At 44.9% G+C, this 111,554-nt stretch overlaps 6 protein-coding genes across 16 annotated transcripts in view; 4 read left to right on the top strand and 2 right to left on the bottom strand.

Moving 5' to 3' along the window:
- ZBTB8B (zinc finger and BTB domain containing 8B) overlaps window positions 1-5,502 on the bottom strand; it is a 14,647-nt gene extending 9,145 nt beyond the window's left edge. The window contains exons 1-2 of one of the 2 annotated variants that reach the window (XM_026702735.2): window positions 5,174-5,502; window positions 2,361-3,339 (exon numbers count right to left, since the gene is read on the bottom strand). In XM_026702735.2, the coding sequence (XP_026558520.1) occupies window positions 2,361-3,309 (949 nt within the window). In that variant the 5' untranslated portion in view covers window positions 3,310-3,339; window positions 5,174-5,502. Of the gene's footprint in view, window positions 1-2,360; window positions 3,340-5,169 lie in introns of both variants that reach the window. The other variant, XM_087939507.1, reaches the window with a different exon arrangement.
- An 18,213-nt stretch (window positions 5,503-23,715) lies between these two features.
- On the top strand, window positions 23,716-37,388 carry BSDC1 (BSD domain containing 1). Of its 2 annotated transcripts, none has more exons than XM_026702732.2 (11): window positions 23,716-23,803; window positions 25,156-25,216; window positions 26,155-26,271; window positions 26,482-26,649; window positions 26,744-26,798; window positions 27,922-28,037; window positions 29,979-30,047; window positions 30,208-30,292; window positions 32,182-32,706; window positions 33,232-33,338; window positions 34,864-37,388. In XM_026702732.2, the coding sequence occupies exons 1-11, from the start codon at window positions 23,793-23,795 to the stop codon at window positions 34,894-34,896; spliced, it is 1,347 nt and encodes a 448-aa protein (XP_026558517.1). In that variant the 5' UTR covers window positions 23,716-23,792; the 3' UTR covers window positions 34,897-37,388. The 2 variants fall into 2 exon arrangements, with proteins under 2 accessions (XP_026558517.1, XP_026558516.1); XM_026702731.2 differs by having other exon boundaries at window positions 23,787-24,014.
- A 38-nt stretch (window positions 37,389-37,426) lies between these two features.
- TSSK3 (testis specific serine kinase 3) lies at window positions 37,427-43,101 on the bottom strand. Its single transcript, XM_026702733.2, has 2 exons — window positions 42,838-43,101; window positions 37,427-39,387 (listed from the first exon to the last, which is right to left on the bottom strand). Exons 1-2 carry the CDS (start codon window positions 43,007-43,009, stop codon window positions 38,726-38,728), a joined length of 834 nt encoding a protein of 277 aa, XP_026558518.1. The 5' UTR covers window positions 43,010-43,101; the 3' UTR covers window positions 37,427-38,725.
- A 3,131-nt stretch (window positions 43,102-46,232) lies between these two features.
- Window positions 46,233-50,162, top strand: FAM229A (family with sequence similarity 229 member A). Its single transcript, XM_026702855.2, has 2 exons — window positions 46,233-47,698; window positions 49,948-50,162. The coding sequence occupies exons 1-2, from the start codon at window positions 47,502-47,504 to the stop codon at window positions 50,048-50,050; spliced, it is 300 nt and encodes a 99-aa protein (XP_026558640.1). The 5' UTR covers window positions 46,233-47,501; the 3' UTR covers window positions 50,051-50,162.
- Window positions 50,163-64,154: 13,992 nt separating this feature from the next.
- On the top strand, window positions 64,155-91,650 carry KPNA6 (karyopherin subunit alpha 6). Of its 5 annotated transcripts, none has more exons than XM_087939521.1 (14): window positions 64,155-64,397; window positions 73,661-73,797; window positions 75,441-75,536; window positions 75,986-76,085; window positions 76,577-76,671; window positions 77,838-77,969; window positions 78,983-79,071; window positions 79,309-79,408; window positions 81,092-81,255; window positions 83,239-83,317; window positions 85,492-85,617; window positions 86,555-86,682; window positions 88,131-88,309; window positions 89,699-91,650. In XM_087939521.1, exons 2-14 carry the CDS (start codon window positions 73,666-73,668, stop codon window positions 89,884-89,886), a joined length of 1,608 nt encoding a protein of 535 aa, XP_087795647.1. In that variant the 5' UTR covers window positions 64,155-64,397; window positions 73,661-73,665; the 3' UTR covers window positions 89,887-91,650. The 5 variants fall into 5 exon arrangements, with proteins under 5 accessions (XP_087795647.1, XP_087795648.1, XP_026558515.1 ...); XM_087939522.1 differs by having other exon boundaries at window positions 64,161-64,425; window positions 83,239-83,326; XM_026702730.2 differs by having other exon boundaries at window positions 64,161-64,425.
- Window positions 91,651-95,626: 3,976 nt separating this feature from the next.
- TXLNA (taxilin alpha) lies at window positions 95,627-109,880 on the top strand. 5 transcript variants are annotated; one of them, XM_087939524.1, is made up of 11 exons: window positions 95,627-95,810; window positions 97,356-97,612; window positions 97,775-98,092; window positions 98,541-98,632; window positions 100,322-100,492; window positions 102,309-102,503; window positions 104,738-104,857; window positions 105,785-105,859; window positions 106,497-106,589; window positions 107,774-107,869; window positions 109,320-109,880. In XM_087939524.1, the coding sequence occupies exons 2-11, from the start codon at window positions 97,390-97,392 to the stop codon at window positions 109,647-109,649; spliced, it is 1,713 nt and encodes a 570-aa protein (XP_087795650.1). In that variant the 5' UTR covers window positions 95,627-95,810; window positions 97,356-97,389; the 3' UTR covers window positions 109,650-109,880. The 5 variants fall into 5 exon arrangements, with proteins under 5 accessions (XP_087795650.1, XP_087795649.1, XP_026558513.2 ...); XM_087939523.1 differs by having other exon boundaries at window positions 95,649-95,803; XM_026702728.2 differs by having other exon boundaries at window positions 95,653-95,814.
- Window positions 109,881-111,554: the final 1,674 nt, after the last annotated feature.

The following is a 111,554-nucleotide window of genomic DNA, read 5'->3' on the forward strand; positions in this document are numbered from 1 at the left end:
AATCTTTCTTGGATTATTCTTCTTTGGTGTCATTCATGTTTCATACACAGTTTTACAGAACAAACTTTTAAAAGGTACTATGATAACAGATTAACGGATTTGGAAGGGATCTTGTAGGTCATCTAGTCCAACCCCTCGCCCAAGCAGGAAACCCTACACCATTTCGGACAGATGGCAGTCCGGTCTCTTCTTTAATGCCTCCAATGATGGTGCACCCATAACTTCTGAAGGCCAGCTGTTCCATTGGTTGATTGCTTCCACTGTCAGAAAATGTCTCATTTCCAGATTGAATCTCTCCTTGATCAGTTTCCATCCTTTTCTCCTTGTCTGGCCTTCAGGTGCCTTGGAAAAAGCTTGACCCCCTCCTCCTCTCTGGGGCAGCCCCTCGGATATTGGAACACTGCTCTTATTTCTTCCCAGGTCCTTCTCTTCACTAGACTAGCCAGGCCCAGTTCCTGTAACCCAGGGGTCTTCAAACTTGACAGCTTTAAGACTTGTGGACTTCAACTCCCAGAATTCCTCCTCCAGTCATGTTAGCTCAGGAATTCTAGGAGTTGAAGTCCACAAGTCTTAAAGTGGCCAAGTTGGAAGACCCTGGCTATAACCGTTCTTCATGTTTTAGCCCCCAGCCCTTCATCATCCTGGTTGCTCTTTGCACTTTTTCTAGAGTCTCAACATCTTTTTTATAGTGTGGTGACCAAAACTGATAAGTCAGTTTCAGCCTTGAAATGAAGGAATTAAACCAATGGAGATTCTCTGTAATCCAGGCCATGGTTGTCCCAAAGGTAGTTTTCTAAGGTGAAGAAGCTTCTTGGACGAGAAGCTAAATGTCTTCGAAGAAAAACCAGAAAGGCCAGTTGCCTCTTAGAAAAGTATCTTTGGGAGAATGAAGCCAAGTTTTATTGCTAGTAGATGGCAACTGAAGCTCAGATGCAAGCATTTCATGGACCAAAGATACAATTTCTGAAATGTGTGGTTTTTTAAAAAATCTTTATAGTTTTAAAAATGGCTGCTTGGCGACTTTTCTGCCTATGCTCGAAAGTCCCTTATTCTTCGGCTGAAGAAAATGTTCCCTCGGAGGCGTGAAAGGAGATTTTGTTAGAAAGAACTATCAACCCCAATTAGTCCATGCTGCCTGGACTAATGCAAAATATGCATGCCCACAGAGTCCTTTCTAGACTAGGTAGATTAGATTTCCTCTGAAGTCATCCACTGGATCTGCATTAAAGGACTGCATTGTCCGCCACCCATAGTCACTTTGGACAATAAGATGGGTGACATACAAATTTAATCAATCACTCAATCAAACATCTTTCAAAGTCAGTATCAAAAAGCACACAACTCCAACGTCCAATTTCAATTTCTGTAAGTTGCAGAATTCCAGAAGATGGACATCCCTTCCTCAAAAGGGAATATTTACCGGTAGCTTCATCAACAGCTCAACTAGACCTTGTCCCTAGGTGGTTTATGGCTGCATCCCACAGACAGGCAGGGCTCCTCTCAGAATGCCGGAGTCTGCTCTTCCACGCAAGAGCCTTTGCGTCCAGTAGAACCATTTCAAGGTATCCTCAACTGTTTGTGCCTTCTGCATGATCTCTGAACAACTGGAAAGCACTTTTAAACCCAAGACTTATCATAACTGGAGACAGTGGGTTTAGGGCAGTTACAAAAGCAGCAGAATGAATTAATGAATGTTTTCATTTTATGACATGTAATTCTCCCTTCGTCATAACCTGCCCATCGTCTTTGGGAAGGGGCACAAGGAAAATGACGCAGAAGGAAGAATCCCAACACAAATACAGGGATTCCCCAACTTACATCCACAACCGGGGCCAGAATTTCCATTGCTAAGCAAAACACTGCAGCTGTTAAGTGAATCATACAAATATTAAGCCAACCTAGCTTTACTGGAAGCCAGCTGGGAAGCTCACCAAGAACCGTCCCACGAGACCAGGACACGGCAAGTGCCATGAACACAGGCCTGTTGCCCAGCACCCGAATACTGATCAGATCACGGTGGGACTGCTGTGATAGTCGGAAGTGTGAGGATCGGTAGCAAGTCACCTTTTTCAGTGCAGTTGTAACATCAATCATTAAACAAATGGTCATATGTCAAGGACTACCTTATTAAATACTTGTTGAAGTCTATACCTTTCCAGAAGCTTTAGATTGTGGAATTAAGATTCATTCTTCCTTTCAAAAGCCAGCCGTTTTGATGCACTTTATTACCTCAATTCCACACAGGAAAGAAAAACACTGAGTTGGAAAACAAGCCCCTTGGAGGGAGGGGGAGAGGGGAGGGAGGGAGGGGGAGAGGGGAGGGAGGGAGGGAGGGAGGAGCTGCGTCATACTCCTCTTACCTGTGTCCTCTCCATACCAGTCGTTGTGAAGGTCCATCATGGAGCTCATGGGCAAGCCGGCATCTTCTGGCCGGCCCTCAAAGCCACGCCCAAAAGGGTGGACCATCTCGTCTTTCCTTTGGGAGGCGCTATTGCGCAGCAAGGCTTCGAGAACCTGCTTCATGTGGTAGCTGCTGCAGGCCAGGTCCATGGCCTGCCCCCCGTGAAGCCCCTCTTCGATCTGCTCGATGGTCAAGGAAGTGGGGTACTGCTGCAGCCGTTCCCCAACTTCCACCTCGTCCACGTCAAACTCAACCTTTGGCTCTATTGCCTTGGGTGCCGAGGAGCTGGTGTCATCTGGAGACTGGCGGCCAGCGGGGTCCCTGGCCAGGAGGTCCAGGTGATGGTGGCAGCTGCTGCCATCCCCGCAGGGGGGAGGCCCTTGTGGGCAGTCCGGGACGCCATCCTTGTCCTGCAGAGAGGAAGCGGAGGCTGAGCACCGGGCCTTGGCACCGCAGGATGGGCCCTGGCAGGCAGAGCTGGCGGAGCTCCTGCTGTCTGCCTGGTAGAAGGCAGCTTCTCGCTCGATCTTCCTGCAGATGTCCAACGATGACCGGATGTACGTCTTGCAGAAGTTGACCACGTCAGTCATCTGCAAGTAGCTGGCGGCGGACATGACCTCAATCACATTTTCCCCACAAAGATCCAGCTTACCTGAATAAAGGAAGTCCAGGATAACGGAGAAGGCCTCCGAGGTCACAATGTCCAGGGAAGCTGTGCTGTGCCGGCCACTGTCCTGAATGTAGTGGATCAACAGAGCTCGGAAGTAGCCGCTGTTGGCAAAGAGAATGTTCTTGTGGGCCTTGAAAATCCTCCCTTCCACTATGATGCTGCAGTCGCAAAAGAAGTCCCTCTTCCGCTGCTCGTTCAGCTCGCTCAGGAGTTTGGCATAGTACGACTGCATCTCCATGGCTCTGCAGCTTGGAGCGGTCAGGGAGCCCTGCAAGGAAAAGGAGGACCAACCGAGGTCAGGCCGCTCCAGGGCCAAGCCAAGGCCACCTCCTTCTTGGAGGGCTTCGAAGGGCTGTGGATGGAGAAGCCGCAGTGGGAATCCTACGTCACCAGGAGCCTCTTTCCTCTCTCAGTTCCGTACTCTGTCTAGTCCAGGTTTTCTCAGCTTCGGCCATTTTAAGATGCGTGAACTTCAATTCCCAGAATACCCAAGCACCGACTGCTGGCCGTGGAATTCTGGGAGTTGAAGTTTATACATCTCAAAATGGCCCAGGCTGAGAAACACTCACCGGGATTATCACACCTGGATGGCTGTGGCTGCAAGGCAGGCATCGAGTTGACTTAGGAGTTCCCACCCAAACTTTGGCTTATTTCTGGGCAACCCAATAACTGGATGCAGAAACTCCTTGAGCTCCTGGGGGAGCCAAGAAGAAACAAGAATCCTCTCCCCTCCCTCCTTCTGCTTCCACCTTCTTGCCTTCTCCTTCTGCTCCTAGGGGTCGCCTGCAACATGGTTCTTTCCTAAACCAAGTGGGAGACTTCCCAGGATTGTCCCTTTCACACACACACACACACACACACACACACACACACACACACACACACCCAAAACCTCCATGGGTGACCAGCCCGTCCTAGGAACAAAAACCTCCGACACTGCCAGAAAGAAAAAGACACACATCCCAACACCTGGAGCCTGGCAATCCCCCCCTTCTTCTGTTATCCTTGTAAGATTTTCCCTTCCCATTTTCCCTTCCAGAACCTCCATCCCTCCCTCCCTCCAAGCAGCTGCAGGCTGGCTATTTCTCCTCCAAGGGGATTTCTTTTCCTGACTAAGGCAACCTCCAGGGTTTTCCACTTCTGTCTCTGCAACAACAAGAACGGTGCCAGATGAAAGGGGTCCGAGCCCCAACATCTCACGGGGCCGGTTTTGCAGGCAAAGAAGATAGGGCAATTCAGCCCCACTTCTGGGCCTTGGCTGACCTTTGTAAGGGACCCCCCTTGCTGTAATATTATAGACACAGAGATGATGGTTTCCTCCTCCAGGTTAGGAGTCCTTGGATTCCTTCTGCCTGGACTTGGAAGCAAAAGCTGCCATGGGACCTGGAAGCCCCACGGAGCCCACGCCTCTCAAAAGGCAGAATTGGGGAGTCTTTCACAAACACCCCAAACAGCAGGGCAGATGCTTAGCCCTTTGTCTAAAGGAGCCATGCAGCACTGAGTCCTTCCCATTCATTTGGGTTAGGGGCACAACAGGGGTTAGACTTTCAGCACTGGACATTTACAGTCAAGGCTACACCACAAGTTCAGAGGAATGAACGGCCTGTGGAGACACAGCAGCTCTTCCTAGGTGCAGAACTGCTGGGGAGACAGCTTTTGGCGCCCCTGCTTCAAACCATGGTCTAACGAACCATGGTTTCTTCAATAAACCTGCATTCGTCCCACCAACCCCAGCCAGGAGGGCTCCCTGGCGCTCTCGGAGCTTTACTGAACACCATCAGTCCGGGGGCTCCGCAGTGGCATCGCAGCCTCTGCCCTGCCCGGGGCTCGTCATCCGCGGACCTTGCAAGCCACGAGGGGCCGGGAGGAGGAGGTTCGGCCCCGCCCGGTGGCTGGAAGGCAGTGGAGTGGCCAGGAGCGCGGCGGGGCCGAAGCCAAAGAGGCGCTTCCCTCCCGACGCGCCCCTCGCGGACCTGCCGGGAGACGGACGCCCAGCCGCGCCGCCCGCTGCCTTCCTTCGGCGCTGCCCCGCCTCCCCGCCAGGCGCAGCGCGGGGTCCCGGAAGGTCCTCTAGCCCGACCCCGCACGAGGAGAATACTTACCGCCGTCCCAGCGATGCTGCGCCCGCAAGTGAGGGGGGCAGGCCGGCTTGCAGGAGGAGGTCACCCGGCCCGGCAGCCTCCGGAGGGAGGGCGGGAGCCGCCCTCCTGGCCGGCCGAGCAGCGCGGCCTCACCTGCCTCGCCCCGCCGCGGCTGTTGCTGCTGCTGCTGCTGCTTGCCTGCCGCCCCCCCGCAGGCGCTCCCAGGCGGGCACGCGCGCGCAGAGGCGCAAGGCAGGGGCGCCGGCAGCCAGCCCGGGGGAAGGGGCCGCCGCCGCCCACCCTACTCGGCGCCAATCGCCCGCGGAGCCCCCGGGACTCGCCGTCTCCTCGGCCGGGGCTGGAGTGGCGGAGAAAGGCTGGCCTTTGAGGCGGCGGCGGCGAGGAGGGGAGTCCGGTGGGGCGGGGCTCCTCCGAGCGACACTCCGCCTTCATCGCAACGGCTCAGCAAATTGAAGAAGGTGGACCTCCAAGGCGTCAGGCTGGCTCGGGGACTCTGGGAGTTGAAGTCCAGGTGTCTTAAAAGTCGCTGGAGTCTCAGGACCTCCGGCTTCAAGGGGGACGCTTCTTGCCTCAGAGGCCTTTGGCACGCCAGTCTGTAGGAAATGCTCGTTAACCCGCTCTGGGATTAAACAAAGGGTCCCCAAACTTGGCCCCTTTAAGATTCGTGGACTTCAACTCCCAGAATTCTCCAGCCAGCATAGATGGGAGTTGAAGTCCACAAGTCTTAAAGGGGCCAAGTTTGAGGACCCCTGGGTCAAGCCAAAGGCAGTGGGGCAGCTCTTCAAGGACCCCCCTGGTCTTGGCTTCCAGGTGCAATTCAAGGTGCTGGTTGTTACCTTGAAGGCCCTTCAGGGCTCAGGATGGACTTACTTACAGCACCATCTCCCCCACGGGGGCCTACCTGTAGAGGCAGGTCTGTCAGGAGAGGCACATGGTAGGTGCCACCTGTAAGAGAGGCTCCCTGGCCCAACCCTGGAGGGCCTTTTCAGCTGTGGCGCTCACCTATTGGAACATGCCCCCCCAACCCGCTGGCCTTGGCAAGGCATAAGCCAGGGGTCCCCAAACTTGGCCACTTTCAAGACTTGTGGACTTCAACTCCCAGAATAGGGCCTCTGGCTTGAACAGGGGTTGGACTAGAGGACCTCCAAGGTCCCTTCCAACCCTATGATCATATACTCTTTATCAACTATGCTGGCTGGAGAATTCTGGGGGGTGAAGTCCACAAGCCTTAAAGTGGCCAAGTTTGGAGACCGCTGGATTAAAGCTTATAATGCTGGCTGGGGAATTCTGGGAATTGAAGCAGTGGTGGATTCAATTTTTTTTACTACCGGTTCTGTGGGCATGGCTTGGTGGACGTAGCAGGGGAAGGAGACTGTAAAATCTCCAGTCAGAGGTGATATTTGCCGGTTCTCCGAACTACTCAAAATTTCCACTACCGGTTCTCCAGAACTGGTCAGAACCAGCTGATTCATCACCTTTACCAATTTGATCTTCAACAACCCCATCTATCGTGTGGTGGGCTGCAGATTTTTTAACAACCTATTCTCTGGCTGGGTAGGCATGGCCAGTTGGTCATGTGACTGGGTGGGTGATGTCACTCATCACACCCAGCCCAGTAGTGGGATTCAATTTTTTAAACTACCGGTTCTGTGGGCGTGGCTTGGGGGGGCGTGGCAGGGGAAGGAGACTGTAAAATCTCCAGTCAGAGGTGGTATTGGCCGGTTCTCTGAACTACTCAAAATTTCCACTACCAGTTTTCCAGAACTGGTCAGAACCTGCTGAATACCATCTCTGATCCAGCCCCACCTCCCGGCCACTCACCTCAAAGGAACAGGCAGGAGTCAGCCAGTTGGAGCTAATCCCATCCCTGGCTGGCCCCGCCCACACCCATTTTTTGGTCATTTTCGGGTCATTTTCAGGCCGATTTTGGCTGGGAAACAGCCCAGAAAAAAGGCCATTATTCAGGCTGTTCTCAGGCCATCTTTTGGGCAGTTTTCAGGCCGTTTTTTGCCCCCAAAACAGCTGAAAATGGCCCGAAAAATAGGCGGAGTCTTTGGGTCCAGACAGTGGTCCGATTTCTGGTTCTCCGAACCGTGTAGAATCGGAACAAGGGGTTCAGGCGACCCTGTCCGAACCCGCAGCAGCCCAGCTCTGGAATTGGGCATGTCTAGTCTAATGAAAAGAAGGACGACAGGAAGGACTATAGCAGTACTCCAGTGTTTGGGAGGCTGCCCCAAAGAAGCGTGTGTGTGTGTCTGTGTCTGTGTCTGTGTGTGTGTGTGTGTGTGTGTGTGTGTGTGTGTCAGACTATTTCCCAAAAGACCAGAAGGCAAGGCAAGAACAAGCTTGTGTTCTGGTTGTCAAACTCCCATGGGGCCATGCAGGGGCAACTTTGTAGATTGGCTTGGTTGACTCTTGCTGGGTGATGATGTAATGAAAGGGCTTTGGGCAATTCCTATTATGGGTCTGCCTGAAGGAGGTAGATCTTTGTTATGTAGAATAGACTGGCCCAGGCCTTAGTGGCCCATTGACAAAGGTGTGGGGGCTGAGTTTCTGCCTCTTTGAGTTTCTACTTCTCTTTTAGGGGAAATATTCTGCCCTTTTAGTATATCCTAAAATATTTCATTTTCCTAGGAGGGCGTGGGAGCTAACTTCCAACAAGGGTAAGAAGCATTTTTGTCTCACCCTTCATTTAGTTTACTTTACTTTATTGTCATTGCACCTCGTAGAATGAAATCAAACACCATCTTCAGTGCACATCATGACCATGAAAATAAACACAAGCACACATCCTTCACACTCCACACATTGAACTGAAACCCCCCGACACCACACCAGCACTGCACTATACAGTAGAATTCAAGAGAGCTCCTGCCCTGGGACAGAAGTTGCTTCAGATCGATGCCTGATCTTTCTATCTTCGTGTCCCTGACTTCAACACATCTTCAAACGCCAAAGCGCAGAACCGTCTGCTGCAGGAAGTCTATTCAGCTGGTGATCCGGTAATGCCTTTGACTTGTTCTTTTCGACGGGAGCTTCTTGCTGGAAATGCTCTTGGCGGCTTTGGCTTGATCTCCCACATCCAACTCTGCTCAACAGGAGACCCCAGGGGAATCCTCTGGAAGAGTCCAGCCCTCGTTTCCTGCCGGAGCATCAGGCTCTTGGTCTGGGGGGTGTTTACTATATGCCTGATGCCATGGGCCCAGCCAAGGAAGACCGCTTCCCTTCCTGTTTTGGGTGGTTTTCCATTGTGGCACCAATACTCTTGAGGCTCTGGACCCTCCGGAAACACAAGAGAGCTGTGCTTTTAAGCAGACCCTGCAAAATGAGTTTATTTTACTCATATTTTATTTCATTTCTGTAATTTTTTTGGTGTTTCTTGATGTAATGCATAGCAGTAGACCTTACTGGACTATCTTTTTTTTAAAAAAATAAATGAATATTTAAAGAATTGTGTCTTTTTGGTTGGGGAGGCATTGACACCCTAGCAAGAGTTGAATTTGGCATTTTCTGAATTTTTGACCTGCCAAGCCCAAAGGATTTGCCATCAGTGGAAAATATCTGGTATTTTGTCAGAGGAAAGAGGTGGGTTGGATGCAGGAAAGACCCTAAAATGCAATGGAAAAAGTAAAAAGATCCAGAATGGGGACAATTAAAGCTCCCATCTGCAAAACACCAGAGCTTTAATTGCACCACCACAGCACCATCTGGGCTTTTTGTGACCACACCTGCAGGCGTCCCTGGGTAGGTAATGCAATACATAGACACATCTTTAATCCCTCTTCCACCTAGCCAGCCGCTGATCACACGAGACATTCTCCTAACTCAGCTCTTCCTGAAATGACTCTAAATCAAGGGGTGTCAAACTCAAGGCCCTCGGGCTGGATCCAGCCTGCAGGCTGCTCAAGGGACCATCCGGTGGTGCCTCTGGCAGCTGAAACGGGCTGGGTATGCCCCCACCCGCCTTGTTTTCACCCTCCATGGCCTCCTGCAGCATTCTGCCGGCCAAAACTGGGCTGAAAAAGAGTCTGAAACCGGGCTGAAAACTGGGCCAGAAAACAAGCCCAAAATGGACTGAAAAACAGGCCCCAAATGGCTGAAAAACAGGCCCAAAACAGAGATGAAAACAGCCCGAAAATGGGCCATGCAGCCCATTTTCGGCTGGCACAATGCTGCAGGAGGCCATGGAGGGCAAAAACGAGGTGCGGGGGGGGGCACGCATGTACCCTGTGCCCCATTTTATCCGGCAGAGTGCTGCAGGAGGTATCCATTCCATCCCCCCACCCCCATCAGCCGGTCTGCAGAGGAGAGCTACAATGCTGATCCAGTTCTCGAAGAAGTCCAGTTTGATCCCCCTGCTATAAATGAATGTGAATTGGGCATTTGTGAACCCATAGATGGCGGAGAAGCCCCACAAAGCCTTGGGGACTGGAATTATACTCCAACAGGGTCCCCCAAGACAGATCACTCTTCTCTTCCATGCTGTGCCTTTCCTTCAAGCCTTCAACCAACCAATCAACCAACCAACCAATCAGAATAGAGCTGGAAGAGACCTTGGAGATCTCCTAGTCCAGCCCCCTGCTGAAGCAGGAGACCCCACACCATTCCAGACAAGTAGCTGTCCAGTCTCTTCTTAAAAGCCTCCTATGATGAAGCACCCACAACTTCTGGAGGGAAGCTGTTCTCACTGTTGAGTTTCTCCATACGTTGCCTCTTGAATTGTCACTTGTGTCAAAACCCGAACTGTACTTTTGTTTTCAATTGGCTGCTTCTGCTGGTCATGGATAGGGAAGCCTCCTGTTAATTATTGCTTGTGGATCTCAGTTTGTAAGATAAAGGAGGCACACCATACTTAAAAAAGTTATCCATTGCCATAGCCAAACCTCTAAGCGTGATCTGTGGAAAATCTTTCAGGACCAGCTCCTTGCCAAAACTATGGTTACAAGCCACGGTCATCCCCATCTTCAAAAAGGGAGATCCCAGCCTAGTTGAATATTACAGACCAATCTCTTTATGCTGCATCACCTGCAAAGTCATGGAATCAATTATTAACCAATCCATTATCCTCCACTTAGAGACAAACAACCTACTCTCTAATAAACAATTTGGTTTCAGAAAAAAACTATCCTGCAATCTGCAACTCTTACACTGCAGAAACATATGGATTACACAACTCAATCAGTGCAAAGCAATAGACGCAATCTGCATAGACTTCTGTAAAGCCTTTGATTCAGTGGTATAGGACAAACTACTCCTAAAACTAAAATCTTATGGTATCTCTGGACACCTGCATAACTGGACAGAAGCATTCCTGTCAAACAGACAACAAATGGACAAAATTGGGAGCATCCTATCAAAGTCTGCATTTGTCAACAGTGGTGTCCCCCAAGGCAGTGTTCCAGGATCAACTCTCTTCATACTCTACATAAATGACCTCTGTGAGCATATTAAGAGCAACTGCGTTCTCTTCGCTGACAATGTAAAGCTATTCAATACCACAGACAATACTGCTACCCTTCAAAAAAGACCTCGACTATGTATCAGAATGGTCAAACAAATGGCAACTTCAAATCTCAACAAATAAATGCTCTGTCCTACATATTGGCAATAAAAATCAGAAAATAAAATACAGGCTGAATAGTTAAGACCTTGTTGATGATCCAAACTCTGTCAAGGATCTTGGAGTGCTCATCTCTAATGATCTAAATGCTAGAGCCCACTGTAACTAAATAGCCAAAAAGGCATTAAGAGTTGTTAACCTAATCTTACGTAGCTTTTTCTCTGGTAATATTACACTAACTGGAGCATACAAAATAGCTACCGTGTTTCTCACAAAATAAGGCCAGGCTTTTTTTTTTTTGACCCCTGAAAAAACGGCTAGGCTGTCTTTTAGGTGGGTGACTTAATTCCCCTTGCATCCTCAGGCGGGTGGCGACGGCTTGGATGTTGACCTCGGCATTCATGGGGCACTTCGTATTGGGAGACCTTCCACCACCATTGATTTCCCTTTACCCTGTGCTGCTGTGGCCAGCCATGGGCTCGCCTCCCTGTCCACAGATGGGTGGGCACTATCACTGCCTCGGCAGCCTCTCCCAGTGGCCCATTCAGGTTCGGGCTTTGAGGGACTTGGGAAGGAAGCCAAGCTCAGGTTGGCCTGGCTCTTTCGGTTGGCAGGCGGGTGCGCACCCGCAGCTCGCTTTCCCGGCTCGCCCAGCCCGCCTGGCTCTGGTGGGATGAGCAGAGGGTCCGGCAGGGAGGCGCTCACTGCCTTGGTGAGAGCTGTGCCATCGGGCAGGAGGGCCTGCCTGTCAGCTGCACTGGGTGCCCCAGGCAAAGCTCTTCACGCTCTGCCCGGCACCAGGCAGCTGGGCGCTTCTCCCGGGGTGGGCCAATCCTGCGCTGTGGCCCCGGGAGATTCGCCTCCCCATGTGGGGTTGGGCTGCCCTCTCGGGCAGGGGAGGCTTTGTCGTACTGGTAGTAGGGCGTCGTTTTTAAAATAATTGGCTTTGCCTTCAAAGGTGAAGGGAAGGCGGTGACAGGAGCGCCTGAAGCTGAGTGTCTCCGCCGGGCTCCGGTTGCAGGGAGGAGCCCTGGTTGGCCGCGCATGGCTGCGCCAAACACCGGATTGTTGCTCTAAATGCCGCGGAGCATGGGGAGAAGGGAAGGTCTCCCGATACGAAGTGCCCCACCAACGCCGAGGTCAACGCAGGCAGCACCATATCTGGGTATGCAACAAAAGTACTTCTTAACAGAACCCCCCCGCCCGCCATTCCCCTCCATTTCGCATGTTTAATATAGGCCTTAATTTTAGGGGAGGGGCTTAATTTGATTTTATGCCTATAAAACATGCTGGGACTTCCTACTTGGGGAGGCTGTATTGTTGGAGAAACACGGTAGACCAATACTCAAATACAGCTCATCAGTCTGCAACCCACATGATGTATCTGATATTAACACAGTTGAGAAAGTCCAGAAATATTTCACAAGAAGAGTTCTCCACTCCTCTACTCGATGCAGAATACCTTATGCCACCAGACTCGAAATTCTAGACGTAGAAAAGCTAGAACTATGCCGCCTTCGGTCAAATCTAAGTATAGTATATAAAATCATACATTGCAACGTCCTACCTGTCAATGAATACTTCAGCTTCAACCATAAGAACACAAGAGCAAACAACAGATACAAACTCAAGGTTAACCGCACCAAACTGGATTGCAGGAAATATGACTTCAGCAACAGAGTGGTCAATGCCTGGGATACTCTACCTGACTCTGTGGTTTCTTCCCCAAACCCCAAAAACTTTAACCTTAGACTGTCTACTATTGACCTCACCCCTTTCCTAAGAGGTCTGTAGGGGGCGTGCATAAGTGCACCAACGTGCCTACCGTCCCTGTCCTATTGTTTCTTTTTATTTTTCTTATATGTATCCATGTATTCATAACTATGTTTTTACTTATACCTATTATCTTGTAAGCAATTGACAAACCAAATAAATATAAATAAATAAATAAAACACCAGGTTTGGAATGGGATACACCGAAGCCCCCTCTGCCTGTGGGACTGCTGTTCCTTGTGCTATTTTGCGTCAAAGCTTTGCTTGCCTGATAAAGGCCCCTCTGGGGCTTCTGGGATGGCGAATGCTATTTCTGGAGGAGGATGCAGCCCTCGGGGTCTCTCTCCTCCTCCAACCTCCCCCCCCACCCCGGAATTTACAGAGGAAACATGCTTAGCCAGTGAAGCATCTCATGGATTCACCATCTGCTTCCAATCAACACTGCCCAAACGTCCGCTTCCTTGCAGCTGCCCATCCAGTTATTCCAGCAGAAAAGGGCTGCCCCCCTCCACTTCTTCTAGAATGCCATTATTTCCCCAACAATGGTTCCTTTTTCCCAAAAGCGTCATTATGGAAGAGCCCGTTCTGTGTGTCCATGGCTCAGCCCTCGCAATCAATATCTTCGATCACCTTCTGCAGTTGAGCCTCTTTGTTCACAGGCGCATTTTTCTGTGGGGCCGGGGGGGGGCAGGGTGGAAGTCTTCCTCTGTGGGAGGGGGGGCTTTCGAGGGTCCCTGCCAAAGAGCTCAGGTGGGGAAAAATGCTGCAGCTACAGCAGGGCACCTTCCCAGCTGGGCCTTCCAGCTGCTACCCCCGACAGCCGTTTCCAAGCTACTCTTGTTTATCATCTGGAAAGGGGGCGAGGTTTTCAGGACAATAATAAGGAATGTTACTGCTGCGAATCACAGCAGTGGTTCATCGTCCCAGCCGTTTAATAAACGAGGTCAGCATTATTATAGCCATCTTGCCAAGGAAGGGCTCGAGGGAAGAGCTATTTGTCCTACATGAAAAACCCCAAATCACTGCCTGTTGTCCCAGGGCAGGGGAACAACCAGGTCTCTTCTCCAAAGCAAAGAAGGCCTGGACTGCGATCAGCAACTTTAGGCTTGAGGCCACTTCTACTCCCAACCCATCAGCCCCAGAGCCTTGGCCCCGCCCCAGCTCCAGCCAGGAGCAGATCAGCTGAAATGCGGGTGGTGCCTGCATATTTTGGCTGATCAATCCTTGCTATGCCACAAGCCAGCCTGCCAAGACCAAGAACTTAAAAGGAAAATGGCATAAGCCAGGGCATTGATAAACCTTTGACAGTTTAAGCATTATTTATCCTGGCTGTTCTGTTTACCCAGCAATTTAAGGATGTGACCAAGGGAAACCCAGACTTATGGAAACCTAGTAATCTGTCATGTCCTTGGTAAGAGTCGGACTCTGAGGGAGAGGAGGAACAGCGGACAGAGAGTTGGAGGTGTGTTTCCAGAGGTTGTGGAAGAGGTTGGGGAAGGGCAGAGGCTGGCTGGATAGGCAGAGGAAGAACCAGGCCCATTCCCTCTTCATCCTAGGACATGCAGGGAGGAATGGAGAAGGCAACAACTTGGCTTGTGAGAGAGGAGGCGGCCATGATCCTCCTCATTGGTTGCAGCTGGGGACACTAGTATATAAGAGAAACGATTACAACACATTGTTGCCAGAAGCAAAGTGTGTTTTATTTTGGGCTGAAGTTATTTTGGTTGGTGTCCTTCCAACAGACTGTGCCTTGTTATCTCCTTGAATTTGGTCCGTTGCAGAAATTTATCCTGGTCCGTTGCGGAAATTTCATCATTGTAGTTTGTTTGGTTTTTATTTCACCTCTATCTGCTCATTAAGTTCGGACAGTATTGCTTTCTTTATTTTTGAGTACGTTTTATCTCCAACTGAGAATTATTGAACAGTGGGATCAAGTTGAAGGCATTAAAGGACATTTATTTACATTTCGGATTTTGTTACATTTGTGTTCCACTCCGGGTCATCACATAATCCCATATTTGGAAGGTGCTTGAATTTCTCTATAATCTTATATGGCAAACACCGTCCTGTGTTGCAAATACTGGCGGTCATACACATTTCAGAGAGAATCCAGGGATCCAACTCCCATTTTAATAACCCCAGGAATGAAATGAAAGTTGATAGATGTCTGGAAAACTGACAGTTCTAACAGTTACTTCTATAGAACTGTTAAAAAAACCATTTTACTCAGTTTACCATTTGTCAGAAATAAGCTGATGCCTGCATATTATTATTTAAGAATGGTTTCTATTTTATACAAGATTTCCTTCTATTATTACTTAACTGCTAGATAATGAAAAATAAAACTGTAAATAATCTAAAGGCTTCAAGTAGGATGTTAGCACAGAGCAAGCAAGCTATCATTTTCATTTTCATCTGTCTACATACTTAGGTCCTTATATTGTTTTGTCTTTTGTCTCCGTTGAACACTTTATTTAGTCTCTGGCATGTGGAGACAAGCTGCCTTTCCCAGAAAGAGAGGCGTTAACACACAGACAACTGCTGGACAGCAGGGAACCAATGAACTGTGCTTGCCAACACTTTGGGATTCACTGGATGAAGGCTTTGTATCTACCTTAGTTAATTTTCACCACCTTTCACCTTTTAGTTCCTGGTGGTTTGATGAATGCAACCATACAATTTATGTACAGTTTACCATACAATTTACACCATTGGTGCAACTACCTGACAATTAGATCCGTGTCCCTCCCGGTTGGTAAAAGCCTCTGGGATAATGATCAGCAGATGGGTCCAGGCACTGATTAATTCTTCATTGCAGGAGATGTTCCTGGGGCCTTTGAAAGAGGCCCTGGTTAGCCCCCTCCTCAAAAAGGCCATCACTTGATCCCACTGCCTGAACAATTTTAATCCAGTTTCCCACCTTCAATTTTTAGGAAAGATGGTAGAAAAAGATGGTTGCTTGGCAGCTTTAAAGGGTCCTGAGTGAAATGGATTATCTGGACCTTTCCCAGTCAGGATTCAGGCCTGGCTACGGGTCCGAAACAGCCTTGCTTGGCTTTGACCTGTCAATGGCCTTCGGTATCATGCACCATGGCATCCTTTTGGGCTGGCTGTGGGATTTGGGGCTGGGCGGTACACTTTTGTGCTGGGTTTGGCTCCTTTCTCTAAAATGGATCCCAATCTGTGCAGATAGGAAGTGACAGATCCAGCCAATGGCTGCTCTTTTATGGTATGTCACAAGGCTCAGTACTCTCCCCACTCCTTTATTTTTTTGAAAGTTTTATTTGGGTTTTCACAAAAACAAAATACAAATAAAACATCTTTTTGAAAATAGCATGGTCCCAGGTTATCACTTCTTCATACAGACACCAAACTCAATTTCATGCTCATTTTTATATTCTATTCCATATCTTATTACCGTTTTATTTTTCTACATAGCTTTTCCCCTCTTATAATTTTCTCAAGTTTATTTTAATTATCTCATCTCAATCAAATCATTATATTTATACTTTTGTCTGTCCTGTTTCAATTTCATATTATCTTTTCTTATTAAACAAATTTTTCCCTGTAGTTAGCAATTGGAGTATGACACCTTTATATCTTTTAATTTTATCCATTCAAACTCTTATTTAAGCTTCAGTGTATACCTTTAAGATTATAGCATTCAATATAATAGATAACTTCCAATCGAATTCTGCTTGGTATATTCTTAAAATACACAGTATATTCTTAAAAAGAAAAAAATTATATATATATGTAAATAAAGCACACATTCCATTCCTATTCAATTCTATAATTAATATTAAAATCTTAACATCTTTAACATTTCTTTTCAATTAAATATCCTACTTCCTTGGGAACACTTATAAACTTTCCATAATTCTTTTTTTTTCCATATTTCTCACTTATAGTTTTATAAATCATTACTAATAATTAAAAATGTTCCCATTTAATTCTCTCAATCATTTTAATTCATTTATTTATTACCAAACGTTCAACTACATTACAGTAAATATTTTATCCATCATTTTAATCATATTTTCTAAAATTATTTCTATTTATAATATAACAATGCTATCTTATGTACCTTTGCAGAATCCCTTTTGCAATTAAATTTTCACCCATTATCTCTAAACAAGCTTATGGTTACAATCCTTATATCTTTTCCCTATTTCTCTTTTACAACTTCTTTTCCTTTCCTTCTCCCCCCCCACTTCTTCTCTCTCCCCTTTTTACCCCCTTGTCTCTCTACCTCTATTTCTCTCTTCTGTATTCCCCTCTTCTGTTGCTTTCCAATATTATACTTATTTTTTGAACTATTTTTCTTTTCTTTGGTTGTTTTTTCTAGACTTAAACCTTTCACTCTCTTTCCCCCCTTTTCTCCCCCCCCCCCACTTAAAATTATTTGATCATTAAAGATGGCTTCTTTGGGAGGGCGGAGCTGGCATCGCGATGATACGGCATGTGATCTTGGAGGTCTGAGATCGCTGCTGATATCTTTGCTCCTGGGTGGTCCTATCGGATCTAAACCATCCCGAAGAGACGGTGAAAGTGAAGAGCGCATCCTGTCAATCCCAGGGATACTGCAAAGTCCCTGGTAGATCCAGGAGAAGCTCTTCTTGCCAGCAGCAAAGAGGCAGCCATTAAAGCTGCTGAAATTGGGACAGCTCCGAAACGGAAGAGAACAGAAAGAGAAAGTGTGCCGGTTTGGTGAGAACTTTTTCTTTATTCTAAGATCTCAAAGGACACCCTAAGGAAAAGAAAGAATCTGTAAAAGTTTTGACAGAAGTGATTAAGCGGCAATTTTAAACAGGAATGTCAGAGTAATGTTTTTTTTCTCATTGCTGGATTTTCTATACACAATCTTATATTTTGAAACTGGACTGGTTTTTTCTTTTACATCTATTTTTTTCCTCCTTTTTGATTTTGTAATATTTTAGGCTAGAGGCTCCCTTTTAGTTATTTCTTTTTTAAAAAATATTTTTTTCGTTTTTTTTATTAATTCTTATTATATCTTGCTTGGAAAAGGAGGGGGAAAGTGAGAGCAAAGAAACTTTGTAACACTGCCAATTAGAGGCTTGAAAATATTCTATTTCCCTGTGACCAGACAAAGCTGAGAAAGAAAGAACTGAGACTCTTTTTAAAGGACATTCGTATTTGATAAGATAGAGGGAAGAGCATGGGAGAGCATTATTGCAGGTGCTCTTCTGGGTTTCTATCAACAGCTGGAGTCTGGTGTTGAAACAGAGGGGAAAAAAAAGGTGATAAGTTTTTGAAGAAGAGAGCTATAATAAGAGCCTTGGATAATTAAACAAACTGCAGTGTGCTCTTTTTACTTTTTCTAAGTTGTGCTATCCCTCCTCACCAGCTTTATTGTATTTCATTTTATCTTTCTTTTTCTTGTAATAACTATTTGGGGTTTTGGCTTTGTTGGAGCTTGTCTTTGTTTTTCTTTTTTTCTTTGGAAGTCCAATCTCTACGTTTGCTTTTTATTTTAAAGGAAAAGCTTTAGTATTAATGTTTTTTTTAAGGGAATAGCCTTTTTTTTTCTTCCTTTCCTGGTATTTTTGTTTTTTCATCTACCTTTCTGGTTTATTCTTATGGACTCTTTTCTATTTGAGACCTTTTAATTGGATTAAGCTGTTGAAGAACCTGAAGAATATTTCTTTTCTTTTTTTTTCAAGCCTTTTTCTTCATCTAACTACTGATTGGATTAAGGTATACAAGAACCTGAAGAAATTTTGTCCTCCCTTTTTTTTCTTTTTTTATCATTATTATTGGGCTTCTTTTTTCTACTATTTTTATTTTGAACTATAATTGGTTACTTCACAATTGGATTAAGGTTTAGAAGAACCTGAAGATTTTGAATTGCTTAAAATGAGTAGGAAATTTACAGTTCCTGGTTCTTCAACTTCTACTTCTTCCTCTCCACCATCTGGAGGACAACGTTAAATATAGACAATGTTAAAGCAAGAAAAAGAACAAGAAAAAGTGACTCTGCAGATGATTACGCAAGGAATTCAAAATATTCAAGCAAGATCAGAGAATATTGAAAAGAGAATAGAGAACATTGAACGAAGAACAGAGAACATTGAACAAAGAACAGGGAAAACCAATGAAAAAGTGGAGAACATCCAACAAATGATGTTGAAGTATGATGAGATTCCAAAAAATTGAAGAAGATAAACAAAGAGACCAGAAGATTGGAGATATTGATAATAGATTAATGGTGGTTGAACAAGATAAAAGTGGTATGTTGAGATGGGAGATGGATAGATCAGAATTCTATCTTAGATTCCAAAACGTAGAGGAAAAAAAAGGACAAAACTTAGCTGAGATAATGATAGAAATACTGGCTGAAGCTTTGAAAATAACTCAAGAGAAGATGATGGATGGAATAGATGAGGCTTATCGAGTTTTCACAAGATATGCGATGAGAAATAGCTTACCAAGAGAAGTTCACATTAGATTTACAAAGAAAGCCATTAAAACACAAATATTGCAAGTGGCAAAAGAGAAAACATCGAAATATAAAGACAAGGAGATTGTGGTCTAGAAACAAATACTCAGAAGAGTGAGAGAGATGAGAAGAGAATACCGAATCAGGAAATGCTACTTTAAAAAGAGGTGAATTATAGATGGCTGATTCCAGAAGGTTTAATATTCACATGGCAAGAACAGAGACATAGAATTGACTCAATTGAGAAAGCGGAATTATTTTATACAGAATTTTTTGGAGGGAAAGAGGAAGAGGCAGAAAAAGAGATCTCACTAATTGAATTCCAAGAGGACTGCCAAATGGCGACTGAAAAAGAAGGTGCAGCTGATGGAAAGGTGGAAGCCAAAGAACAACGTGAACCAAGATCTACGAGAGCTGCTAAACTTAACTACAAAATATAACCATGGTAGAGAAAAAACTGATTACAGTTAATATAAATGGACTTAATTCAGCCGTTAAAAGAAGGAAAACCTTTCATAAATTAGAGAAATTTAAATTTGATATAATTTGTCTACAAGAAGTACATATTAAAAAACAATATGAACAATTGTTGATACAGTCAAAATTAGAGAAAATATTTACTTCCTTGACACAATGTAAGAAAAGAGGAGTGGTTTTATATATTAAAGAGACCACCCCAGCAAAATTGATTTATACCGATGATGATGGAAGAATACTAATGGTGGAAATAATGGACAATAATACGAAAACAGTCCTGACTGCAATCTATGCTCCGAATGACAAACAAGAAGAATTCTACAAAAAATTACATATGAAAATAATTGAACTGGACTATGCTAATATAGTTATGATGGGAGATTTTAATGGAATTGTAGACAATAAATTGGACTATACAGCACAGAAAACAATAAAGCAAAACAGACAGACTCTCCCTAAATCTTTTTTTAAAATGGTAGATGAAATAAACTTAAAAGGTACATGGAGAGAAAGAAATGCCAAGACTAAACAATACACCTTCTATTCAAAAAGACATTTATCATGGTCCAGAATAGATATGATATGGATGTCAACAGAATTAATAACTAATATTCAAGAAATAAATACTGAAACAAGTACGTGGGCAGATCACAATCCAATGACAATTAAATGGAAAGGACAAAAAAGAAGATCTAGATGGATGTTAAATAATACTATTTTAAAGGAAAAAGACTTCATACAGTGGATGGAGAAAGAATTGGCTTTTTTTCTTTAGAGAAAACAAAAAAGAAGATACATCAATTCAGAATGTATGGGATACAATGAAGGCATATGTTAGAGGCTTGATAATAGAGGAATATATTATACAAGGAAAAGGAATACTATGAAAAGACTAGCCTCTCTTCCCATTTGCCAGGCTTCGGTGACAGCAGGGATTCGCTTTCTCTGCGATCCCTGCTGTGCTAGCCGTCTTGGTGCCTCCAATCCTGACAGATCTGGAGGATAAGGCTGCCCTGTTGGGATAGCTGAAGATAGGGGGGATCCGGACAGGGGTTGAGGGGTATCGCAGACCCCCTCCCCAGCCGGCAATAACCCCCTTTTCTCAAGGCGGTGGAGCGGCGGTCTCAATGGCCGCCACGAAGAAACCGGCAACTGGATTAAGAATGTGCAGGAGGAAGAAGAAGGAAGTTTTACAATGAAAGTTTTTCTTGGCTTGAACCGGGACTTTAAGGACATATCTAATACCTGGAAAATTACTATTCTTTTTGGATGCTACAATGTTTCTAATGGAGGTTCTCAGCTGGGAAGGAAAGTGTTGAAAGATAAAGTTACTCTCCCTCCCTTATGGAACTAACAAATGGACATGGAAAATCTGATCTCTAACAGAAGGTAAAAATTTAAAGCCCTTTGTTACAAGTGGGAAGGGAGAGGCTTGGGAAAAAAAAATATTCCAAGACTTTGTTGGACTTTGTAATGTCAGAAAGCAAAAGGAAAGAAGAATGCAACAGAAAGGGGAAGCCAAGAAGGCAGAGGTTTGGAGAGGAGTGGGTAAAAAGTCTAGGTGGGCCAAGAAAGAAAGGGAAAAAGGGGGAAAAAGTTATAAAGGTATAAAACAAGATGGGAAAAAGAAAATCTTTTTTAGGGACAAAGGGTAATGTATGATTCTTTACAAAAAAGGGGGGATTCTGCATAGTACACATGATAGTATTGTAGCAGTTGTATTTGTATTAAAAATAGAAAATTAGAATTTTATAAGATTTAATAAAAGATCAAAATATTAAGGTACAATGTTAAAATGTTTAATAATGAATGATTTTAAGTTTTAATAAAATATTAAAGGAAATGTTTAAAATATTAGTTTAATTATAGAGTTTAATGGGCTAATGTGTTGATTATTATAGATTTATTATTGTAGTATTTGTTTTTGAAATAGTAGAATGTACTAAGCAGAATCAGATTGGGACTTAGGTGTTATTTCGAATTTCAATTTAGGGGTATGATAGAAAGGCATCATACTCTGATTAGTGATTTCAGGAGAAATTATTCTTTTTTATATTGGGAATGAGATAGATGTAAATGGAAAAATGGACAAAAGATATAAAAATATTGTCTTAAAGTATGATGAAATATATAAGTGGGGAGGAGTTATATAGAAGATATAGAATGGTAAACAAGATAGGTAATGGTATATAAGAAGAGCATGAATTTAATTGAAGTCCATACAAAAAGAGGTAATCTGGGGCCAAGTTACTTTCTAAAATGAAGTTTTATGTTTTTTGTGCTTTATGTGTGGGTGTTTGAGAATTAATAAAATCTCGGAGGAAGGCCAGATGAGAACAACTGTAAACAAGCCAGAGGAAAATATAAATGTGATGATTGAATAGCAGATAAACTAGAAAAGAAATGTAATTGAATAAGAGTAAAGAGAAATAATGTGAAATTTGTTAAAGGGAATTTACGTGTCTATATGGAAATGGGATAAATTAGAAGAATATGATATAAAATAATGTGTTACCTGCCTTGTAAAGATTTATAATGGAAAGAAGCTTTATGTTTTTAATGTTTAATGATGTTTTGTTTTGTTTGTTTGTTGTTAAAATCAATAAAATTTGCTTTTTTTTTTTTTTAAAAAAAGAAAAGACTAGCCTCTAAGGCCTTAGAGGATGAGTATAAAAGACTTGAAAAAGAGCTACAGAAAATGCCACAGAAAAAGGACATCAAGCTAAAAATGGATATAATTAAACATAAAATGGGTCAAATAGAAAAAGAAGAATTAGCACAGAAAATTAGAGGTGCTAAACAGAACTACTTTGAAGATGCAAACAAACCAGGTAGATGGTTAGCATAGAAATTGAGAAAGAAGAAAGAATCAAGGAAAATATCGCAATTAATAGATGACCAAGGCCAAGTTTGCTATGGTAGTAAAGAAAAGAAAATCATTCGAAACTTCTATGGGAAATTATATATGCAAGAGAATATTGATGAGGAAAGAGTTAAACAGTACAGAATCCTAATTTACCTCAGATACCTAAAGAGACTGAAACAATGTTAGAAAGCAATATAACAATGATGGAGTTAACTGAAGTACTCAAGAAGCAAAATAATGGAAACGTACCAGGCCCAGATGGACTTCCGGCAGAATTTTACAAAACATTACAAGAATCGTTGAATCTTCCATTGCTAGAAGTTATGAATGAAGTTATGTTAAAGAAGAAGATACCTAAATCATGGTCAGAAGCCTATATTACACTTATTCCAAAAGAGGAGGTCGATCCATTACAAATTAAGAACTATAGACCCATTTCTCTACTAAATGCAGATTATAAAATCTTTGCTTCAATATTGGCAAAAATTATTTAAACACATTTAAAAATTTTATTCATCCTGATCAAAATGGATTTCTGCCAAAGAGACAAATTAAAGACAATATGAGAGTAATCTTGGACACTTTGGAATATTACGAGGTACATCCTGAAAAACAAACGGCTCTGATATTTCTAGATGCACAGAAGGCATTTAATAATGTGAATTGGCAATTCATGTTATTAGTGTTGGAACAGATGGGCTCTGCTAGAAAATTTATTCAAGCAATAGAAGCCATATACTACAAGCAAACGGCAAAGGTAATGATAGAGGGAGAACTGACAGACTCTATCAATATAAGAAAAGGAACAAGACAAGGGTGCCCACTATCGCCTTTGTTGTTTGTGTTAACTTTGGAAGTGCTAAACAGAAATATCAGAGATGAAAAGAATATAAAAGGAATGAAAATCAAAAAGGAAGAATTTAAACTGCAAGCATTTGCGGATGATCTGGTTTTCATCTTAGAAGACCCTTTAGAAACAGCATCAAAATTGATAGAAAAGATAGAGACATATGGAAAGGTGGCTGGTTTGAAAATAAATAAAGATAAGACAAAGTAAATTCCCTACAGTAGGGGAAAAAATTTCCAAGACCGTTTCGAGCAAATAATTTTATCCTCGGCAGCTGCCGTAACAGCTCCCAGCCGACCCGGAAAGGATCATAGAGTTCTTCTAAAGACAAGCCGTTCTCTGCGCTGGTCCTGCTACAGAAGAGGATTTTGCGAAAACAACGTGGATGGAGAATGTGTGGAAAAGATCGGCTTCTTCTGCTTGGAATGCAACGAAGGGCGTCCGCGCCATTCAGAATCCTCAACGGCCCCTTTTCTTTACCTCTGGGAGTCTGGCGGTAAAAGAAATGCCCGGAAGCGTATTTGTGATCACCGACGTCGCGGAACGGCCGGAAGCTGCGGCTGTTGCGCTTGCGGAGGGGCGGGGCTTCAGCGGAGTGTCAAAGGTCAGTAAATATTGGTGACGTCAGCGGCCAAGATGGCGGAAGGGTGAGCTTCAGCGAGATCGCCGGGGGCGGCGCCGCAGCAAAGGAGGGGGCCGGGCGGGGGAAAGGAGCGAGGGCTCTCTGGGCATGTGAAGAGCGCTCGGCCCTTCTCTCCGGGAACTTCGCGCTCCGGTTCCTGAAATGAGGCGCTGGCGCTGCTGGGAGAACCAGAGGATGAGCTGCGGGACCGCTATGGGGAGAGGCGGGGGGCCGGGGTGAGGAGGGGGCGCCGGGAAGGCGGGCTCGGCGGGGGCGGGACAGGCGCTGAGGCGGCGCGCGGAGGGTCCCGGGGCGGCTTGGAGAGCAACGCTGGGCAGCCCTGGCGGTCGGGAAGAGCGGGGTGAGGGGCTGGAGGCGCCGCCCGGGGCTAAATCCGGTCCCCTTGGCCGGCTTGGATGAGCTGGAAACGGTTCCGAAGCCGCAACGTTCGGGCATCGGCTCCTTTCTTGCCGTACGTTGACTTTAAACGTTGCTTTTGCTAGAGCAGCGTTTCTCAGCCAGGGCCAGGCTGGCTGGGGGGGATTCTGGGAGTCGGAGTCCCTCCCCCTCCCCATCTTAAAGTGGCCGAGGATGAGAAGCTTTGGGTGGGAGCAGGGCTGGCCCTTTCATGCCTGGCCCACTTCAACGCCCAGCTCAGGAATTCTGGCGGTTGAAGTCGACAGGAAGGGCCAATATTCCCCACCTCTGGGTTAGAGGTAGGGGTCTCCAAGCTGGGCCGCTTTAAGCCTGGCGGACTTCAACTCCCAGCAAAGCTGGCTGGGCAATTCTGGGAGTTGAAGTCCCCCAGGCTTAAAGCGGCCCAGGTTGCAAACCCCTGGGCTAGAAGATGGTGGTGAATCCAGTAAAGCTACATTCTCTTTCTGCCACCCAGACTAAGTTACCTGCTGAAGTATGGGCTCACGGCCTAATTTTCTTCATTGCTATTAGAAGAATTGGTGTTTATTTTGTTTGTTGCTTTTTTACACATGGCAAATTCAGGAAGCTTAAAGTTGATGCCAAAACTAGAGTCATATACAGTCAATATGACCCTGGACATTTGTATTCCCATCGTCTTTGAATATTATTAGTTGATATTCTGCTTTTCATAGCTGTGCCGTTCAATTCTAATTGGCTCTCAAGTTTTGTTAGCCACTAAAAGAAAAATTAATGTTTTAATATCTGCTATTATTTCATATTTTTTTTAAATCAAACGTTATACCAAATAATAATAATTGCAAAAATAATTCATACAAGATCCTGGGATATGATTAGTTTAGGATTGTTGAAGGTGCTCCAGTGGACAGGATTCAAGTAATCTACCAAATGTTAAAACATAGTTAGCTTTATATTCACCTTTATATGTTTCTCCTGTAATAGGGAAGATGGAGGCTGGTGGAGGAGCTGGCTACAGCAAAGCCTTCAAACTGTCAGAGAGAAGGTAGGCAGAATTTTTGGAATTATGCAATAAATAAAGAGCAACTTTGGGGGTGCTTCTTAATTTTGAAGCATATTGATTGTTTGAATCCTTTGTTGAAAACAGTTATTTTTAAACTTCTGTATTACTGGTCAGTCATTGGTTTTGTGGGAAAGACTTTGCTTTTGTTCTTTGCATTGGAAAGGGCTGGGATAGGAGTCCAGACTTGAAACTGGATTTTCTGGCAAACTGCTTCTCTCCAATTCTCTTACCTCCTCTCTTTTCCCCTCCCCCAAACTTCCATATCAGTTTTAGAATTAGTCTGGCGTGCATGTCAGAGTGTTGGACTTAAAACAATGAGATGCCAGTTGAAATTCCTGTTTGTTGACAAACTTGCCAGGTGGCTTTGAACAAGTCACCTGCCTTTGCTTCATCCAGTATGCTATTTAATAGAGATTTACTCATGTTGTTATGAATCCAGTAATGACTTTAGGCTATTTTGGCTTTTAAAGGCTTCCCCCATCAATTAAGTACAGTTTAAAAAATTACCCAGAACTCCATTTTGTTGCTGGTCAGATGCTTAACTTTAAAACATTAAAGTAGAACATGCTTTCTTGGCTGGAAATGCTGTTCTCCATTCAGAGCATAAATCTTGGAATTGTAATACACGAGCACCAATTAGGCACTATTATTATTAATTTGAGTCTTTTTACAAACTGGATGGAAAAATATAATTTTACTTAATATATGGGAAAAGAAACTGTGTAATAAAATAACTGAGGCCATCAGATATCTAGCTTTGATTTTTTTTAAAAAAGATTCCTCTTACTGGTCATGCCTTGGAGTGATCAGGAATTTGTGGGTCCACATTGCCATTTCCCTGCACCTCCTTGTTTAAGTAACAGCAACTGTGCTCTGACTTACCACACACGAGCCAGTGCATCCATTCTCTCCCTCCGCAGTCCTCAGAGGCCTTGGAGTTCATGAAACGCGATCTGACAGAATTCACTCAGGTGGTCCAACATGATACAGCTTGCACCATCGCTGCTACTGCCAGTGTGGTCAAAGAGAAGTTGGCTGTAAGTAAAGGGTCTCATTACGGAGATGAAGGGGTGCATAGCAAGGGGAAAATACTGTCAGAGTTTCTTTTGTTTTAGTACATTTTTACCAAGTAGACTTTGTTTTGCTTTGACATAGAACCTCACCCTTGGTAAAACTTTGTAGGATTTTACCATTTCTGCTTCCGGTGGTTTAATTTTGTTTCATTGTTTCTTTTTGTGTATGTAAAGACGGAAAGCTCTTCGGGGACAACGGAAAAAGTGAGAAAAGGACTCTCCAACTTCTTGGGTGTTATTTCAGACACTTTTGCACCCTCCCCAGATAAGACCATTGACTGTGATGTCATAACCCTGATGGCAACTCCATCTGGGACCACAGAGTTGTATGACAGTGCCAAGGTACATGGCAGCCCTCCCAACCCTAAAATTGAGCCCTCCCCTCTACTGTGAATGCCTTTTGTTCATATAATTTTATCTGTCTCTTCTCTTCCAGGCTCGGCTCTATAGCCTTCAGTCTGACCCTGCCACTTATTGCAATGAACCTGACGGTAAGTGGAGAAGTAATCAGAGGCAGGGAAGCTCTGAGAGGGACATTATATAGAATGAAGTCCTCTGGACAATAGGGAAGTCATCTACAAGATAATGAGTACAGTTGCTATCATGTTTTTATGTTCATAAAAGCAAATCTTTCAAGTGTACAGGCTATTACAAAAATCAAATCTCTAGCTCTCAGGTCTACAATAGAAAGATTTAAGCAGAGCCCGGCAACAGATGAGAGACTGGCAGGTGTTATTATAAGGGGAGGCCGAGACTCATTCAGCCACAACTGATCCAAGTATGTTTGGATAGCTACAAGGAAAGTTATTCATGGTAAAAATCTGAGAAATTTGTAAAATAATCATTGCAAGTGAGATCCAAGTTGCATTTTAAGCAAACTGTAAACTTTGGTGTGTGGGTGGGTGGGGGGGAGGGCTTGCTATGTTTTTCCTCATTGCTTTCCATTTGCCTGACCCCAGTACCTTCCACTCCAATTCCCTGAACGGTTTCCTGGCTAGGAGATCAGAAAATAAGAGGAAATTGGCTGAGCTGGGAATGGTGCGGGGCTTGCTTGACTGCCTGTTTGCCTCTCCCATCACTTGAGGGCAGAGAGGGACAGTGTCCCACATTCCCCTTTCCTGCAGTAGTGGTGGCATGTGAACATTGCTCTTTAGCACTGAAGGTGATGGTATATTGTTTTCTGTGGTAGGCTAAGCATGCTGGCAAATTTCTCAGGAAGGAAGGCTAATAAATTAGGATGTTTTATTTTTGGAAATAAAATATGGAGTATAAAATGCTTGTTTGCATATGGTAGTTGTGGAATTCACAGTACATCTCGGTCTCCCATGCCGCCTCTTTCTAGCATGCTTCTTTAGAACCTCGATTTGATCCATCAGACCCTTCTTGTCTTGTTATTTAAGACTGTAGCTTCCCAAACAAAGGAGGAGGATTGGCTTTGAGAAGTCCTTGTCCGTTGATCAGGAGGCAGGGCTGTGGCCACAGATCGGGCTTCGTCAGTGCAGAAAATGAGATTTAGTTTTATGGGCCGAGGAGGCTTTTGTGATTGTGGCTATTATCCTTGTTCGTCTTGGCATAGCTGTGGTGGTTTGGTGGACGTAGTATTTTCTCCTGCAGGACCACCTGAACTATTTGAGGCCTGGCTTTTGCACTTCAGCTTGGAGGAGAAGAAAGGAGAGATATCGGGGTTGCTGGGAAACAGCCCGTCGATCCGCTCCCTCTACTCCAAAATGGTAAGCTTGGCTCCATCTTTCCTTCAAGCCGATGTAGAGGAGTTTGTTGCTTGAAAATATCTCTGGCACTCTATGTTCCTTTGACTTGTTTAGCAGCTTACTGTGTGATATGGAGGCTTCTCTGAGACAGGCATTTTCTCAACGTTTCCTTTTATTAGAGTAGTTATCCTGGCACATCTGGGAGTTCCAGGTTTTCCCTCAGTAAATCAAAATCCAAAACCCAACCCCTGCACCCATCAGTCCATCATATGGTCCAATCACCATCTCCCCAACAAGAGACATCTCTTCAAGCACTCCCCCTCCAGGTGCAGGAATAACATGACTTTAACCGAAAAGAAGAATGCTATTATGTCTAACTACCAACACTAAAAATTCCCCTCTCCTACTTTCCCAGTGCACAGGAATGTGGCAGTGTGGAAGCTTCTGGTATTAATACGGTTTCCAAAGCTGACACCTTGTTTTTTTCCCTTGCCAAATATATTTTAATATTGTTTTATTTAATTCAAAATGTTTTTATCCAGTTTTATTGGTATTGTTTACCAATAAAACTGGGATCTTCATTTTTATGGTGGCTACTCTTCCCATCAACGATAGATGTAGATTTTTCTACTTCTACAAATCTGTTTTAATTTGTTGTGCCAATTTGTAATAGTTATGTTCTTGAATAGTTACACATCTTGCCATTAGTTGGATTCCTGAACATTTAACTTTCTTGACTATCCATATATCTATTTTCCTCGTTCTTTTTTCTGTATGTCTGTAGCATTTTTAACTATTATTTTGGTTTTTTCTTTATGTATTTTCAGTCCTGCAACCTCACCATATTCTTCTATTTTCCTATTTAATTTAAATCATTTTCTTGTGTGTCTTCCAAGATAAAGACCAAACCATCTGCAAATGTCTGTAATTTATATTTTTTACTTCCATTCTTTAATCTCTATGTCTTGTCTAATATTTTTATTTAGCACTTCCAATGTCAATATGAATAGTAAAGGAGATAATGAACATCCTTATCTTGTGCCTTTTTTATATTAAAATTATCTGTTGTATCTCCATTTACCATCACCTTTGCTCTTTGTTAATGGTATATTGCCTTTATCATGTTAATAAATCACTCACCAAAGTCCATAGATTTTAATTGTAACAACATAAATTGCCAATTTACGTTATCAAATGCTTTCTGTGCATCTAAGAAGATCAACACCATTTCTTTTCCAGGATGTGCTTCATAATATTCCAGTGTATTTTAACTCCTTCTCATATTTTAATCTGTCTCTTAGGCAGGAAGCCATTTTGATCTGAATGTATAAATTCATTTAGAAACCTTTTAAGTCTCTCTGCCACTATTGAAGCTTATATTTTATAGTCAGCGTTCAGTAAAAATATGGGCCTATATTTTTTTATCTGCATTAAATCTGAGTCTCCTTTTGGAATCAAAAGTATTATTTGCTTCCATCCACAAGTTTGGTACCTTTTCATCAATCAATCATTATAGACTCCCAACACTGATAGACCTAAAGTATCTTGTAAACATTTGTAAAATTCTGCCGGCAGCCCATTTGGTCGTGGTGTTTTATTATTCTTTTGTCTCTTGATCACTTCTGACAATTCCATCATTGATATTCATTCATTTAACATAGCTTTTACTTTTTCTGGTACTTAATTTTCTCTTCTGAAACTTTTTCTTGCTCATTCAGCTTTTCATAATTATCTTGAATTATTCTTTTTTTAATCCTCATTTTGGTGGTATAAAGTTCCTTTCTCATCTACCAGCCTATATGCAAACTTCTCTGTGTCCTTTGTCCACTCATGGGTCATCCCTTGGTTAATGCACACATCCATAAAGGCGGGGTTGCAAGTGTGGCTTTTTTGCATTTTGGGTGAAACGAAGGCAATTGTGGTTTTGGAAAGTTTACGCTTTTCTCCCTCTGATGGCCTTAGGTGCCTGTGGCCGTCTCCCACTCGGAATTCTGGCAGCGGTACTTTTATAAAGTCCACCAGCTGGAGCAGGTGAGTGTGCCGAAAAGGCAGGGCTTTGCCCAAGGAGGATGGGTTTTGCCTGGCAGCTGTGGTTGTGGGTGTATACTCACTCTCTTGCTCTCTGTCCCCGTTTGGCAGCAGTGCCGGTCAGACTGTTGCTGATGATTGTGTGTCTTCTCTGTCATCCCAGGAGGAGCTCCGGAGGGATGCTCTGAAGCAGCGGGCAGAACAGAGTGTTCACTCAGAAGACCCAGGATGGGAGGAGGAGGAGGAAGGTAAGGGACCCATAAGTGCTGAACATTCCCTGAAAGGACCCGGTCCTTTCGGGACTCCTGGAGGGAGACTGCTGCAGGAAAGTCTGCCCCATTCGGAGATGCCCCTGATGACTTCTCTGCAGATCAAGGAAATGGAAGGATAGAAGGCAAAGGGTGTGGGGGCGATTGTGGTCGGCATCAGCAGAGAGAGGCCAGGTAAGATACTTAGGGTGCAGCCTGCAAAGGGGTGGCCCTCCAAAGCCAAGAAAAGGGCTCAGGCCTCCAGGGAGCGACAACAGCCATTCAACGTTGGCAGGATAACCTCGTCAGTGTCTTAATGCAACCAGGAACGCGGAGGAAATGCCTGCTTCAGAAAGGTTCTGGTTCTGGGGGGCTGCAAGGTATAGATGGATCTTCTAAGCAACTGTCCAGCTTTCCCTTTAGGGGCACTCTGGGCCTCTCATGATGCCACCCAAATGAGCAGAGCTAACCTTTTGAGCCTGTTTGAGGACAGTCGCTGGAATTGGAAAGTAAAGTAGTTTTGTCCCATAAAATTCCCCCTTTCTATACCAAAATTCTGTGAGGGTGCTCACTCTGCTAGCTGCGCAACCCTCCTTATGGGATTCTCAAGCAGCATCGATGTTAATAGTGTCCTACAAAGGTGTCCAGCAATTCATTGAGTAATGACGAAGGCCTGGTTTGCAAATCATATGCAGACATCAGTTGGCTCTTGACTTTATGAAATATGTGAATCTCTTTTGTGAGGGGCTTAAAATTAGTATTGATTCCTGACAATTGCCTGAATTGGTTCCTGCAATTTTCTTATCAAGATTTTATTTTGAATTGACTTCTTAGGACTGAGATAGAATGAATGTGCCAAGGATTGTCCCAACTGGCTTCATGCCCCGAGGCTGCCTCGTGGATGTTCCCTTAACCTCTCATTCCCCCTGACTGGCTCACAACCCGAATCTCCATATTAGCTACTGTTAGCTATGTTTTACACCAGTGTAGCTTCTCCAGTACACCCCAGTTTTATAAATCTTGCTCTGGTGGTATGTCTGAAGGAAGCCAAAACTCTGGGTAGAATCAAGGAAAATACCGCATTCACCTTGTGGTTTCAATTATAAAGGCAGGCAAATTTGGTAGTTGGGCGGGGGGGGATTCCTTTCATTGCTTGTCATGACTCCCAAGAATTGCCTGGTCAGAATTGCCTCTAAATGTAGCAGTGCCCCAGGGTTGGAAGCGGCAAGGGAAAAGACGACACAGGTCATGAGGGTAGAGCCAGGAAATACTCGTGTCAGACTTCTTGCTTGGAATTAATGTGTAAAATTAAAGGTGCCTTGACATTCGGAAGGTATTTAAGGTCAGGAGCCAAGGGTAGAGAAAGGAAAAAAATCCTATTTTCTGCTATGTCCAGGGAAGATGATGCTATCACTGGAGCATCATGTTGGTAGTCCTTGGCTTACAACCATTCCACTTAGTGACTATTTTAAGTTACAGTGGTACTGAAACAGTGACTTAGGACTGGCATTCACACTTCGACTGTCACAGCATCCCCAGGTTATGTGATCAGACTTTGGCAACAGGCAGGTATTTGGGATTGTTACCGTGTTCCAGACTCATTTGCAACTTCTGACCATCGAAGTCAGTGGGGGAAGCAGGATTCGGTTTAACGACTGCATGATTCGCTTAATAACTGCAGTCATTCCCTTACCTGTGGCAAAAACTTTGTGAAATCGAGCGCTCCTAACTTCACCGCCAGCTTGCTTAATGAAGGGAATTCTGGTCCCATTTGGGTTTGCAAATCAAGAGCCGCCTACGTTGATGCACCTCCTTTTGCTTTCCTGACGTGGTTTCCTCCGTCATCAGCGCTGCTTCTTCTTCTTCTTCTTCTTCTTCTCTTGACACAGAGGAATTTCTTGGGTCCTTTTCCTCCTCCCCCCAAGCTGTCATCCAGGCAGAGTCTTCCCAGCCTGCACTGCCGGCTTGCCCCACCTTGGCAGCAGAAGCCGTTCCGACCCTGGAGGCCTTGGTGGAGATGTGGGCCCCTCTGAGCCCCACCCCAGCAGAGGCGACCCCCTCAGAAAGCAGCGAGAGCATCTCCCTGGTGACCCAGATCCCCAACCCCGCCGCTGGGCCAGCCTCCCCCTTACAGACTGGAGCCCCCCTTGCGGGAGCTGGGGACAATTTCCGGAAGCCGCAGGAAGCTGGCAGAGATGAGCAGGGAAGCTCCTTGGCCAAAGCAGGGAAGCCTGCGCCGCCTCCTCTGCCCGCCCCGGAGGCCAAGGCCTCTTCCGAGCAGCCCAAGGAGTGTGCAGAGGGCAAGTCAGGCAGCAGGACAGAGACTCTGCGAGAGGACGCACCTCTGGACTTACGGCTCTTCGAGCTCAATTCGGACAGCGGGAAGTCCACGCCCTCCAATAACGGGAAGAAGGGTAAGCAGCTGGAAACCTTCCACCTTTTCTAAATATATGTGGTTTTCAACCTATGACCGTGATGGAGCCTGCCCATCTCAGTTATAAAATGGGCCATAAATTGAGCCACCTATGCGACAATTGTGTAACCTTTTTTTGTGGTGGTCATTAAGCAAATGCCATAGTCCCTAAGCAAACCAACTGGTTTTCTGTGGCCAGTTTGGCCCCAAAACAGAAGTAAAAGCTGTGGTAAAGTCTGGTCACGCACCCGTGTGACCTCAGGTGGTCCTAGTGGTGGTGGGAGCACTCGGGGCCTGAGACTGGAGGAGACACAGACTGCCAAGAAGGCGAGAAAGAGAAGTAACGGCTGGAATTGTTTCAGTGCAAGATCCCTTTCGGGCCAGGCTGCTGCATTTGAGGAGGCTGCTTGTCAGCGGGGTTTCCATGAAGGCGACACCTGCTAATCGTTGCATGCAAAGGTTCAGTGGCGGCTTGCTCAGAAGCTTTTGCAGCTGAGCCCGTGTCGTCTTTTCCTTCCTGTTTCAGGCTCGAGCACAGATATAAGCGAGGACTGGGAGAAGGACTTCGACCTGGACATGACGGAGGAAGAGGTTCAGCTGGCCCTTGCCAAAGTAGACATCTCTGCGGCGGAGGTAAGCGCTCAGGGATAGTCCGATGCAGCTGAGGAAGTCCTGGGGAGAGGCGTAGGCTTCCATCACACCTTCTGTTTGCTGGGCCTTAGCTGAATGGAACAAAATCCGTTTGGCATTTGACACGTAAAATCTCATTAAAGGGCTTTTGGCTAGCACAGGCAAGTCTTTCTCACTTGGGCCTGTTAATTTGAGAGTTTAGTTATATGTAGGATGTCACAAAGCAGCATTTGTTCAAGTTCCCATTTTACTGATGAAGCACTGAGGCTGGGAGTGTGTCAGATGACTCTCCTCTAAGACACACCAAGAGAAATGTGACGTTGACATACCGACTGTCCATTTCTTCTCTGGGTTCTTTTCCCCACCGATTATCTGGCCGTCCTTTAGGGAAAGCTGTATGTTGGATGGCAGCCTTGAAGGGATGTTCAGAAAAGATTTTGGGGGGCTCCCACGTGTTTCTGTTAACAATGGAACTTTATTACATTGGATACGTTGTTTGGGTAAATCAGTATTTCTGAAACTTTGCAACTTTCAAGATGTGTTCCTGAATTCCCCAAACAATAATAGTTTTTATAAAGGAAAGCAGCCATGTGCCAAAAGCAGCTCTTGGAATTTGCTTCTGGCCACCAAGAACCTGGACTAGCCAAGATCAGAGCTGCACATTTCAACATTCTAACAGTCCCACCCACCAGCCTCTCTCCGCCCTTCTTTTAGTCACATGGTGATTCAGTTATATTGGCAGACTCAGGCTGAGGAGTAGATGGCTGTTCCTCTCTGTCAGGACAGTATTGCAGAAACTCTGTGGGTCTGGGGGAGAAAGTCTAATGCCCAGTGGGCAAAGAAGCTCCTCCCTCAAGAAAAGCAATCGGGGTGTGTTTGTATGTTCCTCTTGCAGCTTTAGTACAGAACAGTTGAGCTAAGCGACACCCAGGCTCCTTGCTGTCTCCTTGCTCACATAGCAAATACTCTTTCAGTTTCCAAACAGCCCTCAACTCTCACACACTGACAGGGCGCTAGCCAGATGAATACCGCTGGATGCTGGTAGGCAGAGGCAGAAATTTTTTCCCCTTATTTTCCTCCCCAAAAACTTAAGTCTGACCACATCGTTTCATAGTGAAGCACAGGTATCGAGCGAGTTTAAATATAAAAGTAAGTTCAATACAGATGAGAAAGAGTTTTGGATGAATGCATGTATCTGTTCATCTAAAAATCTTTTTCATTCATATTGAACTGCCTTTTATATTGAAATCTATGCTCCTAGTAAACACTCTGATGGGGGAATAATATTTCGAGCAGGTACATCAGTGAAGCTGAAGTGTGGGCAAGATAAAATTACAGTCTTTGTTTAATTTACCTTGGCTTGAATGACAAGTTGGCCAACCAGTTTAACTAAAATGCTTTAAATGATCATCCATTCTGGTACATTGTGGAATTCCTGCCAGGTTTCCGCTCGATCTCTTTGTACCCTCTTGTCTAAAATGACACCTTTGTTGAACGCTCTCTGTCTCTTTCTCTCTCCTGTTTACAGATGGAAGACGAAGAATGGGAGGACTGGGAATAACAAGGGCCTTTGTTCTCCATGGGCTCCTTGGACTCAGCCTTGACCCTCTCCCCCCCCGCACCCCACCATCCAGTGTGAATTAAACCGCAGACCAACTGGTTCCTTTCTCTCCTGTAAAAGTGTTTTGGGCTGGCTACACTTCATCTCTGTCCTCCTTGGGAACTTGGCCCAGGACTCTTGCTCAGATCCTGATGGGCCAGGTTAAGCTGTCCAGTGGGGCTGCAGAGCAGCGGCCTCTTTCCAGACCGTTCCCTTCCCCGGGCACCATGGATCGGGATCATTCTCTCGCTTCTTTTGGCATTTTAGAGTGGATTAGTATGGGGTGGGATGAACTATCCGTTCGAGTGATCTTCGCAAATAATTAGGATCATTCCCCCTGTCTCTTTTCAGTCTGATAGCTTGCTAGCTATGCTATGTTGTGTGTCTTGAAACCAACACAACTTGTAAGGATTTGCAGGAGCAAATCTCTTTGCTTACCTGCAGTCTTAAGAAGAAACTCTGCAAGACATTTCTGGCTCCTACTGACCTCCCCACCCCACCCCAAGACTCATAGTGCCTGGTTTGTAATTAACTTTTGCATAAATGAACCCATCTCTCTTCTCCTGCCCCCAAATGTAAGCTGGTCCATTTTTCCTGGGAAGTGAAGCACTTTTTACAAACGAAATTATTGTTCTGAGGCCTTCCTCATATAATCCCATCTTGCATAAATTCCAGTTATGGAGGGGAACGGAGGACATCCCTCCTAGGTTGTCACAATCATGGCTGAGATCTATGCAAGGCCCCCGGTTAGGGGAGTGGCACAGCCCTTGAGCTCTGCTCTACAGCGTTGCTTGGACTCAAGTATCCCTTGCCTCATTAGGAGGAGGCGCCCTGGATCTTCCTGGAAGCATCTTCGTTTGCCAAAGCTTTGTAACTGTTTGTCTTCCTCTTGCATTGATGCTGTTGGGAGCATCGGTAGATCCTCTTCTATAGATAGAAATCCTTGGGAAGCAGCGTGCTTGTGTGTTGAAGAGTTTGGGTTGTTCTCCACACTTGTCAAAGATACTTTCTCATCCACATTCCTCTAAATAATCATCTGTACAGGCGTCTTCTCTTTTTTTTAGGGAAAATGGGGGGAGGGCACCTGCTTCAGATTTAGCTATTGCTGCCTTGCAATGGAGTCTGACTACGAATGAGTCTCATTTCAGAACTCATCATGCTTTTAAAAAAATGGGTCCAAAAGGCACATTTATCTGCTTGGGATACATCAACAGGTATTCCTCAACACACCCAACTAAATTTGAACAGAACCTGTGCTGGCTTGCTCATTGAAGTGGGCCAAGATCCCGCATTTCTCTTTCCTCTTTCTTGTTCTAAGCAGCAGTTGAGAGAGGAAACCCCTTGAGAAGGCGACTCCATGTGCAGGGTCAGGAAAGGGAACATGGAGCCTGTGGAAGCTCTCGGGTCTCGGAGTCCCTGAGGTGTTTCTGATAAAAAGACTGGCTTTTGGGGCTCCCCTGTGGCACCACATCGTGAAAATCAGTATCTGTCTGAAGGACAATGGATTTAGGAGTCAGCCCTGAAACTAGAAGACATTAAAGAGGAGGAAAGATTTCCAAATTGGTCATCCATGGGAAATATGAGCAGGGATTTGATTCAGCCAGTGGAAGGAGGCTTACTCTGCACGCAGATGGCCGTCTGAAATTGAAGGAGTGCGGATAGATGTATGACGATCGTGAACCTGGCTTAGTCTGAAGAACTTTTGGCCACTCTGATTTAAAATGACAGCTGGGAGTGAGCTATGTGGCAAACCAAATGAAAACTTGCAGCTCTGGAATAATTTTTGTGTTTAAGAAATGAAGATATTTTGCCTTGTACAAGGGCCAGTTCCATCACACTCTTTAGAAAAGTGCTCTTTGGATATATCAAGCAGCTTTCTGGATCAGGAGAATATTTGTCTTGAAAGGAACTCTGGTGATTTCTCCTAAAGGGCTAACCAGTCAGGGTGTCAATAGGCCCATCCAGACTAGGTCTCGTTACTGGATGGTCTAGAAGAGCTAATAGGTAAATGAGCGAGAAGGAGGGTCCTTAGAAAAGCAGCCCTCTCTTCTCAGTGTTGGTGTTGATGGGACAGAACAGTCTAGAGCAGCGTTTCTCCACCAAGGTTCTGTGGGCTGGCTGTGCTTCGATGACACAGGCACCCCGAGATGCTTTGCCATCAACAGGGAGAGGTTCCCTTTTGTGGCAGGTTGCTGAAGTTGGGAAAAGTTGCTCTGGGATCTCGTGTTGGTGCTGGGAGACATCCGAGAGCTCCGGTTTCATCATAATTACTTTATTTTCTTTTTCTTAGTCGTGTGCAATATTATTTTTAAATTATGTGGTATCTCCCTGGACTGTTTTCTAGCTGGGGTGAACAAGTGACTCTAACAGCTGTTAGTTTTGTAATTATGACTTTCTCTTCACCTTTTACAGATTTGCCATTAATGGCAATTAAAGGAATTCTACAGAAATGACTTCATACTGGTTTTGTGATTTTTTCCCCCCATCCTCTAAGTTTTCAAGCAAATATCTCGGGTGGCCTGGGCCTTATTCTGTGCCAGACACAATGAAGGCAAGGAGCATTGCTACAATGGAACTTGGCGGTGGACTTGGCTTTGACTGATATGCACACTTCCTGATAAGCCAGTCAGAAGGCTAAGGGAGGCAGTGCTGAAAGATGCTCAGCCCCTCCAACCTGCCTTGCCAAGTTCATAGAGTGAAAGACGTGTCGGACTGAGTCTCTCTCCAAAGCCAGCCAGACTATTGGCTATACTGGCGGAAAGGGGTGGCATTATAGGACCAAGCTATATATTATAGGTGCTGCAGTGGACATTACTTTTCAGGAGCCTTGTTCCCTTGCTAGCATCTGGGAGTTCTCCCAATATATTTGCTAGCTAAGGGAGCTCAAAATAATTAGAATTGAAACCATTTCAAATTTGAAATGCCCCATTTTGAGTGTGAGTTACTCTGGGAAACAGGCTCTTTTGTTAATTTGGAAGGGGGTGCCTTAATAGTTTGATCTGTTTCTCAAGTTTTCAAGATGGCCTGGTTTGTTAAAGTAGGGGTTTCCAGTTTGATACTTCTCAAATTCAAAATGTTTTGTGTACCAGCAAACAAATCCTGGAGACACCGTTACTTGTTGGAGCCCATATTTTGTACAGCTGAGCTCCAGGTTCAGTTCCTGGCAGCCTCCAGGTTTTTTATTTCTATCTTAGGGACTCAGAAAAGCTCTGCCTTAGAACATACCACACACCCTCCTCAGGTATTCATGCCAAGGAACTTTGTGGAAACTTGGGCTAGGAATTCTGAGATTGGTTCCTTTAACCTATCCGGAAGGCACCAGGTTGGGAATGATTTTCTGGCAGCTCATTTGGATTACAATGCTCCTTGGATCAACAAGTTGCTTTGGTTCATGACAGAACCTCCTTCCCTTTCCCAGTTGGGATACCAACGGATGGCATGCCACTGAAGAACAGCCAAGGGAGGAGACCTGCAGTTTGGAATCCCGTGGGAGGTTTCTAAGAGTCCACATTTCAAAGTGATTCTGTGTGTTTGAGAAATAAATTCCAGCAAGGGTTAGGTTAGACACCTTCACTCTATTTTTCTGGGTCTTTTGACTTATTTGTAACCACCTTTGCAGGCGTCTTTGGATAAGGGAATGCAGTTCCTGATGAGAGGGGAATATTTAAAATGCCTCCCTCGGTGGATTAAGGATAGACTAGAAACTGAGCATAACGTTAAAATATATGTGAGCATTTTGGAAACAGCCTGTCCCCTTTTATTTGGGGAGAATTTCGACATGGTCCCGTCCTCAGGAACTTGCTAACCATGGGTGCCAACTCACTTCTTCGATGGAAGGCCTCAGGATCATGTCTGGTTCCAGGAGGCTTTTGAGAAGGTCCTGGCATTCCTCAGAGATCCCCAAGTGGCCGGGGATGGAGACCCCTTTTTGCTGGTGGCAAAGCATCTTGGGAATGTCTGTGTCGTCAAAGGGCAGGTTGGCACAAAGCATGACGTAAAGGACCACGCCCATGCTCCACACGTCGCCTTTCCTGCTGTCGTGGGGCACCCCCTGCAGCACCTCGGGGGCCGCGTAGGCTGTGCTGCCGCAGAAGGTCTGGCTCAGCTCCTTGCGGTTCTTGGGGAGCAACTTGGCAAAGCCAAAGTCTGTCAGTTTCAGGTTGAGCCCCTGCAGGAGGGCATTCTCACACTTGAGGTCACGATGCGCCACCCCGCAGCTGTGGCAATAGCGGATGGCTTCTACCAGCTGACGGAAGAGCGCCCTGGCCCGGCTCTCGGGCAGGGGTCCCCCTTGCAGGACGCAGTCAAAGACATCGCCATTCTCTGCCAGCTCCATCACCAGGTAGATCTTTCCATCTGTGGACTCCAGCATCTCATACACCCGGATGATGTTCTTGTGGTCTAGGCGCTTGACAATCTGGAGCTCTCGAGGCAGGAATCTCTCAATGAACTCTGGGGAGGCAAAAGAGAGAGTGGGCCAAAGCACAAGAAGTCTGAAGACCGTAGCTAATGAGAGACGATGGACATTATGCTCCTTGTGATGTTCCTGGCTCCCAGGGAAGGAGAATGGTTTTTTCTCTGGGGATGCTGGAAACATTTTTTCTCATGGTGATTCACCTGGAATCCTGGACCTGAATCCTTCTGGTTTCTCCCAGGGTTCTCAGAATTGTTCAGAATTGTAAATGATTAAAAGGGTACCACAGCATCCCAGTGCTGTTCAGCTCAAGCACCCAGACAGATCTGTGGGGAGGGGGGCATTTAGGGAACAGCCGTTCTCAAACTTTGCAACGCTGTGAGCCCTGAAATGAAATTGCATGGCTCCCTTCAATAAAACAAATTATTTCACTGAGCTTGGGTTGGGCAAGAAATAAACATGCCTGTTGATTAATGATTTCTTAATCTATCATGGGGGCTTTCAAATTACATGATACCCAACTGCCTCCTGGGACTTTCTCAGGTAAAGCAGAGGGCCTGCATTGACAATTGCTCCTATTCTGCCTTTGCAAGACAAGTTTGAAAACACGCCCATCCCCAGAAGTTAATGACCCCAGAAGGGATGGAAGAAAATAGTTCTGTATCACACATGCAGCCTCAAATGAATCAAATATTTTGCATAGATTATTGGGAGAAAGTATCCCTGGTTTGTAGATCAGTATATAAATCTGACTATGTAACAACAGCAGTGAAGGTTATAACCTTGGGGTTATAAGCTTGGCTGTTGACTTGGGGTCAAACCCCAGGAAGAGGATGGGGCCAGTCCCCAAATCCATTGGATTAAATATAGTTTGAATGTACAGCAATTGAAATAATGGCAGGATTCCATCAGCCGCAATTCATCCCATTAAACCTGCAAGTTATCATGGCCAAAGGACATTAGAAGGCAGGGCAGCCAGCTTCCTTTGGGACAAGAGTTTATAAGGCTGTGGTTATCATTCAAGGCTCCCTGCCTGACTAGATAGAGACTGACCTTCAAAGATGAACTCTCAAAAGGGTTTCCCAACAAAGATGATTGGAATGTTGGAATATTGGAAGTTTGGAATTTGACAACACCTGGAATGTTAGAGGTTAAGGGCTAATTTAAGCTGAACTTATACCCCTTGGTGTTTTCCTGGACCTGTACGTGGTTGCCAGCTTACAACAGAGAAAAACAGGGTTGGAAGGTACCTTGGAGGTCAGCTAGTCCAACCCCCTGCTTGATCAGGCGACCCTATACCATTCTGGACAAATGATTGTCCAATCTCTTCTTGAAAGCCCCCAATGGTGGAGGACCCAGAACTTCTGAAGGCAAGCTACTCCATTGATAAATTGTTCTCACTGTCAGGAAATTTCTCCTTAATTCTAGGTTGGATCTCTCTCAAAATCTTCCATCTATTACTTCTTGTCCGGCCCTCAGTGCTTGGAGAACAGGATGACCCTTCTCAGTATTGAAAAACGGCTATCATGTCACTCCTAGTCTTTCTCTTCATTAGACTAAACTCACCTGGCTCCCTCAACCATTCATTGCGAGCTTTAGCTTTGCCCCTAGACCCTTTATCATCTTTGTTGCTCTTTGCACTCTTTCTAGAGTCTTAGCAACTTTTTGTATCGTGACCAGAGCTGTAGGATATAGTATTCTAAGTGTGGTCTTAACCAAGGCAATATAAGGCAGTATTAATACTTCATGCAATCTTGATACCATCCCTCTGTTGATGCATCCTAGGATTGCACTGGCTTTTTGGGCAGTTGCAGTACACTGCTGCCCCTTATTTACTGTAAGAGTTTGTCCACTAGGACACCTACGACCCTTTCACAGTGTTGTTGAGCCAGGTGCCACCTATTATATGCCTGTCCATTTGTTTTTTCATACCTAAATGTAAGACCTTATTTCTCACCACTGAATTGCATTTTGTTGAAGAGGACCAAACGTTCAAGTCCGTCAAGATCCTCCGCATTTTGAATCTACTCTCCAAAGTGTTGTCTATTTCCCCCAGCTTGATGTCATCTACAAATTCCCCTTCAAGTACTGGGACAAAGAAGACCTTTGTGATACCCACTGCTTGCTTCTCTTCAAGTAGATGTAGTACCATTAAGGACTACTTGTTGAGTATGGTTTGACAGCCAACTACCATATGTATCCATCTAGTGGTGGTGCCGTCTATCCTACATTATTTTGTCTTAGCAAGAAGTAGGCTGTGGTCTATTTTGTCAAATGCCTTACTGAAGGCGTTTGACAAAATTACATGTCTTTTTGTTGCAAGTCTTTTTAAAAGTGTTGCATGTGTGACTCATACAGCCGTGTATTCTAGAAGATACCCCCGATCATAAATAATTCAAGGACGTTTTGGGGAATATAAATCTCCCTGGTTAGTCCCCATTCATTATGTTCTTCGTCATCTTTACTTTTGCATGAGATCCAATTTGCTGAAAGTTTTCACAGCGCTAAAGGTAGGTTTGAAAAAATTGTGAATTTTCTGCCTGCTATGCCATGGGCCGAATTAGAATAGGAAAGCCAACTGCAACGGTTCAAAATGCAACTGAAGTAAGACACACTACTATCAATGTGAATCTTCAGCCTTCTTAAAAGTTCCTTTCTCCCATCAGCTTCTCCTTCCTTTGTTTCCTAGGCCAGGGACATACTTTCCATCAGAAGGGTCAGATTGGACCAAGAACATGTGTAGCCTCTGCGCAGACTGGAGCCACATTAGATATGCTTGTTCTAAGGCAGGGGTATGAAACTCAAAGCCCGCAGGGTGCTTAAATCTGGCCCACGGGGCTGTCTTGGAAATAGGACCAGCCCGTAGTGCTTCTGGAAGCCAAAACGGGGCACAGGGGGTACGTGTGCCCCCCCTGCATCCTGTTTTGGCCAGCAGGGTGATGCAGAAGGCGCCTGACTCCGTCTCCACCCCCTCACCCTGGCCGGCCCGCAGAAAAGTACAATGCTGATCCGGCCCTCAAAGAAATCCAGTTTAACACTTCTAAGACTTCTGAAATGGTACTTATAGCTTATTGCCTTTAGGCAGATAAATATCTCTTGGCAAGATAGATGCAGAAGGGACCAAAGTCTGCAAAACTGCAAATATACAACTGATGGTAGAATAAAAATGCACAGATCTATGTTTACAGGGACAACCCACTGGAGCATCTATATTGGGGCAGGGAACAGCAAGTAAAATCACATATATCATAATGACATCATGGAAAGAACACAAATTATCTAATTTGTTTTGATGTCCTAGTGGATTTTATTCTATGCTTATAGTGACATAGATTTTCTTTAGAGGTGGGACAAATTTTTTTTGGAAAGAATATTGCAGTGGGGAAAATTTGGCCCTTGGAAACTGAAATCCAGTTATTTCTAAAAACATGCCCTATCCCATTCCATCTGCTCTGTCTTGTTTTAGCGTTTTGTATTCTGCTTCTTACCTTCTGGTCCTCCCAGTTTGTCTATAATTTTCACAGCCACTTTTCGTTGGTGTTTTTTTGAAAAGGCTTCTTTGACCTTTGAATATGTTCCTTCTCCAATGGTTTTGCCCATCTGGTAACCATGGGAGAGAAGAAACTCCTCCATCGTGTCTTTCACTCGCTCGTCTGTCATTCTCAGGACATCCTGTCATCACAAAGTCTATACATCGCTGTCCTTCTCCACCCAGACCAGGGTCTGCATTGGCTGCAGCCCAGGATGCTAGATCATTTTTTCCTGCCCAGACAAGGTCCTTCGATGAGGGGTGAAGCTGAGATTGGACATCTTGAAACTTGAGCCTCCATTGTGATGCAACCTTGTGTTACCTGAAGACCAGGGAGGGAGGTAGAGACTTGGCACCAATGAGAAGCAGGCATACATCCTCCTCAGGAGAAGAAGGGTTGCTCCAGGCCTGACCCTTCAGGGGGATGTTGGGTTAACCTAACAAGGGGCCCAATGCTGTGAGGCCTTGGGTAAGAAATCATTGTAGCTCGTATTGTAGTGTAGGTAAGGCTAATCATTATCAGATTGGACATGGATGGTTAAGTTGTCCACACCATGGAAGTCTGCTGGCTTGAAACTACTTGGCAGGGTTTGGGCCTAGCTACATCAGGCAAGCCTTAAGAGTAAGTATCACAAGTCCCTCAAACTCATCTCTTATTTAAGAAGATAATTGCTTAAGGAGTTCTACTTGTTGGATGTACTGAGAAGAGACTGAGCTTTAGATCATCCACCCAAATTCAGCAATTGAATTGGTTAGGAGAGGGAGATTCTACATAATATAGAAGAGAGTCTTTCCTCAGTCTTGGCTGGGAATTGCAATTACTATACCCAGAGGGCACAAGATTATAGCGAAACCTGATCCAAACAGTCATATGGATAAAAATAAATCCTGGTTTGGATCTCTGAATTGTGACAGTGGTGTGGATAAAGACACTATCTTTCAACCTAAGCTACTACGTGTGGATGTTTTCAGCTCCCAAAAGACATGTTGGTACACCAATCTGCAATCACAGGGGCTATAGTTGAATGATATTAGCAGAATTCAGAAGGGACCTTGGAGGTCTTCTAGTCCAAATCGCTACAGAAGCAGGAGAACTGAGATCATTTTAGACAAATGGATGTCCTGTTCCTTCTTAAAAGCCTCCAGTGTTGGAGCACCCACAACTTCTGAAGGCAAGCCATTCCATTGATTGATTGTTCTTACTGTCAGGAAATTTCTCCTTAGTCCTAAGTCGGTTCTCTCCTTGATTAGTTTCCATCTTTTGCTTCTTGTCTTGCCTTCTGGTGCTTTGGGAAATAGGTTGACCCCCTCGTCTTTGTGACACCTTCCGTATTGCCTGTCTTGATGAAATCAAATTCTTAGGGCAAACATTTGAAACATCACAAGAAGAAGCCCCAGTGATTATGTCTAAAGCAACAGAACTGTAGAATTCATCTATAGGGACATAAGAGAACCTGTGGTAGACAGATATAGAAGTAGAACATTTAAGCCAATCTTTTATTCTAACAAGCCAACTCACGAGTGCATCACAGCAATTTCAGAGGAGGTCTGGTGAGGCACCTCTGCACCCTGATTTTGGTCTTGCTGTCAGGTAACCAGAGTGATTGCTTTTGTAGACTACAAAGGCTACCTAAGCTGGGCATGAGAGAAGTTGAATCCTGGGAAGCCATGGTCTGGGGAGGGCTGCTGCAAGGAAGTCCTTCGACTGTTAGCCTAAAACATCTTTGTCATGTTTAAATAAGCACTTACTAAACCCTTTCAAAGTTTCATGGTAGGCCCACCACAAAATTGTCTAGGCACATTCTTCAAGTTGGTAGCTGCAGTTATTTCCCTAAGCAGTTTGCTCTTGAGACTCCTCAGAAGGATTTCCTTGGTTGCCGATGACGGTTGCCAAGAGGTCACAGTTTTGTTCTATGAACATCTTAAAGTGGCTTTTTCAGTAGCATGGCTTCTTTTGATCAGCCTGGAAGCTGCCAGAGCGTGGAGTTCATTCACAGCCAGTAGATGTAGGTGAGTGTTATGACAGTTCAGATCTGGAGAAACTGAAATGGGCATCACATTTCTCCTAAGAAATCTCCACTCCTGAGACAATTTAAGAGCAGACTTTGCTTTCTGTTATTTTTCTCCAGCTTAGGCAAAGTCTCCCCCCCCCCTCAAAAAAAGCACCAGAACTAGTGCAGCTGCTGTAATCCAGGATAGCTGCAATCAGGGAGAGTTGGGGGTTTAACTTTGGGAGGGGGGATTGGCAGGTACTCCCATGCAAACACTAATTTTTTATTGCAAACTTACTGTATACAAGTATAAGCAAATGCCAACAGAACATAGAATTGTGAAGGAAGCATTGGTCTTATTAGTCTCCTTGGCAAATTTTGCTCTGGAGGTTCAACGTGGTTTTTTTAAAAATTATTTATTTAATTTGTGATGTCCTAGGTGCTCTCTGAGCTTGGCTGTTTCTTGCAGACGTTGCATTACCCAAACTAGGTAACACCATCAATGCTAGTAAGGTGCGGGGTTTGCTCTGATTTTATATACTAGTGGCTTGCCCTGTCAGTGTTGGTGGGAATGGTCCTCCTGATGCTTCCTCCATTGGGTTCTTGTTTATTGTCAGCTTGTTGGTCTGAATTGATGGTCCTTTGATCAGAGTATTGCTTGCTTCTTGATTATTAATCTGATGTTAAAGTTGGTGTTGGCTGTGCTCATCTGGGTGTTTCAGTTCAAAGTCTTTATTGTCATGGTACATCATGTATACAACGAAATTGGTTTAGTTCTTTTTGTTTTCTTTCTGGCTTTTTGATTGTCTCCTTTGACTAGTATATAGATATTGTTTGTGTGTGTTGATTGCCAGGCTTCCAGAAATCCCCTAGCATTTGGGGACTTGGCTGGGTCTAGGGTGGTCACAGTTTCTCCGTTGCACCTGCTGTTAAGTCTGCCCATGTGTTGCGAAATTAAGGAGTTTCAATCATGTTCTCTGACAGCTCTTGGCATTCAAGATGCGCTCTGCTCAGTCTGATTAAATTTCTATGCCACCCATCTCACTGGCACAGTGACAATGGGTGACTTACAATACAATAAAACATTAAAAGGTGCATAAAAACAAACATAGAAAAAAGTAATAAAAGAATTAAAAGTTAAAAACCAAGATGAGGGAGAGAATCATCTTTACCTGGTCAGCCTTCCCCAACATAGCGAGTCCCTTGTGGCCCCAGGCCAAGCGGTAGAGCCAGGTTTTTCCTACTGATCTTGTTGGCTTCTTCATGGGAGACGACTGACGACTCTCCATTCCTGCCCATTGCATGGATGCCTGGAGAAACCCAGGAAGAAGCCCACCCCCCCACACACACCCCCCGTTTGATGCCAGAGGCTCAGGAAAGGAATGGCCTGAAGGTGACTTGGGGGAGGTCTGGCATTCCTTAGCCTAGAACTCCAAGCAGTGAGAAGATCAGGTCCCATTGTGATGCAGGCACCGCCCTTTTGTGTCACAATGGAAGTGGAGTCGTGGCCTCCCTCTGGGCTCTCTCCCAGCCTGCCCTTTGCAGTAGGCCCTTCAAGCTTCCAGGTCGACTGTAGGGAGCCCTCCTCCGCCTTCCTTCGATTGGTGAGGCTAGGGCAGAGCTGCGGGGAGGGAGAGGCTCCGAGGGAGAAGGGAGACCACTGGGTTCCTTGGCTTTTCTGATGGGCAGTGCCACCCACCCGGCCCTGTTCCTCAACAAGGGCAGCCTTTAACCCCAGAGCCACCACGCTAGGTCGCTTCTCCCGCAGAGGATTTCTGTGCCAGGATCCAAGGGCCACAAATGGCATAGGATCACATTTAAATAACAAGTGGAGCCCTTGTATGATGAAAAGCTGTCCACATATGAGGTAGCCAGAGGGCAACTGGGTCGTGGATTTGGTTATGAAGAAGTTGCCAATAGCTTGTGGTCCCATCAAGGCTGGATTACATTAATCAGGAATATAGACGTACTAGGTATTTGGTGACATTCCCATGCATAGGATCCACTTGTTCCATTTGAAAAAAATGTTTTTAAATTTTAATTATAGGCTGGCTGACTCCTAAATGTCATGGGTGACTTATAATTAAAAGTCAAATATTAAAAGAAAGACAGCTGACCAGAAGGGCAAAATAAAATAAAAACCAGACCCAAATAAGCCAAATCAAAATAAAACAAAGCCAATCCAGAAGGTGGCTCCATAGTCACTCGGTCCTTAAGGCCCAGGAAAACGAGGTTTCTCCTGGATGATATAACGGTGGCACCAGACAAAACTCTGGGGGAGGCTCTGGAGAGAAGACACAGGGATCCTTCAGTTTCGTTTCCAACTCCATCAACTGATTTCCAACTTCTTTTTCTACCCCCATTTATGTGTTAAAATAATTTTGAGACATCGCATGCAAAAAGTAAGACTTGAAAAATCTAAAATTAACTTCTCAAGTGGGAATTAAAAAAATCAGAGTCATGCAATCGGCTGAAGAATGTGGGACCCCCAGAAATGATTTGGGCTGCCCCATGGGCTTCCTTGTGTTGCCAGATTAGCTGGCGCTGGGTTGCTCTTCATGGTCCTTGTCCTCATGGCCACCCTTTCCAAAGGCAGTTCTAGGCCCACCTGGGGGTCTACGAAGGGGGGGTAATGTGTAGCGTTGAACAAAAGAGGGCCCTCCTCCTGCTCACCCTTCTCCTCTTCAACAGACAGGTCTGGGGCTCGGACATGAGCTCCCAAGAGACCCCACAAGCTCGGAGATTTCCAATAGAGGCAGGAGATTCTCCCAGCCTGGCAACGGCCCCCGAAACCCAGGAGCCCGTTGCCCCCGAGCGCGCTGCAACAAGGTGAGCACAGAGTCGGCAGAGAGAAGCAAAGCTGCCCAGGTTGTTCCTTGGACTTTAAAGAGAAGCCCGATGGAGTCCCACTCCGTCTCCTTTCTGCTCTGAGCAACCAGTCGGTCTAAGAGGTGGGAAGGGAGGAAGGGGGTGTCTTCCTTTGGAAAGAGAAGTTGGCCCACAGGGATCCTCTAAGGATTCCCAGGGGTCCTTTTAAGGGTGCCGGCCGGATAAATGGCACTTCAGAGCTGGATCTTCCAGCAGCCACTGAGCACCAGGTTAACTTTGCTTAGGAAGCCAGCCTGGAGCTGAACACCTGGCTGAGTACGGGGGGCCCTCAACTTGCAACCGTTCATTTAGTAACCACTGAAAGTACAACGGCCCTGAAAAAAAGGGACTCACAACAGGTTCTTGTGCTCACAAGCATCGCAGCATCCCCACATTGATGTGATCAAAATATGGAGGGCTCAACACCTGGCATGTATTTATATCATAGTTTAAGCATCCCAGGGTGACATGAGACCTTCCCAGCCCATTTGACAAGCGAAGTCAACGGGGGGAGCTGCATTCATTCCACAGGCGCATTTAACAGTTGCAGTGATTTGCTTAATTAATGGTTGTGCAAAAAAATAATAATAATAGTAAAAGCTCACTTAACAATCGCTTTGCTCAGCCATGGAAATTCTGGTCCCAGTGCCTGTAGATGGGATGTGCGGCACAAAAAAAAAAAAAATTTAAAATTTACCAAAAAAGTTAATCTTTTGTTGGAAGAGTTTCAAAATGTATTTTGGAAAGGGACAATTTCCCTAGAAATATGGTCTGAAGCAGGGGTCCCCAAACTTGGCCCCTTTAAGATTTGTGGACTTCAACTCCCAGAATTCTCCAGCCAGCAGACCTCTGGTCTAAAGAAACTAAGTTTGTATCAGTAGTTTTAGAGTAGTAGCTTATTAGAAAGAATTTAGGGGCTGGTCAGATCGAAGCAGGGAAAGCAGCAGATCAGAGCAGAGGCACGAAGGGAAGATGCTCACAATAGTTGGCAGGGCTTTGGGGGGTGGGGAGAGGTGCGTGGGCAGCCATCCCTAGCCACAGTGAAGCCCAAGCGACCCAGGCCCAAGGTGACCTTACCGGACAAGTCCCACCTTTTGACAACACTGTGTGGTGACACGGTGCTCAAGTAGACAAGGGGTGGTTTGCATTAGAGCCACTCTTGCAACGTCCTGGGGAGATTTACTTTGTGCTGCTGATGTGCTTGGTCTCAAAAGATCTATCGAGCAGAATAGGCGGACTGCTAAAACGGCTCCATCAGAAGCTTCTCCCCTTCCGAGGGTGACTTCTACTGCCTCCGTTTTTCTTTTTCCCCCTGGGTGGGTGGTCATGCCTTCTTAGCCCAGAGATCTAGCAGCACGAATAGAAATTACGTTGATGCTGGAATTTGCTCCTTTGCTTTGCAGTACCTCTTTCCCGTGTACTTCATGGCAGTCTTTTAACACGATGCGAGGCGGTTAACAAGCACCAGATTTTCTCCCCTGGATTAGATTGTGGCACTGCAGAGGACTCCGGGCTTTCAGGCAGCAAAATCAAAGTGTGTTCCATGCAGCCTTTACGAATATTTTTGACCAGCAGTGGGAAATATTTTATGAGAAAGCACTCAAGTTCAGGAACAAATTTTCTCTTCCCTCCCTGGCTCCTCCTGCATACCTTCACTTGATTTCAGCAAGTTATGTGCCATAGGGTGTCACCTTAGTGAGATTATTTCCTCCTTGCATTTTAAATTTTGTACAGCCTTCAGAGATGGTACGGAGTTGCCTGCGGTGGTATCAGTAGAGTAGCGTATCTCAATCTTGGCCACTTTAAGACTTGTGGAATTCCGCTTTGAAAATTTTCAAATTATTTACAGCTGAAAGTCAGCAAGTTGCCAGTGAACCTTAGTAAGGCAAAAAAGCCATGGGAAAAAAAGAGACTTGGGTCTACATACAGCTCTGGGTATCCCTCCCTGTGAATTCCAAATGGATTAGATCTGTGTTTCTTTGCACTGACCCTCCAGCCAGAGGGAGAGCCAGAACAAATGATATATCACACTAGGAAAACTCAGTCAGTGAAGTTTAGATAGCAATTTATGCCCAGAAAAGGCTCCCCCCCCCGCTTTTTTTTTTTTTCAAAGGAGGCCACCCTGGGACCAATGTTGCTGTCTTGGGTGGTAGCGCATCTGCACTTTCTAGCAAACCCAATGATTCCCCCACCTTTTCTCTCCCGGGCAGACAGCTGCGAAGATGTCCAGGGTGCCACTGCCTGACCTTGCCCAACGTCCCCATTGATGTCTACATTGCCATGGGTGGGAGCCACAGGCCACGAACTACCTGAAGACTCCCCCAGGTCGGCTCAAGTGCTGAGGCCACAGCAGCTGTCCCAGGGAACACGCTGACAGCCAGACAACAGTGAAGCAAGCCACACAGAACAGTGACGCACATTTTAATAAAAGGACACCTTAAAATGTTTCTGTGACTGTCCTTCCTGGAAATCTGCTTTGCTTCTTCCTGCCAGAGCCCTCTGCCCACCGGCACCAGAGGGAGCTGAGTGGAGGCTTCAACAGAGGTGGGAAGCTCAAGGCCCAGCCTCAGGGAATCACAGAAGGAAGCCTCCGCTGGGGTGAGCATCCGCCAGAGAGCTTTCCCTTGCAGAGATCAGTCAGTTTTCCCAATCCATCCATAACAGGGCTGGTCCACTGGATGTGAACCAACCAGTCCCAGCACGGGAATCTGCTCCTTGGCTGGTTCTTCCTCTGTGCGTCTGAGGACAGAATCACATAGCTTCTCTTCCTTCCTGTTGATTCCCAGGTCTGTGAGTGTGGGAATGGAAGGGAGAGTCCATGGGGATCCAGTTGGTTTCCAAAAGTGAAAGGGGGGGGCTTCATTCTGGCTCTCTCTTCCCTCTCTTGGCCTCTAGTGGAATTTGGAGGGTGGCTTTTGAGTCAAAGATGTTCAGAGTATTGCAGTGTAAATTCAGCACCAGTAAAGTAAATACAGATGGCTGAGGTTTCATTTAACTTCTTTATAAACATATAAAGTAGATTTTACAATACCAGTTGTAGGTTTCTGCAACATGGAGCAAACTCAAACAGAAGCAGGCATGTTACAGGTTCAGAGCAGAACAGCAACTCAACTTCAGCAGACAAAAAAAAAAAAAAAAAAACAGAGAGAACTTATAGTTTCACTTTCTAGGCCAGAGCCTTTTGGCTAGTCTGTTACCATGCCTACTCACTGACTTGGTTAACTATGTCTCTGCCAGTTAATGAATACTCTGACAAAGAGAGCCTGGCTTCTGCTCCAGTACTTCTGGGAACTCTAATGTTGCCAGGTGGCATCATCGCCATCTGCCATTCAGTTGTGTCCAACCCTTGGCCACTCTATGGAGTCAGCACTCTCCATGCTCCTCTGTCTCACCCTGCTTCCTTCAGATCCGCCACAGTCATCCCAGTGCCATCCTTTACAGCAGGGGTGTCAAACTCAATTTCATTGAGGGCTGAATCAGAGTTGTGTTTGACCTTGGGGGAGTGGGGAGGGGCTGGGTGAGCACAGCCAGCTCTAAATCACTCGTACCAGGAGCACCTATGGTGGCCAAATGCTAAGGCAGGACTCCCCTCAGACCCTCCCTCACTCTCATTACAACTTCCCTTCCTTCTGTTCTCTTCATTCTTTCTTCTTCCTTCCTCTTTCCTTATTTTTCCTTCCTTGTTCTCTTCCCTTCTTTTTCTTTCCTCTTTCCCTTTCTCCTTCCCTGTCCCTTCTTGCATGCTCAAATGCAAATAGGGAAACATTTCTCCTTTGATTTTTCGTTGGTTCTGCTAGCCTTCTGCCAGTGAAAATGGAGCTCGGAGGACTCCACGCAGCTGTCCTGAGCTCTCTTTTTGCTGGCAGAGGCGCCGTGGGATGGCAGCATGGGTCAGATCTAAGTACCCTGTGGGCCAGATCCAGCCCTGTGGGTCTTGAGTTTGACACCCCTGCTTTATAGCGTCCAACCAGTGGATGCCAGAACAGCCCCTTCTCCTTTTTCCACTGATCACTCCCAACATGACTTTTTGAGCAAGTCAACTCTCATGACATGACCAAGGTGTGACAGCCTCTGTTTGGTGATATTGGCTTGGTTTTGTTTTAATCACACTGTGTGTTTTAATTTTGCCTCACAATCAGGAGGCTGTGAGTTCGATCCTAGGTAGAGGCAGATATTTCTGTTCTGACCTATTGGCTTCCCCAATAGCATGAAGCCAAGTCCTTGTCCCGATGAGCCCCTTTTATTGAGTTTACAGTGAATTCCTCTCCAGCAAAGTCCCAGCCAACAATCTTCCAAGATAGTTCACAATTACAGACCTTTATCAGGCTTGGAAAGCGGCCAGGCCGATATCTTTCAGACGCCACAATACTTGGCAAGAATGCAGGAATGAACTAACTGTCTCCTGCAAAAGCCCACTCCCCTTTAAACTCCTCTTTTATTCCCTATGGGAAGGGCCATCCACCATCTACCTATGCCTTTACTTCCGAATCGACCCTTGTTCCTTAGCTGTTCCCTTCGTCTGGCAGCTCTGTGCACACACGCACTGGGAACAGGCTCTTCTGCCCCACTGATCTCCAAAGGCAGCTGATACCTGTTGGACGGCCCTGGCCCCATCTCTGCCCCTGATGCAGAGGCCTCATCAGAGCCCTCCCCAGACTCCAGGACCGGCCCATGTTCCTCCCCAACCACCTCACTGTCTGAGTCTGTTGCCAGCTCCACTGGCTGCTGAGGGACCACAACAATTTCTCTCTCGGTACATGGAGAATATATCTGCTGGATATACCTCCACACTGGTGTTTGCCAGACTCCACCCCACAAGGGATTATGGAGTCGTTAAAAGAGGACGATTATGTGTTTTAATCGTAGCCACATGGACATTTGTCTGAGCAAAAAAATTATATTTAAAAAATGGAAACAGCAAAACGAGCTGCAGAAGAAGATTAAAGAATTAGAAAACGGACTCCAAAAAGACCCTAAGAATATGACAATGAAAAAAGAAATAATGATGATTAGACACAAATTAAATCTGACATTTTTAGAGGAAAGAGCGTGGAATTTAAAATTTATAAGACAAAACTTTTTTGAATCTGCAAATAAGCCAGGTAGATGACTATCTCATAAGCTAAAAGTAGAAAAAGAAAAAAAGATTAATTCAACAATTGAAAGACAAAGAAGGGAATATTTGCTGTCAGATGAAAGAATAAAAACACGTTGCGCTAAGCTATTTGGGGAAGTTGTATAAACAAGAGGAAGTCATGGAGGAAAAGATATTACAATATCTAGAGGAGAATAGTTTGGGTTCAATTACGGAGGAACAAAAGGAAATAATAAATAGAGTAATAACATCAGCAGAACTTAAAAAAGCAAGCAGAAAAATAATAAACACCAGGACCGGATGGCTTCCCTAGTGAATTATATAAAAATATGTATGAATTATTCGGACCAATATTTTTTATTTATTTATTTATTTATTTATTTATTTATTTATTTATTTATTTGATTTGTCAATTGCTTACAAGATAATAGGTATAAGTATAAACATAGTTATGAATACATGGATACATATAAGAAAAATAAAAGAAACAACAGGACAGGGACGGTAGGCACATTGGTGCGCTTATGCACGCCCCCTACAGACCTCTTAGGAAAGGGGTAAGGTCAATAGGAGACAGTCTAAGGTTAAAGTTTTTGGGGTTTGGGGAAGAAACCACAGAGTCAGGTAGAGTATTCCAGACATTGACCACTCTGTTGCTGAAGTCGTATTTCCTGCAATCAAGTTTGATGTGGTTAACCTTGAGTTTGTATCTATTGTTTGCTCTTGTATTGTTATGGTTGAAGCTGAAGTATTCATTGACAGGTAAGTCATTGCAATTTATGATTTTATATACTATACTTTGATTGGACCGAAGGTGACATAGTTCTAGCTTTTCTAGATCTAGAATTTCAAGTCTGGTGGCATAAGGTATTCTGCAATGAGTAGAGGAGTGGAGAACTCTTCTTGTGAAATATTTCTGGACTTTCTTTACTGTGTTAATATCAGACACATGGTTCCAGACTGATGAGCTGTATTCAAGTATTGGTCTAGCAAATGTTTTGTATGCTCTGGTTTGAACTTCTTCGGTGACAGAAAGAAATCTGTGATTGTGCGCGGTTTCGGTCTGGTCTTGCCGCTGGAGTGCCCCAAGCCAGCTGGTTTCGGGGCTAAGCCACCCCGTAGAGGTGGTGAAGAGGGGGGAGACTGCCAGCAGGGTTGAGGAGAGCCGCATCTCTCCTCCTCAGCTGGCCATTACTCCCTTTCCCGAAGGCGGTTGCAGCGGTGGTCAGAAATGGCCACCTCAAAGAAGAACTCGACCAGAAAAGAATGTGCAGGAGGAAGATAAGAAGTGAAAGTTTTGGCTGACCGGGTTAAATTGCAAAAGCAACAACTAAGGTACCCTGGAATTTAAACAAACAAAAAAATAACATCATTCCCAAAGAAGATTCTGAAGCAGCGAAGGAAAGTGAAAGGGGAAAGGTTTTTTATTCTTCTCTCCCTTTCCCTATACTGACAACTAAGAGACTTAAATAAGAAATCAGAAAAAAAAAATCCGCTTTGACATCAATATAGGCAATTAAGCTGAAAATAAAACAAAATGTCAAAGGGATAATAAAGATTTCTAGTCACTAAAAATTTTTTATAAGCAGGAAAGGAGAGAAAAAGAATAAAAGGGCAGGATCTGAAAAAAGGGAGGAGACTGCCTGGAATTAAAAGGAATCTACAGTAAAACTTCAACAAGACTTCTAAAGGATACATTTTAACTGAAACTTGGCAACTAAATAGTAGAACTCCAGGAAGAGAAAGTGAAAAAAAAGCAAAAAGGAACAGCTTTCGTGAATTTGGATTACTTGGTGATCTTTGGATTCTTGGTTATTGCATTTTAATAACTATAATTAATTGGGTGGTTGTTTAAAAATTTATACAATGGCACCACTTCTGGATGAATTGAAAATGGAACTTAAAAAGTACAAAGAAGATGCACAAGGGAGGGGTTCTTTTGGCTTTATTTTTCAATTCTTAGAAATGGAGATTTGGAACTATGAGAAACAACAAGAAACGTCTGAAAACAAGAAGACTGGGACAAAGAAGAAGCCATTTTTAATGAACAAGTAATTCTATGTGGGGAAGAGAAAGGAAACCGGGGAAAGAGAATGGATAATTTAAGGCTTAAAAAAAAGAAAAGAAAGATATTTCGAAAAATAAGTTATAATATTGGAAAGCAACAGAAGAGGGGAATACAGAAAAGAGAAATAGAGGTAGAGAGACAAGTGGGTAAAAAGGGGAGAGAGAAGAAGAGAGGGAAGAAGGAAAGGAAAAGAAGTTACAAAGGACAGAAACAAGATATAGAGAAACAGGGCCTATTTAGAGATAATGGGTGAAAATTTAACTGAAAAAGGGATTCTGTAAAAGTACGTAAGATTGTATTGTTATATTAGTAATAGAAATAATTTTAGAAAATTGGAAACAATGTATGATTAAAATGAGGGATAAAATAGTTACTGTAATCTAGTGAAATGTTTGTTAATAAAATAAATGAAATAAAATAAATGAGAGAATTGAATTAGGAAGGGACAGGAACATTTTAATTAGTTAATATTTTGTAAAATATAAGTGAAGGGGGGAATTAATTATGGAAAGCTTATAACTGTTTCCATGGAAGTATGATATTTAATTGAAAAGTAATGTTAAAGAAGTTAAGATTTTAATGAATATTAACATTAATGATAGAATTGAATTGGAATGGAATGTATTGTTTTAATTACATATATTTATAATCTTTTTTAAAAAAGAATATAGTGTGTATTTTAAGAATGTACCAAGCAGAATCCGAATGGAAGTTATGTATTATATTGAATGTTATAACTTTAAGGTATATATTGAAGTTTAAATAAGAGTTAAATGGATAAACTTAAAAAGATATAAAGGTGTCATACTCTAATCAGTTTAATGAGAAAAGATAATATGAAATTGAAACAGGACAGACAAAAAGTATAAATATAATGATTTGAATTGAGATGAGATAATTAATATAAAATTGAGAAAATTAAAAGAGGGGAGAAGCTATGTAGAAAATGTAAAACAGTAATAAGATATGGAATAGAACATAAAAATGAGCATGAAATTGAATTTGTGTCTGTACGAAGAAATGTAACCCAGGATTAAGCTACTTTCAAAAAAGATGTTTTATTTGTATTTTTTTGTGAAAACTCAAATAAAATTTAGAAAGAAAAAAAAAAGTACTGGTCTAGCAAATATTTTGTATGCTCTCGTTAGTAGTGTGATATTACCAGAGAAAAAGCTACTTAGGATTAGGTTAACAACTCTTAATGCCTTTTTGGCTATGTTGTTACAGTGGGCTCTAGCACTTAGATCATTTGAGATGAGTACTCCAAGGTGCTTGACAGAGTTTGGATCATCAACAAGGTCTTAACTATTCAGCTTGTACTTTATTTTCTGATTTTTTTTGCCAATATGTAAGACAGAGCATTTATTTGTTGAGATTTGAAGTTGCCATTTGTTTGACCATTCTGATACATAGTCGAGGTCTTTTTGAAGGGTAGCAGAATTAACTGTGGTGTTGAATAGCTTTACATCATCAGCGAAGAGAACGCAGTTGCTCTTAATATGATTACAGAGGTCATTTATGTAGATTATGAAGTGTTGGTCCTAGAACACTGCCTTGGGGGACACCACTGTTGACAGGTACAGAATTTGATAGGATGTTTCCAATTTTGACCATTTGTTGTCTGTTTGACAGGAATGCTTCTATCCAGTTATGCAGGTGTCCAGAGATACCATAGGATTTTAGTTTTAATAGTGGTTTGTTGTGTACCACTGAATCAAAGGCATTATAGAAGTCTATGTAGATTGCGTCTATTGTTTTGCCCTGATCAAGTTGTGTAGTCCATATGTTTTTGCAGTGTAAGAGTTGCAGATTACAGGATAGTTTTTTTCTGAAACCAAATTATTTATTAGAGAGTAGATTGTTTGACTCTAAGTGGAGGATAATGGATTGGTTAATAATTGATTCCATGACTTTACAGGTGACGTAGCATAAGGAGATTGGTCTGTAATTTTCAGCTAGGCTGGGGTCTCCCTTTTTGAAGATGGGGATGACCATGGCTAGTGACCATAGTTTTGGCAAGGAGCTGGTCCTGAAAGATTTTCCAAAGATTATGCTTTGAGGTTCAGCTATGGCAGTGGATAACTTTTTTAAGAAGCAAGAACATATTCTGTCCGGTCCAATAGATGGAGATGGTTTTAGATTGTGTAGTGCTTTTTCAACATTGTCTTCTGTAAAGTCGATATTTATTAGATCACTGTAGTTATCTGTGGTTTGACTAGGAAATACTGGGCATGATCCATTGCTGTTTGCAAATACTGAGCCAAAGAATGTGTTAAAGAGGTTTGCTTTATATATTTATATATAATATTATATTATTAGAGGTATATAATGAGGACTTCCAGTGGTGAGGCGGGGATGAACAGAGGTATAGAGGTCTGCTCATGGTTCTTCTTGCCTCTTCCTGCTGTTGGTGTGATCCCTCGGGGTGCATGAATGTGCCGGTGTGGGGAAACTCGGGTTGTAGTGAGGGGAAGGCAACTCCCATTGCAGCAAAGAGAAACCACTCAGAGCCCGACGAGCAAGAGACTGCTGTTCTGTTAACGGTGGTCCCAAAGTCTGGTCTGCCACCGACGAAAGGAAGAAAATGAGAGACAGATTGTGGTGATCAACAGTGAAAGGTGCGAGTGAGGAAGTTTTTTCCAAATGGTGTGGATCCACAGAAAATTGTTGAAAGAATCTGATCGGAGCCCTAAAAGGAAGCAGCTAAGGAACGGAGGTGAGGTGGGTGAAAGTGAAAGGGCTGGACAGATAGAAAATAAAGGGCTGGACAGAAAAAATGACAAAATAAAGGGCTGGACAGATAGAAAATAAGGACAGTAACAAAAGAAGCAAAGAAGACTGGGAGGTTGGTGAGACTTGCTACATTGTTATTAGCCGAAGGGAATCTAGCCTCTGGAAGGTCTAGGGGACTTGGATCACTTTCTGTTGGAAAGACTGCGTTATACTTGAGACGAGAAGATCAGAGTAAGTGAAATAAACGGAGATAATGCGGTGCAAAAGGAGACACTTTTTCGAAGCTCTGAAAAAGTCTTTGACTGCTGATCCGAGGGTGTTGTGATTGGAAGGTCCAATCCTGTTAGGAACTTTGAATCTGATGACTGTTAGATCGTGAATTGACGTCAGAACCAGGGAACGTTACTCCCTTTAGTTTGATTTGATTGTGAAATGACTGTTGAATTTCAAAAGGGAGTCCTAACAGTTTTGCTTGCAGTTTTGAATGAGAACTTACTCCCTTTAGTTGATTTGATCGTGAAATGACTGTTTGAATTTCAAAAGGGAGTCCTAACAGTTTTGCTTGCAGTTTTGAATGAGAATGTTACAAGGGAGGACATTTGATTTGCAGGACCGGCCTGAACCTTCAACCTCCTCAGCTTCTCAATCAGGTTATCAGCCGGGAACGGCTGATAATGAGGAACTTATGGAGTCTTCAGGTGAAAGTAATAATTTAGATAATCGCTGGGTGGATGTCAGAAGCAGGCGTCTCCTGACGAGAGAAACCAACGGGAGGACAGGAGGAGGGCAGATCAGTAATTAGACTAATTAGCTGCTGCTCTATAAAAGGAAGAGGGATGACTCTGCACTCTTGTCGGGAACAAATTGTTTGTAAAGAGAACCGAAGACTTTGGCTTGGAGGATTTAAACCTGAAATATCTTGTTGGGACTTGGATTTATTGGGACTGTTAACTTGGACTATCTTGTGGAGGCTGGCTGCGGCTGTTATCAGTGAAGATTCCTGGTTGCTGCCTTTATTTGCGAGGACTGCTGCTTTCAGCCTTATCTGTTTATTTTTGGAAGGTGGGACATAACACGAGGGTGTATCGGTCCACTTGAATAGTTTGCCTTAACTGAAGAAATATAGAAATATAGAAAATCTGAATTTAAGATCCCCAGGAAGAGATTAAAAGAGAACTGGATATAACTGGATATAACTGAGATTTTGAGAGGACATTGTTATTACTCAGCAATTTTCTATTTTTGAGTATCCGGATCGCAAGCATGTAATTCCAGTGACTGAAAGTGGAACAGCTATTTTAAGATTCTTTTTCTTGTCTCTCTCTTTCTACTTTTTCTCTCTCTCTCTGGTGTTCTGATTAGTTAATGCTCCTCTCTCAATTTTTCTGATTTCTATGTAGTATTATTCAAGTATACATACATATATACATACATACATACATACATACATATATGTATATGTAGATATACATACATACATACATACATATACATACATACACACGAGGCAGAGGGAAATTGTTTGCTGCAATTGTGATGCAATGTTTGATTTAATTGATTTATTAGTAATATTGATAATTATATTCTTACCAGTTATATACATAGAAAAGATAAAGGAAATAATAATTTTAAGTACTATTTAGTCACTGATTACAATTAATGTTTATATATTAATAGTTGCATTTACTGGGCGAATCACCTTGAACATTTAATTGATTCACTGTTTGGCTACTATATGGTTGTGTATGATCAAGAATATTGGAAAAATAAAAGGATTTGATAAGATAGTTACTTAGAGGAAACATCTTACAGAGATAGCACCTTAGAGCATTTATATATATTTAGTTTTAGATAATAAGATTTAGATTAGAGTGACAGGATTAAATATTGTTTATTAGGAGTATTTTGAACCTACATATAGATATTTAGTAACAATTAATAAGGTTAGGCTATATATAAATTATATATGTGATATAGAATTCAAATTTGAAAGTATACTGGGTTAATATTACTGCTTATAAGAAACATCACCCTACTAAATATATACAGAGCTTAGATATCGAAGAGAGGGCTAGATTAATTAATTGAATTATTGATTAATTTTAATATATACTATCGACTGTTACCATTGAATGTTAATTTGGGACAACATAACCAACATATTACAACAACAAAAACAAATTTTAAAAGAAATGACATCTACAACTACTACAACTACAGCTCTGAAAACCGGAAGAAAGGCCACCTTGACGCTAACAACTATGTCAGCAATACCTTCGCCCATGGCACAAAAGACAATTGAAGAAACAATACCACTGGAGAAACAAACCACCTCCTCGAATGTTAATATCCAATCAATCCTGCTTACTCTACAAGAATCGATGTCAAAGTTGCAAGAAACAATGATGAAAAACCACAATGAGATGAGAGCAGATATAAATGGACTAAAAGAAGAGATGGGGAAACTAAAAGCAGAAATGAAAGCAGATATTTCCAAAGTAGAGGAGAAAGTTGGAATAACACAACAGGCCTTGGAGAAAAATGAAGCAACAATAAAAGAGATAGATAAAAGAACAGAACGAACTGAAAGGAAACTGGAAAGGGTTGATGAACAACTAAAGAATGTGAGCAAGGAAATGGAGGATTCCTTGATCTACCTAGAGATGGACAAAGCTGCTACATACTTGAGATTCCAGAATATAGCGGAATCAAGAGAAGAAGATTTGGAACAAGTAATGGAAGAAATATTGGTAGAACTACTGGAAAAGGACAAAGATGACATCTTGAGAGAGTTTGATGGAGTCTACGGAGTTAGTACAAATTATGCGAGATGCCACAAATGCCCAAGAGAAGTCCATATACGATTCGCGAGAAGGAACGTCTGGGACATTATGTACAAGATATCAAGAGAAGAATCAATTATGTATAAAGGCAAAGAAGTCTTGGTCCTCAAACAAATACTGAGAAGAGTAAGAGATCAAAGATGAGACTATAAATTTTTAGCAGCCCACTTAAATAAAAAAGGAATTGTATTTAAATGGTTAATCCCAGAGGGGATGTTAGTTTCGTGGGAGGAAAGGAAACTTAAAATAGATACTATGGAAAAGGCCCAGGAATTTTATGAACGGTTGGTAGGCCCAGAAGAGCAGAGCAGTAAGGACGAATTGGAAACGAACTCCCAAGAAGATCAACATAAGAATAGATATGGAGCTTTAGGAAATCAAGGAAATAGTCAACCACGCCAGGAGAGAGAAGATAGGATACACTCTCAAGTACAAAGAGAAACCGGAGCGGTCACAAGACAAAGAGCGAAACAAAACTAAACAATGGAAGAAGAAAGGAAAATATTGTCAATTAACATAAATAGTTTAAACTCTACGATAAAAAGGAAAAGGACAATAGCTAAATTAATCAAGCAAAATGCTGACATAGTATGCCTACAAGAAACTCATATAAAGAAATCTGATGAAAAATATTTAGAATGCCCGAAATTAGGGAAGCTATTTACCGTACCAGCAGATGCTGGGAAAAAGAAAGGGATTGCAGTGTATGTGAAAGAGGACATGAAAGCAGAGTTAATATGGTTGGACCCTTATGGAAGAACTCTGGTTTTGCAGATCTGGATCAATGCTATCCCAATCCTTTTAGTGGTAATCTATGCCCCGAATGGAGAGCAAAAAGAGTTTTTGAAGTATTTACATGAAAAAATAGTAGGAGTGGAAAAAATTAATATTTGTATCATAGGGGACCTTAATGCTATTGCTGATTATCAAAAAGACCACAGTATTGGGGGGAGGGACAGGGAAAAAAAGAGAGCTTCCAAAAATATGTATGGAAATGATGAGGGAGTTAAATTTGATTGATATATGGAGAAGGTTAAACCCTGAGAAAAAACAATTTACATTTTATTTAAACCCCCACCAAATATGGACACGAATTGACATGGCATAGATGAATGGGGAAATAGCAAATGAAATAAAAGAGATTGAAATTTTACCTAATGAATGGGCAGACCACAATCCAATTCAGATAATCGAGAAAGGTAGAAAAAAAACCAGGAAAAGGTGGACCTTAAATAAGCAGTTAATCAGAGAAAAAGAATATACAAACAAACTTAAGGAGGAATTAAATCATTTCTTAAAAGAAAATAACAATGGAGCAACTACGAAATAAAATATTTGGGATACAATGAAGGGAGTAATAAGAGGCATAACAATCTCTTATAATGCCAAGAGGAATAAAGAAAAATATGCCCAGCAAAATAAATTACAACAAAAAATTAAAGAATTAGAAATTCAATTACAAAGTACCCCAAAGGATTCAAGATTGTAAAACCAGATGACAATAACTAAACACAAATTTAATTTAATTGAACAAGAGAGAATGATTATAAATATGAATACAACTAGACAAACTTATTTTGAACACTCTAATAAGCCAGGGAGATGGTTGTCCTATAGACTTAAAAAAGGGAAAGAAAAAAGATTGATTTGCCAATTAATAGATGGAAATGGAGATATACAACAGGGGATAGAACAGAAAAAAGAAATTGCCCATAAGTATTTTGAAGACTTATATAAAAAAGAAGAGGTCAATGAGGATAGGATAAGAAACTATTAGATAAAATGAAGGATGAAGTAATTGGGGAAGAGATGAAAGAATTATTAAACAAAGATATTACTTGGTCTGAATTGAAAACAGCAATAGAGACCAATTTCCTTATTGAACACAGACTATAAAATATTTATGACAATTTTAGCAGAGAGAATGAAATCAATTTTAAGCGAGATTATACATTCGGACCAGAACGGCTTCTTGCCAAATAGACAAATCAGGAACAATATCAGAATAGTGTTAAATACAATCGAGTGTTATGAAGCACACCCCGAAAAGCGAGCAGCACTAATCTTTTCCGATGCACAAAAGGCTTTCGACAATCTTAATTGGAAATTTATGCTACAACAAATAAGAATGAATTTTGGTACTAACATAGTAAAGACACTACAAGCTATATATTCTACCCAAACAGCAAGTGTGCTAATGAATGGAGAATGTACAGATGACTTTGAGATAGGCAAAGGAGTGAGACAAGGATGCCCATTATCACATCTGCTATTTATTTTATCCTTAAGAGGTGTTACTTGCCACACTCAGACGGAATTCAAGAATAAAAGGGATTAAAATTAGAAATGAAGAATACAAGGTCCAAGCCTTTGCAGATGATCTTGTATTCATAGTGGAAGAACCAATCAAAAATGGACCTATACTACATCAAGAAATAGAAAAATTTGGAGAAGTCGCGGGATTGAAAATAAATGAAAACAAAACTGATAATTAAAAACTGCACTACAAAACAGAAAACAGAATTACAAAGTAAAATGGGACTACAGAGTGGAAAAAAAAATACTTGGGAATATGGTTGTCCGCTAGGTGCTTATCAATAAAAGAGGATAATTATACCAAATTAATTGAACAAATCAGGAAAGACTTAGAAACATGGGGGAAACTACAACTATCAATATTAAGGAGAATTGCAGTGTTGAAAATGGATACCCTACCAAAATTGATGTATCTCTTCCAGATGATCCTGATAAAATTAGGAAAACCATTTTTCCATGAACTAAGTAAAATAACAACTAAATTTGTCTGGCTGGACAAGAAACCACGCATTAAACTAAAATTGATGCAGGACTCTCCTAAGAGAGTGATACATAGACATGCAGATAGGTAAAATAGATAAAGCTAGATATTAATAGTAAATATAAGTAAAAATAATTATTAGTGATATGCATGAATAGATAGAAACATAAGATAATATTACATGTTGATGCAAATGCTGTTGAAAATGTAAATTTGATTTGTACTGGTGGAAAACAATAAAAATCATTTAAAAAATATTTTAAAAAGGCCAGCTTTTAAAAAAGATATAGTAAATACCTTGTTTAACCAATCAATTGCAATTAACAATACTCCAGTACTTATATTCTCCCACAGAGGTGAATGGGATGGTGGTGTCTCCCCTCCTGGGCCCTTGAAAAGATCTTCCCCACCATCTTGCTTGGGGCTCCCAGAGGTTTCCAAACTTGGCCACTTTAAGACTTATGGACTTCAGCTCCCAGAATTCTCCAGCCAGCATAGCTGATGGAGTACATGATCATAGGATTGGCTCATAGCTTGCTGGAGAATTCTGGGAGTTGAAGTCCACAAGACTTAAAGAGGCCAAGTTTGGAGAGCCCTGGGTTAGAGTCTTTATAAGGCCCTCTCCCAGCATTTACATTAAGTTTTAATTATTTTTAATGTCAAATTTTAACTATCCTTGCCTCTATTTTAAATTTTTTATACTATATACAGTTTATGCCCAGAATCTTTCTGTGAGGGAGATGAGCCTTTTCTAAAATTTGATTTTAAAAAATTGCAAAATAAAACTATTAAATAAAAAAAAAAATATTTTCCGGGAGGAAAGTGAGGAGGAGAGCCTCCCTCCGCCCCTCTGGGCGGGTTTCCCCGCCTCCTCCCCCCATGGGCAGCCGGCCGTCCCGCGAGGGCGGGGGTCGTGCGCGGCTCCGGTCCGCACCAGGGCTTCGCCCGCAACCTCAGCCCCGAGCCGCCGTGAACCCAGCCAAACGGCGGGGCGGGGGCGGAGCTTCGGGCGCGAAGGCTCGCGGCGCTCGTGCTGTCCCGCTTCGGCTGCCGTCCCTCCTCTATTAAGCCCCGCCTTGGTGCCTAGGCCCATTGGCTTGTCCGCCATATTGTCGGCGAAGGAGGTACGGGACGGAGCGGCGGCGGCGATGGGTGAGGCGGCCGGCGGAGTCTCTCTCTCTCTCTCTCTCTCCCTTGCCCTCCCCGCGCATCACGCCCCGGAAGCCCAGCCGCCGCCCCCCCCCCGTTCTCCCCGCGTCTGGCGGCGGCTCCGGGCGGAGGGGCGTGGCCGGCGAGGCGTCCGAAGGCGCCGGCGACAGCAAGGCCTCCCCTCGTCCCGCCGCGTCCTGCGGACCCCGGCGGAGCGCTGGGCCTCCGGGTTGGGGGCGGGGGGGGGAAGAGCGACGTTCTGGTGGCAGTCCTGCCGGGAGGCCGATCTCGAAGCGCCGCAAGGCTTGGCGCGATGTGGTGAATGGGATTTGGGCCCGGAAGGGCTTTGAGGGGAGCCTCAACTGCCCGGGCCCGTCTCTGCCTAACTGCCATTACTGGTGGGCGTTTGCGCAATTAGGCTACTGTGCAGGGGGTCTCCAACCGGGCGCTTTAAGCCTGGCGGACTTCAACTCCCAGAGTTCCTCCTCCAGTCTTGTTAGCTCAGGAATTCTGGGAGTTGAAGTCCACAAGTCTTAAAGTGGCCAAGTTTAAATAGAATAGAATTCTTCATTGACCAAGTGTGATTGGACACGCAAGGAAATTTGTCTGGGTGCAAATGTTCTCAGTGTCCATAAAAGAAAAGATACATTGGTCAAGAGTCAAGAATCATAAGGTGCATCGCTTAATAATAGTCATAGGGTACAGTAAGCAATCAAATCATGCTAGAAACTGTCGGTATAAATCGTAAGGATACAAGCGACAAAGTTGCAGTCATACAGTCGCCAGTGGGAGGGGATGGGCGATAAGGAGTGATGAGAAGATTAATAGTAAGTGCAGACTTTGAAAATAGTTGGACAGTGTTTGAGGGAATTATTTGTTTAGCAGAGTGATGGCATTTGGGGAAAAACTGTCTAACTAGACTCTTGCTCTAGCCTAAGAAATACCTTCTATATAAATATAACAAAAAATGTGCTCTGCATTGTATGCAATTATATAACACGTATAATAATTTTTGTATGAGGATACAAACACCATAAAATATGGTGATAGATCAGGGGGGTTATTTTCTTGCTGGTGCCCCTGTTGGGGGGCTTACTTGGGGAAAATGCAGCTTTTGTATACAAGGCTCAGTCATTGAACCTGCTTAGGAGTGTTGCAGAAGTGCTGAAAGTTGAGACTTGTTGGGAGTCTACAGGTCTCTATCATAGAGGGGAAATGAAAGGGCGTGTTGCCTTTTTATGCCTCAAAATCAGAATCTCACCAAATTCATGTATTATTGATTTATTAGCACATTCAGTTAGCACTTTTCCTGATAGGAGATCTTAAGTTTGCAGACATGACTGGATAATAATAATTTACCAGTCTGTGAAAGATATAACGAAGGCAATCACTGTTGGTTTCTGTAGTCTGTAGGTCAGTTTAGGGTATATTTACACCAATGTGCAGTGATGCTGTGGGGGAAGTTCTTGGGTGTGGCACATCTATATGCTGTTCTCAGTAATTTTAGGAGACAAATATGGGCTACCTCTGCATGCTAATAAATATCTTAGGAAGGACTTCCACCTGAGGCTTTAAAAAATCAGTCATCTGACAAAGTGGGCATGACAGGGTTAGAGAAGAGGGCTCTGAATTGTGTAAGCAATTATGGCAAATGGGGACAAGGTGGTGAAGCCCTCAGTAATTTATTTGAGTCCTTCAAATGGGTATTATCCTTCACAGCATTCTCAGAATCATGAGATCAATAGATCAGTCCCCTCTTCCCCCCCCCCCCCCAGCATAATTTAAAGACCTTGACAATAGAGTTACAAGATAGTAGAAATTGAGGAAAGGAAACACAACCAGGGGGCAAATGAATTCTATGATTATCTCTGTCCTTTCTTGCAGATGGTCCTCAACTTACTACCACTCATTTAATGGCCATTCAAAGTTACAATGGCACTGAAAAAAATGACTTCTGACTATTTTCACACTTATGACCATTGCAGCATCCCTGTAGTCGCGTGATCAAAATTCAGACGCTTGACAACTGTCTCATATTAATGACAGTTGCAGTGTCCTGGGGTTGTGTGAATGCCTTTTGAGACTTTCTGACAAGCAAAGTCAATAGGGAGGCCAGATTCACTTAACAGCAATGTTATTAATTGAACAACTTCAGTGATTCACTTAACTGGCAAGAAACATCTTTAAATAGAGCAAAATTCACACAAATGTCTTTCTTAGCAATAGAAGATTTGAACTGTGGTTCTGAGTGGAGAAAAGCTTGATTGCCTCTGCATACTGGCTCCACATGGAGAACCCTTTCAGGGATAACATGTGGGACGCCATTCCTTTTATTCAGTTGGGTTAATTTTTTATGTTTCTTTTCTTTATTGTGTAATGCCATTTTATATGTCCTGGAGGAAGTGGACAAGAAAGTTAATTTAAAATGGATTATTAAAAAGGTACTATGTAGTTTTTCCAATTTCCTAAAAAATGTCCCTTAATAACAAGGAATTAAATGGGCATAGCAGCCAGAGTTGGTACTATTCTTTTATGTCCTAAAAACAGTTTTAAAAGCAGTTTCCTACCAGTGAGCTTACAAAATACTCAGTAACTTAGGAGTCTATTCAACTTCTTAGTATCCTGTATTTATCAGTTATAATTATGAAATAAAGTTTACAGGAAAGAAGAATACTTGAAATATTCTCTTCTTGTGTCCTTGAAATCTTTCCATTCAGGAATATCTTTTGAATTGTGCAGTTACAGAAATATCAAGCTTGGAGTTTGTTTTGTGATTTTGAGAACATTCTAATCCATCTAAGCCTAAGGCAACCTTCCTCAACTCTATACTCTCCAGTTGTATTGAAAGTTCAGCTCATAATTTTCAGACTTATGGGCTGGGAATTTAGGTCCACCAGGTCTGGATGGTACAAGGTAGTTTGAATTTTATATTAAGGATATGTGAGGGGTAATTGGAAAAGCAAGACTCTGCGGTTATGTACAGGTAGTTCTTGATTTACAACAGTTCATTTAACGACCGTTCAAAGTTACAACATCACTGAAGTGACTTACGGCTGTTTTTCACAGTTACAACCTCAGTTATCATGTGATCAAAATCCCAATGCTTGGCAACTGCTTCATTCATTGCAGCATCCCAGGGTCATGTGATCACTTTTTGCAACCTTTTGTCAAGCAAAGTCAATGGGGAAGCCTGATTCACTTAACAAACATGTCACTTAACAACTGCAGTGATTCACTTAACAACTGTGGTAAGAAAGGTTGTAAAGTGGGCAAAATCCACTTAACAAATTTTCACTTAACATAAATTTTGGGCTCATCATTTTGGTCGTAAGTCAAGGACTAACTGTATCTGGACATGAACAAATCAGTTAAAGGGGATGCTATAATGGGTGGGTTGAGCTGGTCACAATTAGTTTAAAAACCATTCTGTACGTTGTGGCTTCTCTATGCACGTGAGGAGTTTTGAATAAAAGTTTCATAAAAAGTGACTTCCTACAGGTGAAACTCGAAAAATTAGAATATCGTGCAAAAGTTCATTTATTTCAGTAATGCAACTTAAAAGGTTGAACCTAATATATGAGATAGACTCATTACATGCAAAGCAAGATAGTTCAAGCCGTGATTTGTCATAATTGAGATGATTATGGCTTACAGCTCATTAAAACCCCAAATCCACAATCTCAGAACATTAGAATATTATATGTAATCAATAAAACAAGGATTATACATAGAACAATATCGGACCTCTTAAAAGTATAAGCATGTATATGTACTCAGTACTTGGTTTGGGCCCCTTTTGCAGCAATGACTGCCTCAATGCGACATGGCATGGAAGCTATCAGCCTGTGGCACTGCTGAGGTGTTTGGGGAGACCAGGATGCTTCAATAGTGGCCTTCAGCTCTTCTGCATTGTTCGGTCTCATGTCTCTCATCTTTCTCTTGGCAATGCCCCATAGATTCTCTATGGGGTTCAGGTCAGGCGAGTTTGCTGGCCAATCAAGTACAGTAATCCCACAGTCATTGAACCAGGTTTTGGTGCTTTTGTCAGTGTGGGTGGGTGCCAAGTCCTGCTGGAAAATGAAGTCAGCATCCCCATAAAGCTCGTCTGCAGAAGGAAGCATGAAGTGCTCCAAAATCTCCTGGTAGACGGCTGCGTTGACCCTGGACTTAATGAAGCACAGTGGACCAACACCAGCAGATGACATGGCTCCCCAAATCAACACAGACTGTGGAAACTTCACACTGGACTTCAAGCATCTTGCAGTGTGTGCCTCTCCGTTCTTCCTCCAGACTCTGGGTCCATGGTTTCCAAATGAGATGCAAAAGTTGCTCTCATCAGAAAAGAGGACTTTGGACCACTGAGCAACAGCCCAGGTCTGTTTTTCTTTAGCCCAGGTAAGACACTTCTGACGTTGTTTGTTGTTCAGGAGCGGCTTGACAAGAGGAATACGACATTTGAAGCCCATGTCCAGGATCCGTCTGTGTGTGGTGGCTCTTGATGCACTGACTCCAGCCTCAGTCCACTTCTTGTGAAAGTCCCATTAAGTTGCATTACTGAAATAAATGAACTTGCACGATATTCTAATTTTTCGAGTTTCACCTGTAGTTGGTGAATATAATCAGCATATTTTTAAATTGTCACCTATATTTTGTGACACAGAAGCTTAACAGTCTTAGAGAGCATCATACCACCAAATTTGTAATGTTGTGCTGTCACTGTGACCATACGATTGTTGCTTCTGCTGTTTGCCAGAATGGCTGGCAAAGAGGCTCCTCCAGGCTGCTGTCAGACTTTTGCCTGGATTCATGCAACTGGTTGACGAAAGGATGGCCCACTTTTCTTAACCTGGTGATGACTTCCCCAACCTCTGCAGGCTTCTCCATCCTCCCTCACACAGAAGCCAGCTTGTGCTGTCGAATGCTGCCTTGTCTGGATGTCTGGGTCTAGCTAGCCTTTGTGAGCTGGGTGGGTGGGTGGGCAGGAGGGAGTGTGACCGGGCTCCAGAGAGGCTAAAAATTTTGGGAGAGAAAGGGCAGGCTGTTCTCTTCCCTCTCTTGCATTGAGGAGAAGCCCTAGGGAGCTTCCCCAGCTTGGCAAACGGTCCCTGGCACTCCTGAAGTCCCTCTGTGGGATTTTGGATGCTTTGTGAAATGATTCATTTGTAAATGAATCAATGTTCTCCAAAAATAAATTATATAAATGTATATACAGTTTGGCACATATAACATGTTAAGTAAGAAACAATACATGGTGTGTCTGAATTGAATGGGGAAATGGGGACAGCCTCTGTTTCTTTAATTTCTTCATAAGCCTGGTCTCTTACCAGTTTTCCGACTCCTATTTTGCCTTCACCATCTTTGAGTTGTTTAAAAAAGTCTATGGAACAAACTTGAGGAGTGGGAGGTTTGTTCCAAGGGGCGTAAATTGACAAGTGCTTGCACTGCTATTTCTTAACTTTTACTTGCCTGTCCCTGGGCAGCTTATGAGCAATTCTAGAAGGAAGTAATCCCTTTTAACTTGGTCATGGTTACGTGATGGTTATCTTGCATGCTGTCTGTTTTTTGCTTTCATTCTTGGACGTACTGTTTTTGTTTTTGCTATTTACAAAGCTGTGCATATGAAAACCATAGTGTGTTCTAATTTCTTCTGATGTTTTTTATAATCCAAATCACGTTCTTTTCCCCTTCTTCCCAGCCCTGTTTTATTCTGGCCCTTGGATATGTGGTGACTTTGTGTTTGTGACAGTTTTTTCTAGCTTTGCAGCAATTAAGGAGTTTTCTTGTTCAGTTGAAAAACGGGGGTAAACCAGGGTTTAAGGTGGAGGTGACAAGAGATATCATAATATACAGGTCATGTTAGACTAATGGAGCATGTCCTTTGCCGGAAGCAAGCATTGGTGCTTGGCCTCTATGCCATTGAAATGTGGGATATGATTGGATTTGTTTGTTTAGCAGAAGCATAGCTTTTCACTTACTGCAGCTTTTTCTTGTTGTCTGGGAGAGATTAGCTAATGGCACGTATTTATTTGTTGCATGTATTTGTCTGCTGCCTCATCAAGCAGTTCTTGGCAGCTTACATCATGAAGTAGCAATGCTGTGCTTCTTCAGATCAGGAACAGGGAGCTGGTAAAGTGTTGGTTCTGGATTACAGAGACCTTTCAGTAAAATGTGGGAAGGTACGAGTTCTGGGACAGATCGCTTGGGAGATTGGGTGGGTCCAAAGAGGGAAAATGGAAATAATTTGAACACACAGGCTTAAAGTATTCAGCGGAGCTGATATGGTGTGTGTGTGTGTGTGTGTGTCTAGACGTTATTGTGAGATAGGTGGTGTATATATTTAATCAGTATCGTTGCCAGGTTAAATACAATTTTAAAGGGATTAAATGGAGCAGAGGTAGTGTTCCTGATTTCCAAAACGCTCTCTTCAGTAGCTCGATTTCTGTATGTGTTGATTTTCCCTTCCCACAAAATGCAGGTATGAATACATGAACTGGAGTCCGTCTGTGTGCAGTAACATGAATTCAAGCCATTTGACTAAGTCTCATGTAGAGACAGGCTGTGGGTCCTCAGGTGTGCTCATTGATCGGCATAAATAAGACTCTTGGTATATTAACCAGTGGTTTTAGGATGAGCTTTGTGTATTTTGGGTTTTAATGTCTTAATTTTAATGGATGAGTTTTGAAGTATCAGTTTGAATAACTGTGGCTTATTTGTGATCAAAATTGATAATAAAATAGGCCAGGAATTTTTAAGCCTTCTGAGAAAAAAGGAAAGGAGTCCCCCTCTGGAGTTCCTCTCTGCGTTATGTGACCAGAATGGATTTTGAGCCCATCTTACTTTCCCATTTACCTTTTTTCCTTTTTGGGCCGCTAATGACACTATAAGGGAATTGGACCAGAAGCCTAGGAATGTGGTTCACCCTCTCTCTCCAGCCTTTCTCTGCACCCTCAGTTTGTACAGTGAAAAATTTGAAGCAGACTCTGTGGATGTGCTTCAGTAAAAATGGCCTGGCCTGGGACTTAAGTTTTCTCAGGAAAATCAGGTAATGGTAGTTTCAGTCTTTATTCTATGGTATTGGCCACATGTTTGGCCCCTGCTGAATTCTGGCTTTTCCTGGCACACTTTGTCTAACGCAGCTTGCCTGTTCTGATGCTGGCGTTTGCAGATGGCCTCTCTTGCCGGATGCCTCCCCTCCCTCTTATATTTCCTCCAGCAGCAATTCTTAAAGATGACACGTAACATAGTCAGATTACCTCATTTAAACCAGTGAGCCATTCTTACAATATGCTGGTCATTGTACACTGGAAAGTGCAAAGTTTTATTTTAGAGATACTTCAAAGACAGATATCTACTGAGTTTAATAATGAAGAATGTGACATATGTCGACTGTTTATTCCTTTTTTTCTCCCAGTTTGCAGAATGATTGCCTCACCTGCTCAACAATTTCATTGTTAGGTTTCTTAATCTTGCATGAAAAGTTCTTTGGAGTTTAGAATGTTACCTAGTTAAGCAAGACTTAGCAAATAATTGGTTTAAATAGAAACAGATGCTGCAAATATGCAGTTGCATTGTGAACTCCAGGAAAAGTTTCTAAAGTTGTTCGGATCTGATTTCATGCTGAAAATATGGCAAGGGAACTCCAGGGAGTGGGACTAATTAAAAGGCTAGTGGCTTGTGAGTAGAGGAGGATTGAGATAAGTACTGTAGGCTATGGTGGCTCTGTTTTCAACTTTGGATGTTACCAACCTGTGTATAAACAGGAGGCCTCTATTATCCGCCCAGGACCCCTGGATACAGGTCTAAGCTAAAGCTTTTCCTTGGTGCCCATGTCTCCATTGCCTTCTCCCTTCTTTCCTCCTTTCCTCCCTCCTTTCTTGAGAAATCATGTTGGGTGTAGCCAATAAGCCCAGAGATTGTTGGGTCTTTTGTGCTCTCTGAGCTGGGTTGTTTTCTTGCAGACACTTCATTACCAAACTAGATAACACCATCAGTGCTAGTAAGGAGTAGGGTTTGCTCAGTCAGTGTTGATGGGATTGGACCTGATGCTTCCTTGATTGTTTTGTTGTTTACCATTAGCTTGTTTGTCTGAAGTGGTGGTTCCTTGCTTGGGGTATTGTTTGTTTGAGTTATTTGATTTCTGTAGCCGCCCATCTCAGCAGATGACTGGGCAGCTCACAATTCAAAACATATATTACAATTAAAATTTGAGAAATACGTTAGAACAATAAGAACAGTAATAAAAAGCATTAGAACAGTAAAAGAATGTTAAAACATCTAATTTGAAGAAATAGAAAAGCAAGATATCTGGCCTGTTAACAGTTGCTGTTTTAGTGTTAATCTTGGTCTTAATCTCTGCTCACCTGGCCATTGATTGCTAGAGAGGTGGCCTTTTGGTCTTTCTGATTGGAAGACCGATTGTTATGTGTATGGATGTTACCTGTGAGTTCCAATTCTGCATTTAATCCCATAAGCAGGTTTTGGGCAATCCCAGAAAACCCAAACTCGGTCTCTAGTTATTACTTGTCTCAAGATCACAGTATTTAAATTTAGAGATAAGTAATACAATTTCCCATTGACGTTTTGTAGCACGCAAATTCAAAATAGAATAAATGGAGTTTAAAGCTAACTTGGACATTGAAGGTATTTTTTTAAACCATCAGTTGGAGGTTCTTTTAAGTATACCAAAACGAGTGGGCTCCAAAACAAGGGAGTCAGCATCTTAGTTGCTTTTTGCACTCTTTCCAGACTCTCAACATCTTTTTTTATATTGCGGCGACCAAAACCGATGGAGTATTCCAAGTGTGCTCTTACCGAGGCCTTACAAAGCAGTACTAACACTTTGTTTGATCTTGATTCTATCCCTCTGTTGATGCAGCCTTTGGCTTTTTGGATGGATGCTGTACCCTTCTGGCTCCTATTTAAGTGTTTGTCCATTAAGACTCCAAGTTCCGTCTTGCAGTTACTGAAACCAAGTTTCACCTAATCGTATTTGCACAGATTAATTAAAAAGGCCCTGTAAAACTGAAAAATGTTGAAGGGTTTTAGGGTGTATAAGGATTTGTTCAGATTAATGCAGTGGAGTGACTCATTGCAGAAACTGAACAGGCCTCCAGATGATAGCATCCTTTGGTGTCCTTCAGCTCCAGGGCATAATGTGAGTAGCCTATTTTCTATTGATAATGCCAAAAAATAAAATAAAAAGAAGTTGGTGTCTGTGTTTTTTTTTCCTGGCCTGCAGAAACCATGGCGAGCCCAGCAAAAGAGAACAACTACAGAATGAAAAGTTACAAGAACAAAGCTCTGAACCCAGAGGAGATGCGCCGGAGGAGAGAAGAGGAGGGGATCCAGCTACGCAAACAGAAACGGGAGCAGCAGGTAAGGGAGCGCTGCCTCCTCTTTTGATTGCCCTCTCAAAGGCCTGGAGTGAGGGAGAAGGGTTGCTTCTGCTTGTCATTTGGGGCTTATCTGGTACTTGCCAGTCAATGCTTTGAAGAGCAGCAAAACAGATAATAACAGAGTAACGGAGGGAGTTGGAAGGGACCTTCGAGGTCTTCTGACTCCTGGCTTAAGCAAAAGTCCCTATACCGTTTCATTTCTGGTGCTGTGTTGTAGCAGGAAATGGGAGAAGGGCAATTAAAGAATCTTTCCTGCTAGTAGCAATAAAATTAAGCTAAAATTATTTATGCTTTTGAGGTTTGGAAAGCAATAAGAATGAAGCAAATTAAATCCAGTAAAATTATTTAAATATTCTTTAAATTAGGAACAGCCGTAATAGGCTGACTCTTCTTTGTGCAATACAGATAATCCTCGACTTATGAAAGTAATGAAGCTTGCCCGTTATGCTCACAAATTGTGGTGGCTGTAAAGTTGGACATTGTGTGACCAGATCTAATTTTACAACCTTTTTTGCATCAGTTGGTAAATAAATGTTGTGGTTGTTAAGTGAAACCCATTGTTCTCTAGGGGGCACTTTTGCAAAAACACCGATCACGGTCACATAACTGTCAGATGCTTCAAATGGCCATCCATCAGGCTAGTCGCTGAGGAACCAGATGCGGTCAAGTGACAATGGGGTGGGTGCAGCTGTCGGAACTGGGTTATACAGTCAGTACCTTTTGGATGTCCATAGTAACTTCAGATGGTCATTAAGCAGCCAGTCATAAGTCAAGAACTACTTGTATTATAGAGTGGGCTGAGGGTTGTTTAGGATCTACTAATAAACTGCTATCTTAGAATATAAACCAGGGTAAATTTCTGGCTCCTGGCACTCCCACGGCCTACTTGCTCAACTAGCGAGAAAAGTGTGTGTCTGCTTGGTAGTGAAACCAGAAGGAGGTTGCATTGTGGATGACAAAAGGGCTAATGAGAGCAGTTCTGGGCTGAGCAGCCGTTCAGAGGCATCTCATCACTTAACTCCAAAGTGCAAGCTTTATTGTATGTCTGGTTCTGGTTGATCTTCAGAAAAAGGAAGAAGGAGGCTGCCCTAGGCCTGCTGACACTTGGTGCAAAGCAGTAGTATTTTCTGTTGGGTTCTTTGCTGTTAAAATACTTTGGGCATGTGTATGTATTTAATATAAATTCTATATATCACTTATATGCAGTTGGTAGTTGAAGGGGTAAGAACTCTTTAGAGAAATGAAGCCATGAGAACGGTTGGGGTGACTTGTGATAGGGAGTATGACATGGGTGTGTCCCTCTACATTTGTAGATCGTGAGTGCCAAGCCCTTGTGCGACTTGGCTCCAGGATGGTTCTGCCTTGTAATAGTGTTAAAGAATAATCACGTCAAGCTATTTTTCAGTTAAGCCACAAATAGATGCCCTGATACGTGCAGAACAGAAAGCATCAATGAGGAGATGGGGTTCTGCTTGATGAAAGACCAAGAGGTGGTGTGGGATGGTTACCAATGTTGGGTTACAACACTGAAGTGCAGAGGAGCTGTTCAGCAACCTGCGAATGACCGCTTGGGATCAGGGTTTGCCTTGTTCCCCATGTAATTTCATTCATTTTCCATTGCAGCTCTTTAAAAGGAGGAATGTGGAGCTAATTAATGAAGATGCCTCTATGTTTGACAGTCCCCTGGTAGATTCCTTGGTCAGCTCTACAATTGATAGTGTAAGTAGAGTGTGCTTCCTTCTTACTTCTCTCTCTCGGTCAATATCAGTAAGACATCTACAGATACTAAAAAAACTTCCATGCACTTAGTCAATATTTTCTGTCTCAAAAGCTAAGGAAATCATCCTGCTTATTTTCATTTTGAGCATCGGCAATCAGGTTTGAGCTAGAAAAGGGGATTTGTGGGTTACCCCTGCAGGACTTCAGGTTCTTCCATCCTTGGGCTAGGGGACCCGTTTTATCTGCTTTGGTACAATATACCTTATTGTATTTCTGGGAAGGTTTTTAAAAGAATGTTCTGGGATTTAGATGTCTTTCTTCTTAACCGTAGCCTGGGATCTTCTCCTTGAAAGTTGGAATAGTCCTGAATTAAATTTAAAGTTTGAGGATTGTTATGAAAGGTGGGCATTAAATTTGGTGATGGGTGGATTAACGTCTGATCTTTTCAGGAGGGTGTGATCACAATGGAGATGGTGAAAATGTTGTTCTCTGAAGATCCTGATCTTCAGTTAGTAACTACCCAGCGATTCAGGAAGCTTCTTTCAAAAGGTACATTTAACTCTGAAAAGTTGGTGAGATTAATTTAGTGTTTCTGTTAGACCCTCAAGATATATTTCTTGTTCAAATACTTTGCCAGAAACATCTGAAAAATTTCTATAGGTGGGTAGACTGAAGAGATGAAATCTAATAGTAGCAGACTATCTGAGCTGCTCATTTTTTAACTGTACTGAATTACAAATAACTTTATTTAAATGCCTTAAATTTCAGCAGTCAGTTTTTGACGTGCCCAGTAGTGTGTAATGAACGCACTTGGCTAAACATGGATACTGTGCAAGCATACATTGTACTGTACAGAACCACAGACTTAAGTGGGCAGGCAGTTAGATGGAGAGATTAAGCGTGTATATGGTCATGTTGGTGATGGCATGTCTGCACAGAGTTATCCCCGCTCTCCCAAACGATAGGCAAGCCTTATGCAATACCGTTTGATACATATTTAACTTTCCCTCCCTTCCATTTCTTTTCAAATTTTATTTTAGAGCCCAATCCTCCAATTGATGAGGTGATAAGTACTCAGGGAGTTGTGGACAGGTTTGTTGAGTTCCTCAAGAGAAGTGAAAACAGCACGCTACAGGTAAGAGGAGGGCCCACTGTTTCTTGGGCTGGCTCTTTGAAGATCTTAATCGACTGTACAGCTTGCTCTTTCTTTGTCCTGCTTATGCTGGTGGTCGTGATCCAATTGGCCAAAGACACCTCACTATGAAACAACACCAAAAGTAGACACTTATGGCTATAATATTTAATAAAATTAGTAGTTAAAGTTTAAAACCCTTGTTGTATGACTATTTCAAAGTCTGCAAGTTTGACTGAAGCCATAATCCACTGTGGATTAATACCATAGGGCAGGGTCTTCAGACTTGACAGCTTTAAGATTTGTGGATTTCCACTCCCAGAATTCCTCCTCCAGTCATGTCAGCTCAGGAATTCCAGCAGTTGAAGCCCCCAAGTCTTAAACTTGCCAAGTTTGAAGAGCCTTGCCATAGGATATTTTGTTAAGGGATATGTGTGAAAGGAATACCTTGTTATTAGTTCTTTATTCCTGAATAAGTATAGGCTATCGGTCCTTCAGAGAGATGTACCTTACTCATCACGCTTTAATATAACGATCCATAAAGAATCCTTCCTGAAGGGCAGTTTAGGGTTGAGAACCAGACACCAGTGGTTCCATCGGGATCCAACTCTGTATTGGCTTTCTTCTGCCTGCCTGGTCTGGTTGGCCCCCTTCCAGGTTTTCTCCTTGGTTTTGGTCTTGTGAGTGGTGGCAAACAGGCAGCCCCTCCTCAGTTGCGCCTCTGCCTTTGATTTGCATGCTCGGGTGGGGGAGGTCCATTGTGCAGGGGGTGGGTGGATGGGGGTGGAAGACTGGCAGCAGCACCACTGAAGAAAGAGCTGCCATTCAAAGAGGCTGTTGCCACCTTGCCACAAGAGAATTCCTCACTGGTGTCAGTGAAATGGGATCTATTTGATGGCTTCTGGAGCGGGTGCACACCTTCCTCCGCAGATAAAAGTCCTCTGGAAGGTTTTTGGTGGAAAATCAGGTTAGAAATGGCAGCCAGAGTTAGGAGGTCTCATTTCTGAATTATTTTGTCTTGTGGAATGATTCCCTCCCCGTCCCCCCCAACTCCCCCCAAGGGACAAATGGGACCCCCAGTTTGATCTGTTCAATCCCAAAGCAACTTTTGTCTCATTGATTATGGACCTCCACGGGGGTCAGTCGTTCACTGGCTACTTCTCTTCCAGTTTGAAGCTGCGTGGGCACTAACCAACATCGCCTCAGGTAACTCCCTACAAACTAAGATAGTGATTGAGGCGGGGGCAGTCCCGATCTTCATCGAATTGCTGAGTGCTGATTTTGAAGATGTCCAAGAGCAGGTGAGGCTCAGACCTGGGCTACTGATGGAGCTTTTGTTCTGCGGCAGAACAGCCAGCTCAAGTTGTGAACAAAGCGCGATCAATGGTGTCCTAAAAGGGCACCAGCTTCCCAGTTAAAAAATCATTGAAATGACTGATTCTCACAAGATTTGGGTGTTTTTAAAATTTGTTTGTTTAAGGAGGGAGGTATCTGGAGGTTGGAAATGTTTTTGACTGTGAACTAGCCACTTTGCATTGCTTGTCTACACTTTCAACTATCCCACCACATTGTAGGTTTCCAGTTGTATTTAAGCTGTGGCTGCTCCGTCACTGGAGACCTTTAAGAAGAGACTAGGGAACCATTTGTCTGGAATGGTGTGGGATCTCCTGCTCGATCAGAGGGCTGGACTAGAGGACCTCCAAGGTCCCTTTCAGCCCTGTTACTGTATGTCCCATGGTCTAATTATGGTGTAATTACATCACACTGATCTCTTGCCTTTCCCTTGGAAGGCAGCATACATTGGGGTAGGGCTCCTTCCCTCAGTTTATTCTCACAGCAACCCTAAGAGCAACCAGCTGGCTCTCTCATCACCCTGGGACTCCGTGTCTAACCTTCAGGCTCTGCTGCTATTGTGATGTCACAGATATGTTGGACTGCCCAGGGTAATGCAAGCTGCTTTGTATGGCATGAGAGCTGGGCCAGTTGGCAGGAAAGAAGTATAGACCCACAATAGCTATTAAAAGTCTTGGGTTACAGAATGGGGTGAACTAATCAAATACGGAGCAGTAGCTGTGCAGAGGGACAGCTTCAGGGGGATGCATTGTCCAGTCTTCCTCCCTGCGCTGGGGCTGCTGGGTTGAGAAAGTTGCCTAGACTATTTTGCACTGTGTTCATCACAATAATAACAGACAGATGGGAGTGACTACGGTCAGCGATTCGTTTGCAAGGCCTGATTGAGCCTGACTTGACTGCTTCGTTGTTGCTCTGAACATACCTCAAGAACTGAGTCCTGAAGCCCCTGCTCTTCTTCCAGGCTGTCTGGGCATTGGGGAACATCGCTGGAGACAGCTCTGCCTGCCGTGACTATGTCCTAAATTGTGGCATCCTTCCTCCTCTATTGTTGTGAGTAGCCCCCGGGAGAAATCCCACCATTTTGTGGCTCCTTCATTCCCTTAGGCTGCAAGTGCTGAATAGGGCAAACTTGTCCTAGAATCACAACTGATTCCCCCACCCCCCCACCCCCCAAAAAACTACCTGGCTGCTAGGGGTGTTTATAGGAGGAATACAGTAGCCCTTAAATAGCTTGGTTTAAGCCAAAGGCTGTAATGTGGACTTAAGCATCGTTTGGTTATATTTTAGGCTCCTCACAAAATCTACTAGGTTGACAATGACACGAAATGCAGTCTGGGCTTTGTCGAATCTCTGCAGAGGGAAGTACCCACCCCCAGAGTTTGAGAAGGTATGGTCCAATGTGTATTACTTTATTTTCCCAGCCACAGGCCTCTCTTGTGTTCCACAGACTTTCTCAACCGTGGCAATTGGAAGATGTGTGGATTTTAACTCCAGGAATTCCCCAGCCAGCACACTTGAGAAACTCTGCTTTGTCTAGACTCCTATCACTTAGCTCTCCTTCTTGCGTTTAAAAGCACCTTAAGTGTAGTATGTGTGAAAACAATAAAACATATACCTTCGGGCAGGTGTTCATTGTAACTTCAGCCCTGATAATGCTGGTTGCAGGTTGAGCAACTTGTACAAAGTTTAGTATTTTAATCTCCAACAGACCAGATAACCGTTGTGAGTAATAACTCTAAGCCAGAGTTACTGCTGTATCTAGCAAAGGTCTACTTAAAGAGCAACATATTCCCCTGTAATCCCCACCCAAGCTACCTTCGGATAAAATTGGACCGGGCTGTCTTCTATCTATAAGATACACCTAGAGAATATGGTAGCAAACATCAACGCTAGAAATAACATAGTCCAGAAAGTCTTTGGAACTAAATGGGGAGCTTCAGCTGCCACCCTAGGATCATCAGCACTAGGGTGGGCTGCTCCACAGCCGAATATGGAGCCCCTGTAGGGCTTTGCAGCTGCCTTCGTGAGATGACAGACTCAGCGACACGAGGGTTATCATATTGAATTGGGATCGTTCAGTCTCAAGAGACGATGGTATCGTGCTCTGAAGAGAGGCCCCAAAACAGCATTCTAGTGTGGCTAAAAAGGCCAATTCGAGGGTGGCAGTCCCTTCCACACTGAGGACAGATACAGTCTGTCTCCTGTCTAGCCCCCGGATTTGCTGGTTCCGGGGCTGAGGGTTATAAGCAGATGTATTACAACCACTCTGACTTAGCCGGCTTCTAGATGTACCGTTGAGAGAACGCAGGGAAACTATGAACAACTCCCTCCTACCAGGACATGCCGACCTTCCTCCTTTATCAGCAGAAGTCTCCAATCCAGGAAGCCCTCACTGGCCCTGGCACAACATCTGCCCAGGAACTTTAACATTGGTTCCCAGTGGAAAGCCAAATGGGCCTCTGGGTGCCCAGACACAGGAAGACGTATTGGTGACCCCACAAAAAAAAAAGGCGTATCAGGCTTTGAACTGCCACGTCAGCCGGGGACAATCCTGAATAGGATTCACACCTCGTACGGCGTCTGCCAGGACTCTCCGTATCTGTGCCGCCTGGCATCCTCCTCTCAGTGTGGCTGCAGGGTTCCAACTGTCAAAACTGGTCCAGTAGCTGATTTTTAAAATATAAATGATGCTCTGCACTTCAATGGTTAGATGGCCTAGATCATCAGTATCTTTTAACATTTATATTTTTTTGTGCTTTACTAATGTAGATGAAATGTTAATATATAACGCTAGTCCATGTACGATATCCCATACACTAAATGAAATAAATAAACTGCTGCATCTGTGGACAGGGGACTGATATATCTGCTCTAAAATAAGTGTTTTATGTGAGTATAGCATGAAGCACCGATTTGAATACGCAAACTGTATTTCTGAGTTGAACATGAAATGCAAGATTTGATCTTGCACACCTAAAGCTCCGTGAAGAACTGCTGAAATGCCTGAAACTTCCTCTTGATCTCTTGGGCCGCTCTTCTCACGGTCTCTTGGAATTGTGCTTTTGTGCAGGTGTCGTCCTGTTTGCCAGTTTTGTCTCGCCTGCTCTTCAGCAGTGACTCAGACTTGCTGGCAGATGCCTGCTGGGCACTTTCCTATCTGTCGGATGGACCCAATGAGAAAATCCAGGCGGTCATAGATTCAGGAGTGTGCCGGCGACTGGTGGAATTGCTAATGTAAGTGTAAAAGTGCTGAACTATGGTTTGCTTAGCTATATAGCTTATTGAGTAATTGGCTAGATTCACATATGCCACAAATAATAGTTTACAAACTGTATTCATTTTGAGAAATCAGATGCGAGGAGTCTGTGTCGGAATGACCTCGGGAGACAGGAGAAGCTGCAGGAAAGGCAGTCCTGGGCTAAGAGGCAGCTGTGCCCTCATGGAAGGCGGGTGGGGGGCTGGGAAATGCTTTGGGGAGGGTTCTCCCTGGGTTTTTGGACTAGAAAGCTGAGGGGGGGAGAAGTGGACTTCAGGCTTGGGTGTTTCTGTGAATAAAAGCTTAAACACTGCTAGCACATCTGGGCATGCTTCTTCCCTGGACTGCCTTACAAAGTTGAGAGTGGGTCATGTGCCTTCCTCAAGTTAAATCAGTTTCACAATTACGCTTGGATATTTTCTGACACATTAACGGGGGGTGTAGCTGAAGTCGATCTGGTTTTCAGAAGAGGACAAATGCTAATCTGTGTCATGATACTGAGGCAGTTTCGTTTCCTTTTAAAATACGGGGTAGCATCAGCAGAGGGTTCAGCCAGTTCCTAGGTGGGGAGAGGATGGCGAGAACGCCCATCGCGCACAAAAGATCGCTGCAATCCGCCGTCACCATAGAACGGTGTAGGTGTCCCTACCACCCCCCCCACACTCCCATCTCCAGTGGAACAGATCGGAAGGGGGCTGAGTGAACTGAGGCACATTGGGGAGAGCTTGAGGGAAGCTTGTGGGAGCTGGAGGTCCTAGCTTAACCCCTCCCGAACCGAGTGCTTCCAAGTAGGTGGGACTGTACCAATCCCAGCACCTCGAAGCAGCTGGAATCCACCCAGAGGACCAGGATGGGGAAGCTGCCTAGCAAACTTCTGCTGTGTGCAGGTCCAGCTTTCTAGAAGTAATCTTGGATTTATGACTGGTTGCTTAGCGACCGTTCAAGTTACAACTGACCCCCAAAAGGGGACTTAGGACCTGGATTCAAAGTGTTCTTTCTGTCTCTGAAGGTTCTCGAGAAGCTTAGACAGAGAAGCTTGGACAGTCATTTGTCCAAGTTGGTACAAGGTCTCCTACCTTGGGCAGGGGACTGGATTAGAAGACCCCCAAGGCGCCTTCCAGCCCCGTGAATTGATTCTGACAGGCAGGACCCCAGCCTGGTCACATGTCCAGACTCTGGGCATCCGGCAACATGGGTGCATATATAGCACTTGCATGTCCCATGGCCATTTGAATGCATTTTATGATGGTTTTGCTGAAAACATTTTGGCAAAACATATCCATAGCGAACCATTGGTCGTAATGACCGCCTCTGTTATGACCGTCTGTCCAGGGCTGCCTGAATTCCAGAGAATCTGTAGCTTAAGCCTGTCATTTGACATGGGAACCTTGACCCTGGTGCTCCAGGCTTTGGCCTAGCCTGAACAGGTTAAGGAAAGGAGGGACTGGGCGTAATGCACCTTGGTCCTAAGAGGTGCCTGGCCTTCCAGGTGTTGCTGAGCCTCCTCAGCCGGCAGCCCGGAGGAGCACGTGGTGGATTTCAGCTGAGTGACCGTTGAGGGTCTTCCTTGATTCTCCCACTGGCCCCGACGGGGTTTCCTGGATTGAGTCCTGGCTTTGCCCAAACAGGCTTGACTGGGATGTCTCTGACAGCGATAGCCCTTAGACTTATATACCGCTTCACAGGGCTTTACAGCCCGCTTTTAGCGGTTTACAGAGTCAGCGTCTTGCCCCCAACAGTCTGGGCCCTCATTTTACCCACCTCGGAAGGAGGGAAGGCTGAGTCAGCCTTGAGCCTGGGTGAGATTCGAACTGCCAAACTGCAGGCTGCGGTCAGTCAGCAGAAGTAGCCCTGCACTCTAACCCCCGAGGCTCTCTTCTCTGATGGAATGCATTCTCAATGAATAAGCGAGGCTAAACTTAAGGAACGTTCAGTGTGGTGTTGTCTTCTTCTGCACACAGGCACAGTGACTACAAAGTGGCTTCCCCAGCTTTGAGAGCAGTTGGCAACATTGTGACGGGGGACGATATCCAAACCCAGGTGATGGGGGTGGGTGGGCCTCGTGTAGCCCCTCGCAGGCTTCCCCCCAGGAGGCCCCTGAGCTTGTTCCCCAAGCCTTCCTTTGAAATAGCCACCCCCAATCGGGGGGAAATCCAGCTCCAGGACTTTCGCTTCCAGTCCACAAGCAGAGAGGCTGGGGAATCCGGCCGTGATACTGGCAGTTGGTACTCAAACTATGATGTAAAGCGGAGACCGGCTTAATGTCAGGGGCAGGAATTACTCACTGCAGTGGGGAACACTAAATTTGTTTTTCTTACTGCAATTCACCGAAGGCTAGAAATTACCTTCTTCTTTGCTATCTTTTTATTTGGGTGTTTCTATTTTTGCATCTTCTTGTTCTCCTTTTATCATCCTTATAAGCAAGTCAAGGGACGGGCTTAGGAGAATAAGTGGATGTTTGGGTCTGTCATGAAAATTACCACACAGACACACAGACACACAGACAGACACACACACACTTGCCTTGACACTCCCCAGATGTCAGTCCTCCTTATTGATGTGGGTCCCTTGAAAGGTTCCCAGTCTTAAAGTTCAAGCAGTTTGGACCATGATTGGCTGGTAGCTGTTTTTTGAGCCGGACTCCACCTTTTTGGTCACTTTCTTTCTACTTAGTGTGGATTCCCAAAAGGCCCCCTCGGCTTTCCAGGGTTATCTCAAATCTGCCTATCCTGGTCCCACTTTATCTGGCTTTATCTAGCTTGAGCCTCCGTCGGTTCACCCGCACATGTTTAAAATAACTCTGGGCACTAGTTTGGAAGTTTCCCAGCCTTCCTGGAATGATTCACAATATCCAGTTACATTCTGTAATTAAGACATTTTAGCCCTTGCAAGTTGCCTGGGGAATTCTGGGTATTAAAATCCACACACTTCCAGCTGCCAAGATAGAGAAACCCTGGCCAGACTCTATAATAGATTTCATATAGCTGGGGGGGGACGGGACACCCACGACTCAAGACAAAAAGACAAGGTGGCACTTGTGGCAGCCAGTAAAGTTTAGGGCTGTTAAGCCAGTTTGGAACGTGGAGCTTCTCAGAGACACCCCCCCACCCCATAAAAAGGAGGTCCCTGAGCTTGTTCCCCCAGCTCCCCTTTGAAACACCCACCGCCAATCTCCTGCCTGTTTTCTTGGGTGGGAGTCTTGTAAGCGAAATTGATGCTAGCAGCTGGTACTTTGCTTTTCCACTTCCCTGTTTACATATGTTTTAAAAGTATTTTTAATTAAGAAGTATTATTGGCACTACCGTAACACAACGGTGCCAAACAAACTAAGGTGGTCCAGAAATATGTGAAAACCCACTAAGAAATGCAAAGAGAGCTGTACCTGTCCTGTTTGTGTCTGTTTATTGCCCATAAAGGTAACCAAAGCTTACCTGGTCCCATAACCAAGGGACCCGGACTGACACAGGTAAGCAGCTTCACCCAGTCATGCGTGTCCTTCAGATGGTACCTCCTGGTCTGATTTGGGAAGGTAGTTCTCCCAAATGTTCTCCTGATGAGACTCCCCCTGCCGCTGCTTTCTTTAGAGTAGTGAAGAAGGCCGGCTGAACTTTAGCTTGGTCTTGCTCTGGTTCAGCATTCCGGTATCTGTAACCAAATTGTGATCCCCTCTGTTGTTATAGTGTAGTATTTTAATAGGGCTGTTTCCTATGAGATGGGTGTAATTGATCAATGGATGGATGGATGATCTTGGGAGGGGGGGACACGAGGGGTAAAGATGATGCCTAGAAGACGAGAGCAGAGGCAGCCCCCAGGGACTTCAGGGTCAGAGGAAGGAACCTAGGAAAGGCCCACCCTGATGCATTAACCGGTTAAAAGTGAGGGCAGGAAGTTTGTCCCTTCAGGCTTGCAAGATTCTGTTAATGCAGCCTTACAGTAAAGCAGAATGAGCTCCTGTTTCCTGTCTGGTTCCTCCAGCCGGAGGGCTGACAACAGTCTTGCTTCCTGCTGGCCCCGCCTGATCCCTTAGGGTGGGTCCTTCCTAAATTCCTTCCTCTGACTGCGAATCCATTTGGGAGGGGCACCACCCTCTCTTGCCTGATTGTCTCCTAGGGAGCATCTCTTCCTCTCTTTCCCCAAGACCACCCACCCATTCTGTCGCATGGAGGTGGGCAGGAGTTTTGAAACGGGGGCCCTGATTTGCTTTTCCTTTCTAGGTGATCCTAAATTGCTCAGCTTTGCCTTGTCTCCTTCATCTGCTTAGCAGCCCCAAAGAGTCCATCCGGAAGGAAGCTTGCTGGACTATCTCCAACGTGACAGCAGGGAACAGAGCTCAGATACAGGTAATAAGCCAGAGGAAGTAACGCCCCTGAGGCTGAAATGATTGGCTGCTTTTTGGACTCTTCTGAGGATTCTTTGCCCCCAAGGGCACGGTCTTACGTGTAGAAACTGAGCTGGAGTTTCTATATTTCTGACATTTTTAAGCCATACCAAATCATTTTCCTTGTTACGAATCCCACCAGGAACATCCACTCTCTCTTAACATGCCTTTGGGTCACTTGCAAAAAGACAAACCTTATCTAGCAATCCTTCAGTTGATCGGTTGATGGTATTTCAGCCTTCACCAATTTGGTAACCTTCCCAATAGCTAGACTGAATCTCAGAATTCTCAGCAAGAATTCTAGGCTTGTTGGAGAATTCTGAGGATTCACCTGGAAAGTCTTCTTCAATGCTTCTATTGCTCCAAGGGGCTAGAAGAAGATTATGTAGTAAGCTATTTAATCATATTGAGAAATCTCTCCTGAAAGAAATATACTGCTTTTAACCTCCAATCCAGCCACCAATGTACTGGGGGTGTCCTTTTTCAGCCTTTTTGAAACAGTATTAAGCAGACACCAGAGTCATTAAGCAAACCCATTCATATGACCGGGTAAGGTGTGTGGGTTTTTTTTTTTTGCCAGAAACCAGCAAAAACAGTGAATCTCAGCCACGTGACTGGAATGCGACCACTGGTCATGAAGCTGACTTGGCTGACATGCAGCCACGTGATTGCGAGGGGATGGTGCAGCCTGTTACAATGGCCAGGACTGCTTTATGGGCCATAACGCATCTGTGCGGTGGCTATCATATCTTCTGGTGGACATAAACAACTGGTCATTAAGTGAGGACTACCTGTGCTACAGCTCTGTCCTCGCCTGTTTGTTCCTCTGCCTTGAGGGGACCGGGATTGGGCCCAGTGCTCAGCCTCTGGCTAACCCTGTGCTTCCTCTGGGCCTACAGGCGGTCATAGACGCAAACATCTTTCCAGTATTAATTGAGATCCTGCAGAAGGCGGAATTCCGCACCAGGAAAGAAGCCGCCTGGGCCATCACAAACGCCACATCAGGAGGAACACCGGAGCAGATTAAGTAAGGCCCAACTTTCACTTTGGAGTCGGGGTTTTTGTTTGTGATTGCACTTCTCTTATATTAACAGGTTTGTGGCAACCAAAAACTTAAAAGAACCCCCGGAGTTCATGGGAGAAACCGTCGCCAACTTAATGTTCTTGGCACAAACAAGTTTTACTCTGTTTCCAGTGTTTAAATTTAAATTATTTTTTTCCCCTAAACAAGAATTGGATACCGGGGTAAAATGAGTTAACCCAACATTAATTGTTCATCTAAGGAGCTTCCAGTCATTAATTTTTATTTTCTATTAAATTTGTTTGCTGCTCATCTTGTCACAAGGCGACTCTTGGCAGGTGACAGCGTTAAAATTGTGAATAAGGAATGAGGAACGTTAAAGGTAAGAAGTTCTGCCTCACTGTCTGTCAGCTGATAAGAAAAATGACCAAAGGTAGGATCAGAGGCTGACAAGAAAGTCGTGTCCTTGAGGTGAACCAAGGAATAAGTAAGAAGACACGTGGTTTCCTCCACCAAACCATTTCCCCTGTATGGAGGATTTGGTTTCGATGAGGCAAAAGCTGGCTGTCCTCGTGGGCCACTGCTTTAGTGCTGCAACTGCCAGAAAGGCCAACAGGGAGGCAGCATCAAGATCATGAGAAGTGATAGTGCCACATTATAGTGCGCGAATGAGGCCACGCTTGGAATGCTGCGCCCAGTTCTGATCACCAAGATACAAAATAAGATGCTGAGACCCTAGAAAGAGTGCAGAGAAGAGCCACAGAGTGGAAAAGGGGTCTGGAGGCCGAACAAAGGGAAGAATAAAGCGCGACCTGATAGCTGTCATCCGGTGCTTGAGGGGCTGTCACAGAGAAGAGAGGGTTGACTTAGGAGTATTCTCCAAAGCACCAGAGGGCAGAACAAGAAGCAGTGGGCGGGTGCTTGTTAAAGAGAGATCTGACCTAAAATTAAAAAGAAATTTCCTGACAGTAATAACGATTAATTCATGGAACAGCTTGTCTACCCCGGTTGTGGGTGGTCCATTGCTGGAGATTTTCAAGAAAAGATTTGGACCACCATTTGTCCGGGATGATATAAGGTCTCCTGCTTTGGGTAGGGGGTTGGTTCCCCCCCCCCTCGGATTCTATGTCCTGCAGAGCATGTGGATTTTACTTACTATTCTAATACACGACGACTGATGGTTTATCCTTGTTTACAGTATTTCACAGTTATGTGCTGACCATAAAGAACATCTCTGTGTTGGGGAAGAGAGGCAAATAGTAAAACATAGAATAAATTATACACATCCTAATACTTTTACTTTCCTCTTACAGTTTGCTAAGTGTAGGAGTCTTAGCTTGAATTTCAGAGGAACTGGGGAAGACAGCGTGTCTTCTCTCAGCAAGCAACTCTCCCGAGAAGGTTCAATTTTTGCCAGTAGTTTTATCTTCTGCGTTTTTTTGCTTCGTTTCCAGATACTTAGTAAACCTGGGCTGCATTAAACCGCTGTGTGATCTTTTGACCGTCATGGACTCCAAGATAGTTCAGGTGGCCCTGAATGGCCTGGAGAACATCTTGCGGCTGGGAGAGCAGGAGGCCAAGCAGAGCGGCACCGGCATCAACCCCTACTGCAGCCTCATTGAGGAAGCTTATGGTGAGGGCCGGGTCTGGAACGTGGGCTGGGGCTGTTTGCAGAGGGAGGCTCCCCTTTGTGCCATACCTTCCCGGTGGGGCATTTTAATTTTTCAAATGGTTTTTATTTAAAATCAAACAACAACTTTGCAGCGTATGACTGGGTAGCACAGAAGTAGTAACTTACCTGACTTTACTTCTGTCTCTGCCCCAGTTTTCTCAACTCTCAGTGGTTAGAGGCGATCATCTACTCCTTACTCCAGCGGTCCACAACCTTTCCAGCTTGGCGGACCAGCAGGGGGAGGAGATGGCACGCCTGTGAACGCGCACAACTTCATTTGCACCAATGGGCGCGCACGCCTGCCACTCCTGCAAATGCTTTGCACGCTCGTGCAAGTGCCTGCCGCTCATGCAAACACCCGCCACTGGTGTGAAAGGAGCTCTGTGTGCGAGCAAGTGGAGGGGTGCGTGTGTGCGTGTTCGCCATGCACCTTGCTTGTCCCAGTTCTGGACTGGCCGCAGCCTGGCAGTGGGCCACGGCTGGGGGCTGGGGACCCCGGCCTTATGCCACTGCTTCAGTTACCCTGTTCTAACCTGAAGACGACCTGCAAATAGGTTGACATGGAATTCCAGGGTCTCCCGCCATAGCTGAGAATTGGGCGTTTCAGGCCATGGGTTTGAGGGAGGCTGCCTTTCTGGGATTCAGAGACAAGGGGCATAAGGGAACTTGGGGCGCGAAGGTTGCTCCAGTCAGCACTCCTAAAACTAAGTGCAATGAGCCCAATAAAAGGTGTCTCTGCTTTAAACAGTTCTGGGTGCTCCATTCACACCTGTCACGTTCTCCAAAGGGCAGCCTTGCCAGATGGGATGGATGGGGAAATGTTGCACACACACACACACACACACACACACACACACGCCCCCCGAGTTGTAGTACCCAAATGTTTCCACAGACAAAATGATAGGCATAGTCAAGATGGTTGTGAGCCAGGGGTCTTATGAATAGACTTTTGGTCACAGTTGGGACTGGAATGTCTGTTGCTAAGCAGGGTGGCTGCCCAACTTCACTAGCTTTTTTGCCCTGACCGTTATGCGGACCTGGCTCTCCCCATTGGCTTTCCTTGTGGGAAGCTGGCTGTGGAGGTTACGAATGCCCACGGCCTGGACCCCGGAGGGGGGCGGGGGGGCGGCTGCAGCCCTTGTCGATACACGCTGGTTGCCGAGTGCCTGAGCTGCCATTCTGTGGCCCCCGAGACCCTGCAGGCCTCGAGAGATGTTTCTTTCAGCCCCATCGTAGCTTCAGTCAGTCGCTAAACGTGGAGGGCTGCCTGTTCCTGGCGGCTCAGTTGGGTCAGCCGCCTGAGCTCCCTCCCATGGGGAATTGCTTGTAAAGGATGTCTTTCTCCTCCAGGCCTGGATAAAATAGAGTTCCTCCAGAGCCATGAAAACCAAGAGATCTACCAGAAGGCCTTCGACCTGTACGAGCACTATTTTGGCATTGAGGACGATGACTCTGCTCTGGCCCCCCAGGTGGACGAAGCTCAGCAGCAGTTCATTTTCCAGCAGCCCGAGGCCCCCATGGATGGCTTCCAGCTATAACCAGGGTGTGCGGAGTCGCCGGGAAGAAGACCCTCTCTCTGAGGGGAAAGTCAACTGCCTAGAACCTTCCCACCCCGACCCTGTTTCCTTCTCTGCCACGCGGAAGGCGGCCCTGCCTGCGCCACCCGTTGCCAAACAGCTTTCTCCTTCGCAACACAGCAGCAGCAGCAGCAGCAGCAGCAGCAGCCGCTGACACTTTTCTGGAGAGGAGATGACACTCAACGCACTGTTTTCCTTCCCTGTTTTTTTGTGCTGCACGAGTGTGTCAGAAAAAGCAGGTGCTGAAGTGGATGGAGGAGGGGGGTGCAAATGCCTTTTAGTTTGTGGGTTTCCTCCAGTTTTTTTTTCTTTCTTTTTTTCTTCTTTTTGTGGTGTATTACTTTTTTCTCATCGGATGAGATTTTTTTTTTTCTCACTTGGGTACTTGAGAGGTGACTTTTTCCCCCACTGGGAGAAGGCAAGGTAATCTGAATTGTAACCAAGGAATCTTAATCTGGATGCTTGGATTCAGCTATTTAAAATAATTTGCACATGTTGATTTTTATTAAGAGACTTTTCCTAATTTGCCAAATGCACCACTTTGGCCCACACAGGGTCTCTTTTTTTGGGGGAAGGGGGGGAGAGAGGAAAATCCTCTTGCCAAACAGCACCTTTTGAGGGAATTGGGCCAAGTTGCTGCTGTTTTTGTCCCTCTCCTCTATTTACGTATATCTGAAAGAAAGAAAGAAAGAAAGAAAGAAAGAAAGAAAGAAAGAAACTCTGCCCTGGGATGCTGGCTGAATTGGACTGTCCCATCAGGCTTTGGGAAGGCTTCCCCTGCCAGGTGGGGAGAGGATTTTTAGAAGCAATTTAAAGATCCAGAAGAGCAGCAGCTCCTGACCCTCCAGTCTTAAGGGGAAGGCGCACGCACACACACACACACACACACACACACACACAAAGAACTCAAAAGCACAGCTGCTTTTTAGGTGGACTTAACATTTGCTACTGAACTGAAGTGGTGAACTGGGAGAAGTGACCCCCTCTTGCATCTTTACTTGAAGAAACAAAATTGCAAAACTCGTTGGAGCCTTTTGGTTTGCACCATTTTATTTTGAATATTCCCCCCCCCCCTTGGACCACTGGGGTGGGGGCGACTTGGGTGTGGTGGAGCTGGAGGGGGGGGGGTTATCATCTGTCTCCATGCCACCTGTCCCAGGGCCTGTCTCTCTTTCAGAATTACCTCCTGCTCACAACTGTATCGTGTACATTTACTTCAAAATGAAGAAGTCAAAGCTCTGTATTTTTTATATATTATATATACATTTGTCTCATTTGGTTCTGGGGAGGAGGGGGCCCCTGATTCTCCGGAGTGCTGTTAGAGAGGATGATGCTCTGGGGCAGGCTGACCCAGAGGGCTGGCTATTATAGAGAGTTCACCACGGCTACAGTTCTCTTGGGTTCTCTCCTCTTTCTTTGCCTGTTGCACGAGCGGCCCAGTTTGGTGAACGGGCTTTCGTTGGAGACAGACTGGGCCCTGCTGGTTCTTTCTTCCAGAGAGAAGCCCCTGGCTGAGAGGCCCCCTTCGGGTGTCTTCATGAAAGTTCAGATGGTGCGCTCTCCCCCGTGGGAAGAAGGTTCTGAAAACCTCTAAGAGCAGAGATTCAGGCAGGGGTGAAGTTGGATGTGAAAGCCTTGGGCTGTATTTTGTAATAGAGGTTTGCTTTTCATTGTTTTAAAAAAAAAATTGCCAAGGAAATTTAATAAACTTCATCTCTGCATTCAGTGACTGCAATCCACGCCTGAGTGGACTGAAGCATGTTTTTTTTTCTTGCAGCCATGTCACAATTGCCATTTGTGGAACCATAAAAGACCTTTTGGGAATCATGGCTGAGTTGGCTCTCAAAGATGTCAGAGAAATCCCTTTTGCTGAAATAAGGTTGAGATGTTGCATGTTGATAAAAATATTGGCCATGAAATGCCCTGCTCTTAAAAGCCGGGGGGATTAATGTAAGGTGCATGACTCCAAAAATAACTCTGGGTGGCTTATGTAATGGCAACTGAAAACTGGCAAAGCAAATATATATACATTTGAAAAGATCACCCAATGCCTAAAATACTGCCCCGACAGGGTCAGGGGTCACAAACAACCTAATCCCCAGCCTTTGAGCAAAGCCATATATTAAAAAGACTTTGGAATCCTTGCAAGATGGGGCCGTGAGAACCTGCTCCACAGCCCTCAGGACCTCAGACTGGGCCGAAAGTTCACTTTCCAGCACGACAGCTAAGACAACACAGGAGTGAATGTCCTAGAGTGGCCCAGCCAGAGTCCTGACTTGAACCTTATTGAACATCTCTGGAAGGGCCTGAAAATGGCTGTCCACTGACATTCGCTATCCAACCTGACTGAGCTTGAGAGGACCTGCAAGGAAAAATGGCAGAAAATTCCCTCATCCAGGTGTCCAAAAGACTAGAGGCTGTAATTGCTGCCAAAGATGCTTCGACAAAAGTACTAAGTGAAGGCTCTGAATACTTATACCAATGTGATATTTCAGTTTTTTTCTTTTTAATAACTTTACAGACATTTCTAAAATTCTGATTTTGTCATTATGAGGTACTGAATGTAGACTAATAAGAAAAAAACATGAATTTCAACAACAGTAGAATCAACCTGCAGCATAACAAACTTGAGAAAAGTGAAGGGGGTCTGAATACTTTCTGAATGTACCTGTAAGGACCAGCCTCTCTGCTTTTCATAAAATAAGTATAGACTCTTGAAAACTTTGTATTTCAAAAGGAATCTTTTTATTGAAGGGAGGTAAAAGCAAGTCAAAATTCAAAGCAGGATCTGAGGTCCCTCGGGGCATGCAACTAGGATAAAGGGAATTAGAAGCCCCTTCCAACAGTCCAATGTGGATTCCACCATTCAGCAGGTGTGAAGATGTTATTATACCAGCTTCTCTGAGAAAGCAGATAAGGTAGGTTTCCCAGGGTTATTTTCTGGCACTGCAATCTACATGGCCCCTTCTCCCCTTGCATCTACCCAAGAGGTGAGAATTTCCCAAGCATCTGGGGCGCCAGGCAACGGTTATAAATCATGTGACAGGTTATACAAAAGACACTATAAGAAATAGGATATTTAGGATGCATAGGAAAAGAAACGTATCAAATCCAACACCACACCCACTTTCCTTCCATTGAAGAATGTCAGATACACGGATCTAACAATACCATACAATGATCCTTATATCTCAACCAAAATCTCAAAAATGAACAAGCATGATCAAAATGCTGAGAAATTTGAAGGGAGAGGTATGTTAGCAGCATACACGATTAGATGTGTTCATCTCCTTGATTTATTTGTAAAAATAATAAAAGGATATAAATCAATATGCTAAGCCATGTTTATTTACTAAATCATAATTGGATGTCTTTATAGAATATGCTAACCAGGGCCTAGTGCTGCTGAATGCCGAACTCTGGGTGCAGGAAGCAGAGAGAAATATTGCTAGTCCTGGAACCTTGGTGTGGAATGAAACCTGAATTCTTACCTGCCTTTGATCAGTCAGCCCCTTTGGATCGTCTGGAGGAACTGATTGCCTGGGGGGCTGTTATCAAGAACTACAGGGCTCTCTATTCCGGTCTTAACCAGGATTTCAGAGCCATTTTGGTCCAGTGATGAAAAGACCAGGCTAAAATCAGAAGGCAATGAGTTTTAATCTCACTTTAGGCATGAAAGAGTGATTTTGGGCATGAAAGAGTGATTTTGGGCAGGCCGCTCTCAGCCCAACCCAACTCACAAGATTATTGTTTTGGGGAAAATAAGGAAGAAGAGATGTTCTTCACCCTGAATTATTTATAAAGTAATAAAGGCTGGATAGAAATTAAAAACAAACTTCAACCAAACTTGTCTCCACCAATTTTTCAGGCAACCTGTGGAAATCCAAGTGGATCCAACCGACCCCGCAGAGACTGATCCTGCCATTGTAGCCAGTCAGATCTGCCCAAATTAAAGAGTGATCGTAACGACCATGAGAATGCTGATGTCCCCTATCCTATGCTCCTATGCTCCCAAAAGAAAAAAGAAACCAGATCTAACGCCTGGTGTTATACCAGGATTGACAATCTGGAAAAAGCTCACAATTGCCAGTTGGTCATTAACTGACCAGCTCCCACTGCCTCCAACCCCCCCACCCTCACCCCCACCATAAACCACCGTTTACTGCCAACTCAGGAGAAAGGCCATGGAGCTCAGGGAGAGCTTGAGGCAGATATGTAAACACCACCAAAATATTGCTTTTTGTGCAAAACATTAAAATTGGAGAAAAAATATGCTGAGATCCTCATATAAAGCAATTATTCTAAAGATAATATAGGTAATCCTTGGGCTGTGTCCATTCAATAGAATAGAATAGAATAGAATAGAATAGGGAATTCTTTTATTGTCCAAGTGTGGTTGGACACACTTGGACAATAAAAGGAATTTGTCTTGATGCAAATGATCTCTCTGGACATAAAAGAAAAGATACATTCATCAAGAATCATCAGGTACAACACTTAATGATAGTCATAGGGTATAATAAGCAATCAAATCATACTAGGAAACAGTCCATATAGATTGTAAGGATACAAGTTACAGCCATACAGTCACAAGTGGGAGGGGATGGGTGACAAGGAGTGATGAGAAGATTAATAGTAATAGTAGTGCAGACTTTGTAAATAGTTTGACAGTGTTGAGGGAATTATTTGTTTAGCAGAGTGATGGTGTTCGGGGGGTGGGGGGAACTCCCCTTGTGTCTAGTTGTTCTGGTGTGCAATGCTCTAGAGTGTCGTTTTGAGGGAAGGAGTTGAAACAGTTTATGTCCAGGATGTGAGGGGTCTGTAAATATTTTCACAGCCCTCTTTTTGACTCGTGCAGTATACAGGTCCTCAGTTGAAGGCAGGTTGGTAGTAATTGTTTTTTCTTCAGTCCTAATTACTCTCTGGAGTCTGTGTCCGTCTTGTTGGGTTGCAGAACCAAACCAGACAGATATAGAGGTGCAGATGACAGACTCAATAATTCCTCTGTAGACCTGGATCGGCATCTCCTTGGGCAGTTTGAGCTTCCTGAGTTGGCGCGTCCATTCAAAGTTACAACAGTGCTGAACAAATAGACAACTGACATAGAAGTTTTGGCTGCTGCAGCCCTCCTGTGGTCACGGGTTCAAGATTTCAAACAAAACAGATTAAAAAAAGAAAGGGGGGAAAAAAAGGCAGCCTCGGGCCTGCTTGGCCAGAGTGGATCCTGCCTCCTGCGGGTGCTCAAGGCGAGCCCAACAGGTGGTGCCTGATGCTCGGCTTGGAGGTTGCTCAGGCCTGCTTTAGGCTTGGGTCAGATTTTATTCTAAATCAGAGGTCTCCAAACTTGGCCACTTTAAGACTCGTGGACTTCAACTCCCAGAATTCTCCAGCCAGCATAGGTGGCTGGAGAATTCTGGGAGTTGAAGTCCATCAGTCTTAAAGTGGCCAAGTTTGGGGACCCCTGTTCTAAATGAAGCATATTGCAAATGCATTATTATTACCGCCTGAAATCTTCTCACATTTAAACTCCCAGCAAGAAGCCGGTTCCCGCCCCGAGGGATGCTGGGAATTGTGGTTCCGGGCCACGCTTTTCCTTCGCCGGGAATGTGGACCGCCGGGAGTTGTAGTCCGGTCCAGATTCCCGCCTCGGGTGGCGCTTTTTTTCCCGACGTTTCCCAGCATGCTCCTCCCGGTCCCTCTCGCTGATTGGCCGCTGACCGTTAGCGGCACAGGCGCAGTGGGAGTCCGGGCTTGAGCTGCTTCCCCGCAATCCAGCGGAGCGTTGAGGAGCCGCTGAGCCGAGGGAGGCTGGAACGAGAAGCCGGGACAGCCACGAAGAAGGAGAAGGAGGCCCAGCAGCCGCGCCGGCACAGCGGAGGCCCGGAGCAGGTGGTCGCCTGGTTCGCCGAGTCGCTTCGAACGCGTCACACTTCTCGGGCGTGACGTCACGGCGGCAGGGAGTGACGTGATAGTATGGTGGGGGAGAAGCCTGCGGGGCTTCCCGGGGGGTTGGGGAGGAGGAGGAGGAGGAGGAGAAGCACGGAGGAAGGGAGGGGGACCCGAGGGCGGAGGGGGGGACGGGAGGAGGGCGTGGCCTGGGCGGGGGCTGCAGCCGGGAGGGGCGAGGACCCCCTTCCCCCGCCGCCCCTTGGCAAGTGCGATTTCCAGCCGCCCCCAGCGCAGCTCCCCGCCTCCCCAGCGAATCGGACCTGGCCGTGGGGGGAGGGGGCGTGAGAGCTTGTGAGGGGGGGAATAAAACATATGAGGAACGGTTGCAGCAACTGGGCCTGGCTAGTCTAGCGAAGAGAAGGACCAGGAGAGGCAGAATAGTAGTCTTCCAATATTTGAGGGCAGGGAGGTTGGACTAGATGACCTACAAGGTCCCTTCCAACTCTGATTATCTGTTATCTGGATAGAAGGAGCGTTAAAGGACTATTTCAGGAGGGGGCTCTTGGGGTGCAGGAAAAAATGGTAGGAAGGTGCCAGGGCCCAGAAGAAAGAGAGAATTGCAAAAGAGGCAGGGCTTCCCTTGGAATGGCTGAGAAGGCAGATCCAGAAAGACCTCCCTGGAGAGGGTGGTGGTGGTGGTTTTCCTTGGAATGCTCTTGCAGACTCTCACTGGAATCCGTCCCTTATGGGGCTTTTGTGCAGAAGTGAGCTCGCCTTCACTTTCTGAGATACTCGTAAAGAGGCTAAGACAAGGGTCTTCAAACTTGGCCACTTTAAGACTTGTGGACTTCAACTCCCGGAATTCCTGAGCCAACATGACTGGAGGAGGAATTCTGGGAGTTGAAGTCCGCAAGTCTTAAAGCTGTCAAGTTTGAAGACCCCTGGGCTAAGAGGATCCCTGAATTTGTGAATCTCCAAAGTGTTGACGGTGACAAATAGCTAAGCTCTGCTTAGGGCAGGGGATGTGCCACCTTTTGCCCCAGGGACCAGCTCTGTGGTCTTCCTTTGTGGCCCAAGAAATCCTATTTTTAAAAAAATCTCTGGCGGAGAAGTAGAGTCATGAAATGTAGGAACTGTAGCAACAATGATAAATGGATTTAAAAAGAAAAAAAGACATCCCGCCCCAAATCAAGGAAAAGATGAAGATATTCCGATACTGCCCAAGTGTGTGTCATATCTTTATTCACTTTGTGATATTGTTCTGCCAAAATAAGTGCATCTCCCAGTTACGAGAACTCACCTGATCTGAGGTCATACTACTTCTTAGGCAACTGGTTGATCAATCAGTGCTATTCTACAATGTGTGACAGCAATAGGTAACTCGTGGAGAGCAAACAATTGTTAAAATTGCCACTTGTTGACTGTAATGTTATTGTTCCTTTGGCTGTTCCAGTTCTTATTTAGTCTTTATTTGCATGTGTGCTGTTGCCTAACAGCGAAAACCATCCCAAAATAACACCCTTTGTTTTTGTTTTACACAGCAACTGCCAAAAGTGGCTTTGAAGGTGAGGCACAATGAAGAATCAAGATGGAGAAAGCACGGCTTCTCTTCTACCGCCCAGCCCTTCCCAGATAAGGGATGGTCTGGGGCCAGAAGATGGTGACTTTGCTGAGGCTCCTGGAGGGGTTGCAGGAAGTGGAGATTGTCACCACCAACTTGGCCTCTCCGGCTTGAAACCCTTTGCTAATGACAGGCTTGAAATGCCAGTGAATGAAGAGCAGACGGAGAAAGAAGATGGTGTGTTTCCCTGAGATTCATTAGTTTTATTTCTCTTTAAATGTAGATTTGGGGGAGCCACCATCGTTTGAGAGAAGGTTCTTATTCTTAACTAATTCTCTCAACGGCTGTGTTGTGATTCCCACCTTCTTAATGTTGAATGGTGCTTTCTACCCTCTGCAGCGCATCTGGCGGAGGAGGCTCTGCCTTGCCAGCCAGTCCCTGATGTTTCTGAAGAGCTGAGCAGACAACTGGAGGATATTCTGAGCACTTACTGCAGGGACTCAAACCAGGAGGGCCCCGGAGAGGACAATGGCCAGAATGAGCCTGTGGAGTTGGATGAGTCGGAGAAGGGCCGAAGCGAGTCGCCCCGGAATGGGGACCAGGAGCAGAGCTGCCCTGAGATCAATGGCGAGAAGGAGGGTCCCAGGGGAACCGGCGAGGAGAGTGGAGAACGTGACCACAAACGGGTCCAGGAGAAAAAGAAGCCCAGAGGGCTTGGTAGGAAGACCTCTGCTGACAGCCCTGCGTTCCCTTCGTTCTTTCAAAGACCAAGCAGTGAGGAGGGTTGGGGAAGGAACCCTTTCCTACAAGTTGCTAAATCATCCCAGCTCTCTGTATCCTTAAGAAAACTTGCAAGGAGAGCATTAGCAGTTAAGAGGTTAATGTTGGATGGGGCAACCGTGTTAAATCATTTGGGGTGATTTTTGGCATCCCACAAGCCACCTACCTCTTAAGGTGGCTTTGTAACCAAAATACAGGGAGGCTCCCAGCTACCTTACCTTGGGCGATTATAGCAGACACTACCTGGAATGTGTCTAGTTTTGCTTCCCGTTCTAGAGGCTTTTTAGTTCCCAAGATGGTGCTGTTTCCTGCTCTCTCCTGCTGCCCGGCCACCGTATCTTTGTGCTTGCTCTGAATGAGCCTATGCTTTGTCCTTTACTTCCAGGCAAGGAGATCACTCTTCTGATGCAGACCCTCAACACCCTCAGTACGTCTGAGGAGAAGCTGGCAGCCCTCTGCAAGAAATACGCGGAACTGGTCAGTGCCTTGCAAGTCTGGAGAGGCGGCTGAGTAGGCTGGAGAATGTTCTCCGCTCTCACCTAGGCAGAGAAACGGGGTGCCCTGAAGGGGAGTTGGATGCCTTCGGATCACCTTCGCTTGGGCTGCTGCGGGAGATAAAAAGAATTATCCATCTCCAACCCAAGCTGCAAAATTTTATGTGGCTTTTGGGAGCTAGTGGGGCTGCAGAGTTTTACTTCTTGAATCAGGGAAGCCACTTGACTCTTGGGAAGCAAAAATAACCAGATTTAAAGCTTAAAAACTGGTTTTAGAAACCAAATTTAGGATGATGTGAAAATTTATGGAATAGTATCATTTAAGATATCAGAAGCTTTTTTGTTTATATTGTTTATTTTAGCTGCTTTTTAAGCTTTAATCGGTATGATTCGGTTTTATAGGATGAGGCCAAATGATTTACTAACTCAGGTTCAAGTACTTCCCAGAAACTTCTGTGAAGTTACAGTTGAGGGAGAAATAAAATAATATAGGAAGCCTGAGTAAAAATACTAGAAATATTTATTTTAAATGTTGCAGCATGCTTCAGGGAGTATCCTCATATTCAGAGAAAACGTCGATTATTCTTGCTAAAAAGTAGAAAAGTTCTTCGTTGAGTTGCTTTGATTCGATAATGAATAAGCCCAAGTATCAGTGGAGATTCTCACAACATCCAAGACAAAGTTATCCCAAAGGTGGTTTTTTTCCCCCAAAACCGGACTGGACTTTTTGGGTTTTTTCCTTTGTTTCACTCTACATCCAAGTTCTAGAACTGTGTTCAGTTCTAGAAGACAGAACTGTTTTTTTGTGTGTGTGTTAGCATCCTTGATGATCAGAAAATTCTTGCAATGGGCGGTGGTTAAAAAAGACTGATTAATTTAACACAACTTGTCTGCATATATGCATATTCAAGGGAAATGTAGATGGAAAACAACTATAGTATCTAGATAACTATACCTCAGTCAGAGGGGCCGTCTCCATTCTGCTTCACCTTATATCAGCCGCCTTCCTGATCCAGGGGTCGCTTGGTTGGCAAAGACAGAGCGAATCGAAGAGGAAAACCCATTAGCAGCAGGAAAGAGAGGCCTTTGTCGGAACCTTTCTTCTCCATGATTGTAAACAATCTTGACAATGTTAAGATGCCTGGAGAATTCTGGGAGTTGGAGTCCACCCATCTTAAACTTGCTGGGAAAGAGAAACGTTATAGAAAAGGGCTGTCTAACTCCCAGTGCATCATGTGCTGGCCGTGCCCAGTTTAGTGATGGGGTAAAAATGTTCCAATATGCCATGTGATGGCAGCCGTGGCGATGTGAGTTTGGCACTCCTGTTGTAGAAGATACAGGGAGAACTTTACAAGCAGGAGCTCAGCCAGGGAAGACAGGTTAGCATGAGAAAGAAACCCACTGTGGCCCCTCCTAGGATCTTGTTAGTCTAAGGGAGTAAGTGCAGGAGTAACCATGTCCTACTTCCAAGGCTCCGTTATTCCAGCCTTTCTCGATTAAGTAGAGTTCAGTATGAGGGTGTCTCCTGTCTGACTTGCCTCAAAGGGCCGACAATTTTGTTACTGGCTTTTTAAACATCTCGTGCTCTTATTTTTCATGGAGATCCTTCAGATGTTGCTGCTGCATGATATACTCACTCCTTATTTTTCTTCCTTCCCTTCTGCCCCATCAGCTGGAGGAGCATCGAAACTCCCAGAAGCAGATGAAGATCCTGCAGAAGAAGCAGACTCAGTTGGTGCAAGAGAAGGACCATCTGCGCAGTGAGCACAACAAGGCGGTTTTGGCTCGCACCAAACTGGAAAGCCTGTGCCGGGAGCTACAAAGACATAACCGCACCCTCAAGGTACACGAGGCTCTCCAATGGCAGCTGATGCAATTGTCATTACCTACCTTGACTCCTCCCCCCCCCCCCCACCTCTCACAGCCCAAGGTGGCAGCTCATTCCAGGAATTTTCAAGACATCTCCTGGCCCTTTGGGGGGAAGGGAAGGGGAGGGAGGAGGGGGAGGGGGAGGCTTTCTTCCTTCTCTGAACAGAGTGTTGAGCCAGAGGAAAAGGGTTATTAGGTTTGGGAGCCAGAGAGGCTGATGACAGATAGTCCTTTATTTATGACTAGTCTTTAGTGACTGTCATGCCCCTGTTGAAATCTGATTCGGAGGAGGAGGCCGAGCAGCTGACAGGGAGTGGGAGTGTGGCTCTGTTGGTTGTGGAAGAAACTGGCGAAGGGCAAAGTCCGGCTGGGCAAAACAGGGGAGGGTAGAACAAGAGAGAAGGAATTCAGAGGAAGACCCAGGCCCCCACCCTCTCTTCATCCTAGGGCACGCAGGGAGGAATGGAGAAGGGAGCAATGTGAGTTGCGTGGCTTACGGGGGAGGAAAGGGTCCTGATTCCCTTCATTAGCTGCAGCTGGGAACACAGTGTTTGAAAAGAGAAAGTTGCGCACAGCAAAGTTGTTGGGAGCAAATCGTGAATCATGTATTGCCGATGCTTATCTGGGTTCCTGGCGTCTTACCAACTGTGTATGTTTTGCTGGGCTTTCAAGTCTGCAATTCCTTCTCCTGCCCTGTCAGGTTAATTACTTCAGTTCGGTTTGTTTGGATTTTTAGTTGCAGTCTGCATGTACTTTGTTTTCGGACTGAATTTTCTCCACTTAAACTCTCCACTTGGGAGAGTTTTTCTCCAGCCGAAGTTAACCTGGACATTGGGGGCAAAGTTGGAGGAATTAAAGGGACTCTTCTTACTTATCTGACTGTGTTGCCTTTGTGCCACACCCCTTTGGGTCATCACAGTGACCAATTGAAGTTAAGATGGACCCTTAAAAAGGGACTTGTGACCCAAAGTTCTGTTGTCGTCCCCCCTGGGGTCCCTTGTCCGTGTTTTGGTAGGCCCGCAGTTACAGCCATTTGCAATCTCCTGCAGTCCCCTGGCTGCAGGTCAACTATGTTCTTTCCAGAAAGAGAAAGACTTACTTCTTACTTCTCGTTTGTGGCGAAATCTCACCCCATTGTGAACAAAGGGTTTTCACCACGGCCGCTGCAGTGAAGGTCCTAAGCTCGGGCGTGGTCACATGATGACCCACTTTACAACCATCCCGACTTATGACTGAAATTGCAGCCTCAGATCTGTTTGTAAGTCGAGGACTATCTGTATATTTTTGTCCTTCACCTCAAGTGCGACTAGCGTCCCGGTATCATGAATGAGACAAGTGTGTATTTTTAAAAATACAAAATGATAAAAATCCTCTCTCCACAGTGCGAAGAATAGCCAGCCTCTTGGCCACAATCGTGAGCGATAAAGACCGAGAGCCAAAGGGCTTTTCCAGACAGTTGGTATCCAGCCCATGGGAGGCCAGGCACAATTGCTGCCCCATCATGACACTAAGGGGGAGGGGGGAGAGAGAGCATGAAAGAGAGAGGGAGGGAGAGAAAGAGAGAAAGAGAGGCAGGGAGAGAAAGAGGGAGGGAGGGAGAGAGAGAGAAAGAGTCTGCCTCAGATTCAGGAGGGAAGGAAGGTTTCTGAACGGGTGATTGCAGCTCGTCGTTCTTCGAAGACCGTCCGCTTTGGCCCGGCAGCAGCTCCCCCGGGGTTTGTGAGCCGGGGTCCTTCCCATTTTCAGAGCCGCCGTTCTGCTCTGTGAGGCTCTTCAACTTGCTTCTGCAGGAGGAGGGTGTCCAGCGAGCTCGCGAGGAGGAAGAGAAGAGGAAGGAGGTGACCTCCCACTTCCAGGTGATGCTGAATGACATCCAGCTGCAGATGGAGCAGCACAACGAACGCAACTCCAAACTGCGCCAGGAGAACATGGAGCTGGCCGAAAGGCTGAAGAAGCTCATCGAGCAATATGAGCTGCGAGAGGAGGTGAGCAGGGAGGGAGAAGCGGAGGGAGAAGCGGAGGGGAGGCTCCCCTCCCTCCCAGGCCTGCTCTTCAGCTGTACCACCAGCCCCTTGGACTCAGAGAAGGAGGCTCGGTTGGCTTCTTGGTCATTCGACGGCTCTTCCTCTGAGCTCTAGAAATGAGAGTGTATAGGTAGTCCTTGACTTACAGCCATAATGCAGGTTTCCCATTACGGTCTCAATGTTGTGGTTCACCGGCAGCCAGTGCAGCTGGCAGCAGAATCCAACAGTGAGGAAGAAAGGGAAGCAGGCCGGGAGTTTGGAGAGGACTCAGACGAGGGTCCTGTGTCTGATGCAGGGATGGGGCCAGGGCCACCTGGGAGTGGGATGCTGCCTTCAGCAGCAGCGAGGAAGAGGATCCAGGGGAGCCTGTCTCCAGTGCGCCTGTATGCAGAGTTGCTAGAAGGCAAGAGCAGCTGAAGCAGTAGGGGCACCTCGGCTGGGAGGTGATGGCCCCTCCCATAAGGGATAAAAGTCAGACCTCAGTGAGGAAACCTTTGCAGGAAGCTCTGTGTAGTTTGGTTGGTTTTTTTCTTGTACTTCAGTTATTTTCTTTTATAGTTAATTGGATATTTCTGTTTTTGGCAGCATGCCACAGAACTGAAAGGTGTGTGCTTATCTTGGGGAACTATTTACGATTAGTTCTGGCTAGGAATGAAAACAATTCCCAGCGTTGCAATAAAATAGGTCTTGCTTTTAAAATAAGTTTAATTGATTGAATAATTCCAATTGATGAAGCCTGGGTCAGAACACTCAAGTGGTGATGGTCATTAAGCAAGATCACCTCACTCAGCGACTTCCCCATCCCTACTCTCCCTGATGCAGTCATTAAGAGTAGCACGGGGTGTCTCTCATGGGGAGAGGCCTAATCCTGAGGCCTCCTGCACCCCATGAGATACAGGTTGCTCCACTTCCCGCCCCTTGGGGTCCCTCCACTTCTTGGGCCCGCTTCCCACCCCACTGGGCCCCACACCCTCCCCCTCACTTAGACCCTTTGAAGATCTCAGGAGGGGAAGGGGAAGTCAGGCCCCTCCGTTGCTGGGCCACAGGCTGGAAGCAGGTGCCCTTTTCCAAACGGCTGCATTGAAATTGTGGCTGCTCAAAAAATGACGGCTGCTTCAGGGATCCTGCTGTGTAACACAGCAACAATGCAACTTGCTTTGCTTTGCTTTAGTTTACTATAGTCATTGCACCTCGTAGAACGAAATCAAACGCCATCTTCAGTGCACATCATGACCATGGAAATAAACACAAACACACATCTTTCACACTCACCCCCGACACCACACCAACACTGCACTATACGGTAGAGCTCAACAGAGCTACTGCCCTGAGATAGAAGCTGTTTTTCAGCCTATTTGTCCTTGTTTTTATTATTATCCTCCAGATAGTAATAGTTCAAAAAAAGGGGTTCCCAGGATGAGATGGATCTTTGAGAATGTTTTGAACAGTCTTAAGGCAGTGGGAGCTATGAAGCTCTTCCAAAGAGGGGAGAGGGCAACCCACGATCCTCTGGGCAATGACATTAACCCTCTGGAGTGCTTTCCTGTCTGTCACTGTGCAATTGGCAAACCAAACACAGGTGTGCAGGAAGTTAAGATACTCTCTGTGGTGCAGCGGTAGAAGGTCACCAGCAGTTTTCCATTCAGTTGTTATTTTCTGAGAAGCATCAGGTAGTATAATCTCTGCTGGGCCCTTTTGACCAGGGCTGCAATGTGAGCACCCCAGGTCAGGTCCTCTTTTAGGGTAACACCCAGAAACTTAAAACTGGCCACTTGCTCCCCTCGGTCTCCATGGATAAGCAATTGCTAACGTGAGCTCTGCGGCATTCTTCTTCAGCGATGCGGGTTCAGTTAGGGAGCTACCAAGCCGTGCTGGACGAAGGCAGGGGGCAGCCTCCCCCCTCCATATGGCTGCCATTCGCACGGGAGGCCTGCGTCAGCAGGGACCGAGCTTAGCTTGAAAGAAGCTTTGCTTCTCCTTAGGTGGCTGCCCCCTTCAGAAAAACCTTTCTGTACCTCTGTGTTGTCATGATTTGTATCCAAGTGCCACGTTTTGTGCCCAGGAAATATCTCGGCCCTTCCCCCGGGGCTGAATCCATGTGGGTACAAGGGAGGCTGCCCTTGGGGAAGGGCCTTTGCCTCGGGAGCTGAGTGGTGGCCGCCCTGGACTGACGCTTGTTGTGTTTCTCTCGGCAGCACATCGACAAGGTCTTCAAGCACAAGGACCTGCAGCAGCAGTTGGTGGACGCCAAGCTCCAGCAGGCGCAGGAGATGCTGAAGGAGGCGGAGGAGAGGCACCAGCGGGAAAAGGACTTTGTGAGGCTTGGCGTGGTTTAGCAGGCAGAAGGCTGGAGGGCGGCCACGTTGCCCGCCCCCAGCAGGCCTTGGAAAGGGTTAGGGCAAGGCAGGTGCTGGGGCAGCTTCAGAAGAGGAGAAGGGATCTTGAGCTGCCACGGGAGAGGCGGGGGCTGGAAACCCCAGGAGACCCCGGTGGAGTTGTCAGGAAGAGTTCTCCTGATGACCAGTTATGGGTAGTCCTTGACTCGCAACTGTTCATAGCTACAGTGGCACTGAAAGATGTGGTGTATGACCTGTTCCCTTAGTAACCACCGTGGTGGTCCCACCATGGTCATATAATCAGAGTTCAGGTGCTTGGCAACCGGCATCCACTTATGACAGTTACAGGGTCGCGTGATTGCCATTTGCAACCTTCCCAGCCGGCTTCCAACAAGCGGAGTCAGTGGCCGTAATCCAGGTTGCTTAACGACCATATGGCTCCCTGCAAAACTAAGCACCGTTTTCGCTTAGCCACCATGGCAAAAAAAAGTAATAAAATTGCATGCAGCCCATTTAGCCTTCACTGCCTTGTCCAGCAGTGGAAATCCTGGTCCCGGTTGGGGTTCTAAGCCGAGGGCTGCCTGTGTGCACCCACCGGTGTTCACAGCATTCTCTCCTTGGGGGCAGCAGCGTACCTTGCCCTCGTCAGACCCAACTGTCAGTGAAGCACGGGGGTCCAGATTTGGAAAGAACTTCCTGGAGGGAGCAGATGCCAAGCTTTGGGGATTGGTTTTGCTTCCATCCTTGGATTCCAGCATTTGGGGACAGAGGCTGAATAGCAGCCGGGGGTGGGGGAAGCAGAGGGGGAGGGGCTCTGTGGAAGGGAATTCTCTGCCAGTCAGAGAGACTTCCGTTTTTTCTCATCACTAACTTTCCTCTCCTCCTCCTCTCCCTTCTCTCCTGCAGCTGCTGAAAGAGGCCGTGGAGTCCCAGAGAATGTGTGAGTTGATGAAGCAACAGGAGGCGCACCTTAAGCAGCAGGTGGGGTGGCAGGGGGCACCTTTGCTCTGGTTCAGTTGGCGGCCTCACATTTTGGCAACTTTTAAGACCTGTGGACATGGCTGGCTGGGGAATTCTGGGAGTTGAAGTTCACAGGCCTTAAAATTGCTACGGTTGGAGATCCCCTTTTTAGCCTAAGGGATGCTCGTCACTTCCCAGAAAGGAAGCTTGGAACTTGCTTTGGGGTTGCAAGGCTCTCAGAAAGGAGACACCGTCTTTCCCAAAGCAAATTGGGTGGATCTGGGCCAGGATAGAGCTGGAAGGGACATTGGAGGTCTTCTAGTCCAGCCCCCTGCTGAAGCAGGGAAACCTATGCCATCGCAGACAAGCGACTGTCCAGTCTCTTCTGTGATAGGAGTCCACATAGGCAGAGGTGCAATATCAACACAGGAGCAGAGGTTACTTGGTTCCAACTCCCATCTTGGCTTTGTGGACACGGCCTGCACCCGTAGACATCCCACGATCGGACTTGGCTACCGCCACTGCTCTCAGGGCTGGAAAAGAGGAATTTGCCCTCCTGCCAGCATACCTTGGTTTCCTTTCTCCCACCTGACCCCGTAGAACAGCTGCAAGCTTGAATATCCCAAGCAATCATTCCTCTCTGCTTTCTCCAATTCAGCTGGCGCTTTACACAGAGAAGTTTGAAGAGTTTCAAAACACCCTTTCCAAAAGCAGCGAAGTGTTCACCACGTTCAAGCAAGAAATGGAGAAGGTATACAGTGGATCAAGGCTATTGGGGGCAGGAGGGGGTGGGCGGGATGCGGGGCAGTCTCTGACCGACCGGTGCCAAAACCTCCGAGGGAAGAGCTCGAGTCCAGACCGATGTTTTCCACCGTGCTTCCGAAACCGGCAGCAAAGGCTGGGACACATTGGCCCAGACCGTGTGTGTGTGTGTGTGTGTGTGTGTGTGTGTGCTTTGTGGTCACCTGCTGTGCCAGAGGGTATTGAGGGGGCTGGGGCTGCAGCGGGTGCCACTGGGATTAAGAAAGCTTTTACGGCATCTTTGCCCGCCTGCAGCCTTAGGACAACTCTGGCGTACAGAACTGCTTTTTTGCAGGAAAAAAAAAAATCAGAGAAAATAGGCCAGTTTGGGCCGATCTGCTCTGTGGCAGCAGCATCCATGTCCCTCCCCATTCTTGTAGGTTGAAGATGTTAAAATTTTAGAAATGTTATGCAGAATCTTATACTCCCTAAGAGATATCCACCAGTTTATTTATTTATATCCCATCTTTACTATTTTTACAAATAAGACAACAAACACATCCAATTCACACCCCTCCTATTTCCCCCCCCCCCCACAACAACTTTGTGAGGTGGGTTAGGCTGAGGGAGAGGGAGAGACTGGCTCAAGGCCGCCCAGTCGGCTTTCATGGCTAAGCCAGGGCTAGAATTCCCAGTCTCCTGCTTTCTAGACATTATTGCACATTAATTCTCTCTAAATACCTTCTCACCTTGAATATATTTTCAGCATTATCAATGTCAGAAAAAATTAAATTCCTTTGAAAAATTTTTATAGTTCTTGGAGCTGTTTATGATAAATACTTAGGAGTGTTTATTTCCTTGTTCAGGTTCTTTCTAAAAAAAAGTGCTTTTTTCCCCATAAGACAAGTTTGTAGCACTGCCACTGTTTTGTACCTATCAGGACTCAGTGAAACATTTTCATTCCTTGTATTTTTCCATACTTATGGCTTTCTTCCTTGTGAAGGAATCAGTGATTTTATCCATACTCAATTTCCTTTGATTGCAAGAGCAAGAACCATATAAAACTCAATCTATAATAGTCGATAATCCCAGTTCTTGGCTTGCTGAAGATCGACAGGACAGGCTCACAGAATCTTGGAATAGTAGGAGGCGCTTCGTAATGGCTCTTTCCTTGTTTCTGTTGCCACTCCATAGATGACCAAGAAGATTAAGAAGCTGGAGAAAGAAACAACGATGTACAGGTCCCGGTGGGAAAGTAGCAACAAAGCCCTTCTAGAAATGGCGGAAGAGGTAACGGGGCCCTCTCTTCTGGTGGGGAACGGAGCCAAACAGGGCAGCCTTCCTAAGTAGAGATTTAAGCCATCTATCTCTCACAAAAGACTTACAAACAATAAAAAAATAAAGATAAATCTAGAAACATTTTTAAAGTTATCTAAGATATGAGATCAAGGAGATGGATGGGGCAGGGCTGAGGACTTATCCTGTCAACCATCTACAGCAGAAGTCCCCAAACTTGGCAACTTTAAGACTTGTCGACTTCAACTCCCAGAATCCCAAACTTGCCCACTTTAAGACTTCAACTCGCAGCGCTGGCTGGCTGAATTCTAAAAGTTGAAGTGCACAAGTCTTAAAGTGGCCAAGTTTGGAGAGCCCTCGGTTAGAGTCTTTATAAGGCCCTCTCCTAGCATTTTCATAGAACTTTTAATTATTTTTAATGTCAAATTTTAAATATCCTTGCCTCTATTTTAAATTTTTATACTGTATACAGTCTTATGCCCAGAGTCCTTCTGTGACCAAGTTTGGGGACCCCTGATCTACAGCAAGGATTGACAGCTCCAAGCCAACCAGCAAAGCCAAGTTTTAAGGCCTCTCTGGAAGGCTGGGCAGGGGAGGAGATCCCACCTCTGAGGGTAGGATGTTCTTCAGGCCTCAGTGCAAAAGGCTCTTTTCCTCCACAGCTCCAGCCCAAGGGCCTGGACAGAAGTGAGTGGGGTGGGCTAATTCCATTGGGGTGAGACAATCTATTGGATTATCGTCTGAACTTCCTTCTGATGACCGTCTTCTGATGTTTCCTTCCCAAAACTGACTGTGATGACCCAGGGCGTGACACAAAAATAACACAGTCACAAAAGTAGAATAAATTCCCTTTAACGCCTCCAATTTGAGCCTTCATTGTCCAATTATCCTCGACTTGATATCAAATTCTTCCAAAAAACAGACTATGAAGAAAGCAAATGCAGTCCAAACCAAAACTAAAAATAATTAGAAATAAAAAACCCAACACAAACCACACTGGAGTCATTAACAGGGCAGTCCAGGATGATAAATTGCAGACTTCCACAAGATAGTGCAGCAACCACAGTTGGGAAGATGCCAAAACCCTGATAAGCCTTGACCAAGATAAAACATGCTCTGCTTCCAGCAAAGAGCTATTTAAAATGACCCACTGATATCCTGTTCTCCCAACTGCAGCTAATGAAGGGAATCAGGGCCTCTTTCTCCCCTGTAACCCACATTGGTCCCTTCTCCGTTCCTCCCTGCGTGCCCTAGGATGAAGAGGGGTTGGCCCTGGGCCTGCCTCTGAATGCCCAGCCAGACTGTGCTCTTCCCCCGTTTCTTCCACAGCCACCGGAGCCACACTCTCACTCCCTGTCAGCTGCTCAACTTCCCCCTCGGAATCAGATTCCAACAAGGGCATGACACTGACTCTGAAATTGCTGCTGCTGTTGTTTCTATGCAGAAAACCCTCCGGGACAAAGAACTGGAAGGGCTCCAAGCAAAAATCCAGCGCCTCGAGAAGCTGTGCCGGGCCCTGCAGACCGAACGCAACGACCTGAACAAAAAGGTCCAGGATCTCTGTGCCTTCGCGTCTCTGACCACGGGGACAGAGGTCGAGGACCAGCCCCACGGCATCCCAGAGGAGCTGGCCCTGCAGGGCCCCCGGGCAGAAGAGGGCTTTGGTCTGGCCCAGACAACGGGCCACCCAGAGCCCCCAGAGCAGCCTGGGGCACTGAGCACAGGCCTGGCACCCGGGCAGCCAGCAGAGGAAGCTGCTGACTCTGCCCCATAAAGGTGAAGGAAATGCGGGCAGGTTGCAGCTTCCTCCAGGTGGATCCATTCCCCTCTCGAAGCCCCACGAAAACTTGGGTGAAAACTGTTCCGGGGCTTTCAGGTTAAAGCTTTTGACAATACTGAATGCTTTTTTGGCTTTTAAAATAATCTCTCTCTCTATTATCCAACACGATGTACAGCAGTAACACCCACCTTTTATATATCGATCTTATAAATGAGATTGACCCTGTTCTCTGCGTGGTGCTGTGTGAACACGTAGGGGGGGTGGGGCAGATCCAGCCAGGAGCCTTTTAAAAGGTGGGGAGCAAAGCTAATTTTGACCCCCTCCCACCTTCACATCTGGCTGTTGTAGCTCTCAGTTGAGTGCCATACTGATGCAGGTGCAAAGCAAAAAATCTCAGTGGGACTTTGAGGGTTGATTCTCCCCCCCCCCCCCAAAGTTTTCTTTAAAAAAATTAAATAAATTACCAGACCTGCCCTTTAAAGCCAGTGCTGGAGACTCAGGAGTTTGATAATGTGGTAGATTATTCTTTTTAGTCTAGTTTGCAGGGCGGGGTGGGGTGGGGGTGGGGTAGAGAAGGTGGAGAATAAAGCTGATGTGTTACTGTGACATGGGGACAGAGACCAGGGTGCCCCCTTCGTCGGTGTGGGTGGAGGAGGCATCCTCTCCAGGACTTTGCTACTTCCAGAATCGATGTCTCAATAGCCTTATGACTTCACAGTTGCCTCTATGATTATATGTGCGCATGCACATAAACACACAGACAAAGCGAGTGTATGTATGTACTAAAGTTTTAATCCAAAGGTTTGCTTCCTTAACTGTTTTGCACATGCTGAGCGTTCCTGCCTGTGTTTGTTCCTGGTGAATTTTGGGTGGCAAAGTAAATTCTCCTGTGTGTAACTTTCAAGGAGACAAAACTTAACCTCCCAGTCTAGACCACATAGGCGATAGGCCCAGGAGCCAGAACAACCTTGGTCCAACTTTGGCTGCCTGAGGTGTGTCCTAATAGCACTTTCGATGGATTGTTTGGCTACAGTATCATGTGACGAGAAGGTGTCCCAAGAGGGTTTTTGGGAGGGTCGTTTTGTTCATTTGGACCCTTCTTCACTTACAGCCAATTCATTATTTTAATTTGTGCCACTTTGGGTCTTAAAAGCAATCATAAACTTAAATCTTTTAGATAGATGCTTAATCAGGGCCATTTAAAGTATTAATATAAAATTATTCTATTGCTGGTAGCTTCCTTTCCACTTCAGGGGGGATTTGGGAGGGGAGGCTGCTCATTGTTGAGTACAAGGCCAGCCTGCCTGCTGGGTCCCGTCCCGTCCCCCGCCCCCTGCCCCCAGCAGTTCCTCTGGAAAAATAGAGCCAAGTTTTAGGAAATGAGAATTACTAGTACGGTTTGTACAATGTAACCCCTGCCCCAAGTGGGAGATCGGGGCCCCCGTTTTCTTTGGGGTTCAGTTGCTGCTGAAATTTCCCTCCATTCAGTCAGCTGGCAAGAAGAGAACGAATAGTTGTGAACGGGCCCTACAGCTCTCCCAAGAGGAGGAGGAGGAGGAGGAGATTGTAAAGCTGGGGAGGTCACCTTTTTCCCATATTTTTCTCTTGTCTTCTGCGGTGTCAAGAAAATCTTCCAATTTTTAATGCTGTTGTACAATAGACTTTCTGTTGTATGTATCTTTGTACCCAATAGAAATGCAACATGTACCTGTTGTTTGTCTTCCTTTCGTGTCACCAATTTTGATACTGGGAGAATTTGATACACAGCAGATGTTTCCACCTCTCCTTCCGAGCCCTTCCGTACGGCCTGGGGTGGGTGACGGTGGTTCTCCTGGGAGAGATGAGCTGAAGTGGCAGGAAGCCGTTTACACCCAGCGGGGTCAGCCGAGGCCCCTTAAA

Source organism: Pseudonaja textilis, chromosome 10 (assembly GCF_049901715.1).
Source record: "Pseudonaja textilis isolate UNSWEBS1 chromosome 10, rPseTex1.2, whole genome shotgun sequence".
Lineage (NCBI taxonomy): Eukaryota > Metazoa > Chordata > Lepidosauria > Squamata > Elapidae > Pseudonaja > Pseudonaja textilis.

Excerpts from the sequence above, each read along its gene's own strand:
- BSDC1 (XM_026702731.2), top strand. The coding sequence starts at position 23,941 with ATGAGGCGCTGGCGCTGCTGGGAGAACCAGAGGATGAGCTGCGGGACC. Across the intron at positions 25,217-26,154 it reads TTCAAACTGTCAGAGAGAAG|TCCTCAGAGGCCTTGGAGTT; the intron begins GTAGGCAGAATT and ends CTCCCTCCGCAG. Across the intron at positions 30,293-32,181 it reads ATGGGAGGAGGAGGAGGAAG|AGGAATTTCTTGGGTCCTTT; the intron begins GTAAGGGACCCA and ends CTCTTGACACAG.
- TSSK3 (XM_026702733.2), bottom strand. The coding sequence starts at position 43,009 with ATGACAGACGAGCGAGTGAAAGACACGATGGAGGAGTTTCTTCTCTCC. Across the intron at positions 39,388-42,837 it reads CAAACTGGGAGGACCAGAAG|AGTTCATTGAGAGATTCCTG; the intron begins GTAAGAAGCAGA and ends TTGCCTCCCCAG.
- FAM229A (XM_026702855.2), top strand. The coding sequence starts at position 47,502 with ATGTGTAGCGTTGAACAAAAGAGGGCCCTCCTCCTGCTCACCCTTCTC. Across the intron at positions 47,699-49,947 it reads CCCGAGCGCGCTGCAACAAG|ACAGCTGCGAAGATGTCCAG; the intron begins GTGAGCACAGAG and ends TCTCCCGGGCAG.
- KPNA6 (XM_087939522.1), top strand. Across the intron at positions 86,683-88,130 it reads GGAACACCGGAGCAGATTAA|ATACTTAGTAAACCTGGGCT; the intron begins GTAAGGCCCAAC and ends CTTCGTTTCCAG. Across the intron at positions 88,310-89,698 it reads CCTCATTGAGGAAGCTTATG|GCCTGGATAAAATAGAGTTC; the intron begins GTGAGGGCCGGG and ends TTTCTCCTCCAG.
- TXLNA (XM_087939524.1), top strand. The coding sequence starts at position 97,390 with ATGAAGAATCAAGATGGAGAAAGCACGGCTTCTCTTCTACCGCCCAGC. Across the intron at positions 97,613-97,774 it reads GCAGACGGAGAAAGAAGATG|CGCATCTGGCGGAGGAGGCT; the intron begins GTGTGTTTCCCT and ends TACCCTCTGCAG. Across the intron at positions 107,870-109,319 it reads TTCTAGAAATGGCGGAAGAG|AAAACCCTCCGGGACAAAGA; the intron begins GTAACGGGGCCC and ends GTTTCTATGCAG.